Below are 144,179 nucleotides of genomic sequence, written 5' to 3' on the forward strand. Positions count from 1 at the left end.
ACCCACCACTCCACGCTGGTCACAAGCCCCAGGCAGGTCTCTGTGCTTCTGATCTACCAGCTACACACTGGAGGTTCCCACGACCTCCCCCTTAGGTTCGATTAATTTGCTAGAGTGACTCACAGAACTCAGGGAAACACTTAACATTTAGCAATTTAATAAAGGACACCCTGAAGGATACAAGTTAACAGCCAGATGAAGAGATACACAGGGCAGAGTCCCAGATAAAGGCACTTCTAACCTCTGTAGAGCTTGGGGGCTACATGGGGGCATTCTGGTTCCCCAAGTGTGGAAGCTCACTCTGACAAGAAGCCAGATGCAAGAGAGCAGAGAGCAATAAGCTCCCAGGGGTTTCTGTGAGGGCTTCATTGCACAGTCATAACTGACTAAATTATTGGCCATTGGCTGATTCAACCTCCAGCCCCTGCTCTTAGGGGGGAAAGTGGGGGGTGTCCAGAAGTCTCTTATTAACACGACAAGACACCCATTTCACCTTTAAGACTCTGCAGTATTTTCAGGAGCTGTGGATGAAGACCAAATATACCTGGGAAATATATATTTGGACATATTAATGATCAAATATGTATTTATGATTCATTGTATTGCAATTACCTATTGCTATAACATAAGTAAGATCAAGCAAAAAATGAAAGTGATTCAAAGTAGAAATAAATAGCATTCTTCATAATTAATATTTTTAAACCAGTTGGCTATCACAGGCTGTGTGCTACTTTTGTTTGTATGACTGGAACAATCCCTCCCTCAGAACAGAATGGGAATAATATAGGAGTTAGAGCATCTTGCCTTCTGGCCTGCCACCCATGCCTGGTGTCAAAGTCTCCCCTGCTGTGCCTGATAAGCCATGTACTTCTTCAGCTAACAAGGACTGGATGATATATGTACAGCGTGTTACCTAGACTCTCATCTACAGGCTTCTGCATCTCTCTACAAGCCTCTCTCTGCCCATACGCCTTTGGGTAGACCATTTTTAATGTTCTGAAATTGAAATTACACAGTGGAGAATAGGACATAAACCACTAGTTAAGTTCTTTGGTTATAGTTAGACATGTCAAGAGGATCAGAAGAAAATCAAAGAAAATTGTTATTTCCAACCCACAAGAAAGACTGCTTTGCTAATACTATCCCTTATTATCTCTTATGCACCAGGAAAAAGTCAAACCATAAATATATCAAAGTTGTTCACATTTTCCATCACTATGTGGCCAGTGCCTCCTCCAGCCTTCAAATCTCTCTTGCTGCCATGTTGCTTTTATAAACTATTATTGTCTTTGATTCTTGTTAAGCAAACTTAATTTTTTTTATAGTTTTCACCATTAGCCCCTCCCTATGCCTCTAGTCCACTCTGCATTCATCTACAAACTCTAGGAACAGAATCATTCCACAGTCACCTGCAACTGTACAGCCTACAGTGAGAATGGAATAAAACAGTCATGGAGATATCAGAAATAGTTTTAGGTCATTTGATAGAAAAGTATCACAGTTTAGGAAAAAATACAAATAATTTTAACTCCCAAACAATGTTCTAGCTACAGCCCAATAAATACTTGTAAACCTGAACAGAATAAGAGTTAGCATGCCTTTCATTATCACTGGGCCAAGTGGCAATCCAATTTCTCAAGGATCCTCAAGAAATGGCAAGAACACCACAACCCCCCTAATTAGTGGCTGACTGCTCATATAGTACGTACTGCATTCAGAGGTGAAATATGAACTTGTATCTCAAAATTCACAATAGGGTGGGATTTGATTACATGTGTCTAAATGCAACCACAATAAAATTATAGATTCCCATTAGGAGCAGGCATTGCAATAAGATAATACCATATCACATTTGTTCTGGAAGGCTGGATCGGGGACAAGAAAAATGTAAGTGGTGAGAAGTTCCTTTAATTTTTTTCTTCCTCTTTTCATGGTTTTGTTCTGCTACCGTCAAACTCAAGACCAACCCACTCTTTGGAAGCGAATACAGATCAGGTTCAAGTTCTTCTGCAGACCCAATACTGAATTGGGTATTCAAAGTTATTTTATAATATATTTTATAAGTAATGCTTTTAAAAATGCCTTCTATTAATATTCTATTTCAAAAGGTAGACAAAACATATTAGGAAAGGATTCATAAGCCATGTGATATCACAAAAAGGGAAAAAGATAGCAAGCATTCCTGACATCAAAAGCCCAACACACACATACACACATACACACACACACACACACACACACACACGCTTACACACACTCGCAAATGCAAATGCCAATGATCAGATAGAGTCATGACAAAGGGAGATGTCTTTAAACCATTGAGAGATGCAAATAGAAGCCAATATGTAAATACTTGCATATTTGTCTCTCATATTTATAATAAATGGGAAGCTTCCATTTCATATAAATTAAAAATTCACTCATGTTAAATTTCAAAACAAGAAGAGGATGGAGGACAGAATAAAACCTTTTCCATCTCTGAGTGGCTACTCTCTACACACTCTTTAAAGCTTATTAGAGAATAATTATCCTAGAACTTATCCATGGGAGGAATGGATATCCATGGGAGGAATCACACATGTGATTCAAAACTATGTGTAAATGCTAAAAATGGAAAGAAATTAGAATTCAGCAGTTTCCTATCATTCTCATCCATAATAGTATAATAAATCACATCCAGCTTAATTATTACAAAAGTTTTCCCTGAAATGAGCTAACATGTAATGCCACTATGTCACCAAGCTGTAAAGCCCTATTCCATACTGCTCCCAGGTCACCCTTTGATAGATAAAGCTGCCATGAGATACTAGAGCAACATAAGCAAGGCAGAGTAGAATTCATAAAACATTTTATCGGTTATGATGCCCACTAGCATGGTGGGTGCAGATGATACAATACAATATCACAAGGCAAGCTCAAAAAAGTAAATTTTTCTCTAAACTTTTTTCCACTTAAAAATATCTTCTCCAATTTCCTCCCAATTCAGCCCCTAAACTATCCCCAGCCTTTAATCTATTTATTCAAAACAAATAAAGCTGTCATTAAGAAAAGTAGAGGAGAAGAGCTTTCAGTATTTCTTTCTAAAAGTTCCATCTGATGTGCTTACCTGGTGGTTAACCATATTGCCAATTAGCGCTCTAAAATTTCCAGATTCATGCAGGTGCTCCTGGTATTTTGGTACCTGAGTTACATAAATCTTTCTTAGTGAATAAGTAAAGATAAAAATGTGCTTCCATTTTATCACAAAGAAGGATGAAATGAGCCCAAAGCCAAATGAAATGCAAAATGAAAACCACCACGGAAGCATTATTAATTCATTTATTAAATAAAACTTAAGCTTTTATAGAAGGCTTCTATCAGCCGTGAACAAAAGAGAGTTAATAAAGTCACACAATGACAGATTTTTAACTTCTGAGCCCCTTTTCCTGGGGACCTGGTGCTGTTCATCCAAATTAAGCTCTATACTATTAGAAGAATTAACTGTATGATTACTAAATGACCATAACTAAGGTCATATAAATTTTCTTGAGCAAACGTTCACTGATACTCAACAATGTGTAATGTTCTCACTGAAACCGTGCCACAGTTAATATTAGCATTTCCCTATCTGCTTTATAAAAGCAGCCTGTAGTGTATGGATTTAACCTTTCTCACATGCAACTGCTTTACTCACATCTGTGTCTGACTATACTAAAGACAAAATAAGAGGAATCTGCTTCCCTCTAGTCCAGGCAACTCTTCACAACAAGATTAATTTTCATAAATTATTTCCACCATATTCCTTGTATCCTCAACCATATCCATGCCTTCCTGATGATAGTTGAAACACTACATCCACTACCTCCCATAAGCTTTGCCCAACCTGCCCTTCCTGTCTTATGCCCTTTCTGCTCTATTTTGGCTTGTTGAGCACAATGTGTGGATTCACTATGACACAGCCTTACTCCCTGATTTTCTTCCCCTTAGAATAAGCTCTCAGTCTTTTCTGTACCAGTCGGAACCTTACCCCTATTTTCAGGGTCAGGGGAAGTCTAATGTTGAAGCTTTCCTTAATCAGCCTAACTCACAGCTGTCTATACTTCCTAGGAACTTGAATTGCATTTATTGTCTTTGCTAACAATTAATATTTACCATATTCCTTGTATGTTTAATTAACTACTTGAATATTTATATCTCTCTTTCCACATATATTTAAATTTAATAAGGATAGAGACACTTTTTTAATATTGCTTTTGCCTTTAATTGTCCTTCCTCAGTACACTGCACATAGCAGGTGTTCAATGAATTCTTAATTTATTCAAATAAACTCAAAGAGCAACACAAGGGATTCACGTTACCAATAAAGCATTGCTTTCCAGAGAAAGCTGCTAAGCATTGCTCTAAGTTGCCAAGAAGAATCTTATCCCCTGGGTGTCATTAAAAATAGATACATAGTCTATTGGCTGATAATAAAAAGGAAAGTAATAACTCAGTAAAGAAATAACCAAGGGTGTATCAGCCCCCGTTCTCCTGTTTTACTATTGTTTAGATACTTCAGTGCCTTCTATACTGTAAATATCCAAAGAAAGATTTAATTTAGTCCTGGATGGGTGCTTTAGTCTCCAGTGGATGCAGGAAATGGAATAATCCATTAAGGATAGTAAGTTTTATTTGTGGTTCTAAAGTTATGTCTGATAAATCTGTGAAAATTCTAACATATACAACAGAGCATATCACATTATATTCAGATAATTTTCACAATATATACCTTGTACTGAACAGTAGCCAGAATCCAGTACACCTCTGTTTTTTCCTTTAGATCCGACCTCCACTGTCAACTCTGCCCCTTGATTGGTCTGCAAGACCATTTAAATGTAATGCAATTATTAATATGACTGATTTAAATATACCACTTTACCACTTGGTTTCTGTTTGTTTTGTTTATTGAATCTCCATTCCTCCCTTCCAGCCTTTGTTGGAAAGAGTGAAAGGGGGGAATCAAATAATTTCTATTATTTCCTTTTAATTCATATTTTGACTTTTTAGCTATACCTGTTCGTCTTGTTTAGGTGGTCATTCCTAAGGATTAATTTATCACAGTCTATTTAGATTTAATAGTGCATTAACTCATGGAAATTTAAGAATCTTGCAAGAGTAAAATTCCATTTAAGCTCCTCCTATCCTTTTGCTATTGTTTTCATATATTTAAGTTGACTTATACATGTTTTATGAACCTCAGTCACCTTATAAAGAAAAATACTAACCTTTTCTATTTACCTACATATTTGTCATTTCTTGTGCTCTTCTTCTGCTGAAAATCCAGTTTTCATTAGGTGCTTTTGCTTTCTGTCCTGAAGAACGTCTTTCTGTATTTCTTGAAAGCATAGACCTGATGATAACTAATTCTCCCAGCTTTCATTTATCTGAAAACATCTTTTTTCATCCTCTTTTTAAAAGACTATTTTCACTGGATATAGAATCCTAGATTTACGATTATTTTATTTTTCTTCCCATACTTTGAAGATGCCATTCTATTGTCTTCAGTCCTCCAATGTTTCTGAAAACAGTTTCCATTCATATCATTGTTCCGTGTATGTACCTTGTTTCTCTGACCACTTTGAAAATTTAAACTTATGTTTCCTTTCCAACACTTTGACTATAACATGCTTAAGTTGTCATACTCTCTCCTGTTTGGACTATGCTGAGCTTCCTAGATCTGTATGTTGATGTTTTTCACGTATTTGGGTCATTGTTTCTTCAAATATTTTTCTTCTCCATCTTATCTTCTCTTTTTCTGGAATTCAACTTAGACATTTATTAAATCACTTGATATCATCCTATAGGCCATTGAAGTTGTGTTAATTTCTTTCCAACCATGGTTTTCCTTCTCTTCCCCATATTGGATGATTTTTATTGACCTGTCTTCCAGTTGCTGACTTTTTTTTCTGCTTTATCTAATATGCTAAGAAGCTGATTCAGTGACTGTTATCATTTCAGAAAATGTACTTTTCTATATGAAAATTTTATCTTTTCATAGATTTTCTTTCTTTAATATTAGAGGAGATCATCCAGAGAACATGACCATTGACTGATCTGCAAGTTGGACCGGGCAATCAGATATCCTCACCAGCTCCCCTGTCCTTGGAATATACATTCTGCCCACTGTTCCCACACTAGGAGTCATTTCAAGGATGCAGACTTGAGAGAGTATTGGGTTACTGAGACTGTCTGGACTGTGTACTTGACTGAACCCCGTTAACACTTCCATATATACTTCTGAGATTCTATGTGGTTGTTATGGATATCTACTCATCTTGCAGGCACCCAAGACAAGCCTTGTCTGAAAGTTCCCTTGCTTATTAAAACTGCCACCTACCAATCTGGAGTGGTCTGCCTCTTTCTTTGGTCTTGCCTTGGCTTTCACATGTGGGAACCAGTTTTGACTTTCACCCCAGGAGCTCCCTAGGTTGAAAACCAACATTTACTGAGATTCCCTATCTGTTCACTCTTTATAACCATTGTTTCTCTTAGACATTTCACATATTTATAAAATCAAGTTTAAAGTTCCTTGTAGGATAATTTTCACATCTGTTTCATCTGCTTTTTTGTCTTGATTAGGGGCAACATCTTTTGCTTCTTTGCAAGTGTAGAAACTTCTATTGTATATCAGATACTGTGTTTACCACTTGGTAAACAAATTCGAAAGGCCTCAAAGTATAAGCTCTGTCTTCTCTCCCTTGATAAGAATACAAAATCTCCATTCAGTTTTTTGTTCTTTCAGCTATTACTTTTCAATGGACTTCTTGGCATCTCCCCCAGGCATGAATAGTTCAGAAGTCAGCCAAAGATTTGAAGAGGCTTCATCTTCATATTTTGAGTCTTTCTCTACATGGATTCTCCCTCTCTTTGAATTTAGAAGGACATAGGGTATATACTACATTTTTAATCACTCTGGCATCCTTGAGCTCTCAAGCCAACAGGATTCTGGCTTTTTCATAAGTCCAGATGTTCTATGTTATGCAGATGGCAGAGGGACTTGTGTATTTTTATTTTAAAAAGTCATATAAATTGGAATCTCACCTAGTGCATCATATTGTTGTCTACTTTTAAGGGTTAAACCTTCTCTAAATTCGGTCTGCTTCTGGCCATTATTCAATGCCTTCAAATTATATATAAACACACACATGTGCATGCAGTATAACTGCTACCTGTGGAAGGGTCAGCCTAATTCTCTGCAATTAAGGGATTAGAATTCCATTCTTCACATTCACTTTCAGGGCATGACTCTGAATTACAGAAAGAGCTTTTAACTAGTTCCCAAAGCCTTTAACCCCTCTTTTGACTCACAATTTTGCCCTGTTCAAATATGGTCTCATTACAGCATCCAGTTATTTTATTAGGAACCCAGTTTCAATCATGACACTTTCCTTAACACCCGTGTATGGCTTCTCTTTACACCTCAAATATCCAGAATTCTTTAACAATTTCTATAATCTGCCCTTTCTGTCTTTCCCCCACACATATTACCTGCCCTCCTATTGCCCATTGGGCTTTGATAGCAACTCAAATCCTTGAATTGAGCAAACAATATACCTGCTCAGTGATTTCAAATATGCTCTTCCCTCTACTAGAACACTGTCTCTCCCACTCCCTATATGGATCATCTCAGGTTTCACCTAAACGTCACTTCCACAAATACAGTAGAGCTGATTCCAGAGATTATTTTAAGCAAGTATGACCTTATGAAGGGTGAAACCCTAGTACCTTTCTCCTCCTTTTATTGGAGAAAACTGGCAATTGAACTCAATCCACCACCACCACCATACCTCAAAAGCAGAAGATTGGAGGATTCCTTTCTTGGATGACCCTAGAGGAAAGACGTAACAAATCCTTTATTACCTGTACTCTGTAGTGAAACTTCCCAGGCAGATTATGTTACAGAGAAGCCTACCAGTTGATAATCCAATCTACGCACATGCAGAGGAGAGCTTCCTCTCAGCTTTTAGTGTCCTATTCTGAAATGTGAGCAGACAGCCAGGGACTATTAGATTTCTGGGGAAAAGTTTACAGGATGAAGGGCAGAGAAAAACACACCTTGCAATAAGGGAGTTGAAGGAAACAGAAATTCTAAGTATAAACTTTTTTAAAAAATTTATTATTTTTTATTAATGTCCTTGCAGAACTAAGTTTTGCTTCTATAGTGATATAAAATAGGAAATTTTATATCATACCAAGGAGGCACAAAGTTAGGATGAACACTAGACATTAAGACAGTTAATAAACAACATTCAGGAGAACTTAAGCATTTCAAAATGGCATGGCCAAGAATTAGAGACTTTAAAACCCCTATGGAGGGTATTAATGGGTTAACAGTGGAGTCAGAGAAAGGATTTGGGAGAAGGCTTTCTTTGGAAAGAGTTGCTGGGATGCGGTGGGCCAAGAGGGATACAGTGGGTCTTCAAACACTCAGAGAACTTGATATGTGCCCCAAGTTAGGGGAGTCCCACGGATTGTTGATTAACTCATGCGCATGATCTCTGGAGGTCAAGAGCATGCCAGTAGCATGCCAGAGAGATGCTATGGTTTTAGTGTTAGCTTGCATAAAAATGCATCTATTTTCTGTGAATATATGTGATCACATATTAGAGAAAATAAGCTTGGAAGTTGTCTTAAGTCCTGTCCTGTCCAAAATTATCGCCTAAGAGGAAAAACAGGAGAGTAGTTGGAGATGGACATCTGAATTCTCTATTTGAAGGCTGACTGCTCAAATTGAGTATATTAGTCTAACCAAGAGAGAGTCTAACCAAGGAGTTTGATTTCCAGAGAATCCACTCCTTCAGCTCCACTAAAATGAAGTCATCTTGGTAGTAGCCCAGTAATTAAATAATTGCCTGATTGCACAGAGAATATGGACAAGTATTGATGGGATTAACATTGATATGAATACATGCCATTCTTCTTTTTCATATAAGTTTCTCCAAAGGATGATTAAAGTTCTGTTACTTTATTTGAAAGGATAGGAGGCCACATTCTAGGCACTTTCTATGAACTTCACATTAACTTATTTGATTGTCCCAAAAACCCTATAAAGAGGTAATATTATAACCCCCATTTTACAGATGAGGAATCTAAAGCTCAGCAAGGTTAAGTATTACTAAAGTCATACAGTAGCTAAGTGGCAGAGTCAGGATTTCAGTACCTCAGTCTGGCTCTTAATCAATATACTTTACAATTAGCCTCCTCATTCTAGGCCCTGGCACATCCGTGATTATATAAAAGCAAGTGATAATATTCTGATGTGTTTTCAACTTCACTTTAAACCATATTTTAAGGGCATAGTTTTTGTTGCTCTCAGTTGTCTCGATATCCATTATCTTTCCTAAGAAAATGAAGCAGAAGGAATCTACACTACTTAAGGACTGTCACTATTAGTGGAATAGCATCCGAGTTCAGAAAGACCAGCTTCTATGTTAAACTAAGCCAAGAGGTAGATTGTTACCTCTTTGATCAAAAATTTCTTGGTTGAGATAATATTTAGTCCATATGCAGCATAAATTAGAGTTAAGTTTGACAAGGACTGTTTTAAACGGGCAGAACACATTAAAAATAAGCCTCGTTTAGGAAGCTAATAAATGGATTATCAGTTTTTTACTTGAAGGTCACTATTTCCATAATTGCTGAGTTCGTTTTTGATCTAAGTACTTGCCATATTCTCAGTTATAAACTTCGCAGCATAGGTCATTCAAGATAGAGCAAACAGACCTCAGAAAAGAAACTGAAATATTTTCCATTCCAATTACATCTAAAAGGCAACACTGTGAACATCAAAACTGAGAATTTTTAGGTCTCAGGATATATCACACATCTGGTTCATAGGAAAGATCTAGATTTTCTGGTCATCCTAATTAATTTTCATTCATTCATTTATCCAAATAAATATTTTTTTGTGCTGCTACTGGGGCTAAGCATATTCTAGGCACAAGAAATCTAAAGAAATTCTAGGAAAGTTATATGAAATACAGTAAGCAGCCTTTCAATGAGGACCTGAGGGGATTTCCTATAAAATAACCCATATGGACTTTATGATATGAAGTTTAAATACTGAGATGCTTATTTTCCTTTCTCTTCAGTTTCTCTTATTTTTACTGCTATATTTGTAAGAAGCCGTAACCTTTGCCACATTCATAAATTTTTAAAAAATTACTTCCTTTAAGCATATCTTCAATGTCTGTGTTTCTATGGATGTTCATTGACCTGCATTTAGATGCTTCCATTTCCCAAGACAGAAACAGAAGCAGGCGAGAGACAAACTGAAGCAGTGTGCTGCCCAGGGAGCAGCACATGACAACTGGGTGGCTAGGAAATAGTGCTTCCCCTGAGCTTCCTAGGTTGAGTCAGATGAATCTATGAGGCCTTCGGTGAGAAGTTTCCTGGGCTTGATAATATTTTAGTCAGGCCTAAAACATACCTCATTCTAATTTTCATTGTCTTTTCAAAGCAAACATCACTACCATGTTAACAAACAAAAAGAAAATATTGGCAACTTATGAAATCCTTAGTACCAAATCTGAATGTAGCAACTAAGTTAAACAAGGCTCTGCATTACCCAGTGTTCTTCATAAACTCCCCCTAAGGGGTGCTAAGCAGTTAGCAGCCTCCAGAGGAGACTTGCTTGCCAAAGAGCTGGGTGAGATGCCAAGAGCACTGGAACCACATCGACCCCCTGCTTCCTCTGAGTTGGCGTTTCCCAGGTGGAACTCCCTCCCCAAACTGTTTCTGGAGATTCTCATGCTTCTTACGGTCTCTAAATTTCACAATTTTTCAAACAATATCTTAACTTGTTTACTTTTTTCAACTCAATTTAACTTGTATTATGTCAGATCCCCTTCATTCCTCCTTATTTTCTCTCTTATTTCAGGATCTCCTGAACCACAGTATTTGTTTGTTTGTTTGTTTTCATGTGGAACCTGCTGGGAGGGAAATCAACAAGGATGTCTCATCTATACTTAATTATCTGCACAGCAGGTGCCGTGGTGCAGCAGCAATTCTGGACAGAAATATGATGGGGCTTCTGTTGCAGATGCCATACTACTTACTAGAAGATCAATAAATGATTAGAACAGGGAACACAGTGAATGATTCCAGGGGCACTGAGATGATCATACAAGAAACCACTTCGAATTTGTATATGGACTTGTTCTTCAGCTGTCAAGCTTGCACCCTTAACCTGCATAGTCCCTAACCGCTTTCTGAATATGTTGTTTGCAAGGGTGTTAAGGTTGATTTATTTGCTCCATGCTTTGCTGTACACATTTAGAGGGAAAAAAAAGACAATTAAAATTCTCTGGTAATCAGTGTAATCAGGTAAAAAGTAAAGAAATTCATGAAGAGTTCATTTGTCTAGGATTTGTACATGAAAGTAAATATTCTGGAGGGCTCATGTTTCCTATTTCTAGCAGAAGAACTTTAAAATGGTTCATTTCAAATTTCAACAGAAGCTTTCAAAAATTTTAGGTAGCATCTCTCTCTTTCTTAAATTCTGTATATTGAATAAAATTTCATCATTTTTCTTGATGCAAAAATTCCAGTTACTCATTTGTCCTTGCTCTAACTGTACCTTTAGTCATAATGGTGGTTTTTGCAGCTTCTCCATCTTTCTAAGGCTGACGGAAAGTGCCACAACTTCACAAAATGAATATAGTTTCAATTCTCATATCCATATACAGGCTCTCAACCCTGATCATCAGTCCTTCTCGTTTCCTGGTCCATCTTCCTCTTTTCCATGCAGAACCTAAACTTTTACCCACACCCTCAAGCTTCCAGTTCCACACCTCCTTCAGTTGTGCTATTTCATTGAGAAAATTAAGTCATGAATCTGTCAAGGTCTTGCCCATTCCTAGTTCAGGAGGGAGTGGGGCCCTCTCCCTTCAGTTATTTCCCTGCCTCTTTTGTCTTAGATCTCTTTTTTTCCTGTTGAGAAATCTGCTTAAGTCTATTCCATCTTGAAAACAAAAAACAAAACAAAATAAAAACTCCCATTGATGTTGTACCACATTTCAAATTCTATTACTTACTGTTCATACTGATTTTCACTCAGGATGGCTTGTTTCTTGACTCGTTTATAATTTGAATTTTGAGCTCAGCTAATCTAAACCTATGGTTATAATGAGGGGATCTGAATTCAATGTAGATTTTTCTAGAGGGTGATTTTATTTGCTTCAGCCAGATACCTGTGGCCACATTATGTTAATTTCCAGGATTGGGATTATATAAATCTAAATACCAATTACACATGAGGTCAGGGTTATATTTAGGAACTCTTAAGAAACACATTATTTTTGTCCAAAGTAGGGCCAGAGCCAAGAATGGACAAGTGAGCTTTTCATGTACTAATTGCTGGTGAGAAGACATTTTATTTTTCTTAGCTTATCTTTTCACTGAGAAAATGTCCCTTTGAAGGAACTGACTATAGGAATTACTTTGCATGGCACAAAGTATTATTGACTATTGAAAACACAAGTCTCCTCGTATCAGAAAATACCTTTATGCAGCCACAAGTCCGATGTTGGCTTACCATACGAGATTCCTGCTTTTTCTTTATTTTTGGACAGTGAGGAGTTCCCTTGTGAAATTTTAAAAATTGTTGCATTATATCCAGCATATTTTGTAGTAGGTGACCTAGCCCTGCATATTGCTGGAAACGAAAAGGACCAAGTTTCCCTAGCAGTGAAGATTGGAGTCTTATCTGTCAAGGTAATGTCAGACTGAATCATTGCGATGACAGGAAGCTCCAAAATACCAAGTTTTATATACCAACAAAACAAAACATTTATATTAGAACTTATTTTCTGGTAGAAAACAAAAACTCATACAAGTTTCCTCACCTTTATGTAACATAATAGGTAAAAATAAAAATCTACATCCCACAGGTAACTATGGAAATTATACTTAATACATTTCCATTTCAAAAAGATGGAGAGAATTAAGCTTTAAAAATTTAAGCAAACTGCTTAAGGTCACACAACAAGTAAAGGTTAAATCTAGTATATAATCCCAGAGCTCTCGTTTTAAAAACCCACAATAACCAATAGGATTGTATCCTGCAAGAATTTCTAATAATGTAGTTATTGAGTAGATACTTCCTTTCATTTCCCAGACCCATTTCCAATGAGTGTGTGTATGGAAGAGGGTTTCTTATATATACCAGGCAATTCTTGAAAAACCAGCAGAGTATCAATTTTGTCTCTGTCTGCCCAGAGACAGCACCAGATTCCCCAGGTTAAGGGCTCTGTCCAACAGGATTGCCCTCTATTCCCAACTCCAGACATCAGTCACAAGCCCCAGGCTGTATTACCTGTGCTTCTGACCAACAGGCTACAGATTGGAGGTTCTAAAGACTTTCCCCTTGGGTTTGATTAACTTGCTAGAGTAGCTCACCAGAGCTCAGAAAACACTTAAGTGCTCCAGTTTAGTGAGGAATACAAGTAATAGCCAAATGAAGAGATCCACAGGGCAAGGTCTCAAATAAAGGAGCTCCTATCCTCATGAGCTTGGGGCTTGGCTGGGTTGCAAGTGGAAGCATTCTGGTTCCCCTAGTATGGAAGCTCGTTCAGATCAGGGAAGCAGGATGCAAAAAAAGAGGGCAAAATGCTCCTCTCTTGTGTTTTTGTGAGGGCTTCATTGCATAGTCATAATTGACTAAATCATTGGCCATTGGCTGATTCAGCCTCCAACCCTGGCCTTGGGTGGTGTCCAAGAGTGTCTCATTAACATGACAAGGCATCCATTTCCCCTTTAAGGCTCTGGAGCATTTTGAGGAACTATAAATGAAAACCAAACATATCTGAGAAATATATTTTGGTTATAGGAATGACCAAACATATATTTCTTATAACACTTTATATCACAATATCATAACTATCTTTAGAATAAAAATAAAAGGTATATACCTTTTATATAAAAGGAATTTAAGATATACTAAAAGGAAAAGACTCTATAGAAAAAGACAGGCAAGTTTTGAAAAGAATAAAATAAAACTGATATAAATGAGAGAACTTAACAATTGCTCCTAATTTCTATCTCTAGTAAATGCACACAAAATAAATCAAATCATCCCTCATGCTAAGCGCTATTAGAACTGGCAAAATATTTTTTAAAATCTTCTTGATTCCATTTGAAGACTAAGGAGGCAGAGATGAATTAAAAGACCAAGATCTAAGGGATAAAATACAGAAGACAGAAGTTTTCATTTGGGGCCACTTTTCCTCGAAGTGCATGTTCATACAAGAAAAAACAGGTAAGAGAATAAAGAACTTAGCAGAACTTTGAACAGATTAATGGTGCCAAGGGAACAAATATTGGCATTCACTGCCTTCCCAAGACAGGGATCATGGTAAACACCTGGGACTTGGGTTTGGGTCCACAAAGAAATACACTCTAGGAGTGAGGGTCTATCATAAAAGACCAGCTTTTATAAGAAGCCCAGGTAAGAAGCATCTCAAACTTTGATTGAATTAAAATGATCTAGAATTTCTAGCCATCTACCAGAAGAAAATATAAATACTCTTCGGTGGAAAATAACATCATTAGACTCCCTAAACTATATTGCTTTGTGTTAAATATGCAATTTACATTAAAACATTACAGGGAGACAGGACAACATGCTGACAACCAAGGGAAGAACAGATAACAGAAACAAACAGGAAATCTAATAGAGTATTTAGAAACATTTTGATACTTTCAAGGAAATAAGGGATAAAATTTAAAATATTGGCAGACAACTAAAAATTGTAAATAAGCATCAAATGAAAATTCTAGGTATGAAAACTTGTAATGACTGAATATTAAAAGCTCAGTATATGGGTTCATATTAAGTTAGTCACAGATAAAAGAGGAATAAGTCACCTGGAAAACAGATCAGAAGAAAATGTACAGAATAAAGTACAGAGAAACAAAAATAAGAAAAATTGGAGAAAATTACGTAAGAGATTCAAAGGGGAGACAACCAAAACTTCAAACAGACATGTAATGGAAGTCTCAGAAGAAGAGAAGAGAAAAATGGGGCAGAAGAGAGTACGGCTATATATTTTTCAAAACTGACCAAAGAGATCAAACCACAGATTCAGTTAGCAATATGAAACCCAAAGAAGATAAATACAAAGAAACCCACACAGAGGTACACCACAGTGAAGACAATGAGAAAAGAAAAATAACAAAATCATAAAACTAGTTACAGGGAAAGCAAACAGACTAGTTTGATGGGATCTATAGCACTTATTATTGACTTTTCAATAAAAATAATAGAAGCCAGCAGATAATGAATTATATTTCAAAGTACCAAAAGAAAATAACTGTCAACCTAAAATTCTATAATCAATGAAAATGTCTTTGAAGAATTAGGATATTCACAGACTAAAACAAGAGAATCTGTTGTCAGTAGAACCTCTGGTGGTGGTAATAGATTCTACTAATGGAAATATTAAAGGAATAATGGTTATCTCTAGGTATGAAGAAAGTCATACTGATTGCAACGGGGCATGAGGGGGCTTCCAGGTGCTGGAAAATCCTATTTATTAATCTCAGTTATGGTTAGAGGGTATGCTTACTTTGCAATGTCTCATAAGATTTAGCCTTATGATTTGTGCACTTTACATGCATGAGTTAACCAGAGAGGATTAATGAACTTATTATAGATTTGACATAAATATCCAGACAGCACCATAATAAAGAGGTAGACATGATGAAGAAGTTTAGAGGCACAGTGGCTATTGCATCCAGTAAGTTACAAAAAGAATTAAGAGATAAGAGAGAAACCAGACATCTCTTTAAAGTGATGAAAGAAAACTGTCAACCTAGAATTCTATACCATGACAATGTACCCATCAAAATAAGTGTGCAATAAAGACCGATGCATTCATTTCTTCACACATTTTTTTCCAACAATTGTTATTGAGCACTTAACATTGTCTGGATATAGGGACACAGTATCAATGAAAAAACAAAATTCTCACTCTCACATTTCTGAGGTCAGAAGCCTGAAATGAAGTTCTTAGGGCAACAATAAGGGTTTGGCAGGGCTGGTTCCTTCCGGAGTCTCCAAGGTTTTGCCCCTCTGGCTCTCAGAGGCTGCTGACGTTCACTGGCTTGTGGCCATACAACTGCACCTTGCGTCCGTCATCACACTGCTTTCCCTCTGACTTTTGACCCCTCCAGCATCCCTTTTATAAAGACCCTTGTGATTACATCAAACCCACCTGGACAATCAAGGATAGTCTTCCCATCTCAATACCATTAACCTGAGGGACTTAATGACAAAAAAGAAGTTCCTTTTGTCATATAAGGTAACACTCACAGGTCCTGAGGATTAGGATGTGGAGATCTTTTGGGGGTCACTTATACAGCCTACCACAACATGTAGGCAATTTTAGTGGATTTTACCTTGAAGTGAAATTGTTGGGGTGTAAGATACTCATTATGTTCAGCATTAGTAGGTATTGCCAAATAGTGTTTCTAAAGTGATGTGTCTACTTGTAGTGCTGTGACCGGTGTTTCACATACTCATCAATGCTTGATACTACTGTCTGTCTTCTTAAGTTTAGCTATTCCGGTGGATGCATATTGTTATTTCATTCTTTTAGTTTTCACCACATTTAGTTTTCATTTATATTTACCTGATAACTAATGAGATTGAGCCCACTTCATACATTTCATGGTCACTTAGATATTCTCTTTTGTGAAGTGTCTATTCTTTCTTTTCTTACGGGGTTATGCTTTTCTTACTGATCTGTACTCATTCTTTATATTCTTTGCGTGTAAATCTTTTGTCAGATATACGTATGGAAAACATTTTCTCTCACTCTGTGTCTTGCTTTTTCAATAGCTAATGTTATCTTTTGATAAAATTTCTTAATTTAAATGTACTTCAATTTGTCATTTTTTTCCTTTTTGCTTAGTATTTTGGAGGGTAATGTATAAAGAACTTTGCCTCCTCCAAAGATGCAAAACAATTCTTTTATGTTTTTTCGTACAAAACAACATTTCAAAAGATTTCTCTAGCTGCTATGTGAGCAGTTGTCTTAGGTAAACTCTGTCAATCAGGAGATTACTAGTATAGATTCCATTGCTCAAAGATACCAGTGCCAGAGTCTCAGTAATTCTCCTAGATTTACTCTGTGGACCCGGTGGCTGTTGAAATTCTTGCTGCCAGATCCACACCACAGGCATTATTAAAATGCAGGAAGAGGTAAGTGAAAGAGTGTTTGTCCCACATTTATCCACTCCTTTAAACAGCTTTCCCTAAAGCTTTACCCAAAGACAACTAGGACATCTCAACCAAATTCATTTGCAGAGAGGTGGGAAATTACAATTTTAATTTAGTTAATTTTGTCCCTCTAATAAACAGTTGCCCTTTGAACAACACAGGGTTGAACTACTTGGGACCACTTATACACAGATTTTTTTCCAATAAATATATTGGAAAATTTTTGGAGATTTATGACAACTTGAAAAGACATCTCCCTTTCTCTAGCTTACTTTATTGCAATAATATAGTACATAATACATATAACACAAAAAATATGTGTTAATTGACTGTTTATGTTATCAAAGTTGATTAATAGTAGGCTATTAGTATTTAAATTTTGGGAGAATCAGAAGTTATTAGTAGATTTTCAACTGCATATGGAGTTGGTGCCCCTACTCCCCACATTGTTTAAGGGTCAACTGTAACTGATATAATTTTTAACAAAAAAGGAGAGAATGGATCTTTGGGAGGTAATTGTCAGTATTTACTAATAGAAGCAAGATGATCAGTTTATCAAGCTATTCCTGTCACCATTTTGAAGAGGTAATAGGTGTGAAAAGTGGCTGGATTCTGCAGATATTTTGAGGATTTAATGGGATTTTCTGATGGACAAAAAAAGAGTATGATAATTTTATTATTAATATCTCTTTGCAAAAAGAATTGCCAAGATCTATTTCATAATGAAGGACTTTGAGCCACGAAACAAGTACATGAAAGATGAATCTCAGAGGAAAGAAAATGTTAACCTTTGACTAATTTGGAGAATAAAAACAGTGGAATAAAGTCTAAAAATCATATAAATGGAAAAAATGAAAATTTTCTAAGGTCTTTATGTTATTCAAGAGGAGAGTAGATAAAGGCTATTAGAATAGAAAGAAGGGAGAAACTTATTTTCCAGGGATGAAGAAAAGGATAAAGGGCATTTCAGAAAGGTAAACTGTTACATGCAGGAATAATTAGTAATATTTTAAGGACTTCTAAATATGTTTATTTTTCATGCTCTTTTTTCTTTACCAAATTACCCAAAAGAAAGATATAGACAGAGGTAAAATGTGTGAAGCCTCATTATAGTTATTGTGGCTTCTCATGATATAGTTACGGAGTTCAATCTCAATTCTGCCTCTGGTGTTGGAATCACGGTTTTAAGTAAAACTACTGAATCTTTTTTCTCCTATGTCTCCATCTATTCTAGTGTGTATCATTTGCTTGAAAGATGAATGCCTCATATTGCAAGGAGCACAGATGTGCCTCTCTTTCTCAGCTATAATGATGAAAAATTCCAGTAAGCAATTATTTGGTGAATGGATTTCATGGAATGCCAACTCATGCTACAAAACTAATTCATCTTTCTGTTAACAACAAAGATTCACCCACATTTCCCCCCACCTGCCAGAATAAGTAGGGTAACAAATACAAGATTTTAAAAAAGCAATCTATTCACCAAATTCTGGAGCTGTGTTCAAACACAGCCAAATTATAATAGATTTTTATGAGGAAAATCCATTAGGCTTTATTTTTTTAGAACAATTCTAGTCTTGCTTTTGTTAAGCTGTAAATGATAGTGCAATATTCTTTCTTAAAAATATATTGCAGTGTATCACAATCTAGAATATCTTCAAAGAAGCAATCTTATTATGAAAGCTGTTTCAATTTCAGGAAAAGCAATTGGAAATTTCTAACGGAACTTATGAAACGCTATGCACACCTTGAGGAGTTGGGTATTTCATTACTGACTCTTTGTTTACTGTCTAGTTTTTTATTTATAACTAAATACTACTAGAAGCAAAATAAAAAGAGTTATTGTTTGTTGGTGTAAAAGGTTAAAAATTTTTTTAAGAAACTCAGTACTCTCATATTTGGTGCTCAGTCTAAATTCTGGGTTCTCTACCACATAAAATCAGAAAAGTTCTGGAGGTATCATTATGTACAAAATGGATAGTTTATAATAACACATGACCACCACTTCCAAGAAAATCAACACATAAATATTATTACTTTTGTATCTTATGTCTAAAAGAAAGGAATTTCCCCTCTGATATTGAGGCTTAGTTGACCCTTATTAGTTCTCTGTGGCTACTGTAACAAACTGCCACAAATACGGTGGCTTAAAAAAATAGACATTTGTTTTCTCCTTGTCCCCTCCAGCTTCTGGTAGTTCCAGGAATTCCTGGGCTTGAGATTGCATCGCCTTAACTTCTCCTCTACTGTGGGTCTATCTCAGAATTCTCTCCATCTCTCCTTTATAAGGACACATGTAACTGTGGTTAGGACCCACCCAGATAACTCAAAAATAAGCTTCTCCTCCCAAGAACCATAAATTAACCACACCTTTTGTCATATAAAGTAATATCCACAAGTTCCAGGGCATCGACATGACATCTGTTGGCACTACTTTTCGGCTAATCACACACATTCTCTCTGTGATTTTATCTCAGACTTTTCTGCCACTTCTGAGATCTCCTTCCTCCAATTCCCACCTCTTCTCCCCCTTTCCCTCATATTTTTGATGGCTCCCCCTTCAGTGGTTCCTTCCCCTCATGATATAATCACACTGCATTGTTTGCTAGGCCTGCCATGACCAAGTAGCACAGATTAAGTGGCTCAAACAACAGAAACTTATTTTCTCACAGTTCCAGAGGGAAGAAGTCTGAGATCTTGGTTTCTTTTGAGGCCTCTCTCCTTGGCTCATAGATGGCTGCTTTCTCCCTGTCCTCACATGGTCTTTCCCATGTACGTTTACGTGCCCTAACTTCCAGTCATATTGGATTAAGAGCCACAAAAATGACCTCACTTTAACTTTATTATCTCTCTGAAGACTGTCTCTGGATGCAGTCACACTCTGAGGTATTGGGGGTTAGGACTTCCACATATGAGTTTGGGAGGGACATGATTCACTCCATAACACAGATCATTCCTTCCCATTCTGGAAAAAAAAAGAAAACAACTGTATCTAAAGAAGCACTCCCTCAGAGTACCAGCTGTATCAGGCATTCACTTCCCGTCAGATACCATGCGTCCCTCCACATTTCCAATCCTCTTGTTACAAGGACGAGCCCTAGGACTACTCTTAGGTAGACAGCATTACCGTTGTAATTGACCAATAAGGAGTTATACTATGAAATTGGATTATAAAAAGGAAAGTAATTTCATCTTAGAGTCACAACCTTATAAGACTGGTGAGAAATGGATTATAATGTTTGTTTCACAAAAAGAAGTTTCTGTGATATTCCCACTTGCATTTTGTTCTCATGTCCTCAGCTTTCACCAATGGAGGCTACAAAAAACAGCTTTCTAAAGTGCATTATGATATTTACTGTAGGAAAACTATTTGCACATCTCCAAAAATCTTTGCTTCCCCTGAAGTTTCCTTCTCACCTTTTGGTCAATAATAAATGAATGAGTCAACTTTATGGGGCTATAAGACCTGGATATTTCCATTGTATTTTTTTCCCCTGATCTTGACTTTCTATTTTTAACTTGTATTTCTCTACACCTGGTTGTTTTCCATTTATCTTTGATGGACTAATTATTTCTGTAGTTTGGGGGTATACTTTCTCTAAATTATGAATGTATATAGTGCAAAAGTAATGAAAATATATGTCATAAACATTTAATTGAATGAATTATCACAGTTGATATATATCACAAGCTGGATAGTTTTTAATGATGAAATGTCCTTTTTCTGCATTCATTTAAAATCAAGTCAGTAGTCATGACAGAATGGGATAAGGCAGCAGTTATAAAAGTATCAGTCAGCAACTTCTGGTGTTGCTAAAATCTTCCAGGGGGTCTGTGAGATCAAAACTATTTTCAAAATAGTAAAAAGACATTGTTTATTTCACACTTGTTTTCTATGAACATGTAGTGAAGTTTTTCAGAGACTATATGATGTGTGTGATACCATAACAAATTAAGAAGCTAGCTATCTTCTGCAAAGCCTGTTCAAACCAAATGGAAAGCAGAGATTGAACATACCCCTAGACCAAATACTTACAGTCATGTTACCAAAATTTAAAATACTCCTGACTTCCCTGAAATTTTGGCTTTGACCTTAAAGAAAACCTAAACTGTCTTCACATCAGGATGACCTTGCAGCTTCCTAGTCAATGAAGTAAGCATATGGACCAACAAATAAGCTTATACAATGCTACTACCCTAAAATGATTAAGTTTCTAGTAACTAATCACAATAGAAAACAAGGTATTTCCTCATTCATGCTTTATAAACAGAGCTGTACCTGCCGAAGCCAAGTTTCTACTATTTTTAGTTTTGAAGTCTTCCTGTTAGTAAACAGTTTGTTTCTTGATCAATAAAATACTTCTATCAAGTAAAGTTCTCTGAATTTTCTTTTGACAAGCTCAATGTTAAAAATATTGGGGAGGGAGGGGGGAGAAAGGGGCACAATATTTCACAATCACAATTTAAGCTCATCACACGGATGGTAATACAGCATGAAGAATACAGTCAATGATCCTATAACATCTTCCTATGTTGACAGACAGTAACTACACTATGGGGGTGAGGATGTAATAATATGGGTAACTGTTGAACTACTGTGTTGTACATTTGAAACCAATATAAGATTGTATATGAATGCTACTTCAATTTTCAAAAAACTGAAACAAAAAAAGACTTGCAAAAACAAAACTATGCCGCTCTCCTCACTAAATGTTTTGTTCTACCAGAGCAGATAATTTTACAAAAGATGTGTTATTTGTGTTAACAGGCATTTACTACAGTCATTTTCAACAACATTTTATTTTAGTTTTAATTTTTTTTTTTTTCATTATTTTTTATTGAAGGGTAGTTGACACACAGTATTACATTACATGAGTTTCAAGTGTACAACACAGTGGTAGAACATTTATATACATAATTCTAGGTTCCAGCTATCACCCTACCAGGCTGTTACAATATCTTGACTATATTCCTTATGCTATACCTTACATCCCAGTTACTAATTTATTTTACCATTGGAAGTCTGTCCTTTTTTTTTTTTTTTGTGAGGGCATCTCTCATATTTATTGATCAAATGGTTGTTAACGACAATAAAATTCTGTATAGGGGAGTCAATGCTCAATGCACAATCATTATTCCACCCCAAGCCTAATTTTTGTCAGTCTCCAATCTTCTGAGGCATAACAAACAAGTTTTTACATGTAGAACAAATTCTTACATAATGAATAAGTTACATAGTGAACAGTACAAGGGCAGTCATCACAGAAACTTTCGGTTTTGCTCATGCATTATGAACTATAAACAGTCAGTTCAAATATGAATACTCATTTGGTTTTTATACTTGATTTATATGTGGATACCACATTTCTCTCTTTATTATTATTATTTTTAATAAAATGCTGAAGTGGTAGGTAGATACAAGATAAAGGTAGAAAACATAGTTTAGTGTTGTAAGAGAGCAAATGTAGATGATCAGGTGTGTGCCTGTAGACTATGTGTTAATCCAAGCTAGACCAGGGCAATAAAACATCCACGTATGCAGAAGATTTCTCTCAGAACGGGGGGGTGAGGTTCTAAGCCTCACCTCTGTTGATCCCCAATTTCTCACCTGATGGCCCCCCTGCAACTGTGCCTGTCTTAGGTTGTTCCTCCCTTGAGGAATCTTACCCGTCTCTGGCTAACCAGTCATCTTCCGGGGCCATACAGGGAAATGTGAAGTTGGTAAGTGAGAGAGAAGCCTTATTGTTTGAAAAAGTTAGCTTTTTACTTCTTTGCATATTTATGCCCTGTGGCTTCTATGCCCAGCATTTGTCTTGAGGTATCTTTACCACTTGGAAGAATTATGATACTCGGTAAATTTGATATGAGGCACGAATTCCATTTAAGGGTTGTAATTAGGAAGGAAGAAGAAAAGCTATAGAAGTAGCAGGCGGAAGAAAACATGGGAAGATTGATTATTTCTTTGATATATCTTCTTGTAGAGTAACTTCAGCATGTATAGGTTTTAAGCTACTACTTAAATTGCACACACACATTAACATAATAGGAGTATAGTTACATAACCAAAGCATATCTGTAATTACCAGCCATCTGCAGTGAAACCAAGAAAACCAGTTAGGCACCTTAGGCATTTGTGAAAACTTATCTATGATATGGTGGATATTGTCCAAATGAACTTGAACAGTCTGAGAGAAATCAGACAAATTAAAACAACCCATTCCTGGGGACTGTTCACATGCCATATGTTCTTTTAACAATAAATAGTTTGTAGTTGTAAGACTTTGGAGCGCTACAATTTGCACTTCTCCAAATTCTTGGTTGAGTTCCAACAGTATAGATCCAGTCCAATTTTGTTGTTTTACTGTATGCACAGGCCAGCTTAGATATCTCCTTCCTCATTCCCATGGCAGGTCCAGGAACTGGTGGGATGAGTGCATCTACAGCTGTAGCAGTGCGTGGATCTTTGTTGGGGTTTTTTGATGATCATCTTCTGGCATGAGTCTTCCAGAGGGTGCAGATGTTGGAAGTTCTTTTTCATATCGTATCTTAGTTCATTTTCGGGGTAGCCCAATTAGGCTTTGATCCTCTGTATAAACACAAACAGACCCTTTGCCTACACTTTTATAAGCCCTTTATACCCTTGTGTAGAACTCGTTGGAGGTTACCACACAGGAACTGCCCTTTTTTTTTTTTTTTTTTTTTGCTATCACTAATCTACACTTACATGACGAATATTATGTTTACTAGGCTCTCCCCTATACCAGGTCTCCCCTATAAACCCCTTTACAGTCACTGTCCATCAGCATAGCAAAATGTTGTAGAATCACTACTTGCCTTCTCTGTGTTGTACAGCCCTCCCTTTTCTCCTACCCCCCCATGCATGTTAATCTTAATACCCCCCTACTTCTCCCCCCCTTATCCCTAACTACCCACCCATCCTCCCCAGTCCCTTTCCCTTTGGTACCTGTTAGTCCATTCTTGAGTTCTGTGATTCTGCTGCTGTTTTGTTCCTTCAGTTTTTCCTTTGTTCTTATATTCCACAGATAAGTGAAATCATTTGGTATTTCTCTTTCTCCGCTTGGCTTGTTTCACTGAGCATAATACCCTCCAGCTCCATCCATGTTGCTGCAAATGATTGGATTTGCCCTTTTCTTATAGCTGAGTAGTATTCCATTGTGTATATGTACCACATCTTCTTTATCCATTCATCTATTGATGGACATTTAGGTTGCTTCCAATTCTTGGCTATTGTAAATAGTGCTGCAATAAACATAGGGGTGCATCTGTCTTTCTCAAACTTGATTGCTGCATTCTTAGGGTAAATTCCTAGGAGTGGAATTCCTGGGTCAAATGGTAAGTCTGTTTTGAGCATTTTGATGTACCTCCATACTGCTTTCCACAATGGTTGAACTAACTTACATTCCCACCAGCAGTGTAGGAGGGTTCCCCTTTCTCCACAGCCTCGCCAACATTTGTTGTTGTTTGTCTTTTGGATGGCAGCCATCCTTACTGGTGTGAGGTGATACCTCATTGTTGTTTTAATTTGCATTTCTCTGATAATTAGCGATGTGGAGCATCTTTTCATGTGTCTGTTGGCCATCTGTATTTCTTTTTTGGAGAACTGTCTGTTCAGTTCCTCTGCCCATTTTTTAATTGGGTTATTTGTTTTTTGTTTGTTGAGGCGTGAGAGCTCCTTATATATTCTGGACGTCAAGCCTTTATCGGATGTGTCATTTTCAAATATATTCTCCCATACTGTAGGGATCCTTCTTGTTCTATTGATGGTGTCTTTTGCTGTACAGAAGCTTTTCAGCTTAATATAGTCCCACTTACTCATTTTTGCTGTTGTTTTCCTTGCCCGGGGAGATATGTTCAAGAAGAGGTCACTCATGTTTATGTCTAAGAGGTTTTCGCCTATGTTTTCTTCCAAGAGTTTAATGGTTTCATGGCTTACATTCAGGTCTTTGATCCATTTTGAGTTTACTTTTGTATATGGGGTTAGACAATGGTCCAGTTTCATTCTCCTACATGTAGCTGTCCAGTTTTGCCAGCACCACCTGTTGAAGAGACTGTCATTTCGCCATTGTATGTCCATGGCTCCTTTATCAAATATTAATTGACCATATATGTCTGGGTTAATGTCTGGATTCTCTAGTCTGTTCCATTGGTCTGTGGCTCTGCTCTTGTGCCAGTACCAAATTGTCTTGATTACTATGGCTTTATAGTAGAGCTTGAAGTTGGGGAGTGAGATCCCCCCTACTTTATTCTTCTTTCTCAGGATTGCTTTGGCTATTCGGGGTCTTTGGTGTTTCCATATGAATTTTTGAATTATTTGTTCCAGTTCATTGAAGAATGTTGCTGGTAGTTTCATAGGGATTGCATCAAATCTGTATATTGCTTTGGGCAGGATGGCCATTTTAACGATATTAATTCTTCCTAGCCACGAGCATGGGATGAGTTTCCATCTGTTAGTGTCCCCTTTAATTTCTCTTAAGAGTGACTTGTAGTTTTCAGAGTATAAGTCTTTCACTTCTTTGGTTAGGTTTATTCCTAGGTATTTTATTTTTTTTGATGCAATTGTGAATGGAGTTGTTTTCCTGATTTCTCTTTCTGTTGGTTCATTGTTAGTATATAGGAAAGCCACAGATTTCTGTGTGTTGATTTTGTATCCTGCAACTTTGCTGTATTCCGATATCAGTTCTAGTAGTTTTGGGGTGGAGTCTTTAGGGTTTTTTATGTACAGTATCATGTCATCTGCAAATAGTGACAGTTTAACTTCTTCTTTACCAATCTGGATTCCTTGTATTTCTTTATTTTGTCTGATTGCCGTGGCTAGGACCTCCAGTACTATGTTAAATAACAGTGGAGAGAGTGGGCATCCCTGTCTAGTTCCCGATCTCAGAGGAAATGCTTTCAGCTTCTTGCTGTTCAATATAATGTTGGCTGTGGGTTTATCATAGATGGCCTTTATTATGTTGAGGTACTTGCCCTCTATTCCCATTTTGCTGAGAGTTTTTAACATGAATGGATGTTGAACTTTGTCAAATGCTTTTTCAGCATCTATGGAGATGATCATGTGGTTTTTGTCTTTCTTTTTGTTGATGTGGTGGATGATGTTGATGGACTTTCGAATGTTGTACCATCCTTGCATCCCTGGAATGAATCCCACTTGGTCATGGTGTATGATCCTTTTGATGTATTTTTGAATTCGGTTTGCTAATATTTTGTTGAGTATTTTTGCATCTACGTTCATCAGGGATATTGGTCTGTAGTTTTCTTTTTTTGGTGGGGTCTTTGCCTGGTTTTGGTATTAGGGTGATGTTAGCTTCATAGAATGAGTTTGGGAGTATCCCCTCCTCCTCTATTTTTTGGAAAACTTTAAGGAGAATGGGTATTATGTCTTCCCTGTATGTCTGATAAAATTCCGAGGTAAATCCATCTGGCCCGGGGGTTTTGTTCTTTGGTAGTTTTTTGATTACCTCTTCAATTTCGTTGCTGGTAATTGGTCTGTTTAGATTTTCTGTTTCTTCCTGGGTCAATCTTGGAAGGTTATATTTTTCTAGGAAGTTGTCCATTTCTCCTAGGTTTCCCAGCTTGTTAGCATATAGGTTTTCATAGTATTCTCCAATAATTCTTTGCATTTCCGTGGGGTCCGTCGTGATTTTTCCTTTCTCGTTTCTGATACTGTTGATTTGTGTTGACTCTCTTTTCTTCTTAATAAGTCTGGCTAGAGGCTTATCTATTTTGTTTATTTTCTCGAAGAACCAGCTCTTGGTTTCATTGATTTTTGCTATTGTTTTATTCTTCTCAATTTTATTTATTTCTTCTCTGATCTTTATTATGTCCCTCCTTCTGCTGACCTTAGGCCTCATCTGTTCTTCTTTTTCCAATTTCGATAATTGTGACATTAGACCATTCATTTGGGATTGCTCTTCCTTTTTTAAATATGCTTGGATTGCTATATACTTTCCTCTTAAGACTGCTTTTGCTGTGTCCCACAGAAGTTGGGGCTTAGTGTTGTTGTTGTCATTTGTTTCCATATATTGCTGGATCTCCATTTTGATTTGGTCATTGATCCATTGATTATTTAGGAGCGTGTTGTTAAGCCTCCATGTGTTCGTGAGCCTCTTTGCTTTCTTTGTACAGTTTATTTCTAGCTTTATGCCTTTGTGGTCTGAAAAGTTGGTTGGTAGGATTTCAATCTTTTGGAATTTTCTGAGGCTCTTTTTGTGGCCTAGTATGTGGTCTATTCTGGAGAATGTTCCATGTGCACTTGAGAAGAATGTATATCCCGCTGCTTTTGGATGTAGAGTTCTATAGATGTCTATTAGGTCCATCTGCTCTACTGTGTTGTTCAGTGCTTCCGTGTCCTTACTTATTTTCTGCCCAGTGGATCTATCCTTTGGGGTGAGTGGTGTGTTGAAGTCTCCTAGAATGAATGCATTGCAGTCTATATCCCCCTTTAGTTCTGTTAGTATTTGTTTCACATATGCTGGTGCTCCTGTGTTGGGTGCATATATATTTAGAATGATTATATCCTCTTGTTTGACTGAGCCCTTTATCATTATGTAGTGTCCTTCTTTATCTCTTGTTACTTTCTTTGTTTTGAAGTCTATTTTGTCTGATATTAGTACTGCAACCCCTGCTTTCTTCTCACTGTTGTTTGCTTGAAATATGTTTTTCCATCCCTTGACTTTTAGTCTGTACATGTCTTTGGGTTTGAGGTGAGTTTCTTGTAAGCAGCATATAGATGGGTCTTGCTTTTTTATCCATTCTGTTACTCTGTGTCTTTTGATTGGTGCATTCAACCCATTAACATTTAGGGTGACTATTGAAAGATATGTACTTATTGCCATTGCAGGCTTTAAATTCGTGGTTACCAAAGGTTCAAGGTTAGCCTCTTTAGTATCTTACTGCCTAACTTAGCTCGCTTATTGAGCTGTTATATACACTGTCTGGAGATTCTTATCTTCTCTCCCTTCTTGTTCCTCCTCCTCGATTCTTCATATGTTGGGTGTTTTGTGCTGTGCTCTTTCTAGGAGTGCTCCCATCTAGAGCAGTCCCTGTAAGATGTTCTGTAGAGGTGGTTTGTGGAAAGCAAATTCCCTCAGCTTTTGTTTGTCTGGGAATTGTTTAATCCCACCGTCATATTTGAATGATAGTCGTGCTGGATACAGTATCCTTGGTTCAAGGCCCTTCTGTTTCATTGTATTAAATATATCATGCCATTCTCTTCTGGCCTGTAGGGTTTCTGTTGAGAAATCTGACGTTAGCCTGATGGGTTTCCCTTTATAGGTGACCTTTTTCTCTCTAGCTGCCTTTAACACTCTTTCCTTGTCCTTGATCTTTGCCATTTTAATTATTATGTGTCTTGGTGTTGCCCTTCTTGGATCCTTTCTGTTGGGGGTTCTGTGTATTTCCGTGGTCTGTTTGATTACTTCCTCCCCCAGTGTGGGGAAGTTTTCAGCAATTATTTCTTCTAAGATACTTTCCATCTCTTTGCCTCTCTCTTCTTCTTCTGGGACCCCTATAATACGGATATTGCTCCTTTTAGATTGGTCACACAGTTCTCTTAATATTGTTTCATTCCTGGAGATCCTTTTGTCTCTCTCTATGTCAGCTTCTATGCGTTCCTGTTCTCTGATTTCAATTCCATCAATGGCCTCTTGCATTCTATCCATTCTGCTTATAAACCCTTCCAGAGTTTGTTTCATTTCTGCGATCTCCTTTCTGGCATCTGTGATCTCTTTCCGGACTTCATCCCATTTTTCTTGCGTGTTTCTCTGCATCTCTGTCAGCATGTTTATGATTCTTATTTTGAATTCTTTGTCAGGAAGACTGGTTAGGTCTGTCTCCTTCTCTGGTGTTGTCTCTGTGATCTTTGTCTGCCTGTAGCTTTGCCTTTTCATGGTGATAGGAATAGTCTGCAGAACTGGGACGAGTGACGGCTGGAAGGACTTCCTTTCTTGTTGGTTTGTGGCCCTCCTCTCCTGGGAGAACAGCGGCCTCTAGTGGCTTGTGCTGCGCAGCTGCGCGCAGACAGGGTTTCTGCTTCCTGCCCGGCTGCTATGGAGTTAATCTCCGCTGTTGCTGTGGGCGTGGCCTGGCTCGGGCAGCTACTCCAAAATGGTGGAGTCGCGTTGGAGCAGGAGCTGCTGGGAGGCTATTTATCTCCGTAAGGGGCCTCCCTGCTCCCTGCAGCCCAGGGGTTAGGGTGCCCAGAGATCCCGGATTCCCTACCTCTGGATTAAGTGGCCCGCCCTGCCCCTTTAAGACTTCCAAAAAGCACCCGCCAAAACAAAACAACGACCACAAAAAAAAACAAGAAAAAAAAATTTTTTTAATAAAAAAAAAAAAAAATTTTTAATTAAAAAAAAAAAGGTGGTCGTTCGTTTTTCTTTATTCTCCGGTGCCAGCCTCAGGCCTCTGCTCACCGGTCTTTCTGCCCTGTTTCCCTAATATTGGGGTCCCTGTCCCTTTAAGACTTCCAAAAAGCGCTTGCCAAAACAAAGCAGCAAAAAAGCAAAAAAAAAAATGGTCGCGCGCTTTTCTTATGTCCTCTGTCGCCCAGCCTCCAGTGCCCGCTCACTGTTCTTGCTGCCCTGTTTTCCTAGTATCGAGTGCCCTGCACTCTGGCCCGGATGGCTGGGGCTGGGTGCTCGTCAGTCCTGGGCTCCGTCTCCCTCCCGCTCTGCCTGCTCTTCTCCCGCCGGGAGCTGGGGGGAGGGGCGCTCGGCTCTCGCCGGGCCGGGGCTTGTATCTTACCCCCTTCGCGAGGCGCTGGGTTCTCTCAGGTCCGGATGTGGTCTGGATATTGTCCTGTGTCCTCTGGTCTTTATTCTAGGAAGGGTTGTCTTTGTTATATTTTCATAGATATATGTTGTTTTGGGAGGAGATTTCCGCTGCTCTACTCACGCCGCCATCTTCCGCCCCACCTCCAGTTTTAATTTTTAACATGGTAAATACTGATAGATATCACCCATATACAAAAGCTCTTTGAAGATCCTCAAAATTTTAAGATCACAAGTGTCCTGAGAACAAAAAGTGAGAACCTCTAGGTTGAAAGAAAGAGCTCCCCCTTCTGTGTTGTGGGAAAATAAAACCAAAAATGAATGCGTCCCCTTTTTACTACTCCTTTGGGCCACTATTCCCAGGAAACACTCACAATGTCACAAATTAGGCACTATCTTGGAACACAAAAATACACATAGCAGAACAAGAGGAATCTGAGTGATGGCCCCACAGATAGATGATATATAGATGTATAGATACAGCCCAAAGGATGTTTTCTCTTTTCACTTCCATCCTACATTTACTCCAAGTCCAAACCAGAATTGTCACCTCTCAATTCCTAGCTCCTAAAAAATTAGGATCTCTGTCTGATTCTCTTTGCACAATTCCCCAGTCAGAGAGATTTCTGACACAATTCCATTGGCAACCCTTGTATTTCTGATGTCACTGCCGAAAGGTCTTTTTAATATGAGGTTTTTTTTTCTCAAAGGTATGGTCTTGCTCTGGAATGACAAAGAAATTTCATAGAAAGTGCCAACTCTAATATATTGTTAGAGGTTGGCTGGAACATTGTTTGAAAAGGATTCTGAGGCATTTCCAGACTTAGCAAGACAAATGCCATAATTGATTAGTGGTCTACCCTGGGTGCCAGTAGGAAAAGTGTTAGCTTATGTGCTGTGTATTTGCTGGCCCTGTGAAATCAATTGGAATCACTATCATCAAACAGATGTAGAACAAGACAATAAATGTTTAATCCATGTAAAAATTACACAAAAATTTAGTACCTATGGTGGATAATAACAGGTATCAGCAATAATATCTTCCTCATAAACAAACTCTATCCTCTTACAATATAAGCAAAGACGTTTAAGATCAAAGAAACACATTGATTGAAAAAGAACATAAGAATTACCTTGAAGCTTTATAATAACATAGACTGAGCACCTGTTTATCTGAAGACAACTTACTTTTCGCGTGAACTAGGATGCCAGCTGTCCTGGATTCTGGCACTTTTAGGAGCTTGACAAGAGCTTACTTTCAGAAACAATCTCCTCAGAACGGGATTTAAGAAGGTGAATTTTAAAGATGCCGGCTGTGGTTCTTGGAAACTTCCAGGTGCTGTCACTGGTGTTGCTACAGTGTGGCATCAGCTGCAAGTACTCAACTTCTTTTCAACATATCATCATATTGGTGCTTTTTAAATAATTTATACATGGAGGTAGAAGAAAAGGAGGGAAAACTGAAAGAGGAGAAGAAGCAAGAGATAAAGAGGAAAAATACCACACAGAAAAAGACAAATGCTATATGATATCACTTATATGTGGAATTAAAAAAAAACTCATAAATACAAAGAACAGACTGGTGATGGCCACAGGTAAAGAGGTGAGGGGTTGGAGGAAGGCAAAATAGTCAAAAAGTACCAAAAAAAAAAAAAAAAAGGGAGAGAGAGAGAGAGGGCTGACTTTTTCCTTGCCTGGCAGAAAAATACTGCAGCTATGTATTCTCAACCTTGTTGTTATGACTATTAACTCCACACACCAGTGCCTCAGCAGTGGTACATATTGGCAACATATTCCTTGAAATCACATTTTTGTTGAGGAAATAGAAGAATTTTCAGCCCCTTCGAGAACAAGGCCCAAGCGCTGACAAGAACACTAACATGTTCCTTTGCCGATTTACCTTTCTGTCACTTTGCCTGGGAGTTAGTTATCCTATGGAGAAGTGTACACAGGAAGGAAACAATGCCTGGGGCTAATAAATTTGTTCTAAATACAGCACTGTGAAGGCACTGGCCGTGGGGGGCAGGGGCGGGGGCAGGGGGAGCATAACCAAAGAAGACTAAAATAGAATTTGTTCCCTTGGAAACAAAGCAATACTTAGTGTGTTTGAAATAAATATATATATTTGTACCACGATTTTCAGCAAAAATGTGGCTCTAAAATGAAATTCTGACAATATGATCACAACACTTGGGAGGAATAAATGGGGGGACATAAACATACAGAAAATTTTACAGTTTACGAAGTATTTACTGGCATTTGGCTCCACAGGTCCGATTACAAACATTATGTACTAATGACAAAGACAGGTGAACCAGAGGGGATGGCAGCTATGGTGTCACTAAGGAAGGTTAGAGGTCATGATGAGCAGAAACTTGCCCCCTCACTCCCCAGCAAAAACCACAGATATTAAAAGGGAATTTTAAACCTCATTTTGGAATAAGGAGAAAAAAGCAAAACATAGGAATGCAGGCAAATATCCTAAAATAAATCACTAAATGGATGACTTCATAGGTATTAGGTGAAGAAAATGGTGATTATAAGGAAACAGCATGAGTCCCTTAAAAATAAGTCTTGAAAAGTTTACTCCTTTTAAGATTGATTTATAAATTTGACTTCTGGAGTCCTAAACAAGGTAGCATTCCTTGATCTTCCCCTTAAATAAAAGGGGAAATATAGCATTAAAGATAATCATACTTAGAGGTACATATTAATTCTATTTTGTAAAATAAGTGGGTCAAAGTATTAGATGTCCCTAAATTACCCTCTAGCTCTGAAATTTTTTAAATCTCAGATCCTAATGTATCAATGTCACCATCTTATTGTGGGAATACACGCTTGATTCTCAATCAATTTTGTCATTAACTTGAATAAAAACCTAATCATATTTGTCACATTTATAGATGACAAGTGGTGGCAGAAATAACTATATTGAATGACACATTTAATTTTTGAAATCATCTCAACCAGTTAGAACAGTTTGTTCTTCTTAGTGTCCCTAGGAGATACTTTAAAGCTTGGTGTATAGTTGACCTCAAACACTATGTGTTGAAAGAATAAATGAATAAATGAATTAATGGGTCAAAACTAGCAAGGTGAAATGCATCAAATAAAATTAATTTGTTCAGGTACAGAATAGACAAAGCCTGGTTTGAGGGCAATTTAGATAAATACCAGGCAGCTACAGTTCATTACCAGCTCAATTTAAGCTGAGTTCAATTAGCGAAAGTATAGTATCTCGGGACATTAATCTCAGTGACATCTGCTCTAATCAGACTATGTGTAAAATACTAAACTCCTTCTGGGTGTCACTTTCTAAGGCTGACATTGGCAAACCAAGGTTTAACAAGAGAGGGTGGCCGGGATATTTAGAGGTCTGGAAGCCTTGTCAGGAGATAGAATGGAAGGATCTGAGATGTTTCACTTGGAAAAGGAATGTAGGGGAGACATGCTTTGAATATTTGGAGAGTTGTCACGGGAAAGATACATTAGAATCATTCTGTGCATCACCCAAGGAAAGAATATGGAAGCTACAGGGAAACAGATCTTACTTTATTATAAGGAAGGAATTTCTAACAGATCTGTCAAAACTGATTAATCTATTTTGCAAAGAAGGGAACACTTCATCACTTTCAATTGTTCAAGCAAAAAGTAGATAGTCTGCAGGGCCCCTAACAGAGAAATCATTACTGTGGATAGATATTAGCAGAGATGATCTGAACAGTCTTTCCTGCCCCAATATTCTGTGATTCTGTGATCCCTGGGTGATTTGTGGACTACCTCTTCACAATCATCATAATCTCTCCTTTTACTGATTTATCTTATCATTTAATACACAATCAGGCCCCTTCTTTGTTCTTGCTCCCATTTTTCTCATCTGCACATGAGGTGTCCTCTAGGCTGACTTCTACTGCAACCACAGAGGGAAAAAATGTAAATGATATTTTCTATTTCAAATTCCTCTTCTTCACTTCTGGCATAATTTTGTCTAATTTTAACTAATTTAAATTTAAATAGCTTTATTTAGCTAGTAGCTACTGTTTTGGACAGCGTAAGTCTAGTCTCTAGAAAATTATTTTAGAATAAAATTATTAAAATTGTTTTAAACTTAAATTTAATATTTAAATTATAGAATTAATCCACTTTAGGAATGATTGTAAATTTTTTAAGAATGAATGTAAATGTTTTTACTGTACTGAGGAATAATGCTGCACCAAAACATTCACAGTGACTTATTCATTTAATATTTATGGAATATACCAGACACTATTTACCAGCTGTCATACTAAATTCTCAGGAGCATTTAGGAGATCCTTTAAGAGTTCAGACTATTGAAATATGTAGTAAGTAAGAATTACAATATAATCTTGCTTGCTATTAGAGATATCTGAACGAAGAATTACGGGCACATAGAATAATTGTAGGACTTAAAAAGGTGTCGTTAAAGAATTTTATTTAAGCTGGGATATCATAAAAGAGTAAGTTACAAAATAAATGGGGGAAGAGTGAAGTGAAGAGGAGGACAGGCATTTCAGAAAAGACATGGGATCCTAACAGGGCTTGGTGAGTCCAGGATACAACAAGCTACTCTACATGTGGTGTGCAGCAGAGGCTGCTAGAAAGTAGATTCTAGGCTGAACCCAAGAGTCTTAGATAGTAAGCAAGAAGTTTAGATGTCAAGGGGTCACATCATACACTATACTTCCCCTACTATTACAATTTTTATGCTTTATATTAAGTACTTTTAAAAAAATCTGCTTCATTAGATTTTTTAATTGTTTATGGCAAGATCATGTCTGCTTTATCCATCAATGTACTCTATGGCATCTGTAGAGAACGGTAAGTATTTAGGTTAAATAAGAAAATTTCAACTAAGTTGATTTTAAAAGACCTAATTGGCTTTGTTGATTGATTCATGAATCAGGCAGCATCCCTTCTAGCAAGTCGAGGGGAGCTCCATTGAGCTATAGAAAAGGAAAGGTTTTTAAGCGTAGAGAGAAAGCAGTAAATAGGAAATTACTATCAAAGAATCCATCGTTTTAGGCGAGGTCACCCTGCAACAGAAGCGGGTCTACCAGTAAATTTCATGGTGCTGAACAGGAAATTCCAAAGGTAAAATTATAGTTAGGTTAGATAGAAAGCCTTAGTTTGCTGATATAGGGCCATTAACACGAGTGACTCCCTCTTTGGGCCTGTGGTTTTCTTTTTAACTTTATATGAATGAATGTTTCTGCTTGTTCTGAAGCTAGATGCCCTTTGGGACCATACCACCTACCTCTTTCAAGTTACCTCTTTGACTTCTGGGGTTCCACATCTTGATTGGCTACCACATTGCCAGGCAGTGTGGCTGTCTGGTGGCAATACTTAGTGGCAGATTTTATGACTGTGTTCTCTACATTTTAAATAAAGCTGGGAATTTAACAGACAAGTTCATTCGTGGCACTGAATTTGAGTGTCCCAGAATAAGATACTGAGGTGGTGCAGTTTAAAGGCTTTTTAATTGTGAAGGGTAAGAGTAAAAAGGCACAAGAAAGGTACTATAGACTAAATATCTATTTTTTAGTGATTTAATGTAGGGGAAAGCAAAGTAAGTGTGCTACTCGCTTCCTCCATTTCATCCCTAGCTATATGCCCTTAGCAACTTACGTTTTTATTTCTTCATTATTTGATGGAACTACTCTTACCCGTAAGAGAAATAGCAGGGGCTTTAAATACATGAGAGTCTTTACAGTTTCCGAATTTGTCGTCTTTGTGCAAAAGAATACCAAGTAATTTCCCTTCAATAGTGTCTCCCAAAAGGTACATCACTCTGAGCCCAAAAAACAACAGGATTCCCGATACCAAGCAACGCTCCGTGTTAACTGCCAGCCAAGAGGTGCTGCTAACTGCAGGCACAAGCACGTGTCCCCGACCCTTCAAAAATACAAATGCTGGGCAAAAGAAAAAGTGGTTAATTTGATCATCGCTGCGCTGATGCATGAGGGGTAATGCACACAAAGATCTAAAGTATCACCCTACTAACGTAGCCCCTTCTGCAACCCACCCGCAGCCTCGCGGGGACCTCGGGGCCGCGCTCCCAGCAAACCCGGAGGTCTCGGGGAGCGGAGAGGACACCTCCGCGCGGGGTGGGCGGGGCTACGGCGCTTCCGGCCCCACCCCCGGCCTCCACACCCCATCTCCGGCGCGGGGCGCGCGCGGCCGGTGCCTGCGTCGGGGGAGGAGTCTTGTCCCTCCGCGCGGCCCGTCCCGCCTCGGCGCCTGCTGCCTACGGGCTGACGTGTCTGCGGTTCCCCGGCGTCCCGGCAAGCAGGGCCGCCATGGCGGACGCCTGGGAGGAGATCAGGCGGCTGGCGGCCGACTTCCAGCGGGCGCAGTTCGCCGAGGCCACGCAGAGGTGCCCGACCCTCCCTCTCCTCGCTGGGGTCCGAAGTAGCCCCTGGGCGGCCGCGCCACGATCGGAGGCCGAGATCCCCGGCCTAAACCCCGGGCCTTCCCGGCCTGTCCCTCCTCCCTGAGTTGGGACTGTGGGTCTGAGGGCCACTTTGGCGGGGATTCCCGCAACCTGCTGCGCTCCGGAGCACCCCGCCGCACCCCCCACGATGGCGCCGCCGCCGACTCCCAGCGCCCCTCTCGATCCTTCCCGTCATCAGGCCACTAGCATCAGGGCCCCTTATGCACTGCCTGATCGAGAATGAGCTTGAAAGGAGAGGCTTACCCCAAAATACAGTTGACTATAAACATTTTGCCCTTTTTCTCCACCGAAACTTGTGACAGGCCAGACCCATGGTCCCATCTGTCACTTTTAGAGACTCCCAGACACTGACATTTCCTACAGATCCACTAACGTTTGGGGGATGTGTCCGGAGCACCCCAAGTCTGTTTCTCCATGTTACAGCACACTTATGCTGATAGAATCCTTTTTTATCCTTCGACGATTTCCTACCTTGATGTGTTCTTTCTGGCGCTGAGGACCTTAATCCCTTGATGCTATTTTGTAGCGGGCAGAGCAAACTAAGGCCCATACTGAAGTGTCTTTGCTGTTAAGGTTATGGTTTTCCCAGGCCAGATCTCCAGTTTTCAGACCAGTTGTATGAGTGAAACAATCATACGTTTAATTTAAAAGAATTTTTTAAAACTGAATTCAGATTGCAAATTAAAGTAAAAGTAGGGGTGTCTTTTGTTCTTTGTTTTTTTTTCCCTACCTTAGTTATGTAGCCTCACTTTTCTATTCAGATTTGAAGATTAGAAGTTGCTTTAGAAGAGAAAGCAAACTGGAAGTCCCTAAAATGATTTGTGTGGGAAGCACGTGATTTAAAGTGCATGTAAACCTGCTTACTTCCGAGAGTTTATTTTTTTAATGTATTGAATCAGTATTGTTGAACTAATAAAAGGTACAGATTTTGTAATATAGATCCCAGTGACTCTTTACCCAGACTTACTCAAAAAGCCCATTTTCATACCTTCTGTTAATCTTATTGAGCACCAAATGCATCAAGTGCATTTTTATAACTTAATTTGTCTTGTTTCCTTCAGGTTGTCAGAGCGGAACTGCATTGAGATTGTGAATAAATTGATTGCTCAGAAACAGCTAGAAGTAGTTCACACACTTGATGGGAAGGAATATATTACCCCGGCCCAAATTAGTAAAGAAATGAGAGATGAGCTACATGTCCGAGGTGGTAAGTAATTCCTTAGTTTTTTTTTCTTCTAGTTCTTTGGAAGGAGAAAAAAACTTAAAACCTTTAAATAATAAAGTATTGGAGGTTATTGGACACCCTTCTTTATTGTTAGTATGGTAACCAGCCTTAATATTTTTAATAGGTTTGGGTAAACATAATTATATAATTTAAATAAAGTCAAGTATTATTACTACAAAATAGCAGTTTTTAAAAATTTTTTTAGTTATGTTTTGTATATGTGAATTAACTTATTTTAAAAGTTCATGAATATATTGAATGATTCAGGGGAGGATACTTAGCTGCCTGTTGTCAGGTGGTAAGAAAGGGGAACAGAGATTTTAAAAGATTACAGGCTTTTGCACTACTGTGCTTTTTTTTTTTTTAACCTTTATGTATTTGCAAATTAGGAAACAATATGGTGCTACACCTATTTTATTGTAGGAAATTCTATTACAAGTACATAAAGGTTTTGTTTTGTCTTTTTAAAATTGAGCAAATCTAACACTATTTGATTAAAGTAGAAACAACTCTGTAGTGCTAATGGAATATTAACTATAATTTAGTATACTGAAGAGATTTTCTTTTGCTAATAAGTGGAAATTCAACGTTTTCAAATAATTGAAAAAATTTATCTAAATTAAATTTTAACTTCTTTTTGGTCACAATCAATTAATTGTGGAGAGAAATACCCTCTATAAGTCTGGCCAATTTGCCTATCTGTTGATGCTCATAGTTGACCTGATGTGACAAATGATACTTTGAGAATAAATTGTTGCCTATGCCTTAAGCCATGAAGACTTATTCAGTTAATGGTTTGTTTGATATTTGAAGACATTAATTATTGTGGTTCTGTGTCCTTTGTAGAAGGAGAACTTCTGTCCAAAATGTAAATCAGTTGGAATTTACAGTTTGGGGCTGGTGTGTATTTAAACATAATTTTAAATGAATGTCTTTTCTTTAAAGGTCGAGTAAACATTGTTGATCTGCAACAGGTAAATTTTAAATTTATAAAAATTTTTTCCCTTGATTTTTCAATTTCTTGACACTGAATATTTTCAATGCCTTACGTATTCACCAATACTGATAATCATATTTTGTATAATGTTTGTGAAGAAATACGTAACTGATACGTTTAATCAGTTTAGTAAGTTGTCATATTGAATTGATTTAAAAAGTTCTCAGTTGACTTATTCTTTATTTACCAAATAAACTCAGAGTTGTCATTTTATGTAATTACAGGGTTTATGTAATTTGGGGAGAAAAATCAATAGTTTGATGTTTACTTGTTTTTAGTATGTGGAAGGAATAGAGAAATATAAAGAAAGTAGAAGTATTTTTAGAAAGTACAAGTGTATAGGTCACCATGGCATACCATATACAAGTAGCTAGCGAATCTTGGGTGATATTGTATCTGTTTGTCATATGAATATGTAACTTCTTAATACAAACTTTCTGAGCAAGTAAAATTGTAATTGTTCAGCAATGAAAATAAATAAGTAATAAGCCCTACTTTTTTATTTGACTTGAGGCGTTTTATAGTTTTTCAAGTCAATTTGAAAGGCACCCTAAAGTCAGTTTTTTAAAAAGATGGTGCTAAATAGATCATTTCAAACTTAAGAAACAAATATGAACTTATCACTAATGGAATTTGTATTTATTTTCCAGGCAATTAATGTGGATCTGACTCATATTGAAAATAGAATTGGGGACATTGTTAAATCAGAAAAGCATGTTCAGCTAGTGTTGGGACAACTGATAGATGAGTAAGTACAATATTTAAGAGTGTTTTGTTGTGCTTTTTTTAATAAGGTTTATGTTTAAATTAGAAGACCTGTAGCCAGTTCTGCATTTTGTTTAGAATTCTTATAGTGCTGATTTTCATTATAGGGATGTACTTAAAAATTAAATGCTTAATTGTGTAGAGCACTTAGAAATAATATAAGCTTTGATTTTTTTTCTATTAAAGCAACACAAAATATAATTTTTACTCTTTTTTATGTGATCTTTATTCTCAGAGCAAATTTGTTCAAAAAATATTCATGAAAAATGCCTTCAGACTTTACATTATTGAAAAGACTCAGCATTTATCATTTGGTTAACCTTATATTTAGTTGTTTGATAAGAAAAAATAACTTTCAGAATATGAGTAATGTGTAATATTTTTGTAGACAGACCCTATTCATTACTTTGGGGCATATCTTATTGCCACAGAAATTACACATGAGGGATAGAGGAAAATTATTCCTAATTTGTTTTTCTTTCTTCTTTTTTCTTTTTTCTTAACATTAGGAGCTATTTGGATCGGTTAGCAGAAGAGGTAAATGATAAATTGCAAGAAAGTGGTCAGGTAACCATATCAGAACTGTGTAAAGCTTATGATCTTCCTGGAAACTTTCTGACGCAGGTATTTTTCTTAATAGTATAATGTATCTTTTCAGATGAATAAAGAATAAAGAATTTTAATGGGAAAAGTAAAATTAGACTTTTTTACAATTGATTGTTTTTGCAAGCAGTTGGCTATTGATGTAGCAATACACTTTGGGGATACTTCTTGTACACTGATGGCTCTGATGAAACCATTTAGAAATTATCATGATTTTTCTGAGCCCAGAGATACCCTAAAAAAAATGAATAGACTAGGTTCTAGGCCTGCTTTGGTGTAGTAGCAAGTATACCAAGTTCATAGTTTTATTTAATGCTTCTGATGTCAGCTAAACAAACTTGAGCCAGGACATCTGTAGTTCTGATGCCCAGTTATATTTCAAATAACTAAGGAAGATTGTCATTTGGAGGGGTGTTACTGGCATTTTATGGGGTAAAGGTCAGGGATGCTGCTAAGCATGCTACAGTAATGCACAGGACATACCTCCCCCTGCAACAAAGAATTGCCTTTTCCACAGTGTCAATAGTACAACATCTGGTGATGGCACCATTTTTTCTCTTCTAAAGTGTGGGTATGATAGGGAGAACCGAGGCATCTCTTATAGTCTTTCAATTTTAGGTACTTATCTCAATACCCAAATATCTTGATTTGTAGTATAATCATAATACTACCTAACAGTAGAGGCTAGTCCCTTGTTTGTTTTCTTTCTTTTTTTTAAAATAGTTTTAGACTTTAGCAGTAGAGACGTCCATTATGTACAGTGGAAAGTGTATGTTCTTTGGAGTTAAACAGTCCTTGATTTGAATTCTGTCTCTTCCAGTGCTTATTCTGTGTTAGAAAAATTATTTCATCTCTTTTATGCTTCAAGTTGCATATCTGTCCGATGGGAATAAGTGTCTTTTTCATAATCTTCATTGAGGTTATATACATAGTGTTATCTAGTGAAGTATCTGGCACAGTGGAGGCACTCAGTAAATGAAGGTTTTGTTTTGTACTGACTGGAACAAATAATGAAAAAGTGAAGTCTATTTTTAGATATACATCCAGAAGCTGCCTTGTCCAGAAATGGTTCATCAGTCATTTTTATTTTACATTGGAAATAGCCCCAAGTAGTTAAGCCTTTTAAGATATCAGCAATTTGACTTACTTAGTTCTTGGCTGTGCTGTGAGATTATGAAGTTTCCTAGGTCCAAAATCTTGATTTTTAGCTTATATGTCATGTGACTTTATGCTTTTGAAATTTCTCAATCATATGATTAATGTAACATCAACATGCAGCATAATTTTGTAAGACTATACAAACGTATATATGTAATTTTGTTCTTTCAAATTAATAAAAACTTGCATCTTTGCCCCCAGGCACTAACTCAGCGGCTAGGTAGAATTATTAATGGACACATTGATCTTGATAACAGAGGAGTAATATTTACTGAAGCTTTTGTAGCTCGACATAAAGCACGCATCCGTGGACTGTTTAGTGCTATTACCCGGTAAGCATGTTTTAAAATATGTGTATTTGTACATTTCTTTGATCATGGCTTGCATATTTTTTTAGCAAAATCTCCTTCAGAATTCTAGTTTTTAAACAGATAGAAAAGGAGCTTCTGTGAATCGTGAGTGGGGGTTCTAGAGCCCTAGACTGTAGCCAAACTCCAACCTACATCTCCTCTCCCCAACCCTCTCCACCCTCTTGACCAAAAGATGCTCTTCTGCAGAACACCCACGTCAGTATATAAAGTCACCCTGTAACTGTGGACAGAGTGTGCAGCTTAAAGTCAAGAAGTCCTTGGGTCATAGCTCTATTACTTAGGAGCTATGTGACCTTGAGCAGATAAGTCAGTCACTTAACTTCTTTGGCCTCAGATAGGGCTAGATGATTTTAAAATCCTTTTTCACTAAATACCAGTCTATAATTCTAATGAATAACAATGTTACTTGCAAAATCACTTTAACTTTTCTAAAACAAGAATCTCCGAAATGTTTGGGGTCAGTGTAACAAACTTTAGTGTGCAATTAAGAAAACCTACATTTTTCAATTGTCTTCTTTCTCCTGTGTCGTTAACTTTTATCTCAGTGGGTTTTGGGTCCCCTCAGCATTTAAGTATGTCCAGATTTCTCCCGTTTTAAAATAGTCAAAACAACCCCAAATTCCACTCCATCTACCATGTTGTTCAAGGAAACTTGAAGTGAACCTTCTCAGGAGTTGATGGCTACGTTTACTGTCTCAGTGTTCTTACCCTTCTGAGGAGTTGATGGCTACGTTTACTGTCTCAGTGTTCTTACCGTCTGTCGCTTCTAAACTCACCCATCTGGCCTCAGCTGCTTACGGAGCAATGATGTCAGTATCATTAAAGCATATGGCTGCCTTCTGTCCTTGTACACTTGACTTTGCAGCAGCATTTAACTCCAGTTATGTCTTCCTTCTTAAAGTGTTCTCGTCCCTTTGTTTTGACACCACACTTTACAAGTTCCTTTTTCCTCTTTTGGCTGTGCCTTGTAAGTTCCCTTTTTTGGCTCTTTCTTCTTTAGCCTTTAAAGTTCTGTTTCAGGCCATCTTTTTTCCCTCAGGCCTGCACTGTCTTCCTAGGTGATTTAACCTTTCCTTTATTTTAGACTCATAGTACTTACACAGCATCTTTAGTGAGACATTTTACAAGTGCTTCAAATTCACCGTATTTACAAAAACTCACTGTTCTTGAGCTATCCCACCCCAGTACTCCACCTGAATTTTTCCTTCCACTTGTGTTTCCATTACCAGTAAATGTCATATCTGGCTGAGTTTGCCAAAAACCTGCAAGTCATCCTTACAGCACCCTCTCTTTCACCTTCCGTTCCCAAACACAAAGGCTTTTGATTTCTGTATTCTAAATAGTTACAGAGTCTTTACTTTTCTGACATCACCATTCCCATCACTTCAGTGCATTTTTTGACTTAGACTATTCTGGTAGCTTTCTAACCAGCCCCCTTCTACTCATATTACCTTCTTGGACTTTTTTACATGGCAGCTACAGTGATTTCTTTTTGTCTCTTAACAAATCAAAAGCATTTATCAAGCACCTAACACATGCAAGGCACTAGTGGTACAAAAGGCTAGGAGGTTAGAAGGGAAAGCTTGCAACTTAACGCAACAATTTTCTTTGCTCCACATGCGCTCTGACAGCTTGCACCAGATCACCCTCCTAACCCAAGAAACTGGTAATGGTGGTTGTTTCTGGGAGAGTAACTGGATAGCTGAGTGATGGAAATGTAGGAAATACTATTTTGTATATTTTTTGTACCCTGTGCATATATTACTTAGTCAAAATATTAAAACTAAAAATGTATTTTTTTCCTACAAATATTTATCTTTTTTCTTTGAGTAATTATTGTGGTGAGTATAGTTATCCCGTTCAGCAAATAATGTTTTTTCAGACTCAAAGTAGCCCTGAGTTTCTCTACATGGAGGTCTTATCAAACCATGAGGGCAGAACAAATTCTGAGCCTTAAAAGATGTGGCTAGGCTGTGTGGCTTCCAAATAGTTCCATTTAATGTACAGTTCTTCGTATTTACATGTTTTATCAGGAACCACCCCATTCTTCTGGTCTCAGTTCAGAGAAAACACTGTATCTCTGATTCAGAGAGAGTTTAATGACATGAGAGGTAGTCAGAAAGAAGAGCAGGAAGTAATTAATGGGAAGAGGGAGGTACACTATAGGAACACTAAACTGCAGTGTGTTCCTAATTGAAATCAAAGTTCAGCAGCTAAGTTATGTACCCAGAACTCTTAAGTCCTTCAAGAGAGATTAAACATTTCCCATATAAATGAAGGCTGAAGGAATTCATAACCACTAAACTGTCACTACAGGATATGTTAAAGGGACTTCTATAGATGGAAATGTTCCTAAGCCTACACCAGCAAAAATAAACCTACAGTAAAGGCAGGATACCAATTCGTTACCAAGCAAGTATGAAATTAAAACAAAAGTACTAAAACCAACTATGCACAAAATCAGTTAAGGGATACTCAGAAATGCAGATTGTAACATCTAATACATAAAGTGAGGAGGAAAAAGAAGAAAAAAAGTACTTTTAGATTGTCTTTGAAATAGAGCAATCATCAGTTTCATATAGACTGTTATATAGTTAGAAAGCTTTCCCTTGAACCTTATGGTAACTGCAAACCTAAAGCCTATAATAGATACAGAAAAAATTCAAAAAGAGGAATCCAATCACAATGCTAAAGAAAACCATCAAATAACAAGAGATGAGAATAAGAGAGGGAGAAAGGAATAGAGAGGACCTATAAATAACCAGAAAACAGTTAATAAAATGGCAGTACGTACATACCCATCAATAATTATCTTAAATGTAAATGGACTGAATGCACCAGTCAAAAGACATAGAGTGGCAGAATGGATAAAGAAGCAAGACCCATCTATATGCTGCCCATAAGAGACTCATTTCAGACCCAAAGATATATACAGACTGAAAGATAAGGGATGGAAAAAGATATAGCAGGAAGAAAAAGGAGTAGCAGTACTTAGACAAAATACTTCAAAACGAAGAAAGTATCAAGAGACAAGAAGGACATTACATAATGATAAAGGGGTCAGTCCAACAAAAGGATATAATCATTATAAAAATCTCTGCACCCAACGTAGGAGCACCTAAATATGTAAACAAATACTAACAGAATTAAAGAGGGAAATAGACTACAACTCACTTATATTAGGAGACTTTACCATACCACACATCAATAGATCAACCAAACAGAAAATAAATAAGAAAATAGCGGCACTGAACAACACATTAGATGAGATGAACTTAACAGATATCTACAGAACATTCCACCCAAAAGCAGCAGGATACACATTTTTCTCAAGTGTACATGGAACATTTACCAGATTAGGTCACGTACTAGGCCACAAAAAGAACCTCAATAAATTCACAAAGAAGACAGAAAAGCCCACAACACATGGAGGCTAAACAACATGCTTGTCAATAATCAGTGGGTAAATGAACAAATTGAAACAAATCAAGTAATGTGTGGAGACAAATGAAAACAAAAATTGAACAGTCCAAAATTTGTGGGATGCTGTAAAAAAGCAGTTATAAGAGTACATAGTGATACAGGCCTCCTTCAAGAAACAGGAACAATCCCAAATAAAGAGTCTAAACTCACAACTGAAAAAACTAGAAAAAGAAGAACAAATGAAACACAAAGTTATTAGTAGACGGAAGGACATAATAAAGATCAGAGCAGAGCTAAATAAAATAGAGAAGTTTTAAACAACAGAAAAAAACAATGAAACCAAGAGTTGATTCTTTGAGAAAATAAACAAAATAGACAAATCCCTAGCCAGACTTACCAAGACAAAGAGTACACAAACAAAATCAGAAATGAAGAAAACACAATGGATACCACAGCAATACAAAGAATTATTAGAGAATTTAAGAAAAATTATATGCCAATAAGTGGATAATCTAGAAGAAATGGATAAATTCTTAGAAAAAGTCAACCTTCCATGAGTGACACAGGAAGAAACAGAAAATCTAAATAGACTGATTACCAACAATGAAAATGAATTAGTAATCAAAAACTCCCAACAAACAAAAGTCCAATACCAGATGCCTTCACAGCCTAATTTTACCAAACATTTAAAGAAGAATAACACCCATCCTTAAAAGTATTCCAAAAGATTGAAGAGGAGGGAATACTTAAAAACTCACTCTGTAAGGCCAGGATCACTCTTAAAACCAAAACCAGATAAAGACACTGCAAAAAAGAAAGTTACAGACCTATATCCCTGATGAACATAGATGCAAAAATCCTCAACTAAATATTAGCAAACTGAATTAAAAAGTACATCAAAAGGATCATCCATCATGACCAAGCAGGATTTATTGCAGGGATGAAAAGATGGTATAATATTCATAAATCAACATCATAAACCACATTAACCAAAAAAAAGATAAAAATCACAAGATCATCTCAATAGATGCTGAAAAAGCATTTGACAAAATTCAACATACATTCATGATAAAAACTCTCAACAGAATCACTATAGAGGGTACATACTTCAACATGATAAATTCCATGTGCAACATACCCACAACTAACATCATACTTAGTGGTGAAAAGCTGAAAGCTTTTCCTCTAAGATCAGGAATGAGGCAAGGATGTCCACTCATCACTTTTATTCAACACAGTACTGAAGGTCCTAGCCATAGCAATCAGACAAGATAAGATAAAAGGCTTCCAAATAGGTAAGGAGGAAGTTAAATTGTCAATATTTATAGGTGACATGATATTATATGTAGAAAACCCTAAGGACTCCACCAAAATCTATTAGAACTAATAACTGAATTCAGAAAAGTTGCAGGATACTAAATGAATAAACAGAAATCTATTGCATTCCTATATGCTAACAACAGACTAGCAGAAAGAGAAATCAGGAAAACAATTCCTTTTACAATTGCATGAAAAATAATAAAACACCTAGGAATAAACCTAACCAAGGAGGTGAAAGACCTGTACTCTGAAAACTGTAAGAAACTTGAGAAAAAGTAAAGAGGACACAAATAAATGGAAATATATCCCATGCTCATGGATTGGAAGAATTAGTATTGTCAAAATGGCGATCCTGCACAAAGCAATTTACTGATTCAGTGCAATCCCAATGAAAATACCAACAGCATTTTTGAATGAACTAGAACAAATAATACTAAAATTCATATGGAACCACAAAAGACCCTGAATAGCCAAAGCAATCCCAAGAAAGAACAAAACTGGGGATATTATGCTCTCTGACTTCAAGCTATATTAAAAACTACAGTAATCAAAACAGTTTGGTACTGGGACAAAAATAGACCTGTAGATCAATGGAACATAATAAAGGGCCCAGGTGTAAACCCATGCATATATGGTCAGTTAATACATGATAAAGGAGTCATGAATATACAGTGGGGAAAAGACAGCCTCTTTGATAGCTGATGCTGGGGAAACTGGACAGCTGCATGCAAAAGAATGAAACTGGGTTATTGTCTAACACCATACACAAAAGTAAGCTCAAAATGGATATAAGACATGAAACCATAAAACTCTTTTAGAAGAAAATATAGGCAAAAATCTCCTGAACATAACCATGAGCAATTTTTTCCTGGACACATTTCCTTGGGCAATGGAAACAAAATGAGCAGTAGGACTACATCAAACTAAAAAGCTTCGGTACAGCAAAGGACACCATCAGCAGAACAAAAAGGCAACCTATAGTATGGGAGAATATACTTATAAATGATTTATGTGTTAAGGAGTTAACATCCAAAATATATAAAGAACTCATATGCTTCAACACCAAAAAACAATCTGATTAAAATGTGGGTGGAGGACCTGAACAGACATCTCTCCAAAAAGAAATACAGATGGCCAACAGTCACATGAAAAGATGTTCCACACCGATGGTCATCAGGGAAATGTAAATTAAAACCACAAGGAGATAACTCATACCAGTTAGAATGGTCATTATCCAAAAGATAAGAAATAACAAGTATTGGCAAGACTGTGGAGAAATGGGAATGCTGCTACACTGTTGGTGGGAATGTAAGTTGGTGCAGCCACTATGGAAAGCAGTATGGATGTTCCTCAAAAAACTAAAGATAGAAATAACATATGACCCCATAACTCCACTTGTAGGCATTTACACAAAGAAAACAAAATCCCTGATTCGAAAAGATACATGCACCCCTGTTTTTCACTGCTTTATTTACAGTAGCCAAGTTACAGAATCAGCCTAAGTGTCCATCAGTAGATGAATGTATAAAGATGTGGTTCATATACACAATGGAATATTATTCAGTCATAGAAAAAGAAATCCTGCCATTTGTGACAACATGGATGGACCTGAAGGTTATTATGCTCATTGAAATAACCCAGGTGGAGAAAGATAAATACCATATGATTTTACTTATTTGTGGAATCTGAAAAACAAAACAGAATGAACAAACATCTGTAGACTCATAGACACTGATAAGTGACTAGTGGATACCATGGGGGAGAAGTTGGAGTGGGTGGGTGAGAAGGGTGAGGGGGATAAAGGGGCACAAAAATACTCAATTATAATAGAAGTTGGTCACAGGGATAGTAGTACAGCATGGAAAATATAGTCAGTGATTCTGCAACATCTTCCTGTGTTGACAGATAGTAACTGTACTAGTGGTGGTGATGATTTAATAATATGGGTAATTGTTGAGCCAATATGTTGTATACTTGAAATGAGTATAAGATTGTCTATCAATACTTCAGTTAGAAAAAGAAAGATAAATTTATGTTCTTAGAAAAAAGAAAAGAAAAAAAGTCCTTCAGGAAGCCCTCTACATTTTAGTAGGAATGTGTTCAGGTAGAAGGGAACAGAAAACACACAAAAAACAAAACAGGAGAAGGTTGTAATAATTTCAAGATAAACAGAAGAGAGCAAACTGCACGTAATTGTTTTGGAGGCTTGTGATAATTTGGCTAAAAATTCTGAGTAAAACAATTTAATGAAAAAAAGTTGATCCATACAAGAATTTGTTAAAAATTATAATTTAGTCAAAAATCCCAACCACAGAAATTGTGTCAGTTCATATCCAGACACTGTTTCTGCTCTCTAAAGTGTGTCATAGAGAAAATTTATAACATCTTAAATAGTCAACAATAAAAGATCAATTAGGTAGAGTAACTTAAAAATCTTTTGAATATATGTATAAAAGATAAGAACACAGCCCAATCCCAAACCAGAGAACAGGCAACTGGCTTGAAATGAATAGGGTAAAAAAAAATTATGGTCAGAAAAAAAGTCTAGTTTCCTTTACTTTAAAAAAATTTTTTTAATTATTATAAAAAACAGCACTAACAAGGAACTACCTAAAAGAAATGAAAACATATGTCCATACAAAGACATGAACACAGTGTTCATAGCAACATTGATTATAGTAGCCCTAAACTGGAAACAGTCCAAATGTCTATCAACTGATGAATGAGTAAACAAATGTGGTATATCAATACAATGGAATGCTATTCAGCAACAAAAAAGAATGAATACTGATGATGCTTCATTGTGCATGAACCTCAAAAACATGCTAAGTGAAAAAAGTTGGACACAAGAGACCACATATTGATTCTATTTATATGAAATCTCATTTGTAAAGGCAAAGAGGAGATCAGTGGTTCTCTAGGTCTAGGAGTGGCAGCAGGAATGAACTGTAAACCTCTATGAAGGAAACTTCCGGGTGATGGAAACATTCTAAAACTGAATTGTAGTGATTGTTGTTCAACTCTATAAATTTATTAAGATCATTGAATTTATACTTAAAATTGGTTGGATTTATGGTGTGTAAAGTGTACTTCTTTAAAGGTGCCAAAAAGAAAAAAAAAAAGAAAAGCGTAGTCATTACCAAAAACACTAATAATCAGAAAAGAGCATTTTAAGTGGATCCCTCCTGGTCATCCACCTAATCTGAGAGTATATCATTTCAGAGGTCTTTTGGTGTTTATATGATCTCATTTTTCTTCAAAAACAGAATCATATAGATTGACTTGACTGTTCCCAGGTGGGGAAAGAGCCTCCCAGATAGAAAGAATAAAATGAAGAAAAATAAACAGAGTAAAGGGCCAGGCAGATAGTCAGATCTATCCGAGGTGCAAGTTTGGTGGGAAAGTAAATTGATCCTGCATTGAGAACCCAGATCAATTCTCCTAACATTTCTTCTGATTAACTTAAAATTTGGTGCAATTTTTGCCTTCATTTTTTTCTTTTAAATTATTTGGTGCTTTTCATAAACCGAGTTATTTTTTAATTCATAAATATGTGTAACTCTTTAATAAGATATTTCTGGTTTTTTTGTTTGTTTTTTTTTTTTGCTTTCCATAAAGGCCTACAGCAGTGAATTCTTTGATTTCAAAATATGGATTTCAGGAGCAGCTTCTTTACTGTGAGTTTGGTTTAAATTACATGTCACTTAATTAGCTACTGAATAGACTATTATTGTAAAATTTACTAAATTAATGTTTTTTTACCTCTTTTAATCTCAAAACTCATGTAATAAAAATATTTCTGGTTGAAAATTTTTTCTGTACCAATTTTCACATGTGTCTCTCTGTTATACCCACCGAACATTTTGCGTTGGCTACCCCCAGAGGAGTGGAATGAAAAAACATTGTGTGTGTGTGTGTGTGTGTGTGTGTGTGTGTTCCATTACACATATACATACATAGATTTAAAACTGTAGGATTAAGAATAATTTCACTTTGTTTCTTATGGACTTTTACTACATTTTCTAATATGAAAGTAAATAGCTTTTGTCTAAAAAAATTTTACACAGAGCTTATAGAAATAAAAATGTATTCTTAACCACTCAAACAGGATGCTAATATCTCCAAAATAATCTTATTTAGTGTATGTGTTCATGAAGCTCTTACGAGGTTTTGAAAGTTTTTTTAAAGCTTTGCTGGAATAGTTTTTAAAAGCCATGACTGATCTTTCCACTCAGATATCTGTACAAATAAAAGAATTAAAACAAAGAATAGAAAAGAAATTCAAATACAGAACCAAAAATTAACTTAAATTCACTATATTTTCAGTATATGGAGCTAAATTTAAATGTTGCAAGACAAAATTTAAAAGTAAAATGTGACATATTTTGGAATCTACATAATTTGGGGTTGGTGGGATTTCATTATAATGTAAAGTTCTTCAAGTAATAATTGGTAGCTTGATAACTGATCTGAATTTAGCATGGATTCATGTTATACAGAAAATTTTAAATAATGCGTTGCAGTCTATTGAGAAGTCTAGACTCTTCTGACGTATTCTAATTTAATCAGCATTGAAGTTGTGAAATTCACATGTAAACTAATTTTAATTTCCATTAAAGGGTAATGTTCATAAGCCTTTCTTTGTGCCAAGCATCTTCTGAATGTGTTTGCTGATTCACTTAGAAATAACTCCTTCCTCTCTGCTTTGTCTTTTTTTTAGGGGATTTTTATATTCAAAACAACAAAATGTTTAGGTAAATGTTATGGTTTAAATAAAAAGCATAAATTTGGTATTAAGAGCACAGCACTGTCCAGTTCTCAGACCAGCATCAGTCTGATGATGATGATGGTGGTGGGGTGGTGGTGATGATATTTAGTAACATTTATTGAATGCTTATATGCCAGCCACCATTCTAAGCACTTTCCTTGAATACAACAATCCGGTGAGATAGGTATTATTATTATGATCTCCACGTCATGGATGAGAAAATGGAGGCATAAGTAAAATAACTTGCCCGCTATTTGTTAGCAAGGTGGCAGAATTGAGGTCTGGACTTGGGCTGTCCCAGCGCAGACCCATCCTCCTAACCGTGGCATTATACTTCTCTCCTAGGTAAGCGTCAAGTGTGTTGCTTTAATTTAAACAGCAGAGATGTAATAACATATAAACGTCCATGGCTTAATTTCACACTGTTGATTCTAATGTGATCAAGGTGTCTTAATTTTCCTAAATATGAGGAAATTGAACTTGGTAAAACTAGCGATTGCGTATTAACTATTCTCAAAGTATTTAGACATCCACTTTTCAACGCACCTTGAGATAAATACTCAAAATTACTCAAACTAAAAAACTAAATGTTAATATAAACTAGTTTGGATTACAAATTTGGCACCTTTAGCTAGTCACCAAAATTTCCTGAACTTACGACCTGTGTATTCTCATAAATGGCAATAATGTTTCGTCTAAAATATAGTATCTTCATTAAATTGAATTTTTTAAAGGGTAAGAATAACTAAATTGTGAAATAGTAAAGAAGTTCACTTTTTGAGGTTTATATCTGCTCTGATGTATTTCTATTTGTCTGGTTTTGTTTCAAGCTCTGCTTGAGGAACTTGTTAATAGTGGGCGCGTACGAGGCACTGTGGTCGGTGGCAGACAGGACAAGGCAGTGTTTGTCCCTGACATTTACTCCAAAACACAGAGTTCATGGGTGGATTCCTTTTTCAGGCAGAATGGCTATTTAGGTAATTTTTTTTTTTCTTTAAAACTAGACTTTCTTTCTAGTATTAACCACATTCTTACAAAGTATTGTATTACCACTGGGGATACACATGTACTTCACTGTTGGCCAGCAAAGTACAGCAGTTCTCTTCAGGTATGAAAGTCATCACCCTGCAGGTTTTTGTGTGTCTCAGCACTGAGTTTAATTCCATAGTTATTGAACAGTTTTAATGTAGGAAGCCCACAAGCTCTTACTGATTGTTACCAGCCTTCCAGAGATATGATACTACAACTTCAAGTACTTTTTATGAATGTAAAGAACATAATATTATGTCTTACATTTTATGAGTTGCCCAGTTTTTCAGTTATATAATCTTAGAAATATTTTATTGGCAATCAACTTCACAGTGTTCATTTTTATTAGTTATCCAATACTTCAGAAACATGATGTGATTCTGAATTCCTTCTCTGAAGTTCTTATTTGGATAAAGTAGATTGACTGAATTTAGTCATTACAATCAGCAAGTATATATGGAGCACACTTGGTTTGATCAATTTCATAGCCCAACTCAGAACACTAAGTGGTTTAGTTCCTTTCTCAGTAATAAACCTCATTGGTGTTCAGACAGTTTAAATGTGTGCTAGAATAATGGGCTCTGCTTATGTTTTCTTGAGTTTCCATAAAGTACTTTTCAATTTCTTCAGCTATGTACTTGTATTAGAACTTCATTATCATTAATTTATTTAATATGATTGGGACAGAGAAAGAACAGTAGACATCTCCAATAACTTTAATGGCTACAAACAAGTTTTAATCATTTACTTTTGTTGTACATGCTAAATTTTACTAGTTTAAATTATGCTGGAGAATTAGTCCTAAACTTTCTGATGAAACATTTGAAAAATAAATTCCATTCCTTTAGTTAACTGTAGTCAAAATAAATTCCAGTTTTTGTTTCTTAAATTATTCCACTCTCGTTTTACCTGCATTTCTACTTTTATTGCTTCATAGTTCTCATGTTTTCCTTTGACCTTTCAATTGAAGAGGGAGTGACACATCTGAGATTGAAGAAGTACTTGATCCAATTTTTCTACCAATGTGCTTAGTAATAAAAATTCAGGAAGTTCACATAACCAGGGAATAGGCTGTTGTACATTTCTATGCTTTATTCTGTAAAAAAATTAGAATGCAGTGGATTCACAAATAGGTTTTGGCAAAACAGCATTTTCTGAGATTTCTAAAATGTGTGAATGATTGATAATTCTTTCTAATTTGGTGATGCCATTTCTAGAATTTGATGCTTTGTCCAGACTTGGAATCCCAGATGCTGTGAGCTATATAAAGAAAAGATACAAGGCTCCCCCACTCTTGTTCCTGAAGGCAGCTTGTGTTGGTCAGGGACTTGTGGATCGGGTGGAAGCATCAGTAGAGGAAGCCTTCAGCTCCGGGACGTGGGTTGACATTGCAGTATGTTTTATCTTTTTGTCTTCATTTTTCTGATACCTCACTAGTCTATAGCCATTTTAAGAACTACAATACATAAAAGCAGTCTTAGCTGTTAGAGCCAAATTCTAGCAGTTATTATAATAAGAAAAACAACCTTACTTGTTTTACACTTAAAGACTTTCTGGTTCTTGAAGTAGAGTGAGTGACCTTTCATATACGGGTGGTCACAATCCAGATTTCTATAAACCTCAAAATAAGCAAACAATATAATATTCATATCAGTCCTGCCATATGTAAATTGATGAGCCCCCTCACAGCCTTATCCAAGTGTTTGCAGATAAGTGGCATCAGATGCTATGTAGCATTTGTTTATCCCTTATCCATTAACCTCTGCTAATATATTAACACAGGCTGCTTTCAAACTGATAGTGTTCACTTCACTCGTCAGTACTGACCTGCCTTTATTCCAAAAAGATAAGTGTAGATGAAGAGAAAGAAACAAAAGGCCAATCCATTACTTATTAGTAAGGGCTCAGACTCTCTTCACAAAGCAGAAAATGCCTTTTTTAGGTACACAGGGATGCCAGATATATAAGTGTTTATTTATTTATTCAAGAAACTTTATTAAAGTACCTTTTGTGTACCAGGCCCCATTTTACTTGCTGGGAATGTGGGGTCCAGACAAGTTTCCTACTCTCATTGTGGGGCAGATAGTTAATGAAAATGTTAATTTCAGAGAGTAGAAAGAACTATGCAGAAATATATTTTGGAAGTAGAATCACCAGGACTTGACAGTGGACTGTTTGAGTTTGTGAGAGGAACTGAGTGTGACTTGTAGCTCTGGGGGCCTGATCCACTTGGTACCATTAGCTGATAAGGGGGAGCAATGGGGAAGAGTGGATGGATGCTGGGAGTGTGGGGGAAGGCGGCTGCAATTGGTGTCTTTTTGGACATGTTAAATTTGAGATGTCTATTAGGCACATAAGTGGGGCTGTTAGGGAAGTAGTAGGATATGTGGTTCCAGAGCTTAGAGTGACAAAGGCAGAAATACAGTCTGGGAGGTTATCAGCATACAGAGAGTTCCGGAAGCCATGGGACTTCATGAGATCCCTGAGGGAGAGCATTTATATAACATAATTTATCTGTATTATAACTGCATTTATACTTTATTTTCATCTTGTTGGTAATTCTAGCCTCTGCTGCCCAGTTCTTTATCCGTGGAAGATGCTGCAATGCTGCTCCAACAGGTGATGAGAGCATTCAGCAAGCAGGCTTCAGCTGTGGTCTTCAGTGACACTGCTGTAGTCAGTGAAAAGTTTATAAATGACTGCACAGAACTGTTCAGTGAACTGATGCACCAAAAAGCTGGAAAGGTATGCCGCACTTCCGTTCACCCACTAATGTTAACAGTATTTTCACATTAGAATCATCAGATGTCGTCTGAAGATGGGGTAAGCAGTACACCCAAAAATGAATACTGTGTTTCATGCATCATTTTCCTTCAATGCATCATTACTGCTTAATTTCCTCTCCTGGATTTGTTGTTCCCCATCTTCATCCCCATCAGGACATGTAAGGTAGAACTTATGTTACTGATTTTATAAATTGAAATCATATAAATGGAATTACACACTTCACAATTAAGTCACCCAAGGATATTAATCCAACATTAAAATCCACAAAAGCAGTATCTGTGGATTATATGCAAAAATATACAGTATACTTATCAATCAGTACACAGTATATTTACTAAATCTAGCACAGCCTCAATTTTAGTTATCTGAAGTGTACAAATAGGATAAGTTACCGAGGAAAGAACTTGTTTGTTACTATCAAAATTGATTAGTTCCTCAGATAGACGTAGAGGTCATGCCAGGTCTGTTTAATGAGTGTTCAATTTATGTTTTCAGTTAGCAGCACAATCTACTTATAAAGCCTGCTCACAAACAGGTAGAACAATGCCATTTACCTTAGTTATTAGACTGTTAATAAATTCCTGAGGGCTTACTAAGTATGTAAATAAGTTGTAATTATCTATATTCCCTTTAAACTCTTTAATAGTCTAAAAAAATAAGATAGTTCTCTACATTTGGCCTGCTAAGTAGCAGGAAGGAGTAAAAAGTGCACAGGATTGATAACAATAAACCTGAGTTCCAGTTGCAACTTGTTTACTCTGTTTGACTTTGGACAAACAGACCCCAGAGTCCTCAGAGCAAGGATAACAACGTTACTCTCAAAAAGACAAATGCAAATACAGGAGGGACATATATAAAATGTCTAGTACGTGTTAGCTACCAGTTACTAAATGGCTGCATTATTATTTTTATTTGTGACTTTTTACTAAAATAAAAACTTAACATGGTCACCAATTTTTTTTACCTTGTACTCTCCCTCCAACCACAAAAATAAATTCAGAAAAAAAAAGATTCTGCTGTTTGAACCATCAACATTCTAAACATTTTTCTTTGGAAGACCAAAAAGAAAATACCATTTTTAACATGAAAATATACTTTTGTCACTATAGATGTAGAACCTTTTCCCATGATAAATAACAAGTTTCTGAACTGGAAATAGTGCATTGTTCTTAGCATATGTTTTTACAAAGCAGAGATCAAGAATGAGTCCAGAAGGAAAAGAAAAGTTGATGTGACTAAGTGTGCAGCTCACATACAGGCATTATGGTGAGGTGGGAGGTGCAGATTTCATTGTCTTTCTTGTAATCTCATGTATCCACGTGGCACTGGACTTGGGAGCAGAAAGGGAGGAAGGGCCACCAGCCCTTGACACCAGCCAGTGACAGCCGAAGGGCACTGCCTCCAGTGCTGTGTGATCGGTTGTCCAGTGACCAGATAGGATTTCTGATGGCTTTTAGCCAAGAATAGCAAGGGAAGAAACTGATTTTTTGGTAAGGAGAAATAATTTCATGGTGTCAACTGTGAGACAAAGCTCTATAGTTCTCAGCAATGAAACCAGAAAAAGAATAATTAGAAGGTGAGTATATAAATAACTTGCGTTTTAAGCTTTTTGTAATGCTGGATATTTTGCCTACCAAGAAAAGCATGTTTTATTTCAGGAAATGAAAAATAATCTTGTTCACTTAATCACTGAAGAAGATCTGAAACAAGTCTCCGTTTTAGAAGGTGTTAATACAAGTAAAAAGGATAAAAAAGATGAGCGAAGGAGGAAAGCAACAGGTACTAAGTACTATTAACAAAGACTCAAAGATGAGCGTTTTTCTAGCTGCAGTGAACTTTGCATTTAAGCTCTTGGAAAGACCTTTTACTTGGTTGATTCACCCTTAACTGCTAATATTAATCAAATCTTTTACTAGTGAATTAAATTTGATTATGAAAATAGAAATATTAGTGATTACTTATTCTGTGTTACTTTGTGAAAACTAAGATAATTTCGTGACCTCACCCACCTCCTTCATTCTCCCTCTCACAGTGTTCAGCTCAGTAGCCTTTTTTTAATTCTCAAATTTGTATTCACCTCAGGACCTTTGCACTAGCTGTTCTGGAGTGTTCTTTCCTGAACTTTGAGTAATTGGCTCTTTCTTGTCACTCAGAGCTCAGCTTTAAATGTCAGTGTCTCAGAGAGGCCTCAGAGAGACATAACCACTTGCCATCGTTTATCCCTCCCAGTTTTTTGCATTGCTTTTATCACTGTGATGTGTCTTATTGTGTGGGAACCTTGTCCGTCTCATTTATTGTTGTTTCCTTAGTAATTAGAGCATTCCTTCACATATGTTAGGAACTCTCTAAATGCTAACTAACAAATGAATTTCCCAAGGAGATACTCTTTGTTTTAATCTATTTTCTCCATTTAGAGTCAGTGGAAATTTTTCTAGGTAGCACTGGTTTAATAGTAACTTGCATTTAGAAATTAACATGTATTTTCCATACTTTTTATAGTAGAAACAGTTTTACTAGTAGTTTATCAGGGTTATCCAACATATTTTCATTAATAAATACAACTATATTGACCATGTTTCTGAAAATTAATTTTTTTGCTGTGGGAATTGACACCTATTTCTTTGACATTGTTTCTTTCCTCTTCAAAAATGTTTATATACAAAATCTTTCAGTACTGGCCTTTTGAAATTTCTCTCTGTTCTTCTGGGAAACAATAGAGCAAATTACTCCAGTAACTCACAGTAGTATACTGTGAGCTGTGCATATTTTAAAATATTATTTGAAGATATAGTTATAAATTCACATTAATCACAATTGGTTGCACTTATGCCAGTATAAATAGTCTGTTTTATGTCCTTCTAAAAATTCAGGGTTGCCTGGTGTTTTGTTCTCATCAATAGTACTATTTCACTGTGATAGTTTAAGTATAGTGCATGGAATAGTGTTACACAGGAAAGCCTTTGCCATAGGAAACTTGTTGCCAAATGTAAAAAATACATTCAGTTTAGACTTGTGCTTTTGAAAATTGTATTTTTCTATCATAAAAGTAAAGGGAAATGAATTTGAAACTTACAGGATATGAAATCTAAGAGAATTCTACTTAGAATTTAGAAAAAGATCTTTATATGTCATTTTGTTTTCTTGACAAAAATGAATCTTTTATGAAGAAATACATTTTCAGTCTTTCAATCCCATTATCAGATATTCAAATTTGTTCAATAGCTACGTTAAATGTAAATATCTAAGAGCAGAAAAATGCCTCAATAACATTTTTTAATTAATAACATGTTTTAATTATTTCATAATTTATATATTTGTTTTAGTCTCCATTTAGCCAGTAGGGGATTGCTAACTGTATATCTCTACTTAACCAACTTAATATTCGTGGTCAGCATTTATTGAGCACCTGTGTCAAGCACCATTTTAGCCCCAAGGATACAAATGTTACCAAGACATGCTCCCTGCTCTCAAGAAGCCCATTACCTTGTTGGGTGATGGGAGACTAAGCATGTCTCCTATGAACGGGTAATAGCTTTTCAACCAAGAAGTAATAAAACCAAGTGTAATAAAACCTATGAAATACCATAATAGGGGTTATTAAAGAGGCTGTGGTAACAGAGATGGGCAAATGAAGCCACATTTCAGTTTGGGAAAGGTAGGAAAGAAGGTTAAAAACATGTTTTTGGCCAAGAAAAAGTCCGACAAAGCTATAGAAAAGTGTCATTAGAAAAGAAGGAAGAGGCTGCATTTAGAGCAGGTAGGCTTTCTGACTGATCTGCTGAAATTTCCTATTTTATTACTTATTAAATTTGTGAAGTTATAAAGCTTTTGTTTTAATAGAGAAATTAGAACTTTAAAAAGCAGCTGAAAGTTTAATTATTTGGTTTTTATTTTCCTGCTGTGAAGTTAAATATAGCAACATAGTGCCATTGTTTTCTAACCCTAGTAACTTAGTCAGGCAAGCCTAACTGATGGCGTTTTCCACCAGAGGGCAGTGGAAGTGTGAGAGGAGGAGGCGGTGGCAACGCCAGGGAGTACAAAATCAAAAAAACCAAGAAGAAAGGAAGAAAAGACGATGATAGTGATGAGGAGTCGCCTCTCACTGGTGTGTAGCTTTATTTTACTCTCCCTTTGTATGTGCATGACTTTTTAAACGTATTTTCTTAAGATACATGCAGTTAGGTACATATGCTTACACAGGAAGTCCTTGCTTTGCACAGTTTCAGTGGATACAGGTTTAGTTAAATGACATCAGTCCCCCAACAATAAAGTTCATATTTCAGTTACCAGGGTATATGGACTGTGAGCAATTCATAAAGTAAAGACTTGCCTGCTAGCTCCTCGGTCTGCAAATCAGCACATAATTAGCAGATGTGCATCATGATTTATGACAATGGCATCACTTACTTCAAAAGTTTTTCAGTGACGGATCATTGTGCATCTCTTACTCACTTTATGCACAGACAACAGTGTGTAGTTGTGTTGCCTTCTTGATTCCGTGTGCCATTTTACAAAGTAGATAATCAGAAGGGAACTGGTCAGCAAAGATGAAAGCGCAGCAAAGAAATCACAAGTGATGACGCTGGAAATAAAACGTGAATCAAGAATAAATGGGATTCTAGAAAAAAATGGCTGCTGTGGAATGTTGACCTTGCCGCTGTTGAAGGGACTCTTGTAGCTGGGAAGCCAGAGGGACGTGGTAAAGGCGCACTTACTGACGTAAATGAGGAAAGTGGTTGTGGTGAAAAGGGTGGAAGTGTCTTAGAGGATATGAAGTTGGCAGAAAACACTTCATTTGAGGAATTCTCAGGCATGGTTCACGGTGTTGAAAGGGCAAAGGGTAAAATGTTGGAAGTGGGTCCAAAGTAAAAGGAGTGTGACAGCTAGCCAAAGCACAGGGAAGATGGGAGGGCAAGCACTGCCAAGCTGTGCTTGAGTCGTGTTTTACAAAGAAAGAAAACATTTCATCCTCAGTGTTTCTGATGAGCTAAATGACAGTGTTCTCACTTACAAATATTAGTTTTAGTTTTCATTTCCCTATACATTTATAACCAAGATTAAGAGGTCACAGAGAAATCGTAAGTCTTCCCATTGTTTATTAAGAACACTGGGCATAGTTTCAGCTTGCACAGTCATTTTTATGGTCTCCCAGTGCCATGCAAAACAAGTTACAATATTCTATGAAAAGTAGATTGCTGCCATATAAGTAAGAAACATTGATTTTAGGCACGTTTAATTTTTATGGTAATGTCTAATTGGTTCTAAGAGGGAGAATTGAGTTTATCACTTTTTCTAGACTTGTTAGTGTTTGGTATGGTTAAGTTAGCAAGAGACATCTTACTTTATTTTTCAATTAAGATTTTTTTTGTTCCTGTTTTTAAAAATTATGGAAACGAATACTTTCTACCTCCTCTTCCCCAGTAAAAAGAAAAAAAAAACTCGAGATGATAAATGCAGATTTTTTACTCTACTCTTCCGCACAGTTCATTGTGCAGGAGCTAGAGCTGGAAGATGTAGATATCAAATGACGTGACTTTGGCTATTGTACTACTTCCTGTAACAGCATAATTAAGATCTGTCTTTAAAGTATTGTAAGATAGGTAAAAATAACTATTGTTCTCATTGTGCATAAAACAATATTAGTCAAAGGAAAAGTACCTTCATAGACACTGCTTGCCCTACCCTTATCTTCAATATTAGTAAGACTATCTAATGTGGGTTTTAATTTGCCACTGACAAATGGATTTTCCTATTCCCCAGATATACTAGGAGTGGGAGTGAAGGGGCATTTAACAAAAATACTTCTTTAAATATCTGTAGCCTTAAGGAATTGTTAAATGAGGCATGTGATACTCCTTTTGTGCACAGATTATGGAAAGGGGTTCTAAAAGTAGTAAAACCATTCTACCTAAAAAAAAAATGTAATTTCAGTGCTTCTGACAAAGGGCTGTGTTGTAATCTCTGAAGTGGTGGATGTAATTGATTCTCAGCTAAAATGCAAAATCTACTCAGTGTGAAAGATTACTAAAAGAAAATACAATTTAGTAACTTGGAAAATGAATGCAGAAACTAAACAAATCAAAATATTTGGTGTAAAAGATCAGGAATGGATAGCAGATCTTAAAAGAAAGGATAGAACTTGTCTATTCTAAAACTGTCATCTCAACTACTTAGATCTTGAGGCATAGTGAAAGTTGATTTTTGAACTGTTTAATTTTTATTTCTAAAGTTTCAGTTTTAGAGTCAGTAACCTAATTTAGCTGTAAGTAATCACTTTTATACTTTTATAATTAAGAATGGAAATACTGTTAGCTTTATCTGTAGCCCATATTTTTCCAAGTTAGTCAGTAGGCATGACATTTCCACAATTAAGAATTATTTTCATTATAGTAGCTGCATACAGATTTTCATGGGTACAGAATTACTTCTGTGAGAGCAAAAATTAATTAATTATGGGTATAAAATTAAGGGCTTTTTAAAATCTCTGACTTTCCAAAACAATACTTTTTAGCTTAGTCTGCTGAAGTTGTAGCTCACATGATTATAAAGACTTCCTGAAGATCTTATGTAAATTTTAAGTATGGTTTGATTTTTAGTAAATACTCATTTTTATAAAGAAAGATATTCTGCTCAGTGTCCATTATTTAACAAAGAGAATTGTCCTTACCTAAAAGATTTGTTTCCATCCACTTGACTGTTTTGATTTGGATCTATTTGCACCATCCAAGTTAGACGAGGTGGAAAATCATCTTTGATTCTTTTCTGATTGACTATAGAAAACAGTCATTAAATAAAATTAGAAAATTATTACTCGGAAGATAGGCCACTATATAATCTATTTCTAAAATTGTTTTCATTAGTTACTGCTATTCAACAGTGGTAATTTTGGTAACATAAAAGTTAATATCAAAATCTTTATGATAGGCAAATCAATAAGTTACCATCTTACTAAATATGTTAATGGAACCTTATTTAATTTCAGTTGCTTATTTGTTTGTTTTTTTCCCCATTGCTTATTTCTGTTACAGTAAAGAAGAAGCCAGAGATCACTTTTATGTTCCAGGATGAGATTGAAGATTTTTTAAGAAAACATGTGCAAGATGCTCCTGAGGAGTTTATTTCTGAACTTGCTGAGTACTTAATAAAGCAAGTATCAAAATGCATTTTTTTCTATTTTATGATAGAAATTCAGTGAGTTATTAAGTACAATTTAACCAAGATCATAGAAAATATGTATCTTAGGTATTTTCTTTTCAAAGTTTAGAATTTAATCTGGTTACCAAATTCCAGGTTTCATTTACCTGCAGAGGCAGTTCAATTCAACAAACATTTATGTGCTTCAGGCAAGGCAGTATGAGAAATAAAAGGCAAAAGTGTGGAGGCGTCTTTGTTCACTGATCTCCCAGTGCTCGCTGGGAGAAAAACACCCGCACTGATCACTGGCCGGCCTCTTCCAGGGCATGGACGGTTAACATCTAAAAGGAAGAGGTCATTTTCTGTCTGGACCTGACAGAGAATAAACTGTACACTTTCAGGGAGCATAACACACTGCCCTCAGAGAGAATGAAATGAGGCAGCACCTTGTAAATGAGCCAGGCTAAATTCGTTTTTATACAGAAGTAAAAGAAATTGTGTATAATGTGACTCTCACTAACATGATCTTCCTTCAAGTTAGTCCCGGTGGGCAAGCTTCTATAAATGCAATCCAGAAGCCCAGGGCATCTGCGTTTTTGAGTTTAGAAATACAGCTCTTGTAGTGAGAGTTTTTAAAAATATAAGTGTCTATGTATTGTGCATGAATATATTACATAATCCTGTTTTTCATATGTAACAAGATAAAATAATTCCTACTAATCATTTCCCATTACTTTTTAAAATAATCTATTCTGGGTTGTTGACCATACAGAAGTTTGTTTAAATACAGTATCTTTTATAATACTTCAGAAACTGAGAATTTATTATTCCTAAGGAAGGGGAACAGATTTTTGGTCTATTCTACAAATTAATCTTAAAAAGCTGCTTTGAATTAAGGTTCTTTGTTGTTATCCTTTAGTGCTATAACTATGAGTACTTTAGAACTGAGAAAAGTAAGGCATTTAAGTTATAATTCCTGCAATTAGATGACAAATTCTTGTGAACTCTTCTCCCAATTAATCTGTTAAAAAAAAAAAGCTTTTCTTAAGCCTAGTTTCCATAGAAGCAAAATTTCTCATCTACATAAGGTTAGTGCATTTTAATAAACTAAATATATTTATCTTGTCCACAGACCTCTTAATAAAACTTACCTTGAGGTGGTTCGTTCCGTATTCATGTCTTCAACTCCTTCTGCCTCTGGAACCGGCAGAAAGCGCACAATCAAGGACTTGCAAGAAGAGGTTTCAAACCTATACAATAATATTCGGTTATTTGAAAAAGGGATAAAGTTCTTTACAGGTATACTCGATACTATTTTTATGTTAATTTTCATAATTGTTCTTGGATATTCATCTTAATAAGGCCATTTTCTTTTTCCAGATGATACACAGGTCACTCTTACCAAACACTTGCTGAAGACAGTGTGTACCGATATCACCAACCTCATTTTCAACTTCTTAGCTTCAGACTTAATGATGTCAGTTGATGATCCTGCAACCATTACAAGTGAAGTACGTGAGTGGTTTTCTTGCCATTCTTGGTGTGTTTTGTTTTGAAATCTGCTCATGTTTTATTTTCTCTCGTCTGATATAGGCTAAAAGGAAAATAAAATATAGGAAAGAGTTTTTAGAAAAACACCTGTAAGATTTTTAGTTCAGGTTTAGTACAGTGTGCATTTATATAGTTGCTAGCAGGATTGGTAATATAACCAGTCTGTTAAACGATGCTCGATTACTTTGGAATCAAGTTTTATTTTTTCCTAAGTATCATTGTATCAGGTTCCTTCTTTATGCTGAGTTGCCAGTCTCTCAACAACGTTCTGCCAGATACCATAGCTTTACAGTCACAGCATTCAGTAACACCATCTCATTTCAATATTTAGACCAATTCTAGTTCATGGTTAAAAATTCTAATCTCAAATTGAATTCAAAACTCATCCCTTCCCTTGGCAGCATAACATAGAGCTATTGCTCCAGGTTGCCTAGAGGAGCAAAGGTGTGGTCTGTCCCTAGGACTCCACCTCCTCCTCTTCCTCATCCTTCTAGAGCCACTTGAAGTTGGAGATTTTAAAAAAATGAAGGAGGCAAAGTGCCCTCATGTGTGTCTATATTACTCGCTTTGATTTAGGCCAAACCAAATCAGTGTAGCGCTTGTGGCCCCTCGTGATACAGCTGTTCCCACATGGGTGGCAGTCTGGGGGGATGTTTCAACATCCTGTGACTCCCTCCCGTAGCAAGGCCCTCCTCCCCCTCAATCTCCAAACACAGGACATTTCTTTCTCCGTCCAACCCCAGCAAGGTGCTGTTCCTCTTCCCTTCCTCAGCCTGAGCAGACACTCCCCGCTGCCTGGACAGCTCCGTGCATCCCACCCTGCACCAGCCTCTTCGGTGGGAAATACAGGGGAACCTGTCCCACGCCTTTCAAGGGCCACAAAAGGATTGGTGTGGTGGCCTCAGGCTTCTAAGACACACTGTGACCTTCAGGGCCTACTGGCCAAGCCATCCCAGTAGGCCTCCTCTAGAGATTTCGCACTAGAAGGAGCCCTCAGACTCTGGTCAAGAAGGCATCAAACCTCACGAGTCACATCTGTGTAGAGAGAGGTGCTGGAAAGGTTCCACACGCCAGGTAGCACCACGAGCACCCGTCCGCGGAGCCCGTACCCGGGCTTAGAGGCATCCTTGGTCTCTGTGAGTAGGGCCTCCCTCACCGGGTCAGGGGAACACTGTCCACCCCAATGGGAAACAGGGGGTGACCTCTGACCCCAGAGTCTCTCTTCCCCACATGTGAGTGGTGCGCTCACCCCTGCCATTCTTGCTCTGACACAAGCCCTCCCTGCCCCTCCCTCCCCCTCTCTGTCTCTGTCTCTGTCTCTCCCTTTCTCTCGCATCCTCTCATCTTCCTCTTACACAGCTGGAGCCTATTGGCCAGCATTCTGGTTTTAGAAGGTTTTTGGCGTGTTTTTATCCCTAGTTTGAAACCTAAAAATCAAGAACAAGATGAACTCCATTCACCATTCTGTTGCAGCAAAAAATATGCTTTTTCTCTTTTTGTTTTGTTTGATCTTATATGCATCAAATGTCAAAGGCACAATCCCAAAAGAATTTTTTTCCCCCATAGGTAAGAAAAAAAATTTTAAGTAAATTACCAGAAGAAACTAAAGTAGCCCTCACAAAACTTCATAGCTCTCTGAATGAAAAGGTAAGGAAAGTTTGATTCAGTTTAGATTTGGGAGCTAGAATTTGTGATCTTTGAGGACACTTTTATTAGAATAATTGTAAACTGTATCTGAAACTAGTCTTCTGCATTCAGATACCTCTTCGGGAGCTGAACGGGGGGACCATGCTGGGGGTGTTTTACCTTCTTTAGACCTAAATCACAATTTCAAATTTAATGGCAAAATGACATTTTTAAAAGTTATATTTAGAGTGTAAAATTATGGAACAGTACCAAATGGCTGTATTTCTTTAGCCAACCTAATTATAGAAGTAAGTCACAGTGCTGAATACCTTTTCAGAGTGTAGAAGACTTCCTTTCTTGTCTGGATTCTGCAGCAGAAGCTTGTGATATTATGGTGAAAAGAGGAGATAAGAAAAGGGAGAGGTAACATTGCGTTCGCATGTATTATTAATAAATTCCTAGGGGTGTGATATTTCGTTTTGGAAATTGGAATTTGACTATCTGAACCTTGCGTGGAGAAGTGTTGTGTCTAAATAGCTGCAGACTTCAAGCATATGCAGTCTTAATACACTTGTCTCCCTCTCTGACCCCTATTGATAAGGTAGCAGAGTTCCTTAATCCTTTAGCTGATCAAGCCTGAGAACTTTTTATTAGCTTTGAGATCTTGTAGGAAACCTTATTTAAATCAGTGCACTTGTATTTGATCCCAAATAACTCAAAACAAAAAGCATACTTTGAGGATGCTGTTATATAGTTTTTGCTATTATTTTCTAGTGTCTTAGCTTATCCAGGCCATTTAATATTATGTGTGTCTGTAGCCCATATTTAATAGGTCCCTTAAAATGTTTATGGATCCATCTAAAAATGGTGACAGAAGGCAAGAAATGAAATTCATGAGAACTTGTTAAATATGACAGTGTGTTTGTGTGACTGTGTTCTTGTTTAGGCAGATACTGTTCCAGCATCGACAGGCACTGGCTGAGCAGCTCAAAGTCACAGAAGACCCTGCTCTTACCCTGCACCTCACATCGGTCCTGCTGTTTCAGTTCTCAACCCACAGCATGCTCCACGCACCCGGAAGATGTGTCCCACAGATCATTACTTTCCTTAATAGTAAAATTCCAGAGGTATTATATTTTCAGTGTGCTTGAAACTTTTAAAGCTTCTAGATTCTGAATGGAATGTTTTGATTAGATAGATGTGAATCATTGTGAACATAAGTCACAGAGTATACTAACATCATTCCGCTTCCAAGAATGAGAACAGTGAATTAAGAGATTGATTTTTTTAAGTTCAGCATACTCAAGAGTCTTAAAGGATCCCGTAGGATCCCTGGTAAAGAATATTCTGAATTTGGATATTAAGCACTTAGAAAAGATATAATAACATCCAGTCTCATTTTAACCTGTCCTTCAGGGACCAACTCAAAAAGTCCCATCTTGAATAAATTTTTCTGAGAAACTCCTCAGCTAAAAGTAGTTTGACTTCTTTGAATTTCCATATCACTTTGACGGTATCTTTGGTGATAGAACCTAGTTAAGTTAACTTACATCGAAGTGGCCTGTATTCATGTTTCATCACCTCCTGAACTGTAATCTCCTTGACAGCAAGGACCTGGCTAGATTCAGCTCTCTACTACATGACCAGGGATACGTAAAGATGAGGACCTTCAATGCGCACTCGTTGAACAGATGCTTTGTCCACAAAAAATTAAATCACGTTCATTAACTTCTCTTCTCCTTTCCCATTTCACAGGATCAGCATACTCTTTTGATAAAATACCAAGGTTTGGTTGTAAAGCATTTAGTTAATCAAAATAAGAAGACTGGGCAGGGAGATGATCGCCTAAGTGAGGAATTAGACAAAGAACAAGAAGATATCACCAGTGCTACTCGTAAAGAGCTTCAGGAACTTTCTTCATCCATTAAAGACCTTGTTCTCAAATCTAGGAAATCATCTGTGACAGAAGAGTAATGATCTTAATTTACTTTTGTCATCTAGTAAACACTTTTCCCAAAAGTTAAAGGTGAATGGTTAACAAAAAACCACTCACTGTACAATCCCTGATCTCCCCTAATAACCCTCTTCAACACACAAGTCAGTTAAAATAGTAATGTACTCATGTAAATATTATAAAAACATGAATTTTTGTAAATTAGGTTCACCGTGGAAGATTCTTTTTCACATTACAATTCTAAAAATTATACATTTTAGGTTTATTTTCTTTCTAAATCCTGAACAAAGAGTAAGTTTTGTGGTATCTTTCATCTCTAGGAAAGGAACCATTTATTATTAGATTTCTGGTAACATCATAAGGCAGAAACTTAAAATGTCATGTTTTTTAAAAAAATAATATCCCTTTGGTAATGAAAATCATTTATTTTATCTTACAATTAATAAGAGAAGACTTCAAACCTAAAGTACAGAGATTTGCAAAATATTTTATTACTAAGCCCTTGCTCTCATTTCTGGCAGTTAGGGGGCCTCCCGTCTCCCCCACAGGAATGGAAACTTTTTGTGGTTCAGGGCTTCAGGGAGGCCTGCACAGGTGCAAAAGAATGCCAGAGGGGCCCATGCACTGCTCTTCTAGACCAAGATGCTAGCAAGAGTGAGAGGACAAATGAAATTTACTTCAAAGACATATAAGTTGCATTTGTCATTAAAATAAGTAAAAATTTAATACAAATATTTTTCTTTAACACAGTATGCATTTCTAAACTTCACTTTTTATGTCTATAGTCACTTTAGCACCTAGTTCTTTGTTGTAAGGGAATCTATAAGTGCATGTAAGTCATTGAACTGTTTTTTATTTTTTCAAAAATAGAAACTCAAAAAAGAAGATAGATATTCTTGTTTTCTAAAGATGATTAGTACTTAAAACTAAAATAGTCCTTGGAGTAGTCATTTCAACCAGTGGGGTTTAAGCAACAATTTATTATATATCAAAAAGTGATTTATTTTGAATATAATAGCAAATTAAATTTCAGATATTAAAAAAATACTATTTTATATAATTCCTTATATGACATTTAAAACTCTCTGTTTTCAAATGTTTGAATACAAAGATCAGTCTACCTCTAATTATAGACAAGTATTAATTCTAGACAAAGTGTTGCTAATTAAGCATTATTATTAAAGTTGGTAGGAATATAACAAATTAAAAAATGTATGTTTTTTCATTCGTAATTTTCTATTAATTTATTTACATATGAGAAAAAGAAGAAAAATGACAAATCTTCTGTGACCACAAAATCCAGTTAGTTTTATTTGTTTATTCAGCTTCCAAAACATTGAACACCCAAGCTTGTATTTTTATTCTGTCTTTGTTTAAGGACCTTATCATTTATGGCTCAGCAGATACCAAGGTAATCCACATTTGTATAGAACTAGATTATAGATAGTAAAGCAAATAAAATCGTTCTTTCTTAATTTGTGAAAATAAAAATAAAAAAGCAACACTAATAAAAAGAAAGTATTCTGTCTTATTTTGTTTGCATTTAATTTTTTCATTGATCAAAATGGTTCTTATTTTTCCACAGTGTCTAAGTCATATTGTTTTTGTAAATAAAATTATGGAGTTCATTTTGTATGTAAAGATCTAATTTCATTAATAAAATAAGAATTGTTAAATCTTTACTATGATCTTAATGGGCAGATTTAAGAATGTTATTTAAAATAAAGTTGCCTATTATTTCTATTTTATGGTACTTTAGAGCTTCCATTATTTTAATTGCTCCAAGGATTAATCTATGCATATATTATATATAATGTATTTAGATTTCTTAATTCTTATTCTGAACATTTTAAAAGTATTTTATTATATTTTCTTACACAGAAATAGTAGCATAGTCTTAGTGTCTTTCATTCCTAGGTGGATTGCCATTCGTGATCCATTTCACCTCAGAAAATCATTTTCAGTTAGCTGGTTTCAGCAAATGTGCAGCTATTTTCTTATATCCACTACTTCTTCCCCCTGCAGGTGACGTAGAGATATTAGGGTCACGTCCTCGGCTATTCGGGTTCAGGTGTCCATCTCCATTCCATGTGGTTTTGAAGAGCAGGGAAAACCCACTGCTGGCTGTCAGGAAGATTCAGTGAAGAGCACCATTATCTTACCAAAGTCACAGTGTATTTTCAGAAAATCCCTGATGCTAAATTAGAACCATGTATGTAGAAGTTGCTTAACCTGGTTGTAGAAACATCTTGAACTTTCTAGAGAATGTATTTTAATCATCAAAGCACCAATGGTGCAAAGTGCAATAGCGATCTGAAGTATAGCGCAGCCCCTGGATTGAAAAGGAGTAATTCCGTCCTTCCTTAGAAATGTTACTCAACCCAGGGCCAGGTGGGATTGTTTTTCTATCAAGAATTAACTTTGGGAGTTGGGGAGGGGAGGAGGAAGTGGAAGGGCTGAATTGTTTCATACCAAAGAAGCCTTTTCCCCAGTGTATTTGGGAGATGAAATAAAACGTATAAACTGCTCTGGGATGTACATTTTCCACAGAAATCTGGGGACACTTAAAGTGGCTATTCAAATGGCCTACAGAGTCACACAAGCTGCTCTGCCTTGAGGGCCACACTAAGCAAATAAAGGAATAAACGGATCCCAGGAGAGACTTCTTCCAAACCATCTAAGAACCTTCCAGGCTTTCAGAAACTGTTTATTCCACTTACATCACAAAGAAGGTATAACTACTTTAAACTGCTATAATAAATGTTGGTAAGTTCCCAGTGTTGTGTTTTATTATTTGTTTAACCAGGCTTGCCTCTGCTTACAGTACTCTCCTTCTCTCCAGTGATTAGTAGTGAGACAAACTGGATGTGTGTGTGCAGAGCAGGAAGGAGAGGGTTACAGTGTGTACTAGAAGAAAGGACGGACGTGGTGAACTTAAACCCTTGGATAACCAATCTCCTGGATCCTGTATGACAGTCAAGTACTAGGAATGCAAGAATAAATGTTAAAAAATATGCCTTGTTTCCAAAGACGTGACAAAAAGTCAATAATTTTGTTCAATATAGTGTTTTGAAACAAGAAGAGGATGCTGCAGAGAAGAAGTGGAAGTCAGACTTGCACAGCGGAGAAAGGAATTGAACAGCTGACCTGAACTGAGTCCTGAGAGAAAGGAAGGACCAGCTCCGTGAAAACAGGGAAGGAGTGGCAGGCATTTCTGGGCAGAGAGGAGATTCAGCAGTACTAAGACATAAAGCTAGTATGAAATAACGAGACATTTGGGGAACCCCAAACTGAGAAGTAAAAGTGGTCCGGGCAAGTAGGGTAAGCTGAAGCTGGAGAGAGGAGACGGAGATGCTGAAATGCCCTACACTCTAAGATAAAAAGTTTAGTTCAACCATTATGCTAAAAACAAGGGGAGCCTTTGAAAGACTGACCAGAAAATAGGTGATTAAGATTTGCCTTTTAGAAAGATCATTCTGAAAGGCAGTTGGACAATTCACCAAAATCCTTTCAAATATGTGTATTATTTGTGAAATCAGTATTTCCCGTTTCTGAGGTATGTGGACTGAAAAATGTGCACGTCTTTTTCCCAGCCTCTGCTAGAAAAGGAACAGGAATAGCATGTCTTGCATAGGAAGACGATCTTCCTGGCTTTGAAGTATTTTTGTTTATTCAGATGCTTGTCTACCAAAGAAACACCCTTTTTCGACTAGTCATGAGTACAGACAAATGTCCCAAAGGTTTCCTTTTATATTTCTTGTTATTCAATGAAAAGAAGAAAAAATAATTTAGCAAATTGTTTGCATACTGAGCTTGTCTTTACTGACTTAAAAGGTAGCCTCAACTTTATTGTGTAGACTTACAGGTTGGATAATTGCTTGAAGGCATAACACAGGGTTAATATAGAATGTTCAGTTGTTTGAATAGTATCTAATAAATGTAAGTGAACTTAAAGTAAGTGCTCTATATTTTTCTGCTTCTCTCTTTCATACCTAAATCTAAGTCTCTGTGATTCATACTTTGTAAATGCTCAGGATGAGCTTTGATGTGAAAGAAAATGAGAAAGGAACCCTATTCCATAGTATATTTCATTAAGTTGCAGCCATTATTCACAGTCACTTTCAACATACTTGACTTCACAAAATTTCAACAAAATTATTCACAGTATATTAAGTAAAAAAAAGATACAGAACTTCATATGATGTGGTCTTCATTTTCTAATTAAATTTATTGTCTAACTAGAATTATATAAACATTTGCCTAAAATATTTCCATAAACATTTTATTGTAGTTATGTGCATGCATACATAATATTCTAAAGGGATTTAGGTGAAGATTTGGGCTGTGGCTGTCCCCTGGGTTGCAAGTCATTTTAAATTTTATTCTTTTCAATTTTTTTTATTGAAATATACTTTATATACAATACTGGTTTCAGATGAACAACTTTATGATTCATCAGTTATATATATTATTGAATGCCCACCATAAATGTAGTTACCATCTGTCACCATACAAGATGTTACAATATACTTTTTCAATTCTTATTCCAGATTTTCTGCAGGAAGCATGTATATAGCTGACAGCACAGGCATTAGGGAATTGACCCCTGGATAGTGGAAAATCAATGGATAACTTTTGACTCTCCCAAAGCTTAACTAAAAGCCTACTGTTGGCCAGGGCCTTCCCGGTAGCATAAACAATTAACACATTTTATATATGTATTATATTCTGCCTTCTTACAATAAACTAAGGTAGAGAAAAGAAAATGGTTTTTCAAATTGCAAATCTCCAAAAAATTTTCCCCTATAGTTGTTGAAAAAAAAATTCACATGGCAGTGGACCTGTGCCATTCAAACATGCTGATCAAGGGTCAACTGCATTTTATTATTCAATAAACATTTAAAAATATATATTACTGCACAGTGGTGTAGAGAGATGATAGAAGGGGAGCAGACTGAGGCGGGGGCCAAGTATTGTATGACTAATAAAATAATCCCAGTGAGAATGTGAGACTCAGAATCCAGAGAGGAAAGCAAATTTGAGAGATAACAAAGCAGAACCACCCGAAGTCGGAGATGGGGATAAATGCTGGGGATGCTGGAGAATAAGTGAGGAAAGGGAGGGCTCTAAGATGACCAGTTGGACCCCAGTGCCATGCCCTGAGGCAGGAAACACAGCAGACTAGCAGGTTAGGAGTGGGGAGAAGACCAGGAGGTGTATCTGGGACTGTTGAATTGAAGATGCCTGGGAACCTCAAGACAAAGATGACCAGCAGACCACAGGATACGTGTCTGGAACCTGAGAGACTGATGACAGTTGAGAGAAGAGGTTTGGGAGGCCCAAGTGTTGTCTTCATAAGCCCCGTGGAGAGTGTGCAGAGGAGCATTTTGAACTGAGGATGAAGCTACAGGGAAGGGTGAGGTGAATAAACGGAGACAAAGTTGAGATGCTAAGAACAAGAAAGAAATTAGCGTGTTATTTAGTGTAACTGAGGGAAGAGAATTTCAAAAAAAAAAAAAAAAGAAATAGACATAGCCAGAGGTGAGAAATTTCAGGTAAGATTAAAGAAAGTGTGCTTTGGGGTGCTAATTAAGATCTTTTATGAGCTTAATAAAGCTTTTTGGTGGAGTGATTCAAGTGGAAGACAGATCGCGATAGTTTGAGGAAGGAGCAGGGATCAGAGAATGCAGTTACCCTCTCAGGAAGCATGGGTATAAACAGAGAGGGTGACCCATAACTAGGTGGAAGCGCACGCAATTTATTCTCTCCAGGATTTCACTTCTCGCCTATAAAAAGAGAAAAACAATGCCCGTCTAGCAGTGGTGTCATGAGGATTAAAGTCTATTACTAATTGAATGAACTTGTGTCCTTCCACTGAATCAATTTGTTTCTGCTAATCACGTTTTCATTTTCATATCTTCGTCATCAAAGTCAACTGAATAACAAAGCACTGAGTTGATTGTCTTTGCATATTCCTGGCTCCAGTTTTTGATTGTATATACCTGAGTTTGACCTCAGAAAATATTAGTATGTCATTCCTTTAGCACTAAGAACAAGAACAGTTCAACTGTGGTCTGGGAATAAGTGGAGTTGTTGGCAGAGCATTCCTTCTCTCACACCACCTTACAAACCAAAGAGAGAGATGTCCTCAAATGGAGATTCTAGAAATAAATGTCACTCACATTATGAATCACTTTAACCTACTGAGAATTCCTGTTGTGGATTAACTCAGTATGCAAATACTTCTTCAGATCCAACTCTTAAAATCTCTAGCCACTTTTCATGTTTTGAATTGGAGATTTTCAAAAGACCAGCAGTGCTTAAATGAAGTCACATAGCTACAGACATGACATAACAATCATTTCCTCCTAAGTCCACAGGCAGGCGGAGGAAGCAGGTAACCACCTTGAGTTATTATTCTCATCAGATCCAAGGCTCAAGCTTCCTGAATTTCCCAGAAAAGCTGTGGCAAAGGCTACAATCCAGGGTTCATCTCTCAAGCTGCCAAAAATCCTGCAGGTGAGAACATGGGGTCTCATTTCTTTCCAGACAATGCAACAAAAGAGCTCTGTAGTTCGGCCATTTCTTACCTAAAAGAGTTCTGATAGTCACCAGAAAACAAAATAAAACAAACCAAAAACCCAGATTAACCAAGAAAAGAGAAAATATATCATCTTTCTGAGTGTTTTAGAACAGGCCCTTAATTCCACCTGGGCGCTGGACACTTCTCAAGTGTGTATGTGAGCGTCTGTACGTGCACTTTGTATTGTAAACTTTTTGCAGCTTTTCCAAATACTTCAAGTACTAATCCTAAGGCAGGATTTCCCTTTAAGGAAGTAGGGCAAAGAATACGTTATTCATAATTTTAAGTAAAAATTGACAACGAGTGCTTTCCCAGCCCAGCAGGAGTCAGCTATGCGCATGCCACAAGGCCTGGAGGACACCCAGTCACCCTCCTCTTTTCTCCCACGAAGCTGAGAGCGCCGCAGTTGGGCGGGGCTGTCAGACAGCTGGGGGCTCACGCTGTTCTTTTTGGAGTTCACATATGAATGTGTTGGAGGGGAAGGAATCATATATTCTCCTTTCTTAACTGTTTAAATCACACGAAGAAGCAACTTTAAGAAAAAGTAAGTTTCTTTTTTTTTTTAATGCTTCCTTTTTGTGTGGTATTTTGCCTTCTTTAATTTTGCTTAAGTATAAGAGATTCTTATAAACTCCAGTGGACCGCTTAAGAGAAAACTTGCCCTTGACAAGTAAGTATGTATCTTGAAGTTTCTTCGAAACATTTTTTAAAGCCATTTGAGCCAACAGTGAACAAATTTTATAGTCTCAGCTTTTCAGGTTTTTCATTTTGATGATATGCTTGTGGAGGCAACATAATAATAGCCAGATAACCCTGGAGTTAGCCCCTGAGTTCTGAAAATGGTCTTTATACACAGGGGCAGAACTTCGTGATCATAAACAAGGGAAGTGGGATGCTGGGGTCTTTTTTGGCTTAATTTATTTGAATGACTAACTCTACCACAGAGGGTGTTTTATAGTTGACTTCGTCTATCCAGAGCACAGTTGGAGTCATTTACAGACTTTAAGTGAGTTGGTGAGATTCCTGCTCTTTTTTTAGAAAAAAAAAAAAATCTGCCTTCTTTTCCAAAGTAGGCATAAAGAGAATTCCTGATCTTAGGTTTTCTAAGATTGTATTAAGTTGTCTACGTGTCTGGCTCACACAGACAAAACACGCTACATGAACCTAAAGCATTGCTTCTTGAAACTAAACTAGCATTACTTACACAAAAGCACGCATCGCATATGTGTTCATGCTTTCTTCCAAACTGTTTCAGTCAGACCCTCACTGGTGTCTGTCAACCATTTGAAAACCAAATGCAGCTCGCCAGCTGTCAGTCTGGGTTTCAGAAATGTGGGAACCAAAAAGAATCATTAATAAAATGTGTGAGTCTTAAAAACAAAATGCAAGAAATTCCCTCAAGCCATTTTAGCTGTCATTTCACATCCACCACCATCATGTATAAATTCCAGCATTTTTATTAGCAAAGTAAATGGATTAAAATATAACACAAATATTGCAAACATACATATTATACACGATATTCCGTAACATATTTGTTATGATATATGCCTAGAGCCATAATCCAAATTGCTTGGAACTAAAGGTAAACTCTGATGTCTGTTTTCTACACTTGCTCTATTTATTCCCACATGTTGTTATTAGCTGCCAATTCTGGGACTAGTCTACCTAGACAAGAGAGCAAATCTGTGTTAACATAATGTCACCTCACTGACAAGTTTACCTCTTATCTTTATTATACTTGCTAACAACATTTTGAGTGAGGTTGCATTAATTTGGGTTTCTTAGGCAAACCTAGTAACTTTCTACTGTAATACTGAAGATGGTAAATGTTTATCTAGAACATACTAGAGAAGATTTGATTTGTTTTTATGTTTTCGATCTAGGAAGCATGATCTCTCTAGAATTGAAAATCAAATACATGACTTCACAAGGGAAGTTCTGAGTCAGATGTCAGTTAAACTTGCATTTCCATTTCTTGTAATTGTGCTTTTCCTTCTGGTTGTTATTATTTTTCTTAGTTTCCTTGGGTATCCTGGAAGGGGACTAGGAAGTGGAGCAAAATAGGGACCTTCCTGCCACAACACCTCCAGTCCTTCCAAAATGATCAGCTTGAGCATTTATCTATCTCCACATCAGACCACTTTGGGATCCCAGATCCCCTTAAGGATCTGGTAGAACCAATAGACCTTCTTCTCAGAAAAAAAAGCCGCCTGCAAATTGATTATTCAGTGACATTTCTGGGGCTGGCAGACTCCTGAAATCTGTCCTTGAGTGTCGTCTGGGGTCCTGATTATGAACCACTATTCTCCATGAAACTGTGGACCTCAGCTCCACACACACACTGGGGCCAGTGGGTTCCCTGAGAATTTCAAAGGCATAGGGTGGAAATATGCCTACAATGTCTCTGTACGCCACCCTCACCTGAGGACAGGTAATGTCTTAGCTGAAGATGAAGTTTAAGGGTGAACTTTCAAAGCAGCTGTTTAGTTCATTTGTTCTGGGCAGCGTATCATGGAAATGAAAGAGAGTTAAGTAGAAGGACAGTCCTGTCTGGGCACATCAGGGTTTAGAATGAAAGGGTGGTGTGGTCAAGCCTCTAGAGGCCCCAGAATGTGGAAGAGGCGACTACAGCAGGTCCTCCGGTTTCTCTGGCCGTCCTCGGGAATCCCCGGGGCCCCAACGGTGCACTGGAACATAGCAGAGACGCTCTAAGCTAGGGCCCTGGCTGCCTCTGCGTCAGGGACCCCAGCCTTCAATCTTCCCCTCTTGATTGGCTCCTCCACCACCATTTAAGCGGGATCAAATGTCTCATCCTGCAAGGCTTCTCTTACCTTACTCTGCTCCTCCCGTTAGCGTCCTAGAGGAGTCTCTGCAAAGAGCTGTCTGCACTCTGCTAAGCATACCCACCGTCTCAGCCCCCACTTGGCACCCCAGTGTGGTCTGGCGCTTGCCCTCAGGGCTCCCCAGCTCTCACTGAGGTTATCGGTCACTAGTGTGTTACTAAAACCAGTGCACATTTCTCATTCTCCGTCTACTCTCCACTTCCCCCATCTTGAAACACCCTTCCAGACCTTCCAGATCAAACTCATTTTCCTCCCGCTTCGAAGACCACTCTTCCCAGACTCCTCTTCCTCTCCCCGATATCTTGGACTCCTTTTCTCTTTCTGGGCAATTTCATGGCTTCAGTTATCATCTATTCTATCTGCTTACAAATTCAAAATCTGTGTCTCTAGCTAAGATAACTTTTCTGAGCTATAAACCTGTATGTCCCACTGTTTGCTGGACAGAGGACTGCCCAGAGCAGGCTTGGACCCCAGTGAGTAGGGAAGGATATCAGGCAAGCCAGGTAAATATTTTTGCATAGAATTGGCCCTAATACCCCCTCCATTCAAGTAATTTATGTATTTTCCCTGGCCCAACTCTATGGCCCTAACTGAACAGTGCCACTTGGTTGTCCCAAAGTCCTCTCCAATCTCACTGTAATCTACAAGCAAATTCATCAGTTCCCTCTCCTGCCTGCCACCCTACTTCCCTCAAGTATGCTCCTATGTAATAACTGACACCATGATGTAACCAGTTGCTCAAGCTGGAACCTGAGCGAACTAACTCCTCCTCATTCATGTGTCCAAAGAGTCGCCAAGTTCTGTCTACGCTATCCTGTACCTCCACCTGCTTCTGTCCTCTGTCAGCACCACCTCCCTACTGTAGGCTGTCGTCTCTTCCTTGGTTCACAGTAGCCTCCTCACTGGTCTCCCTGCCTCCAGACCTGCCCTCTTCTACTGCACCGTCCACATGAAGCCAGAGTGACTCACCTAAAACACTTGCTCTAAAAACAAATTTGATTTTGCCTGCCTCTTATTTCAAACTTTTCCCTGATTCTCTACTGGCCTTGGGATAATGCCCAGATTTCTTCTCAGGGTTAGATAGAAGCATTATAGTGGATTACAGGTCTCCTCAAGTCAGGAACCACTTCTGAGTCTTTGCTAAAATGTAGATTCTGATTCTGCACCTGGGTTGGTTTTTGCATTTCTCTCAAGTTCCTGGATGAGGCTGATAATAATGGTGCATGCACCATACTTTCATCCCAGATGGGTTGGAGCTCAACTTGTGTCACTCCCTAGTTCTGGGACCTGAGGGAGTCACTAAGCCCCTGTGTCTCTCATTCCTTGTATATAAAGTGGAGATCACGATGATATACTTTTTCTTAAGTTTGCTATGAGAAATAACTGTGTTAAGATGAAATTACTTGCAACAGGGCCAGGCACTCTTTGCAGGTTGCAGGTAGTCAGAAAAGAATGAATGCATTTTATAGACACCTTTCCAAAGACCTGTAAAATGAGAAATGGAGACAGAAAACTTTAATGCCTAGTTTGAGAAAAGGGAAATATTGGATACAATAGAATGAACTTCTCTCCAAGTGCTGTTTCTGGATTAGATTGGTAATCCACTAGAAAGGAAAAGTTTTAAATTCATTATTTAATAAATAAACAAGGCTAGAAAGGCAATGCAAGAGCAATAGTATAACATGGAGAAGAGCATCAGGGCTTTGAAGTCTGGTCCACTTGAGTCTTTAATAAACTCAGGCAAATTAGTTTGCATCCCTCCCTTAAAGAAGGAATAAAATGACTGCTTTTATTATTACTCTAATACTTCTGTATTTTTATTTTTATTTCTTCTCAAGTTGTTCTGTTATAGTTCTGTTGCTATACTGGACCTTAACCCCATCTCACTTGATTGTTAGCCAAATGTTGAGGTATTATTTTGCTTATTTATTCTGCCAGAGCAGGACTTAACAAATGAATTAATCCTAAATTTTATTTTTTGGTAAATCATTTTGATGTACCAGATTATTTATTTATCTAAGAATATACTTTTTGTGTGCTTACATTACTTAAGAACACAGTTTTGGGTTTTACTTTCAAGTCAATTGCAATTATAACACTAAAGATGGGGGGAAATGGACTTCTGAGGTTCTGGTTTCTAGCTTGATTCTGTTCTCTAATGATTCTTTACAACTGTTCATAAGACAATTTAAGTAACATGTCATAGTCATGTAACTCCTAATCAAGGTGTCAAACTACTTATCACCTTTTTTGACAAAAAGCCATACATATAGGTAACTAATTCATTCACGCATTCACGCATTCATCATCAAGTAGGCCAAGCCAGTATTGTATTTCGATTTAAACTGGTCACGCTGTTCAGTTTTCTCTATCTATATCATGAATCTCTACATTGTGCTGATTACCATTTCAGGAGTCTCCTATGAAACAAAGAGTTGTCTATCATGAACTTTGACCAAATGCCTCTAAGTATAGAATTTACTACACTTTGATTCTGTGTAAAGTATTTTCCTCACATAAAGATCAACACTTCTTTAGCAGATTCATGGCTATAATTTGCATGCAGGGAAAGAAGAGCATGTACACCCATCTAAAAAGCCATCATGCTACCTAAATGAAGTAACATTTTCATTTTTCAAAATGATTTCTGGTCTTGTAATTACATGCACTTATTAATTTGTTCTCTTGAACATTTTTACAGTAATAACACAAGAGTCTAATCTTTGAGTTTTTACAACAATTGCACTCTAATTTTGTTCAATATTTTCTTTATTTTCCTAATTTCCAAAGTGATGTACATTGTACAATGTAGAAAGCACTGAACAGTAAAAATGTTACAAATCCATAACTTCAATCGAGAGCATATGTGACATTTGAGCATATTTTCTTCTAAACTTATGTTCTACTCTTTAAAAATATTGATGTTGTTGAGATCGCACTGATTATTCAATTCATACTTCTTGTTTCACGTGAAGCAATCAGAAGCACTTTGCCATGTCATTAAATACTTCTCCAAACACCATGTTAATGTCTAGTATCATTTTAAAAGTCATTTAGTAAATTTTATATACTATTCAACAGTATGTAGAAGTCCTTTCAAGTCCTAGTGAAACTTAAGCTTACTTTAACAAACTCTTAGCAAAATATAACTTAAAAAAAAACACCAAATATATTTGAAAGTTTAGGGGTCAGTAAAAGATTTATGTAAAGAGCCAGATAGTAAATATTTAAGGCTTCAAAATTACTCAACTCTGTTATAGTAGATCAAAAGCAGCCACAGGTACATAAATGAAAGAGTATGTCTGTGTTCTTCCAATAAAACTTTATTTGTGGGCACTAAAATGTGAATTTCATACAATTTCACACAATGTCAAAAAAATTTTGTTCTTCTTTTGAATCATTCAAAAATGTGAAACCTATGCTTAGGTGTCAGGTCCCATAAGCAGGCAGTGGTAGATTTGGGCCCTTGAGCTGTAGTCGGCAACCTCTGCGCTAGCGCCTGGTTCCAAGAACTTCTCTGAACACATGCCTGTGAATATGTTTTTAAGAAGTAAACATCTTTCATTAGATGCTAAATAAATTGTTAAACTAAAAATGTTTCAAGAATCACTGTCATAGATAACATACATGAAAGCACTTTACAAGCCATAAATCAGTAGTAAAATATTAAATTTTAGCTATTTTAATATCAGTATTAATGTAATAAAATGCTACATTTTAATTAACTGGGACTCCTGCAGTGCTGACATCTGACTTTTTTCTTCCTTCAGGCATTCAACACATATTTGTGTGTTGGATCCCAGAGACGGGGGACAGCCCTGAATAAGGCAGCAGAGGTCTCTGCTCCCTTTTGTGTGACTCATTGGCAGGCCTTAAAAATGCACACATGGAGTGATGCTTTGGGTGAAAATGAGAATGACACAAAATTGCAAACACACTTTGTCAGCTAATCTTGTGAACATTCCATTTCCAAGGAAGTGATAACAGATTTTCCCTTTACTTTATACACAGAATTAGTATAAACAACCTGAGATCAACACATTGCATTCCCAAAGCTGTCTATCCATGACCGCTGAGCGAAGGCTTCTGAGTACTTTGGCTTCAATCATTTTCCGTTGATGGACGCTGAGGACCAACTTTGTCCAAATCTCTAAAACTGAGAAAAGATAAAAATTAAAGCTGGTTTTAAGTATCACCACATTTAACTGTTTAAATGGTCATCCCCTCCATCACCAACCAATTTTGAAGTGTCAAGAGCATAGCTTTTCATTATTGATTAATGTTAGTGTTATCACCAAGGTACAGTGTATGGTTCTGTCTGGTATCTTTTTAAATCCCTGGTAGGAAGAAGGTTATTTGGCTCATGCACAAATACTGGAAACATCATTCCATCCCACCTCTGACCCAAACAGCCCCTCCACAAACGCACACCTCACATACACACCCACCACACATGCACATCACCACCTCATTTTCTAGGTGAGGGTCCAGAAAATAAAGCCAAATGTGGTTTCGGGCTTTCTTCCCAACTCCACAGTGAAGCACTAATAACTATAATGAACAAACACGAGTAGAAATGGAGTTGCCTTGGATGTTGGAGGCGAGATGTACTTGCTTCGCCTTAGGCCTGGAATGAACGCCCCTGTTCATGCACAGGACACTGTCACTGGTCAGCACTTAAAACCTGGAGTGCTGGATACAAACAAGGAGAGGGGTTTCATCTTTTCCTTTTTTTTTTTTTTTAAAGTCAATTCACCTTCTGAACTTTAGTTTTTCTTACTTTTTTGATGAGAGGAACAAAAATTCCTCCCAGTTCCTCATTTAATGGTTCTGAGAAAATGGGCTTGAATCGGAAGCATGCTTTCGCAGGGAAGGAAAATACCCAAATGATTCTTGTGGCACTAAGAGGTTTTATCTCTAAATATCTTACTATATTGACAGGGCATTCCTTTTCCTAAATTTCACATTTCTCTTCTGGGCTTCCCCTTCCTTCCTCTTCCTCCTTATCTTTCCCTCCCTCTCCTTATCCTCCTAATTCTAATGGCTAAGGTTTAATTTTTTACTGAACTATGGCAGAAAAGACTGGTTGTGCAACTACTATATTAGAGAGTGGATGCTAATTCTGCTCTTTTACTCGAGAAAACAAAGTCCCACAGAGCAAAGCTGAGGGTAAAAAAAGGTTCAAAATTACTAAAATGGTGGTACATGTAAGATTCTTGAAATGGGTCACTCGACTTGAATTCAATTTTGGCTGATGTTAAAGAAAATCTCTCATTTCTATTTAACAACCTGGTCCTAAATAGGTCACGCATTACAAACCAGTACCCTAGTCTAAAAAGAAGCTTGTTGAAAGTCATAAAATGACAAATGTGGTAAAAAAAAAAAGTGTGTGATATAAAAAAACTTTTCATGTAAATTAACAATATGTGGATGCTTTGTATTAAGTCATTAGAAAATTTTATTTGGAAGATATGAATACCCTCGTCAGAATTTAGCTTCCATATCTGTGAAATGGGTTGAGACTAACCTGTCTCTTCCAGTTCTTATATTCCATGATCAAGGACAAGAGCTTCAAGGAAAATAAGCCAGTCTTTTGATTTGTGTTAAGATTTCATTCAATTTTTTTTTTTTTTTTTTAATAATTATTTTTTATTGAAGGGTAGTTGACACACACTATTACATTACATGAGTTTCAAGTGTACAACACAGTGGTAGAACATTTATATACATAATTCTAGGTTCCAGCTATCGCCCTACCAGGCTGTTACAATATCTTGACTATATTCCTTATGCTATACATTACATCCCGGTTACTAATGTATTTTACCATTGGAAGTCTGTCCTTTTTTTTTTTTTTTTTTTTTTGTGAGGGCATCTCTCATATTTATTGATCAAATGGTTGTTAACGACAATAAAATTCTGTATAGGGGAGTCAATGCTCAATGCACAATCATTATTCCACCCCAAGCCTAATTTTTGTCAGTCTCCAATCTTCTGAGGCATAACAAACAAGTTTTTACATGTAGAACAAATTCTTACATAATAAATAAGTTACATAGTGAACAGTACAAGGGCAGTCATCACAGAAACTTTCGGTTTTGCTCATGCATTATGAACTATAAACAGTCAGTTCAAATATGAATACTCATTTGGTTTTTATACTTGATTTATATGTGGATACCACATTTCTCTCTTTATTATTATTATTTTTAATAAAATGCTGAAGTGGTAGGTAGATACAAGATAAAGGTAGAAAACATAGTTTAGTGTTGTAAGAGAGCACATGTAGATGATCAGGTGTGTGCCTGTAGACTATGTGTTAATCCAAGCTAGACCAGGGCAGTAAAACATCCACGTATGCAGAAGATTTCTCTCAGAACGGGGGGGTGAGGTTCTAAGCCTCACCTCTGTTGATCCCCAATTTCTCACCTGATGGCCCCCCTGCGACTGTGCCTGTCTTAGGTTGTTCCTCCCTTGAGGAATCTTACCTGTCTCTGGCTAACCAGTCATCTTCCGGGGCCATACAGGGAAATGTGAAGTTGGTAAGTGAGAGAGAAGCCTTATTGTTTGAAAAAGTTAACTTTTTACTTCTTTGCATATTTATGCCCTGTGGCTTCTATGCCCAGCATTTGTCTTGAGGTATCTTTACCACTTGGAAGAATTATGATACTCGGTAAATTTGATATGAGGCACGAATTCTATTTAAGGGTTGTAATTAGGAAGGAAGAAGAAAAGCTATAGAAGTAGCAGGCGGAAGAAAACATGGGAAGATTGATTATTTCTTTGATATATCTTCTTGTAGAGTAACTTCAGCATGTATAGGTTTTAAGCTACTACTTAAATTGCACACACACATTAACATAATAGGAGTATAGTTACATAACCAAAGCATATCTGTAATTACCAGCCATCTGCAGTGAAACCAAGAAAACCAGTTAGGCACCTTAGGCATTTGTGAAAACTTATCTATGATATGGTGGATATTGTCCAAATGAACTTGAACAGTCTGAGAGAAATCAGACAAATTAAAACAACCCATTCCTGGGGACTGTTCACATGCCATATGTTCTTTTAACAATAAATAGTTTGTAGTTGTAACACTTTGGAGCGCTACAATTTGCACTTCTCCAAATTCTTGGTTGAGTTCCAACAGTATAGATCCAGTCCAATTTTGTTGTTTTACTGTATGCACAGGCCAGCTTAGATATCTCCTTCCTCATTCCCATGGCAGGTCCAGGAACTGGTGGGATGAGTGCATCTACAGCTGTAGCAGTGCGTGGATCTTTGTTGGGGTTTTTTGATGATCATCTTCTGGCATGAGTCTTCCAGAGAGTGCAGATGTTGGAAGTTCTTTTTCATATCGTATCTTAGTTCATTTTCGGGGTAGCCCAATTAGGCTTTGATCCTCTGTATAAACACAAACAGACCCTTTGCCTACACTTTTATATGCCCTTTATACCCTTGTGTAGAACTCGTTGGAGGTTACCACACAGGAACTGCCCTTTTTTTTTTTTTTTGCTATCACTAATCTACACTTACATGACAAATATTATGTTTACTAGGCTCTCCCCTATACCAGGTCTCCCCTATAAACCCCTTTACAGTCACTGTCCATCAGCATAGCAAAATGTTGTAGAATCACTACTTGCCTTCTCTGTGTTGTACAGCCCTCCCTTTTCTCCTACCCCCCCATGCATGTTAATCTTAATACCCCCCTACTTCTCCCCCCCTTATCCCTCCCTACCCACCCATCCTCCCCAGTCCCTTTCCCTTTGGTACCTGTTAGTCCATTCTTGAGTTCTGTGATTCTGCTGCTGTTTTGTTCCTTCAGTTTTTCCTTTGTTCTTATATTCCACAGATAAGTGAAATCATTTGGTATTTCTCTTTCTCCGCTTGGCTTGTTTCACTGAGCATAATACCCTCCAGCTCCATCCATGTTGCTGCAAATGATTGGATTTGCCCTTTTCTTATAGCTGAGTAGTATTCCATTGTGTATATGTACCACATCTTCTTTATCCATTCATCTATTGATGGACATTTAGGTTGCTTCCAATTCTTGGCTATTGTAAATAGTGCTGCAATAAACATAGGGGTGCATCTGTCTTTCTCAAACTTGATTGCTGCATTCTTAGGGTAAATTCCTAGGAGTGCAATTCCTGGGTCAAATGGTAAGTCTGTTTTGAGCATTTTGATGTACCTCCATACTGCTTTCCACAATGGTTGAACTAACTTACATTCCCACCAGCAGTGTAGGAGGGTTCCCCTTTCTCCACAGCCTCGCCAACATTTGTTGTTGTTTGTCTTTTGGATGGCAGCCATCCTTACTGGTGTGAGGTGATACCTCATTGTTGTTTTAATTTGCATTTCTCTGATAATTAGCGATGTGGAGCATCTTTTCATGTGTCTGTTGGCCATCTGTATTTCTTTTTTGGAGAACTGTCTGTTCAGTTCCTCTGCCCATTTTTTAATTGGGTTATTTGTTTTTTGTTTGTTGAGGCGTGAGAGCTCCTTATATATTCTGGACGTCAAGCCTTTATCGGATGTGTCATTTTCAAATATATTCTCCCATACTGTAGGGATCCTTCTTGTTCTATTGATGGTGTCTTTTGCTGTACAGAAGCTTTTCAGCTTAATATAGTCCCACTTACTCATTTTTGCTGTTGTTTTCCTTGCCCGGGGAGATATGTTCAAGAAGAGGTCACTCATGTTTATGTCTAAGAGGTTTTCGCCTATGTTTTCTTCCAAGAGTTTAATGGTTTCATGGCTTACATTCAGGTCTTTGATCCATTTTGAGTTTACTTTTGTATATGGGGTTAGACAATGGTCCAGTTTCATTCTCCTACATGTAGCTGTCCAGTTTTGCCAGCACCACCTGTTGAAGAGACTGTCATTTCGCCATTGTATGTCCATGGCTCCTTTATCAAATATTAATTGACCATATATGTCTGGGTTAATGTCTGGATTCTCTAGTCTGTTCCATTGGTCTGTGGCTCTGCTCTTGTGCCAGTACCAAATTGTCTTGATTACTATGGCTTTATAGTAGAGCTTGAAGTTGGGGAGTGAGATCCCCCCTACTTTATTCTTCTTTCTCAGGATTGCTTTGGCTATTCGGGGTCTTTGGTGTTTCCATATGAATTTTTGAATTATTTGTTCCAGTTCATTGAAGAATGTTGCTGGTAGTTTCATAGGGATTGCATCAAATCTGTATATTGCTTTGGGCAGGATGGCCATTTTAACGATATTAATTCTTCCTAGCCACGAGCATGGGATGAGTTTCCATCTGTTAGTGTCCCCTTTAATTTCTCTTAAGAGTGACTTGTAGTTTTCAGAGTATAAGTCTTTCACTTCTTTGGTTAGGTTTATTCCTAGGTATTTTATTTTTTTTGATGCAATTGTGAATGGAGTTGTTTTCCTGATTTCTCTCTCTGTTGGTTCATTGTTAGTATATAGGAAAGCCACAGATTTCTGTGTGTTGATTTTGTATCCTGCAACTTTGCTGTATTCCGATATCAGTTCTAGTAGTTCTGGGGTGGAGTCTTTAGGGTTTTTTATGTACAGTATCATGTCATCTGCAAATAGTGACAGTTTGACTTCTTCTTTACCAATCTGGATTCCTTGTATTTCTTTATTTTGTCTGATTGCCGTGGCTAGGACCTCCAGTACTATGTTAAATAACAGTGGAGAGAGTGGGCATCCCTGTCTAGTTCCCGATCTCAGAGGAAATGCTTTCAGCTTCTCGCTGTTCAATATAATGTTGGCTGTGGGTTTATCATAGATGGCCTTTATTATGTTGAGGTACTTGCCCTCTATTCCCATTTTGCTGAGAGTTTTTAACATGAATGGATGTTGAACTTTGTCAAATGCTTTTTCAGCATCTATGGAGATGATCATGTGGTTTTTGTCTTTCTTTTTGTTGATGTGGTGGATGATGTTGATGGACTTTCGAATGTTGTACCATCCTTGCATCCCTGGAATGAATCCCACTTGGTCATGGTGTATGATCCTTTTGATGTATTTTTGAATTCGGTTTGCTAATATTTTGTTGAGTATTTTTGCATCTACGTTCATCAGGGATATTGGTCTGTAGTTTCTTTTTTGGTGGGGTCTTTGCCTGGTTTTGGTATTAGCGTGATGTTAGCTTCATAGAATGAGTTTGGGAGTGTCCCCTCCTCCTCTATTTTTTGGAAAACTTTAAGGAGAATGGGTATTATGTCTTCCCTGTATGTCTGATAAAATTCCGAGGTAAATCCATCTGGCCCGGGGGTTTTGTTCTTTGGTAGTTTTTTGATTACCTCTTCAATTTCGTTGCTGGTAATTGGTCTGTTTAGATTTTCTGTTTCTTCCTGGGTCAATCTTGGAAGGTTATATTTTTCTAGGAAGTTGTCCATTTCTCCTAGGTTTCCCAGCTTGTTAGCATATAGGTTTTCATAGTATTCTCCAATAATTCTTTGCATTTCCGTGGGGTCCGTCGTGATTTTTCCTTTCTCGTTTCTGATACTGTTGATTTGTGTTGACTCTGTTTTCTTCTTAATAAGTCTGGCTAGAGGCTTATCTATTTTGTTTATTTTCTCGAAGAACCAGCTCTTGGTTTCATTGATTTTTGCTATTGTTTTATTCTTCTCAATTTTATTTATTTCTTCTCTGATCTTTATTATGTCCCTCCTTCTGCTGACCTTAGGCCTCATCTGTTCTTCTTTTTCCAATTTCGATAATTGTGACATTAGACCATTCATTTGGGATTGTTCTTCCTTATTTAAATATGCTTGGATTGCTATATACTTTCCTCTTAAGACTGCTTTTGCTGCGTCCCACAGAAGTTGGGGCTTAGTGTTGTTGTTGTCATTTGTTTCCATATATTGCTGGATCTCCATTTTGATTTGGTCATTGATCCATTGATTATTTAGGAGCGTGTTGTTAAGCCTCCATGTGTTCGTGAGCCTCTTTGCTTTCTTTGTACAGTTTATTTCTAGTTTTATGCCTTTGTGGTCTGAAAAGTTGGTTGGTAGGATTTCAATCTTTTGGAATTTTCTGAGGCTCTTTTTGTGGCCTAGTATGTGGTCTATTCTGGAGAATGTTCCATGTGCACTTGAGAAGAATGTATATCCCGCTGCTTTTGGATGTAGAGTTCTATAGATGTCTATTAGGTCCATCTGTTCTACTGTGTTGTTCAGTGCTTCCGTGTCCTTACTTATTTTCTGCCCAGTGGATCTATCCTTTGGAGTGAGTGGTGTGTTGAAGTCTCCTAGAATGAATGCATTGCAGTCTATATCCCCCTTTAGTTCTGTTAGTATTTGTTTCACATATGCTGGTGCTCCTGTGTTGGGTGCATATATATTTAGAATGGTTATATCCTCTTGTTTGACTGAGCCCTTTATCATTATGTAGTGTCCTTCTTTATCTCTTGTTACTTTCTTTGTTTTGAAGTCTATTTTGTCTGATATTAGTACTGCAACCCCTGCTTTCTTCTCACTGTTGTTTGCTTGAAATATGTTTTTCCATCCCTTGACTTTTAGTCTGTACATGTCTTTGGGTTTGAGGTGAGTTTCTTGTAAGCAGCATATAGATGGGTCTTGCTTTTTTATCCATTCTGTTACTCTGTGTCTTTTGATTGGTGCATTCAACCCATTAACATTTAGGGTGACTATTGAAAGATATGTACTTATTGCCATTGCAGGCTTTAAATTCGTGGTTACCAAAGGTTCAAGGTTAGCCTCTTTAGTATCTTACTGCCTAACTTAGCTCGCTTATTGAGCTGTTATATACACTGTCTGGAGATTCTTTTCTTCTCTCCCTTCTTGTTCCTCCTCCTCGATTCTTCATATGTTGGGTGTTTTGTGCTGTGCTCTTTCTAGGAGTGCTCCCATGTAGAGCAGTCCCTGTAAGATGTTCTGTAGAGGTGGTTTGTGGAAAGCAAATTCCCTCAGCTTTTGTTTGTCTGGGAATTGTTTAATCCCACCGTCATATTTGAATGATAGTCGTGCTGGATACAGTATCCTTGGTTCAAGGCCCTTCTGTTTCATTGTATTGAATATATCATGCCATTCTCTTCTGGCCTGTAGGGTTTCTGTTGAGAAATCTGACGTTAGCCTGATGGGTTTCCCTTTATAGGTGACCTTTTTCTCTCTAGCTGCCTTTAACACTCTTTCCTTGTCCTTGATCTTTGCCATTTTAATTATTATGTGTCTTGGTGTTGTCCTCCTTGGATCCTTTCTGTTGGGGGTTCTGTGTATTTCCGTGGTCTGTTGGATTACTTCCTCCCCCAGTGTGGGGAAGTTTTCAGCAATTATTTCTTCTAAGATACTTTCCATTTCTTTGCCTCTCTCTTCTTCTTCTGGGACCCCTATAATACGGATATTGCTCCTTTTAGATTGGTCACACAGTTCTCTTAATATTGTTTCATTCCTGGAGATCCTTTTGTCTCTCTCTATGTCAGCTTCTATGCGTTCCTGTTCTCTGATTTCAATTCCATCAATGGCCTCTTGCATTCTATCCATTCTGCTTATAAACCCTTCCAGAGTTTGTTTCATTTCTGCGATCTCCTTTCTGGCATCTGTGATCTCTTTCCGGACTTCATCCCATTTTTCTTGCGTATTTCTCTGCATCTCTGTCAGCATGTTTATGATTCTTATTTTGAATTCTTTGTCAGGAAGACTGGTTAGGTCTGTCTCCTTCTCTGGTGTTGTCTCTGTGATCTTTGTCTGCCTGTAGCTTTGCCTTTTCATGGTGATAGGAATAGTCTGCAGAGCTGGGACGAGTGACGGCTGGAAGGACTTCCCTTCTTGTTGGTTTGTGGCCCTCCTCTCCTGGGAGAACAGCGGCCTCTAGTGGCTTGTGCTGCGCAGCTGCGCGCAGACAGGGCTTCTGCTTCCTGCCCGGCTGCTATGGAGTTAATCTCCGCTGTTGCTGTGGGCGTGGCCTGGCGCGGGCAGCTGCTCCAAAGTGGTGGAGTCGCGTTGGAGCAGGAGTGGCTGGGAGGCTATTTATCTCCGTAAGGGGCCTCCCTGCTCCCTGCAGCCCAGGGGTCAGGTTGCCCAGAGATCCCCGGATTCCCTACCTCTGGATTAAGTGACCCGCCCTTCCCCTTTAAGACTTCCAAAAAGCACCCGCCAAAACAAAACAACGACCACAAAAAAAACAAGAAAAAAAATTTTTTTTAATTAAAAAAAAAAAAAAAATTTTTTTAATTAAAAAAAAAAAAAGGTGGTCGTTCGTTTTTCTTTATTCTCCGGTGCCAGCCTCAGGCCTCTGCTCACCGGTCTTTCTGCCCTGTTTCCCTAATATTGGGGTCCCTGTCCCTTTAAGACTTCCAAAAAGCGCTCGCCAAAACAAAGCAGCAAAAAAGCAAAAAAAAAAAAAAAAAAAAAAAAAATGGTCGCGCGCTTTTCTTATGTCCTCTGTCGCCCAGCCTCCAGTGCCCGCTCACTGTTCTTGCTGCCCTGTTTTCCCAGTATCGAGGGCCCTGCGCTCTGGCCCGGATGGCTGGGGCTGGGTGTTCGGCAGTCCTGGGCTCCGTCTCCCTCCCGCTCTGCCTGCTCTTCTCCCGCCGGGAGCTGGGGGGAGGGGCGCTCGGCTCCCGCGGGGCCGGGGCTTGTATCTTACCCCCTTCGCGAGGCGCTGGGTTCTCTCAGGTGCGGATGTGGTCTGGATATTGTCCTGTGTCCTCTGGTCTTTATTCTAGGAAGGGTTGTCTTTGTTATATTTTCAGAGATATATGTGGTTTTGGGAGGAGATTTCCGCTGCTCTACTCACGCCGCCATCTTCCGCCCCCTCTCAATTTTTAAAATAGGTCACTCATTGGTCCCAAATGCAAAAGACACAGAAGCCTGTACAATAAGACAACCTGGTTGCTTTCCCTGTCTCTTCAACACCCTTCTGCTTGTGGTTTCTTTAAGAGCGACTTGAGGTATTTTTAAGTTAAATGTTGGTTGATGAGAAGCCAGTTTGGTTTTAATCAGTATCAAATGCTGTAGCACTCTTAGGATAACACATTGTAGATATTCTTAAACTTCTGTCACTTTCCATCCACAATTTCTTGAATTCCTGTATGTTTATATCTGTATGTCATAATCATTTTAAGGTATTTTGATATGTATTATATCATTTGCTCTAGGGCACCATTTACGGGATATCATTTACAATATTCCACTTGCAAGGCAGAATATAAATGACATGTTCTTTTCTACCATACATGTATTGAGATGTTGCCAAATGTCTAATGGGAAGCTGGTGACTGAGTGGTTTCATAAAGTGTCACTGTGACCTGCTCCAATAAACCAAGAAGATCAACTGAGAGTTAAGAATTTGGCGATAGATCGGAACTTTTATGCACATGGCAGAAGGCACATTCGCCTTATGACAAGCCCTTACTGGCAGGCTGCTGGGCTTCACAGAAGGGCCTGGGGTTGGGTCCTTTCCACATCTGTGAAGGGCCAGAGCACGCACCTCCTGTAAGAGGTCTAATCCTCCCCTCCCCAGCCCTCTACAGGCTCAGCAGGAACCCAAAGGCTGCATAGCCACCATTTCTGAAAACAGAATAGAAAGACTCAAAGAGACAGCAAATACCCACTGTGCTCCTACACTCCTCTGCAAAACTGCTGATAGACTTGCAGAGACAGGACCCTTGTTACCCTCTGATGTGACTTCCCATTCAGGGGAAAGTGTGTCTGGGGCCTCCTCCCCAGAAATCAGGCAAGAGTGTGTGCAGAGTACTTCTTGTCACTAGGGAATCACATTGATGCCTCCCAACAGAAGATCCCAAGACCAGAGGTGCTACAGGTGATTCTCCTGGTCTTGAGCCATAATCACTTTCAATGTAGTAGAAATCCTTCAAAAGGTGCCAGCAGTTTTATCCAAGAGATTTTTAAAGGTCACCCAGTAAGTGTCAGAGGACAGAAGTAAGAGACCACGGTTGCTCTCTGTGAGCTTACGTCATGGATTATAATGAATCCAACAGACCATCAAAACATTTGTAATGCAACAGAGACTATAAACACTATCTCAGAGAAACGCAAAAGGTTTTCATCAAACATACCATAATACAACTTCTACATGTGCCCTCATATACCTCAAAATTCAAGAATGTCTACAGCTTTAAGTCAGAGGTGAACTAGGACTTGCTGACAGGTTCTCTCCTTATTTCAGAAGACCCAGATATGAGCTCTTCTTTCATCATTGTGCTTTTTGACTATTAAGATCATAAACCAGAAGAATGTATAATATGCATTAATGCCAGGATATATGAAAGCCAATATATTTTAAGGTTAGACTTGGCTTATTCTCAGGAAAGAATTAGGCAGTTGATTGTGAAATCTTATGTATTGCCCTTAGTTGAATGGCTGAACATTTTTCCTAACTAATTTGTTTAACAGGAGTTGTTATTTAGGTAAGTCATGGATTTTAAAAACTACTTTATATAGGCTCTCTTAGAAAAAGAAACTACATGTATCATTATATTTTGGCCACCTTCCAAATAAAGCACACTCTTTATTGGACAGTTCCTAATGCTATCTATATTTTATCAGATTAGAAATTGTTGGTTTCTTATATTTAAACATATATGTGTTTACAAGAAAATCAGAGAGTCATTTTTGTTGGTTCTTCTAAATTATGAGGAGCATGTGCTTTTAGGTTTCCGAGATTATGTAGGGTCCGATGAATGGGCGTCCTGTAGAGACCGGGACACTCGCACAGCGCCTCTCAAATCCCTGGATCAATGGTCATTAACCTAACCTGCTCTCAAGCCATTGTTTCAGTTGAATATATTTTTCATCCTTTTAAGGTGAATTAATTGAGTAAGGATTGAGTTCTCTCACCAACAACTATGGAAGGAAATTAGGGTTTATTTAAAAATATCCAGGAAACTAAAATACACATCTTGGCTTTACAGTGATAAACTCACAATCTTTAAGCACAGGATATTGAACTCAAAAGAGATTTCAAAATGAATTTCAAAAATGGGTGAGAGTAAGGTACAAAAGACATTGTATTTCCCTCTCTGATGAAATATATTCCTCTAGACCATAGCAAATTGTGTGTGATCTTATGCACTCAAATACCTGGCCCTGTGGGGGTTATTTGGCAGATTAGTATGTATTAGAGATGTGACTGAAGTTACGGATTCAGTCCTTCCTCAGCACACTTAGTTTTTACAAATGGTGGATCATGTCGCTTTGCCGAACAAGGTTGCGTTCGTCATTAGATGCAATGGGAAGCAGGTACAAACTGTATCAAATAGATAAATCAAAGAAACTCCCTCCCCACTGCTCAGGAAACAGCTGCCAGTGTTCAGATATGGCTGATAGTTAATGAGCAAGAGAAAGATGATCTTCACATAGGAGGGAAGAACAACAAAACAAAATAAAACAAAAAATGGACACAATAACTGTCCTTGAGGACTCAGAGAGTACTTATTGGATTTTTCCCAAAAGCATAAAAAGGAGGCAGAGGATACTTTCTGTTGTTGATATTAGATCTGCAATGTCCTCAAAGACTCCATCTGTAAGAAATGGAGTTGATATGGGGGATTCATATGCAAGAAACACCCTGCCCCACCATGTACTGACCTTATGCTAAATACTTTGAGACAAATTTTTTTTGTTCAGTCCAGCATATATATACTTTTATATACAGTCCAGTCCTGACAAAAGCAGAACCTCAAACAAGACATTGGGAAGCCCTCACTGAGGCAACCTAGGAACTAGATTTGCTCTTCCAGAACACTTTTTACAGAAATAATATCAAGTTTGCAGGGAGTAGAAGGGAAGACTCGACTTATACCTACTGAAATGACTATGGTTGCTTTGGCATCAAAACTGTAGAGGCAAGCCTGATAGTGGATTTAAAAGCAGAAAATTGGCATTGAATAGAGAGAGACTGAGATAACCCATTTTTATCTTAAAAGGAAGCACTCTTTTTATCTTAAAATTTTTCTTCCACCCCAGTGAGGAAAAAATCAAGGATGGTATTAAACCTGCGTTTTTCAGGAGTCTTACTTTTTTATTTTGTAAAGACTCTAACGTTTGACAAAATATGGTTGTATTGACACATGACCATGAACTACATTTTACCTGTAGTTCAGTAAGAGATACCATAATTACATGATTCCGAATGGAAGTACTCCAATAAAATCATACAAAGCATTTCTTTTTTGTTAGTATCTACAGAAAAAATTAACCGAATGGAAAGGTCTAGTCAGCTGTTCTGTTTCATGGGAGAGTAGTCAGTCAACTCTCAGGAGAATTCATATTTGACCTCCCCACACAAGACATTCAGCTTCCAACAAACTGGGCTTGCAGATATGTCCCTAGAGACTAATATCAAACATTCCACCACAATTCTATGAGGCCTGTTTTAGGTTATTTTTGATTGATGGCCTGAAGTTATGGCCTGAGTTATTTTTAAAATTGTTTGTTGAGTTTTTATAAAGCAGTGCTTGAGTGGGGAAGAAAATAACCTCCTCCTTCAAAATGGGAACGAGAGTTATAATTGCACATTTTCCATCAAGTCAAGTAGACCTACAACTGACTTAACCCATGCTCTTCCCATTCTTGCAGCTCACCTGAACCTTGTCACAGAGCTGGTACTGTTCTCATCTTATAGTTAAGGCAAATAACGGCCAGAAAGATTCAGTGGTTTCCATAGCAGTGGGTAAGTTGCATGCTAGTGCTAAAGCAGCCAGCGCAACAATCTACAACTTCCAATTTCAACCCCTATACTGTCCTGTCTGTTATGTCTTGGTTGCAAGCAAAAACAGGTAAGGAACAACACACAGGTCTGCTCAACTCCACCCTCGGAACCAAGAAAAGAAATGAAAGAAAAACCTAAAAGTACAACTGCTTATTGGTTATTCTAACCCCTTCACATTTTTTTAATATGTGAATTTAAATGTTTTCTGCTGTAGAGCGTATACTTACTTGCTCCATCTGTTGTCTTTCACACCGATGGAGGATTTATTTCTTCACGTATCTCATTTAACTCCCCAAATTTTGTCAGATTCAATCTCAATCAAACAAGACTTCAGTCAAACAACAGTTCAGCCACGCCATAGATCTCAGAAGGGAAAGACCTTGCAATCTTTGTAAAGTCATGATTTGTCTCAAGATGTCATGTGCACAGACCCAGAAAGGCTAGTGTAGCTTCCAGAAGAGGACTGAAGTAGCTAATCAAACAGTTCAAAAACTGTTCATGGAAGCTTACTGGCGCCTTTCGTTCAGATAAAAACCCTTTAATAGCCCCCTAACCCACTGTTTCTTTGATATCCTCCCCCACTGGTATTCTAAGAGCACTCCAGGTATCTTCTTCAACTGCCTTTACAGAAAAATGAAAGAATTCTCTTCTCCATGGACAGGCCCCTAAGCTTTATTCTCTGTCTTTTGACATACTTGCCATGGATATAATAGATACAAATTAATTCACTACTCAATGAACATAGAGCATACAAATGCTCAACTTTCACCCATGAGCCTTTATCCTCTATTCTGTTGAGAGAATCTCTTTGCATATACGTTTTCATTAGTACTAGTCTTGGACTCCATGCCTGTAGAGAGCAGGTAGTGTTCCTCTCATCCATTTCTTTGGTTGTAAACATGTTCTGAGGTCCTGCTCTGCTCGGACTGAGGTACACAGATGAAGCAAGCAACATCCTGATTCTCAAGAAGCAAACAAGTAAAAGAGGCACCCACAGGACAAAAGACCAGTTGTACAATGTGGCAAAAGAAAAATAGACATAATGTATGAACTAATGAATGAACTATTCTTCCTGAGAGACAGTATAATGCTACCAAAAGAAGGACTTTTGATGGACCTTGATCAGTGAGGAGAATCATCAGGTGGACATGGTCAGTGGGTGACAGGTGGAGGGCATTAGAGATAAAAGAGAAGTCACCCATAAAGGCTCAAAGGCATAGAAGGGCATGATATTTTTGAAGAACAGAGAGGTGTGTGTGTGTGTGTGTGTGTGTGTGTGTGTGTGTGTGTGTGTGTGTGTGTGTGTGTGTGTTGGACAATGCAGGGTTGGAAAGGGCAGGAGAGAGACTGGGGAAAATAGACAAGGTAGTAAAGGGTCTCTGTGCTAAGTAATGGAGTTTAGACTTGATTTTACAGTTAAAGAAGAGCTGTTGGAGATGTTTTTTTCACTGGGAAGGGAGATGATCAGGTAAGTCTGACAAAGATTTTTCTTGAGCATTGTGGAGGAGGTTCTGAAACTCCCTGGGGAAATTAACTTCTCATTAGAGAACAAAAGTCATGTAGTAGAAATGCACTTGGTTCCACTCAACAGAGTAAGAAATCTTTAATAATATCTTTAGCTTAATGCAAGCCAGTAGGGTCCATTAGAAACATGGGAGGACCTACGCTAAAGGCTGCTTCTGAAGTGGAATCAATGAAATCTGGTACCCAACAAACATGTGTAGATTGTGCAGGCAGGGAGGGAGAAGAGGACAGTAATTGGAACAGTTGCCTTTGGAGACTAGGGGGATTGCATAACGATGCACTGTTCATTGTTTCTATAACTATTTAACAAGCATCGAGAAAGATACCTTGCTCAAGGAGGCTTACAAACGCTCTTGACTGGCATCAGAGCAGCAGTTCAAATTAAAATCCTAAATGGGAAAATGACCACAGGTAAATTCGGTGAAGTACAGTTTGAATTAAGATTCTTCAGTTTCTGTTTCTGCCCAAGTGTGGTGTATCAATCACACAATTTTCAAAGACTTCAACATTTTATATTCCTTACACCATTTAGATTTAAGTTCTTCCAAGTTCTTGCCTAAAGAAAAGACCTGAATGGGCAATTGAAGTAGGCATGCAGCACTCCCAAATGAGCACAAATGTATTTATACAGGTTGAATGAAGCTACTTTGAACAACAAGATGAAAATGAAGGCAGAAAGCCTAGCAGACTCTGACTTGAAGAACAGTGCACTTTTACATATGGGCAAAAGTAGTGGTTATGGCATTATTTGCATCTACATTTCATATATTCATATATTCAAAAATGGTTAAAGGAGAGATAGTACCTTCACAATAGGGACTCTCCAAGTCTATGAACATAATATATCTTTCCACTTATTTATTTGGGCATTCTTTACATTCCTTCAAAGTGTTCTACATAGCAGTTTCACACATTCTTATTAGATTTATTACAAGGTATTTTAAGGTTGATGATGATATCATAAATGACATATTTTTAAATTTCATTTTGTTTGTTGCTGTTATATAAGACTACAATGAAATATATAATATTTTATATATAGACATTTTATCTAGGAACTTTGATAACTCACATATAAATCCTAATAATTTATTATAGAACCAGTTGGGTTTTCTCCACTCAATCTCAGTCATCAGCAAATAACGATAGTTTATATGTTTCCCTTCAGTTCTTGTACTTTTCTTTTTCTCATTTTAGTGCATAGTCTATGATTTTTAGTTTAAAACTAAATAAAAGTGGTGGCAATCATGTATATTCTTCTCCTGTTTCTGATCTCAGAGTAAAAGGTATCAGTGTTCACCATTAAATATAATGTTTGCTATATTTTACATTAAACATAAAAACATTCTTTTATTCTTAGTTTGCTAAGTTTTTAATCATGAATTGAAATCAAATTTCATCAAATGCCTTTTCCACAACCTCTTAATGGCTTTCTCTTTTATTTGGTAAATGTGGTGAAATACAGTGATTGTCTATTTAATTTTAAACTAAAATTGCATTCCAGGGATAAACTCAACTTATTATGATATTATTAACCTTTTACATATCACTGAATTCAATTAGTTACTACTTGGGGTAAGATTTTTGCATTTACTGCAAACTTTGTTTTTTATTATGAGTATGATCAGCCTATAAATTTTTTCTCCTAATGTTTTCAGATTTTGGTATCAAAGTTTTAATGGGTTAAAAAATCATGTTTCCTATGTATAATACTTGGCATAGTTTGCTAAGATTGATGTTACTCCTTAAGACTTGGAAAATTCACTGGTGAAGTAAGTTGGGCTTGCCTTTTACTTTGTACATAGGCTTGTAATTACAAATTCAGTTCCTCTAATAGTTTTTCACTAGTTCAAATTTTATATTTCTGGTGCCAGTTCTAATGTTTTATTTATATTAGGAGTTTCCCATTTTATCTAATTTTCTAAGTCTTTAGCTAAAGTCGATATCAATTTAGATTCATCTGCATATTTATGATTTTTGTTGTTTTTCACTCCTTCCTTCTCTGATTTTCAATCTGAGATCAATGTCCTTTAGCCTGAAGATCATTTCTTTGGTACTTATTCAAATATGGTATGTCTTTGATATATTCAGTTTCTGATTGTGTGAAAATGTCTTTTTTTTAATCTTCATTATCACAAGATATTTTATCTGAGTATAGACTTCTAGTTGGCACCTAATTTCTTTTAGCAATTTTACCTTGTCTTTTCAATGTCTGCTCTCCATATTTTTTGCATTGGGTAGTAGGTAATTTCTCAGTTTGTTGTTACATTAAAAGTAATGTTTTTACCCTATTTTCTAGATGTGGTTTGTCTTCAATTTTTAGTAGTTTGACCCAGAACTGCCTAGGTGTGTGTTTGTCATCTGGTTGGGGTTCATAGTTTCTGCTTTTATTGTTTTTTAAATTGGTACCATGATGTATTTTATCAGTTTTAGAAGACTGGTTGGTATTTCTTCAACAATAATTCTCCTTCACATTTCCTCTAAAACACACAAAATAACACTTTTTACATATGAAGAAAAATTACATTTGTTGACTAAATAGAATATTGAAAAATGGACTGTTGATTGATTTCCCTGTCTGTGGTATCTCTACCTTCCAGTCCCTTCTGTTGCTATTTCTAAATTCATTTTCATAAATCTCAGCTCAAAATATTTCATTTTTTAATTCTCAGTCATCAATGGTTACATCACTTCTACAAAAAAAAAATAGGTCAGGTCTAGCTGCAAACTTAAGCCACTGAAGATCTTGCCCAGTCTACCTTTCCAAACTTGTCCACCAATATTTACCTTCTCGTGCCGTGCAAGCCACTTTGAATAAATCACCTGCTGTTTTCCATGCATGTCTCATGCATCCAAACATAAATAGATTTCTTCCCTAATTTTGTTGTTCTATCTTAATTGCCCCTCTCCACATCTCCAGGAAAGGGGAGATTTATATAGGCTAAGAATCTAGGCTTCGGTTTCTGACAAGTGTAGGTTTGAATCCTAGATCCAGAATTTTTATCAGCCAAGTAATCTTGGCCTTCCTAAGCTTTGGTTTCTTCATCATGGAGATAATATTATTCATGAGGATAATAATAATAGACCCCCTCCTAGAGGGTCGTTGCGATGATTTAAAGAGAGAAACAAAATGAAGTGGTTAACACACTACCTGGCACTCCAGAAACACACAGGGGCATCAGATATTACTGTCAGTACTTTTACTATGACTCCAAGAGTGGTAGAGACTGTTCTTTGTGACCCAGAGGCCAGAAACCTGCTGCTGGCACCAGTACCACTTCCACAGCTGTCTCCCACAGCCAGGACCTGATTCCAGGCATTTTGAAATCACAGAAAGCATTCACATCTTGATGCCCCAGCCTGGCAGCATGAACAGCAGCAGGAGCATGTCTTCCATGTCGCTTCCCTCTTGCATTTTACACACGTGTCTTCAGTTAGCAGAGCCAGGTGTGCATCCCAGACACTAGCTGTAAGATGGTCCAGGACATGTTGTCAGCTGCCTACAGCCAGGAGTCAGAGCCGAGGCTGGGAGAAGCACCGGATACAATGTGCCGCATGATCCATTCAGGCACAACTTGTTTGAATCAAACATCAGTTGTTCTTGAATTTTTCCTAGTTAAAAGTAACTGTCCATCCTCCTTCTCTAAACTGGTAGCTTTGAAACCTCAGGACATGAGAATCATCTGGGAGCTAAAAAAAATACTTATTTTCATTCTCCAAAGAGAATACTTAATCAATTTCTCTAGAAATTGATTAAATTGGTTTGGGGCAGGAGTACACTTAAGAAATTTCTAAAATTTCAGTATGCACTCCATGTTTAGAACCACTGTTCTAAATTTTTATGATCTTTCATTTCTCCTTCTCACATCCTAACTTGTATTTAGTTATTTATAAAACATCTTTATTCTTCCTACTAGATTTTAATTTCTCTGAGGATAGAATTTGACTCTAATCTATTTTTTTTTTTGTCCTTCACAACTTCTAGAAGATTACTTCGCAAATAAAAATACTGATGATGTTTATCAAATGCATGAATAAATGAGTGATATGTCATGTCTTGCAAAGAAAAGAGTATTAAAGATATCAGGCACGGCATCAAGCCCTTGCCTCTGTCCTGCCTGACATTCTCAAGTACACTTCTTATGACTCTATTCTGCTCAGCACAGCTTTAAATAGAAGTGGGTATATTGTTCACAGCTTTAACTGCCTAATCAATAATTCACCAGATGATGTAACTTGACACAAAATTATTCTTGATTTAAAAAAATAACATTAAGAAACAGCACTGTCAGCTATGGAAAGTTTTGTCCATGAACTCACATCCTTTTAAGTAGAAATCTAAAATCTAAAGGAAGAAATAAGACAAAGAAAGCCAAGTCCATTCATAACATTGGATTTCTGAGCTATGTATCTATTTTCATAGATTTGTTGATATATCAGTGTACCTCTAAATCAATCTCCTAAAATACCAGTATGCAATGTTAGAAGTTCTGTGTTTAAACTGTAATATAATTGCAGAATGACTTTGGATGAAGCTTGACAAGAAGTTTTAGTTGATACTGATATAGCATTTCTGAGCTCATACCCAGAAAAGTTCAGTTGTTATCCAATTAGGCTCTGTTTTAAGATTTCTTATGGCTCATAATTGTAAAACAGCTTTGATCAAGGATTTTAAGTCTTTAAAAGCAAAATTTCCCTAATATCTTTGTCAAATTTACCCTCAGACTGGGGCTCCTGAGATAAGAATTGCATAGTCCATCCTCATCCTCTTTCCTACAACTTTCCCTGTTAGAGAATTATTAAAAACCAGTCATTTGGTCTAACCTTCTGGATACAGGTATTCCCCAAGTCCTTAAAAATATTAGTGTTAGGGATAAAGAAGAAAAAGTATAGAATGATGTTTAGGAAAATATAAGTTGATAAAAAGTGATCTGATTGGAAAAATTCATTCCCTTGCCTCTTTTGTCTGAGCCCACTCCATTTAGAACTGCTTGTATTAAAAGGTCAAATACCTTCAAAAAGATTTAGTTTTAAGGTCTTCCTTTATCCTGAATGCACCCAGGTGAAAGTCAGTTCCTAAGACTCACCATTCCCAGCTTAAGGTGAGACCCTGTGCTGTTTTCCCACATGTGTTTTCCGCATCCATTCCCTCAAGATCATGAGTCTACTCTCGTGCAGATTTTTTTTCAATAAATACATTGGAAAAAATTTTTGGAGATTTGCAACAATTTGAAAAAACTCGCAGATGAACTGTGGAGCCTAGATATCAAAATAATTAATCAGAAGTTAGGTATGTCATGCTAGTCTGTTTCATCATTTACTACCATAAAATCAATTGTAGGCTATTAGTAGTTAAGTTTTGGGGGAGTCAAAACTTACATGAGGATTTTGGACTACATGAGAGCCAGCAGCCTTACCACATTGTTCAGTGGTCAACTGTATATGGTCATAACTCTTTATTTAAAAAACTCTATTTTGATGTATTCATATAATGCATCATATCTAATGTAGATATATCACATGTAAATGATACATGAGATACATTATGGGGACTGAAAATGTAGGACTGAATTTCTCAGTGTATTTTCCCCCACCAAGAGTAAAAAGTGAACATTCAGTTTGTGTTATTACCTCAAATTACATTCACCATCGCCAAGGTTAGAGCTGAGTTAAGAGAATCCAGACTTCTTGAGGGCAGGGAGTTAAAAATTACTAAGTATATATTCAACACACGTTGACCTGGACAAAATGCCTGCAACCACTGTGCAGTTCTATAAAGTGCAAAAGCACAAGGCTTTGAAATATCGAACTGACTGTTCTCACCCTACCCAACTCCCTGATGTTGTCTTTAAAAAACACGTAGAGTAAAAAGTAACTTCCTCCTTTTAAAAAAGTGAAGAAAATATAGTCAATGTTGTGAAGAATTTTCTACAGAGCAAGACCTATTACGTGGTTGTACTTAGACAACTGTACTTATATTTAGATAATTATTCCTATTTATTGACATGTATTTGGATATCACACATACTTGCAAAATAAATATTAATTTGGACATTTAGATTTCAGGTATTTAGAGTTCTGACCTGATCACCAAATAAAGTAGTACAAGTCTTACAATGTTGTGTTTAAGGTGTTTAAACCCTTGAAATATTACCAACTCTGTAATCCCTTTTATTGTTTCTTCATTTTATAATATACTAATAATTTCACAAAATGGGTGTAGCCTGGGAATTCCCAAGTCCTGAGTGGCCATTCTTCATGGTGCTATTATATACATCTGAAACTAAATAAATATGAATAACGAAATGGCATCTTTCATATTAAATGATGGCAGTTAAAGATATATACCTTATTTCACTTTTAAGAGATAAACATCTGATCACTGTAAATGTGAATAAAACTTGAGTTTTTAAATCTTTCAAGTGAATCAGATCTATTTTCCTCCTGTTTCCAAGCCCTCAGTAACTCTCTAAGTGTGTTTGTATTCACCAGGAAGGAACATTTCTGTGGAACTAATCAAACAGGGAATTCAATGTTCCTTGTAGATAATTTTGGCATGTTCCATTGGGAACTTTCTGGTCTGAATTTTAATCTTTCTTGGGAAAAGACCCACATATTCCAAATCCTCAGTCCTTTCTCTGTTAGTGAAGAGCAACATAGCGAAAGTGTTGTGCACAGAATTAATGACAATGTATATTCAGCAAGACCCTCTGCCGGAAACGTCATTGAAATAAAAGAAGGCAAAATACAATTCAAATGTAGTAAATAAAACTCACATCTTAAAATGTTGTTTAAAAAAATCACAATGATTGACTTTCTGATTTGTTAAAATTTTTAAAATTAATTTCTAAAGTGAAGAAATAGGGAATATTCCTATCTCCTAATATATCCCAGTAAATCCTGAGATGAAAAATCTCATTTCCCAAGAAAACCAGTAGTACTGCCTTTGGTGACAATGAAAAACTCATGTTCAATGCCTACCTAAACCTTTTGAAATCCATGTTTTGTTCTTTAATAGTTTTCCTAAATTTAAAAAATAACTAGAATTCTTATCCTGGCCTTGGCTTCATTTCCTATCAGTTTTTCACTCTGTAAGCTGCTGCTGCTATTACTTATTCTGTAAACATGTTAGTTTAGCCCTAAAGCCTGAAGCCTTTTGCTTTTTTTCTACCACTGATGGTCTCAACAGCACTTCTACAGCACTTATGGGCAATTGCTCAACAGCAGGCACAAAAACCTAGCACTTGGACTGGATCCTACCTACTGAATTTTATTTGGCTGGCATGTACATGCAGATGACAAGGAGACAGTGGTGAACAGGCTAAAGCTAGAGATTTGGAGTCAGCAGCACACCTGGGGAGGTTGAAGCCACACGTCGGGAGGAGGTGCCAAGAGGAAACATCCAGCACAGGAGTAGCTTAGGACGAATGTACAGAACTCTCCTCAGGTAGCCAACAAAGATTTGAGAAAGAAAAGAATGGCCTAGAAAATGGCAATACACTTGGTCATTAATTTCTATCTCAGAGCAAAAAAGACTGCTGTTTTTTCATGGAACTCTGCCTCCAGAACTCTCCAGCAAGATAATACGTGGTGACAGTTAGTGAAAGTTCTGTCAACAGTCCATATTGAAGTCCTTGAGGTGAAACCACCCTATTTCAATACATATCACATTCCCATTGAATTCCACAGTAATGCATGATAAATGCAAGATGTTTTGCACAACGTGGCTGCTGGCTTGGTGTATTTTGCCAGCAAAACACACAGGAGCTGCCAAGATGGGAGAGAAGCCTTTCCTAAATTGCTCCAAGTGTCACCGTGACTACAGCATATTTTCCTAAATTGGTGCTTTTTCACTTAAGAAAATATAAATTCACTCAAATGCTTGACTCATATTGAGGCTTCATAATTTATCTTACAAAAAAATGCTTTAATATACATGAATTATTTTCTTATTCACAGTATTGAATCAAAATGACAACAATGGCTCAGTTTGATTGTCAATATTGCACAGCATCACTTCTTGGGAAGAAGTACGTAGTAAAGGATGACAGTCCATACTGTGTTTCTTGTTATGATCGTCTCTTTTCTCACCGTTGTGAGGAGTGCAAAGAACCCATCGAGTCAGATTCCAAGGTCGGTAGCACGTCACAGAATTATTGCATGTGAAGGCTTCTTTGCCTTTGGTGTTGACTGTTAGTACTCTGATGCTCTGCTACTTACTGGGTATAAGGACCCTCAAAGTTACTTTTAATCAACTTCCAGGACTATGCTTAGCACTACGGAATATAAGATATAAAATCCTCACGGTGTTCTTAGGAGATGGTTTAGGATGATAAAGACTAAAGAGTTATTTTTTATTTGCTCAAAGTTACACAACTAAAATGTTGAGTTATTTCTGGAATAACAAGAGTATAAATTAATAAATAAGTATGATAATTGGAGGTGTAAAGATTCAAAAATCTTTTTCTGACTTCAAAGCATCCCCACTAAACTCACTGGGCCCAGATACCTCTCATACCTCCAGTCCATTCCCTCCCACAGGGCATGTTACTGTATTTTTCCCTTTTTATTCTCTTCCTCCTTTTCCTTTTGCCTTTGTTTTACTTAAATGGCACTGAGATTTTGTTAAATCTCCAACAGTAATAGCATATTACAACCTAAAAATAGAAATGGTTTCATGAAAATCCTGTCTTATAGTTTATAAAAGGTAGAGAAAATTTGAAGAAATAGGATAGAGCCTATTTATTTTTCATGTGTCTTTAGTAACCAAGAAAACTCCAGGCTCTAGCTCTTAATTAGCCCGGAAGAGTCTCCTCTTTATGGGAAATGGTATCAATAACAACACTCCCTCAAGCTACCAGCAAAACCTACTGGCACCAGAGCCCCCAGAGTGTTCCATTTTGTCTTATAAAATGGTCTGTTTGTTGCAAACATATTTAATTAACTTTTATTTGCTGTCTCTTAGGATCTTTGTTACAAAGGCCGGCGCTGGCACAAAGGATGCTTCAGTTGCGCCAAATGCAATCACTCCCTGGTGGAAAAACCTTTTGCTGCCAAGGATGAGCGCCTGCTGTGCTCGGAGTGCTATTCCAGCGAGTGCTCCTCCAAGTGCTTCCACTGCAAGAAGACCATCATGCCTGGTAAGTTCCGAGCAAAATCGCTCCAGTCTCGAACTGAAGGGGCAATGCTTTGAATTCAGCCCAAATATGGGAAGACTGTCGGAGCTAAGCTTTCTCTGCTTTTTGCAAAAGACGTGTTTCTTGCTATCTCTCCATCTCATTCAGTGTACTTTAGAAATAAAAAGATTATTCTTTCTGTCTTGAATGGGTTCAATTAAAGTTTTCTTTGGATGTTCATACACCTAATTCATAGAGACATTTTGAATGAGAATCTGAGCCAAAGAATAAAAATAAATCTATACCAATAATATGAACACTGCATTTAACACCCTGTCCTAAGCATAACTGATGGCATCGGAAGCAGAATCCATCCTAGGACAATGGGGCCGACCATCATTTTGCAGCTCAGCGCAGACTGGTTGGTGGGTCAGTCAACTTCATTCTCTCCCAGGGAAGACAACGATTCATGCTAAACGCTGCACTTGCAGGCAAGCACTAATTCTCCTGGTTTTGATCTTCCTCTCAGTCCCCACAGACAGCGACATAAGAACATGCTCTTTGCATTTTCTTATATTGGATTCAAAGATTTTTAGGAGACCATAACTACACAACACCAACCTCAGGCGTTTGTGCCCAGGCATCCTAATACCCCTGCAATGATTATTATGGCCCAGTTTATCTAAACCACACACAGCCTTTTAGAGTCTCCATTTATAGTATGTCCACATCTCAAAAGTGTTGCTTGCACAGCACAAGAGTTTTCAGTAAAAGAGTGATTCGCCACCAGCATGTCTCAACTCTACCTGTTTTTTTCTTTTTGCAAATAAAAAGTTTGGAAACCAACGAAACACCATTTTTCTATACTAACAATGAGCTTATCATCTTAACTTACAATACATTTTTTGAGTAATTTGACATATCTTTACTTAAAAGAAAATAAAGTTATGCTTGATTTGCACTAACAGGTTCTTCCTTTTGGGGTACAGGTTCCCGTAAGATGGAATTTAAGGGAAACTACTGGCACGAAACCTGCTTTGTGTGTGAGCATTGCCGACAACCAATAGGAACCAAACCTTTGATTTCCAAAGAGAGTGGCAATTATTGTGTGCCGTGTTTTGAGAAGGAGTTTTCTCACTACTGCAGCTTTTGTAAGAAGGTAATTATCTAAGAGGATGGAGTTTGTGGAACCTTCCAGACCAAGTCCATCTTTATCACCATAAAACTCCACCCAGAACATGAATTTAATATCCTAATATCTCAAGTGATTTGATATTCCATTCACAGCTGTTATGCAAGATTTCATGTATTCTGGTAGAAGGCACACGTCTCTCTTTGAATACAAAATAGTTCTTAGAATATAGTTTGATCCATTTAGTTTCAGGGAAATATGGATTTGTCTCTCAGAGTGACCAAGAGAACCCATTTAACCAGGATGCTTAATTCTTCACATTATCTCCCAGCCACACAAATGTCTTCTTAGCTTGAAGCTTTTGTATTTCTAAAGGTAGATAGGCAGGCTTAAGAGAGTGATGAGATCGTAAGGGTAGTTCATTAGACAGAAAGACAGAAAAAAAAAGACTAAGAGCTCCAAGTGGTTTCCTTTACTTCCTGTTCCAGAGTGTCATTTAGCACCTGTTAACTTGGGCGCCTATATCCTCTAAGCTTGTATGTCAAAAAGTCACTCACCTCTGTCACCTTGATTAAACCTGTCTGTATTCCATAAAATATGTATGATGTTGCCCAAGAACATCATATATATTCTGATATGTATGTTGTTGACCTATCAGGCATCATACATTTAAAATAACACTCTAAATTGTTATCAGAAATCTAAATCGTGAGAATATACTGGATTGATACAGTAGTTCCTAAACATTTTTGAGTGATAGACTCCTTTGGCAAAACTTTTAAGACCATTTGTATATTTGCATCTGGGCAGCTAGACGTCTCACTACCTATTTCTACAAATACATTTACAAACACACATGCACACACAGTCATTTCCTACATATATTTAAAATACTAGAACTGCATTTAAGGAGGAACCAACAAAGTCCTAAGTGATAATTAGTGAGTTACACTATAATAATGGCCAAAAATTACAATTGGTAATAGCATGACATGAATCAACTTACACCTGGAGAGGCCATTAGCCCACCAGAGGCACTGACTTGGAAAATGACTTTACAGGCAACAGTCAGACCCTATGACCCTGTGACATATCAAGCTCTGAAGAATTAGCAAAGTCAATGCATTTAGAAACTCATGCTGGAAATAAAATTTATCTCACTTAAAAACAAGATTTATCTCACTATTATGAGGGACAACTACATTGGCCGTTTTTAGGTGCAATGTCTCTTAAAAACTTACACTAAAAGAGTAAAGAGATGTGTGGGAATTATGTTAAAATCATTTATTGGACGCACAATATAAAGTTTCTTCTGATGTTATAGATATTTTAGGAGGGATTTCTCTAGTACATTGGTGCTGAACACTGTGTGAGGCCGAGGCCCTGGCATTTCCCAGGTTATAGGAGCCTGTCCTATATTTAGGACATGATTTGAATTCACAAAAAATTTATGAAATGTTTATACTGGGTGGCCGACAGATCACAACATGCCAGACTGTTTTCTATTTAATTTTTAAAACCACAAGTCCTTTAAAGAAACCTGGATATAAATGTTTCTGACCAAGGTGGTCCAGTCTGAAGAAAAATGATTTGTTTCGACCCAAACCAAAGAACAAATATACAAGAAAATAATATGGGCAAAAACTGTTCAACAACCAGGCCCTTGGAACTTTTTCCATTGACTTTATTTTGTGAAACTAAAACTGATTTCTACTAAAAAGCAGGTAAGCTCAAACTACAAAGGCTTTGAAATCAAACTCCTGAAGTTTCAAGCAGAGTATTCTGCAATCCACTGGCTGATGTTGACTGAGTACAAAATCATTAAGCCTCCATTTTGCCAAAGAAACTTGTTCTAAATCCTGGGATCAGTCAGTGGTAGAAACAGAGCTCAGATACCAGACTTCATCTTAGCCTGTCTGCTTCTTCAAAGGAACATAATAATAAGCAAACTGTTTTTAATGTTTCAGAGTTTTTTCCCCCTAATTAACAGTCTTTGGGGTATATATCCAATTCTGTTTTGCTGTGAATACATTTTTCAAGTTTTGAATCTTTTAAGCCTTGCCTATTAATCATTTGACCACAGAAGTCGAAGGAATCTTGAGTTCTCCTGTGCCTGTGGTAAGGCATTTGAAGTCAGTAGGGGAATGTTTTAAATTGCTTTCGTTCACACACACCATTATGTTTCCCATTTATTTCTTTAGAATAGTATACTTTTTTTCTTTCAGAAGAAATAATTTTTCTATCAAACATCCTCAACTTTTAAGATATTTATTGAAAAATTTAAAAATGTCTTTACAATAATCTTTTCAAAAACTTCTATCTCAGACAGCAATTTTTAGGTTGTCAGCAATAAGATGGCTTACATTTTCTGTATCTCATTAATTTGGATACAAATATTACAGAAACCACCTCAGATACCACATTGCTTCAATCATTAGAAGACACATACATGGACCCATTTCAAATTCCACAGCCACTCCAGGAGCACAATAGACATGGATTTGAAAAATGCTATGACTTAAAAATTGCTGCCCAAGAAGAGTTGTCCAATATTTATCCATCTGATTCTAAACAACAATGTATCAGTCTTTTAAAATGTAGAATCTACGGATTACACTGGTTTAAAAATATATATTATTTTATAGAGGAATAATAAGCATCTCTGACAAAACCCTGGCATGCCACACTTTATGATGTCAATGTATAAACAGTGCTTGTCACTTTAAGTCCTGAAGCTAAAGACCCCATTGCCACAGCACTCCATCGGCGCTAGATACAGTACTGCGGTTGCTTTCCAAACATGTTTTCCCTCGGTGGTTGTTCACTCATTCAACAAGGTCTTAACCGCCTTTCAGTGCAGAGTAACCACACCTGGGTATTCTGTTAATGGTTAAGTTGGTTAAGTACGCCGGCGGTGAAATCCAGCTGTGTGCGTTTGAATGCCAGCTCTGTGTGACCCTGGCAAGTGACTTAACCCCTCTAACTCTAGTTGCAGTTCATCTCTAAACAGGGAAAGGTGATAGTCCCATTGTGTTGGCATGTGGAGAATCCTGAACAGGTCATCCCTTAACGCAGGGCTGAGGGCTGAAGCACATAATGGTGCTGAACAATTCCATTCACCATTGTTACTGCCGGAGGAAAGTTTTCAGGGAAAAGTTGCTTCTTCTCAGCATCCTTAAAAGTTAGGCATGAAAATAAGAATATAGTGTCGAAAACATATTAGCTCTAGTGGAAGGTCTTTGAAGACCAACAAGAAACTTCGAGAAAGACAAGGCAAGGAATCCAGAGCTGACGTCTTTTTCATCTTCCTGAGTCCTTAATGGCCCTGCCTCTTTTCTGCTCCACTGTAGGAGAAAAATTAGGATATTTCTCGCCAGTTCCACTTCACCCCTGTAGCCTTTTGCTTCTCATATTGATTCAACAAATCACAGGAAAAAGACATCCTGACATAAGGCGGTAGAGTAGCAAAAGGACCACTTGCGGACATGGAAGGGACACACGAAGGGCCTGAATTGTGATGGTTTCCATGGTCACTGACTTTTTTGTGATCCTTCGGCAGGTGATAACTTCAGGTGGGATAACGTTCCGTGACCAGCCATGGCATAAAGAGTGTTTTCTGTGTAGTGGCTGTAGGAAAGAGCTCTGTGAGGAAGAGTTTATGTCCAGGGATGATTATCCGTTCTGCTTGGACTGCTACGACCACCTTTATGCCAAGAAGTGTGCAGCCTGCACCAAACCCATTACTGGTGAGTTCTTCAGTTCAGGACAGTCCTACCAGGAGGCCACAGGGCCATGTGAATGCTATGGCGTCAAGCAGGAAATGCAAGTAAAAAATTAGATGAACGTTCCCTCATGTTTCCCTTTGAGATAAACACACATGGGTACCCAAATCTAAACACAAATACTACACAACCCCTCAAGGCAAATATGGAGTGTAATTAGCATAGCTCTGCTCTGTAGAAGGTAATTAATACTCAACCTAATGGTACTAACTTATGTAAAGTAATAATTAGAGGGAGGAGAAGAACAGGGTGAGCTGAGAGTCCAGAGAGGACCGCCAGCAGGAGGCCTGATCTAAGCCAGACATTCCAGGATTTTAGTGGGACGGATATGTATAAACCAAAATCCTGCTTAATTTCAAACAAGGATGAAGGAGCCTTAAAATAGAAAAAGTTTTAATTAAATGCAGGTATTGTACAAAAATCTGAAGCTATGATAATAAGGGTAGCATTGGTCAGGAATTAAACTTTAAGATGCTTCTAAAAAATGTATTATTCTTTTTTCTCTCTGTTCACTTGCAAAAAGTTTTGATTAAGAATAGATGAAATATAATGATACCATTCTGCTGAAGGAACTAAATACATGTGACAAGATTTGAAAATACAGTTGACCCTTGAATATCATGGGGCGGGACACAACACCCCATCCAAACAGTTGAAACATTTTTACTCCCCAAAACATAACTACTAATAGCCTACTGTTCCCCAAAAGCCTTACTGATAACTTAGTTGATTAACCCATATTTTGTGTTATGTGTATTAAATACTGTATTCCAACAATAAAGTAAGCCAGAGAAAACATTTTCCAAAGTGTTGCAAAACTCCAGAACATTCCCTGTTTTATTTATTGAAAAAAAACTGCATGTCACTGGACCTGCACAGTTCAAACCCCTGCTGTTCAAGGGTTAACTGTACATATGTGGTAAACTGACCCATAGTAAGTAGATTTTCAAGGTACAAAAATGTATTATATTTTCTTCAGAGACATTTCTAAGATGCTAACGTTACAGTGAGAGAACTGAAGCTGGCATGACACGGAGAAACCCAATAGCTAGCTCTTCTTGCAGGTGATTTATAGCCACTGCATCATGTGGCAGAACTGTACTTCCATTCCCCATTCCTAGAATTCTTAGATCATATTTTCATTTTTCAGTTCAGTTTATGCTACATAGAATTAAAGATGAGTTCATGTCTTTCCTCTCCTCCATCTTCAAATATATCACAAAATTGAAAGTTGGATCTTCTTCACACATCTTCAAAGAAAGAAACGAGTGCCCTGCAAACCCAGCATGGCAGGCTTTCACTGACTTGCAAGGGGGGCGGTGGGGGTAGAATGTTCCCTGGATGAACAGAGATGGGAGCACGGTCCTGTCTGTCTGCACAGGGCACCATGCTTTTTAGAATCACTCACTGGCTCACAGACTGCATCTGGCTGGCGGGCATGTTTTGTTTGGCCTGCACATGTTTGGAAGCAAGTAACATAAAAGACACCTCTGCAGCCAAAAGTAAATGAAGAGCCTGCCGGGGGTTAGCAGACTGCCCTCCCCTTCCCCCAAGGGGCTCACTGTCATATCAATCTCTGTGGCTGCCCCGTTGTGTAGGATAAGCCCTCTGTGTTCTTCACACCTTGTCTCCATCACTCAGCTATGTCACCTCCCCACGCCTTTCAAGGGCTCGAGTTGGCAATTCCAGACTATTGGCCTCCAAAGCTTGGGCCCTTAACTACTCTGCTCTCCTGCTTCTGCACATCTGCCCGCTCCTGCAGTCAAGAGAATAAGCCACCATCCCTACCAGTTTTAGTTAGAAAATGGGACGACCAGAAATACAGCAGTACCTGGATCTCCAAAACCTCTTAGTAGAATCTGCAATCACAGTCCAATAGATTCAAAAGATTCATTCAACAATTTTTCTTGAACTGGTCAGGGAAAAAAGGGGGGCTTCCATAAGGGAAGTAGGAAATTAAACAATGCAAAATGGGTCTGAAAACTTTCTAGGGACCCAAATGGCTAATACTGATCTTCAGAGAGCCTACATGAGCCCTGAATGTGATGAATTTCGACTCTGATTCATCACAGATTCATGTGTCTGAGTGATTTTTTTTCTGATGGATTGTTTCACAAGAATCACTGAGCCCAGCTTAGTCGGATTCAGACAGGAAAACCACATTGCACTGCATGAAACATAAGGATGATCAGGAACCAAAGATTTTACCCAAAAGTAATCCAAATACAGGATTATGTATTTGATTTACAATAATCAGTCTTTTGAAAATCATCTTAATCTTCTTTGGGCTCTGTGATAAAGAGACACCAAAGACTAAAATGCCAGCCAAAACTTCCAACTCACTTTATTATCTTTTGATCTGATTCTTATATATATTTAGGCTCTGCAGTAGATCTTCTTTAAAATTAAGTTCTTTGAACTAATGTACCATTGGGAGTTCTCCTACTGCCATATATTTATCTTCTGAAAGTTGCACATTTAAGCAAGCAATATTTCAGCCAAAGAAACAATGTTAGATTATTTTCAAAATACATTTTACATTAACCAAATCTGTCTATAAGTGTCCAGATGTAATTTTTAAAAATCCCGTCACAAAGAATTTGGTTCACTTGAAGTCACTCCTCCTCTAAGATGGGAATAACATTTTAAACTTTCTGGGATAAATGAAATGGCTTGATGTAGTGTGGAAGGCTCTCAGCTAGGGAGTAAACACCTTGACCTTGTCTCTGCCCCTGACCTTGTCTCTGCCCTCTGGCCTTGTCACTGGGTGACCCTGAATAAATAACTCATGTGCCTTATTTGTGAAAGGAGGGATTGAAAGAGTCACACCTTAACTTTCTTACATTTCAATTTACTTTGAGTAAAAGTTTTAAACGTTATGATGTCTTCAGAAAGGGATGCTAATGTTCCTGGTTATGTTCCTTACAAAAGATACATTCAGTCTTAATTGGGTGATATTAAGAGCCTGCACTCTGAAACCCAGTGGCCTAGGATTAAATCTCAGATCCGCCACTCACCATCTGGGTGATTTGGACAAGTGGTTGAACCTCTATGTCAATGTGCATCTGCCAGGTAGGGCTGATGATAATAACTACCCATGAAGAGGAGGTGAGAGTTACACGGAGTAACACATGTGAAGGGTGTGGAATAGGGACTGACCCATCTTCAGTAAATGGCAGCTCCAAAAATGCTAGCTTTCTATTCTACCAAATTTTCAAGAATTAATGACGCGAGATAAAACCGTGTCCCAGAGAACCATTTCCTAGATGACTTTCTTACTGCAGAAGACCTTCAGGACCTGAGGGCATAAACATTTCCAAAACTAAAAACAGTTTACAACCATCTCACATGTTGAGTCAAGTTTTTCTTAAATTTCTGCTATCAGATGCTTCTATTTTTTTCTTTATAAAATTCTAGAATTATTTTTACATTTGCCATTTGTACAAGCTTTATTTTATACTAACAAAACCAAGAAAAACTTTGAGCATCAAAGGCTAGATGTGCAATAATCAGTTTTATGAACAGGGATGATTTACGTATATATAGAACATTATTCTTGCAGCCAGCATATTCATGTTTTGAATAACATTAAGGAAATTAATTGGTTCATTACTGATTTACTCTTATTAGAAGGTAATGATGATAGCATCATAAATAAGCAAGCTATAAATGTAATCAAGCAAAGTAGAGGGATTTCATGTAAATTATCATTGAACCAGTAAATTATATGTAAAGACATCAAATAACATTTCTAGGATGGAAATAAGGGCTCATTAGCATGTGTAAGGACAGTTTATCTGAAATGGAAGGTTCAGTCACCTTTTTGGCTTTACCATTCCAAAAAGAATGTTTGAAAATTATATGTGAATCAGCACATGAACAACTTTAGCTCCACTCTATGGATGATAAGTAAATCACAGGAAAGTCACAGCACAAAGACAACTTAAGAAACCTTGGCAAATAAACAAGGATGCAAGCCTGGGGCATCCCAATCTGTCCTGATCCCTATACCTTTTCTCCTTTTCTGCAAACTTCAAAATCAATTCCTTGGACTGTACCCTGGGTACATATTAGGGATATAGAAATCCCTATATTTCTTGAAGACTTGAATTCTACTACCTTTCTTAGAAATGCTGTGGCTCAAGTGAAGCCCCAGTTGATGTGAAGTAAGCTGACAAATCACTTCCTAGAGAGTGACCTTTGGGCAGAATGGTCCCGGTGGCTGGGGGCATCAGATTCACAGGGGTTTGTCACAAGCCTAGGCTGAAGTTGTCTCTGGACAAGATGATAATGTTGTCACCTTAAGCTAGCTACATGATAGTCTGCATGAGATTTCCTTTTTGGGGCTTTTAGAAATTGTATCCCAAACCATAATATGACCAAAGGACTTTATCCTCAGTAAAATTAAACATGGAAAAAGAGGGAAGAGAAGAAAACTAAAAGTTGTTAAAACATCAGACACCAAGCTAGGAGGCACACATTTATTTTATTATACCTTAATTTTGCTTCTATGAAAACATGGTCACAAAGAGAAAAAGGGAAGATATTCATACTCAGGTATCACTGACTTCAAAGCCTGTGCCCACTTCCCAGTGCACCTCACTGCACTTCCCCAGCTGTCCAGGCAATCCTCATCTGTTTCCAAAAAATCCATGCTTTGCAAACCCAGCTTCCTCCTACTTTTGTAGATTATGGAAAAACTTAGGTGGGGATTGGGCTGGATCTCACCTGCCTATGGGTGACATTCTCAGAAGGACGCATGGCCACGGGGGGTGCCAGCATTATTTTTTTAGGATACTTGCGTCTACCTGAGTCTTTCTCATCGCTGTACCTCCAGGTCCTAGAACAGTACCTGATAGAATGCTCACCCAGTCCTTGGGAAGAATAGATAATTCCCTTTCTCCAATTCCTTTGCAGGTCTCAGAGGTGACAAGTTCATCTGCTTTCAAGACCGCCAGTGGCACAGCGAGTGCTTTAACTGTGCGAGGTGCCCGGTCTCCTTGGTGGGAGAAGGCTTCCTGACCCAGGACAAGGAAATTTTCTGCCGCAAATGTGGCTCTGAGATGGACATTGACATCTAGAAGTAGACCGTCCTTCCCCATCTGAAATCCACGTTGTTTTTGTTCTCACTAAATCCGTAACTCGGCTGAAGTAGTTTTTCTCATTTTAGTTTAGAAAATATTAATGTAGAGTTTATAGTGGAAGAGTTTTTGCACACATTCTGATTGAACTGTATTATAAAAGCTAAAAAAAGGCACAGTCTAACACAAATGAATATATACTAAATCACAAAGGCACCTCTCCTTGCAAAATACTGCACCCTACTGTTAGAAACATAGCAAAATATCTCTTTATTGTAATCAAGTATATGACCTAGACCTAGAAGCCCTGGATGTTATTACTGGAGACGTTTGTCAACACTGCAGAGTAAAAAGGAAATTAAGAAATCAAATAGAAAGATGTAGGTAAGACTGATGTTTGCATTCCTGGCTAGCTAGTTATATAATGCATGATAGGTTGCCTATGAATGGCAGACGAACCAAACTTATCAGGAAAAACTGATTATCAACATCACATTTAAGAATTCTGTCATTTTCTCATTCTTGTTTTGTTCACACATACTGACTTTGGAGTTGAAAAGCAAAGCTGTGATTTGCCCTCATCCACACTGCTTCTACAGCTGGTTAGTTCCTGTGTTTAACCCATGGAGTCTGAGAATTATGGATGCTACGTCTCTCTCATACTCTGCATAGGCATAAAGGTGTCCTTTCTACCTAGGGAAAACAAAGCATAGGTTTCAACACATTTTGTATTAACATTTTCAAAACCCACAGTGACTTTTCTAAATACTTACAGATTCCATGAAAGGAAAGTCTGTTCTTTCAAAAGAGCTAAACAGGATAATCATTGTCCCCAAAGACAAACCTTTAAAGTAAATAGATCCTTAAATCATCGCTTGTGGAAATGAGTTTTAGGGAAGGGATTGAGTGTTGGAACATGACTTTCATCCAGATATCTAAAGGCATAATAGAATGCATGATTAGCTCTGAGCCTCATGCATTTTGCCTTCTAAAATTACACAGATGATTAATAGGAAGACATAAAAGTGGGCTTTAAAGAAATCTAGTAATAATAAGAACCGAAAAAGAATAATTCACTGCTGATAACTCATGACCTGCAAAGCAGTACAATAGAGCAGTGCAGGCTGTAGATGAACCTTCCCCACTGTTCCTTCACCCAGTGCCACCTGCCGCACCCCATGCTAACCAGGCTCCAGAGCTTCAAGCTCCTGCACGACCCTGAGGTGCACTCCCAACCAGAAGCAGACATTCTACAAATGAGCAGCAATTACTGATCACAAGAGAAGTAACAGCCTTAGGGAAAAGCCTACCACCATATGTATATCTTTCAACCAGATGTCAATTGATGATGTTTCTACCTAGCTGCCCCTGGACAATATTTTCCATGTTATGTGGGACAAATGGAAAACAACCTCGGTTCCCCACAGTGAATTATCACCATTGTAGCATCACTTGGGTGGGATAAAGGGAGGTCAGGAGAAGAAACCCACACAGACATAATATTTTTATAATTGTCTACTCTGATTACTGCATAAGCATTAAAGGTTCTGATTGAAATCTAATTACATGCTGTGGCTGATTACAATGATTAAAATAGTATCACAGGAGATTCAATTAAAATTGTTATGGAAACACAATTTTTGAAACAGTTTAAACTGTAAGGACATTTGGAGATGCTAACAATTTAGAGATATTAATGAAAAATCAGACTACATAGGCTCTTTGAAAGATATAGTTGTCTTTTTTTTGTCATTTTCTCATATTCACATTGTAAAATATAGGCAAAACTATCAATATTTTTCCTGCATTGTGAAATTGCATATGTGGAACTCACTGTACCAAATGGTCTATGATCTAGAAGCAGGAGTGCCTTACATACATGCAAAACCAAGCTAAGTCTGGATAGACACACAACATTGCTTCAGTTAACTCATTATAGATAAGTATACAAAATGTAATGTTTTCTTAGTTAAACCATTGGTCATGTTTAGGTATTTTGCCTTCGATGGGGTGGGGTGCGACTATGAAAGTGATCAGACATGCATTCTATCTGTATAATTAAAATCACGGAAACATTTCCAAGATAAAGAGATTTTGTCATCCTTCGATACGTGTACTTAAATATATGTACTTTCGCCTATACATAATGCCACATTCCAAATATGTATTCAACATACACTATGTGCCAAGTTAGAGTGCAAGCTGTTGTGAGTCTGGGTGGTGGGAGGGTAGACCTGGGCATCAATGTGGGAGTGCCACTCACAGAGATCTTTTCCTACAACTTATAAAAGGCGCCACTGTAGACTAACACACGTATGCATAACAGCTCAGAAGGCTTCATTAGACTTACATACACACACGGATAAGAGTAAAAATATTATACTACATAGTATAGCTGATCTGAGGTCAGTAAAGAGAAAAGTTCTCTAACTGGCCTGCCCACAGGTGGAGGGGACCTGCTCAGGGCACAGTGGGCTCCCAGTGGTTCAAGGACTTACATCTGTGCAGGCAGAGAAGCAGAAGCAAATCCTGTCTGTGTGTCAATAACAACCAGATGGCCCGGAAGTAGCAGGAAGACCGTGCCAAAGAGCAACAGGAAATGCAATTGCTTGAAGAGAAAAGGTCAGATGAAGGGAGAATATTAAATCTTAGGAAAAATTGTTTATATTAGCTAAATGAGGCAGTAAAACATTACGAACTATTCTTAAATAGAAGAGAAAAAGCATCAGGGCAGGGTTTGAGGACCACTGTGCTCATGATTCGACCTAGAACTGTAGAGGGCAAGTTCCAAAGGCCAGGTCTCCTTATGCAGTAAGACATCTCGTTAGTGCCCCCAGAAGCAAAAAGGTAGAAGCATTTGTTGATGCAAGCCAACAAGAGCTGTATGTACTGCTGGAGACGAGTATGCAAGCCAACTAGTCAAAGTATTCTATGTTGTCATGTTAGAATTAAAGATGACAAAGAAAAGTCCAGAAAAGGATGTCTGTGTCTGTGATAATAGGTAGAGAACCAAGGTTTCAATTTTCACTTAATAAAATCATAAACATGTAATATTGGAACAGTTCAGTGAAGTGTGATAGGGCTGTTATCATGGGTTCAAAACTTACTAAAACTTTAAAGGAAATATTAAATTACGATGGCGTAAAAGATTGACCAACCTTTGTAAAAATGGTAACATTGTCACAAAAGGCCTTGCTTAAAAATCACTGCAAAATTTGTTACTGTAAATTAAACATATGTCTGATGATAGTAACGACATTTTTGAGTTTAAGAAAAAAAGGACTTTTAAAATCCACTTTGTGTATCAGTAATAATTCATATTCTAAATGAGAAAATGATCGTTACAGTATGTTTTAGGTATATGTAATTGAGCACATACATTATTCTCAAATACATTTATAGATACAAGGTTTATGATTTCAGTTAATACCATTTTTACCTGCTTTACAAATTGTGATTTTCAGGAGTTTCTTGTACTGAATAAATTTGCTTGGTACATATTTCTCAAATTGTTTTTAGAGATTTAGTTTATACATTAACTCTGCATGTATGAGATGACTTTGTAGCATTTCAACGTTTATTATATAAGGGGGCATGATTACTTTTATCTTCTTGTCCCACCCATTTTTACAACACCCAAATTATACAGTCATCATTTCAGAGTAATAACATGATTGAATTCTGTCTGACCCAAATAAGAATGCCTCTCCCATTGAACTAGGAGAGCCATATCTGTGCACTTTCTTACAGTGATCAAATTTTAAAATATTCTAAACTAGGAAGAATCATTTTATTTCTAATTATCATTCCTGTGATTCTAAAAATACTCTATCAGAATTCAATTGGATTTTGCTATTTAACTGAAATAGTCATTTGCTAATTTCTTATTCTTTCTATATTGGAGAGATTTTTTAAAATTCGTAATGGTTTTAAAGCTCATGGGTACAGATCAGTAGTTGCCAGAGGCAGTGGGGAGGGGAATGGACAAAATGGATGAAGGGCATCAAAAGGTACAAAGTTCCCGTTACAAAAAAAGTCATGGAGATGAGATATACAGCATGGTGACTATAGCTCATATTGTATATTTGAAAGTTGCTAAGAGAATATAGATGGATCTTAAAAGTCATCATCCCAAGGAAAAAATTTTTTTCATATGTACGGTACTTATTGCAATCATTTTGAAATGTACACAAATATTGAATCATTATGTTGTACACCTGAAAACTAACATAATGTTAAATGTCAATTATACCTCAATAAAATTTCTTAGTGGTTTTGAACTCATACATTATATCCAAAGCAAAATTTGTGTCTACAACACAGGCCTTTATGAAATTTTGGCTCATCTACACTATAAGCATTAGGTTCTTTCCAGAACTGCATTAGATCACGAATTCATTTAATACTGCCATGTATTACACAAAGAAGTATTTGGAAGAACATCTCTCACCAAACACTTCTATTTCATTTTCAAAAATTGCATGGCTTTGAAATATAATGAAATTCCCACGGGCACTCACAAGATAAATATTATGCTGTGTAATAGTGTTTCTTCAATGTAAGAGTCAGAATATCACTAGAAATAATACTTGCTAAGATATTACTTTTATCCTGAACCTCTTCCCCCAGAAACATCAGACCTTTAGATCTTCATGATTCAACCAGAAATGTCCCAAGTCTCAGTGGGATAGCTGGGAAGAAGTGATGTGGGAACTTCGAGGACCTCTTCCCAGGGGGAGGTAAAGGAGGTCTATCAAAATTGGGGGATGTCATTAGAAAGAGTTGACCCTACAACTTCTCTGAAGTTACTGTATTTGGGTTTTGTTTTGCCAACATTACAAAAGGATACCAGGAGTCTCACGTGAACCACCCAACTCAGGAGAAGTTAGAAACGAGTCCATCTATGGATTCAGTCCATCGACATCCTTGTGGCTTCCTAAAGGTACTAAACATGCATCATCCAGAGAGAATCAGAGACTTTTTTTTTTCAGAATTCTGGCTATGCTGAATTTCCCAGATGACTAGCTTTAGAACCAAATACTCTGCTAAATATGAGGATGGGGGAGAGAGTTCTCAAATTAGGAGCCAAAAGGGAGGGGAAAAAAGTTGAGATTCATGCTCAAGTTTGAGACTATAAAAGAAATAACAGGGTTTTAGTGTATCTGGAATGACTGAACGGTATAGCTTGTGGCTGAGAAAGAAGACAGCTCACTGTGATAGAATTATGATCCATATCACAGAGGAGCAAAGAATATGTGGGTCAGATATTTTCCCACGAATGGTAATAAATTTATGGAGTGGATGTCCACAAAGGATTCTCAGAATGAGGAACACTGATGAGCTCAACAGACATCCACTCAATGACTCGAACAGTGATTTTAAATGCTATTCCCATTACACACAGAAACAAAAATCAAGTTTGATATTTATGGAGGTCCACACATGGAATCCCAAAGGCTCATTCTTTCTTAATACGAATGACAGCCTATCTCTGGTTTGTGTCTGTAGCATCACTTATGAAGCTAAGAACTCCAACCGAAGCTCTCAAACAGGAAATGAATGGGGGAGGATAGATAAAGGAGATATGGAGAAAAAAGTGTGGTGATAAAAATTTGACATTCCTGAAATAGAAAATTAAATTGAATCTAAAAATATTTTTTCCCTATATAATAAAAATTTTCCAGAGCTACCAGGCATTTACAGGAAGCAAAATAATGGACTCCAAAAAAGAAAAACTGTTATAAAATTGTGGGCTCAGGAACTTTGGTATCTGTCTCCTACTCTCAAGGGAAATTACTCTCTCAGATGCCAACAATAGTTATTAGCCAAAGTCAATAATCGCTTCAACTTTCTGTGCTGTTGTGCATATTTGCTATTGTTGGCCTCCCCTTATTCCTTCAAAATCTGACTCTAGCAATCATTTCAGTGTGCCTATGTATACCAATTCCCTGTTGTGCATTTTAAATGTACACAATTTTTTTTTACAACATAAAATAATTTTTTTAAAAAAGAAAACAATACTCCCAGGCAGTCCTCATCAGTAGGTTCTCATAGCAATCTTGGAAACAGATTCTCTACAATAGTAATGATGTTAAATATTCTTCTTACGCTTATGAGATTTTTTTTTTCATGTTCAATACACCTGGCTCATTAATACATTGCTGGGGAAAGGAAAATATTTCTAGAAGGCAGTTTGGCAATGTATACAAAGACAGCCTTCAATTGTTTTCATAAGCTCTGACCAAGAAATTCCCATTTCTAAGAATTAAACTGTGGAAATCATTGGAGAGCCACACAAATATTTCTATGCTAGAGTATTTATTGCAAGGTTGTGAAAACAACCCTGATCAAGAAACTAACTAAAAGATCCACATAAAAGGGAATAATGTAATTAGAGTACATAAGTGCAATGAACTACTATAAAAGCAGCCACTAAAGAATAACTTTAAGACTAACATGGAAAAATGCTCAGGGCCTTTTTGAGTGGAAATAAAATGTTACAAAACATGCATGACATAATCCAATGTTGCCGTTTACATGTGAAAACATCTGTGAAGAAGTATAATAAAATATTGACACTATCACAAAAACATCTTTCTTCCAATGGTATCCATGACAATAGTTTCTCTTGTGACTCTTAAAACTTTGCCTCCGTCACTGGTACACCATTCTTCTTCTATCTCCTACAAATAAATATTCCTAAATATTCTGTCTTCAAGTTTCTTGTCCTATAGTTTCTCTTTCAGTGAACTCATTAGTTTCATGATCTCAATTGCCTTTTCTGTGTAGATAAGTCCCAAATCTCTGTCTCCTGTCTTAAATTCTGAGTTCCAGATCCTTCTAGGCAGCTGCAGCTCAATATAATGTAGACAGCTTCCAGCTTTATTATCCTTCCCACAAATCCCACTTACCTTCCTGTGTTCCACATCTTAGTTAATGCATTATCCAAATAAAGCCTTTATAATGTATGTCTTGGGTACATGAAAAGATACTCGATACGATCGTTCATTAAGAAAATACAAATTATAACCACGCCAAGATGCCATTTCACGTGAACTGAAATGGCTATGATACGTAAGGTAGACAATAACAAGGGCTGTCAAGATGCAGAGAAACAGAGACCCTCATACATTTTTGGCAGGTATGTAAAAATGGGGCAGCCACTTTGGAAAACATTTTGGCAGTACACCACCCTGAAATCCTACTCTTAAGGCATCTACCCAAGATAAATGGAAACATATGTCGACACAAATGTTTATAGCATCATTACTCAAAATAGTCAAAACGTGAACAACTCAGTGATAAATGGATAAACAAAATGTAGCGTAGCCATACAAAAGAGTATTATTCAAGCACAAAAAAGAATCACCTAACACAACATGGATAAACTTTGAAAACATTGAAGTGAAAGAAACCAGACAAAAAAGGCCACATATTGTATGATTCTGTCAATACCCAATGCCTGGGAAAAGCAAATTTAGGGACAGAAAGTAGATTTCATAGTTTTCTCAGGCTGGGAGTGGTAATGTGATTAATTGTTAAGTGGACACAAAGGATCTTTACTGAGGAGGATGGAAATATTCTAAAACGGGTTTATGGTGGTGGTTGCCCCACTTGGTAAAATTACTAAAAATCGTTGAATTGAATACTCGAAATATGAGAATTGTCTGATATGTAAAATGTATCTCAATAAATGTTGTGTTTTTTTTTAATGGACCTTAGCTTTTCCTCTCCCCAATCCCTTACGTCGAAGCTCTGTAAGAAAAGCCACAACTTTTTAATTTTTACCTTGCAGGCTTTTACCATTTCCCCCAAATACCATTTCCCTTTCATTTTTATCGTGCCTACAATTCTCCTCCTTTTATCTGCTTGTCAAAATTTCAATCAAACTCTAAAGCCCAGATCAAATTTACCTTCTATGTGAAATCTTAATATCCCTTAGAAAAATGTAATCATCATTCTTCAACTTTTTTTGCAATTCTGTGAGAACTTTAAACAGTTTGATTTACATTAGAGTTAGGAATGGGAGGCCATCTAATTAAAAGCAGATGATATTCAGAGTCAGTGAAACTGGGTTCAGATTCCAACTGTGTCATTTCTTTGATGTGTGACATTTGGCAAGGCTACTGGACTCTCTGAGCCTCAGTTTTCCCATTTTTGATTAGGGATCTGTAATGGAAACTTGAAGAAGCTGTTGAATATTATGTGAAATATATGCATGTTGCTTCACATCTACCTGGCACATATTTAACTTATTAATAAGTTATGAAATGTCAGTTATCACCTTCCTTCCCATCCCCTCTCTACCTGTACATCATGCACTTAACTCCTCTTCCAGAAACACAGTGCTTAGCGAGTTGTCTGACACTTGGCAAATAATCAGTACGTATTTACTGATACCAATTTCAGTTGTGAAACTATTATTGCTGTAATAGTATTCTCCGTATGGTGCTTGCCAATAGCCATGATTAAATAGGTAAATCCCTTTACTACTCGCATTGATCATCTTACACGGAGTTTCCCACGTGAGAGGCCAGCTAGATTGCAAACAACGCCTGTGATTTCAAGCACCTGCTTTGAATTTTTCAATTTGCCATGATGTTTCCTCTGTCCATAGACTACTGATCTCTCGAGCACACCTCTCTCAACCAGCATCCCCGTGGCTGTCTTAAGATGCCTAATTTTCAGGTGCTCTGGAGAACAACTGCCTATATTCGAAGCTTCTCCTTTTCTTCAGAGTTACAGCTCTCTCCTGTTCCAGTGTTTTCTATCTCTTAATGTGTATTCATTCCCTTCAGACATAGTTTCAGAATATCCACATAGTTACTTTGGGTTGAATTCCAGAAAATAAATATCTAGCAACTTTTTTGAGTCCATATTGCCTGGTCCTTAACCAGCTTCTGCTGCATGGTGCCTTTATATTAAACTCTGGGGCTTCTAAGTATAGGAGTCGACAGCCAACAAATGTGTAGGAAATGTCCTGAGATTCAGGGAAATAAAACACTCTGGGTATTGAAATCTCAGTCTAATTCTCATTCTTAGGTTTTTTACGAGCTCTTTCTTTAAGCCTCATAAGAAGTATGTGTCTAGCTGCTAAAATGAGGCCTTTGCCAGTGTATTAAGAGAATGATATCAAAACTCACAATATTTTGATTCCCAAATGAAAAAATAAGGTCCTTTAATTTGCAGTTCATTTTCTCACTGGGAACAATTTTTGAAAAACCCTCAAAAAATGATCATCTTTGTGAATAACAGGAACCTTAAGGAGAGAGCAATTCCCCTGCAGACACATCTGATGCTAACTGCAGGCAAGGGGAGGGGACTCTCCCTTCGTCCTTTACTCGCCCATAACAGACTCCAGGGTTGAGCGCTCAACGGTCCCCAGCACTGCAGAAGTACTTGCCTGCGCTTTCCACAGCAACCTAGTAAGGTGGTACTTTTAATTATTCCTGCAGTGCAGATGAGGAAATTAAGCTGTAAAGAGGTAAGATGATTGCTCTCAGTGGTTACAGTATAGGGGCGCTTTGACTCCAGCCCCCTATGATGCCAGGTTAGCTAGTGACAGTGCCGGATACACTATGCCTCCTCCGTCCGCAGCAAGCCCAGAGACCTCATTGCACATCATTTCCCACAAGCCCATGTCCTGCCGGTCCCAAGTCCTGCTCCACCTCTTGGATAGCTCGCAAGTCTGTATTCTTCTCCTCATTTCCGTGGTGCAGGGCTTCATTGCCACTCAGTTGGATTCTTGAAATTACTTCCTATTGGAATACATTCCTAGGCCTCCATGGCCTCATTCTTTTACCTACGCTACACACTTCCTCCACCAAATAAATACTTGGTAAGCAGTGCCTGGTCACGGCTCCATCCTACTCAGCAGCGTTCGTTGACTCTCCGTTAGAGCCCCTTCAAATCTAGCCCCACTCTCTGTGCTCAGTCCTCTCTCTGAGGATTCCTTCTGCACCGGAATATAGATGCTTGAAGATGGAGTTTTTGTTCTATCCACCATCATATGTGCACTACCTAGAGCAGAGCCTGGCAGAGTAGGCACTCAGATAAGAATGAAGAAAACTTACCTTCAGCTCGACCTTATTATTAATTACTCCTAAAATAAATAAATCCCAGATTTTCTCCACCTTGGTTCCTTTGCTTAAAATAGTCTCCGCCCTGGGGAGTCCTCCCTAGCATCTCCACTTGTGCAATTGAATTTCTATTAAAATGTATCCATTATTTAAGTTACAGCTCATAAGTCAACTTCTCCAGCTGGAAAACATCCTTCCTACCCTCTGTCTTTGTTTAATGATAACTCTGGTCTCACACTCACTATGTGTACTTTGAATTATAGTTAATTCTCCCCTATTAATTTATGAGAACACTAACTCGAAAACAGGGCAGTCTTATTCAGGTTTGGATTCCATATAACGTTGGTATAAAATAAGTCTGACTACATGCTTGTCTATTTTTTTAATTGAATTGAGTCTCGGGACAAGCCACTTCTGAACTTCTTCTTTATAATTAGTAAATACTGATGTAAATGTAAACAGCAATGGTGCTAAGTGTCTGGCATGGACTGAATCCCTCCAGCAGTCCTATGAGGCAGGTACCATCATTATCAGATGGGAAAAGTGAGGCACAAAGAGATGAAGTTCTCCAAATGCCCACAGTGCGTGAAGGGGAGGCCTGAATTTTAAATCAGGGGTTTTGGCTGCCGAGCCTATGATCATAGTCTTGGACACTACTACCTCCAACATCAGAAGGGAGAAATTTTAAGTAGAGCCAACTATAAACACATGTATCTATACCACAGGTCTGTAAGTATGCAAACATTTAGAAATTGAGCATACAGTTTTTCCCTTGCCCAAGGCAGATACGTTCCAGGACTCCCACTGGATGCCTGAAACTGCATATAGTACCAAACCCTGTATATACTGTACTGTGTTTTTTCCTATACAAACCTACTTACAATAAGGTTTAATTCATAAATCAGGTACAGTAAGAGATTAACAACTATAACTAAAAATGAAATAGAACCATTAAAACAATATGGTGCAATAAAAATTATGTGAATGTGGTCTCTGTCTCTCAAAATATCTTACTGTACTGTGCTCACCTTCTCCTCCTTGTGAGGATGTGAGATGACGCCTGCGTGATGCTATGAAGTGAGGTGATTGGCAGAAGCACTGTGACCTAGCGTTAGGCTATTGGCCTTCTGACAGTTCGTCAGAAGGAGGATCCTCTGCTTCAGAACCAGGACCGACTGAGGTACTAAAACCAAAGAAAGCAAAATCTTGGATAAGAAGGGACTGTTGTATTCAGATTTATATTTTGTGAGTGTGCACAGTTTTTTTAATAACATGAAGGGAAGTGACGGGACAATGAATTTGCTAAATAAAAGATACATTAATAAATAAAAATGGAAGAATATATTTGAGGAGGAGGTTGTGGCAAACTCACTGTTTTACTAACACAAAAACATTTCCTTCTAGCAGCAGGACACTTAGAAGTCATAGCTTTGTGATCATGTTGATGCCTTAATATAAAGACAAGGTTTATATGCTTGAATTATCCACTAGATGGCAGAAAATTGTTACTGTCCAAAGCAACAATACTGGCTTCGTCCCTTCTTTATAAGCTTCAGATTTGTGCAGCTTGTTTTCCCCTCTATGCTGACCTTTTCACACATGGCATTTTAAAGCAACAACTATTTTTAAGCTGGAAAAATCAGAGGTTTTCACAGCAATAAATATTAGGGATGAGCATGCTAATTATATGTTTGCATTGCTCTGCTTTAACATAGTAAGAACAGATGCACTGATATGTTGGGAGAAGGGCCGGGAGCACACAGAATGTTCCATCCAGATGTCAGATATTAGAGGTAAGCGGAAAAGCCTCCAATAGGGCAGTTTTCTGTGGCTTTCAAGTCACAGTTCTCCTCCCTGCTGCATGTTAGACTCATCCAAGAGTCCTACTCCTGACCTCAAGTCTCTGATGGCGGAGCCTGGACATCGGTATGTTGTCAGGCCTCCTTGTATAAAATGAGAAGATAAGGCTAGACATTCTAGTCTGTTTTCCAGCTGTAACATTCTATAATTGATGTCTAAAAACATATTTATGACTATAAGCTCTAGGACTGCAGAGCTATATCTGGTCTAGATCCTTAATGAATATTAACTTAGTTAATCCACAAAACTGTGAAAGAGCTGGGGAAAAATTAGACACAGAAAAGATTCACCACTTGTCCAAAGCCACATGGTTAAGAAAGAAGTTGAGAATCCAGTGGACAGTCTGGGTGCCAAGCCTGAGCACGCAACATTATGTGTAATTCCCTCATACCTAGTTGATTGATGATAAATTCTATTTGTCTTTCTATTTTCCTACCTATTTGTAAAATTATACAGGGACTAATAATAATGGCTCCTACGTTGTATTTAAGCGTAGCTGCTGACCTGGTCAGAATACTAGCACCTCTGGGAACTGTGCAACAGCGGAGGACAACTCAAAAAAAAAAAATCAGTACACTTGGGAGGGCTGATGCTCTTCTAGATGAAGTTGTAATTGAACTCAGTAATCTCTGGTATTTTGCAGAAGAAGAGCATTTGAAATGCACTTACTAGAATTTTCAGGAAAATTCTGAGTAAATCTTATAAACAACTATTGACATGGGTTTGATTCCAGGGTTCATAGAGACTAACACAAACTGAATTCTGTCCACACTTCCTGCTCTCTTTTTAGTACCTCACTTTTTTCCTTACATCTGAAATGTAGGTCTCTGGACCCAGGAGGGCGGGTTTCCTTAGAAACACACATGGATGTGGTATGGATTCTTCCCTGCCTCGTTTGTCAAACTGAATTCCCTGGAGTTTCTCTTTGAAAATCGTTAGTACTTTTTGCCAACATTGCTTCCTAAATGACGACCTAAGGGCCGGGGATAAGCAATACGCATCATGCACAGTCGCTATGGACTTTTGGATGATACTGAGGAGGGTGATGATGTTCACAAGAACTGGATAAATACCTCTAAGGGTGACCATTACGTGATAATATTTTTTAACTTTTTATGATGGAAAGTTTTATGGTTTTATGAAAACATATGCAAAAGTAGAATGAGTGGTATAAAAAATACTCATGTACCCATCACCCAAATTCAACAGTTATACACCCAGCCAATCTTTTACGTGAACCTCTACCCTTCCCTCCACACATGGATTATTTTGAAGCAAATCCCAGACATCATCTTATTTCATCTGTAAACATTTTAGGATGATTCTTTAAAAGAAAAGGGCTCTTTTTAAGAAAACATAATCATGAGATGATGTTTAAAGTAATAATTACATTTTTTAGAACTCATTTTATCTAGATCCCATTCATTTTATCTAGATGCCCTGGTCCTGAGGAGCATTGGGTTTAACATGGAGGAATTAAAATTTTATTTCCAGAAAGTAATTCATCGGGCAAATTTTAACGAGTAAGAATACGAAAGGCCTGAATATTTGCCTTTGCATCAGTATTTGCCTTCCTTTCCCCTCACTCCTTGTCCAAACTTTCCACCATGTTGGGTGCTTGTCAAGGAGATGTAATTTCCTCAGTAATCATTTACTTATAAAAAAAAGTGGTTCTTCTTGGTTAAGTGTCAGTGGCCCACATTGTGTGAGAGACTGGAAAATAATGATGGAACAAGCCACAGAAGTCTACTGTGTGCCCCCCAAATGATGGATCAGGTGGTCATTTTTCAGCTCTGGAGAGATTCCCGTTGCGACTGGACGATGCAATGGAGGGGAGGCTGACTGCGGAGGAAGAAGTCTCAGCAAGGAGACTGTCCTGAGAAGATCTCTTTGGGCCTAGACTGTCTCCTGAAGATGACTGCATGGACCCAAAAGCTGTCTCCCTGGGCAGAGCTTCCCTGTGTGCAAACTCCTGGTCGTGAAGGTCCTGAGACGTGGCCGCGGCAAGGAGTGCTTCTCCCCAGTGTGTGCGAACTCCCTGAAGCCAGTGAGAGAGACGCTTCTCCCCGACCACTGTCCCGCTGGGACCGGCGGTCCCCCAGCGATTATCCGGGCAGGCCAGGCGTCAAGTGTGTCCTCCCAGAGGGAAGAGGCCTAGGAAGTGGATATGAAAGGGAAGACCCCAACTTTAAAGTTTCCAAAAGGCCATAACGGCTAATGTTGGAGTCAGAATGGGACTCGGCCCTCGGCCGGGGCTCTGGTCCCTGGAGTGCACTTTCAGCGACAGAAATGCAACCATGAGAAGGCAGATGCAGCAGGGGACATGGAAATGGTATTTCGATCAGCCTAACAGTAACCGAAAAGTATGCACGGATTTAATTCAGCACTGTGAAGCGTTCTAGCTTCAACAGTTTCACAAAGCACATCTGATATTTTCCTTCAAAGACCTATTTCAAAACTACCAATCTACCATTGACTTGATTCGTGATCAGCTCTCTCTTTACTTCTCTTTTTCTCTAACTTGGGGTCTGGTCTTGCTGTTTGTTCTGGCGCTGTCCTTTTACTTCCAAGTATGCTGCCTAAACAAACAGCCACTGTAACCATCTTGAATCATCACTTCCACATATAACTCACATCACCAACCTCTCCTCTCCGTCAAATAGCCACTCTTTTTCCTCATTCTCTAATGACAGCCTAACACATCTAGAAGAACCGAACAACAGAAGCATTTCTTTCTCTATTGTTTTATTAACCAAGAGATAACTGCTACCAGTTTTCCCTGGTACAGGCCCAGCCGTGTCCTTCTCCCCAGTACAGAGCCTCAAGCCCTGTGTCCCTTCCTCCCACGTTCAATTTTTTGACAAAATGGTTTTCATTTTTTCTATAAAGTAAGCATGTCCTTCCTGGCAACCCAAGCGTGTAGGATTATCTCCGGTGCCTCATACACAGACTACTGCGACCTGGTCAATGGACTGTCCAGTCCATACCTCTCTCCACATGAACCCTTCTGGAGGCAGGCTGCCCGTGGTTCATCGCAGAATCACTGGTGCCGTGGCTGCTTACCGGATAAGCAACAGTGAGGAGCCTACACGGTGGTGTCAGAGCTGCACTTGCATCTTGGATCTGTCCCCGACTAGCTGTATGAGATTGGGAAAGTTGTGCACCTCATTCAGCTGTATTTTCCTCATCTATAATATGGGTATAATAGTAATACATCTTTCCTCACAGCATTATTATGAGTATGAAGTTAACTAATGTATAAAGTATTTACATGGTGTCTGGCATGTAAATATTGAATATGTATGGGCTCTTTGGGATAGAAAGTGAATTCAGAAATGACTAGAAACCCAAAGACTAAACTGTGGGATATGCCATTTCTCCTTGTTCCTTACTCCCCCTTGACCTAATACAAGCATGCACACACACACACACACACACACACATGTATGTGCATACACACACATGATTGCATTATGATGATTCCGTGTATCCTTTACCCAGTTCCCCCCAATGGCAATGTTTGCAAAACTATAGTACAATATCACAATTGTCAATGTACAATTGAAACTGATGCATTGTCAGTGGGAGACAGAACACTTCCATCATCACAAGGATCCTTCATGCTGTCCTTTTGACAGCACCCCCACTTCCTACCCATTTCCACCCCCTCGTTAACTCCTGACAACCACTAATCTATTCTCCATTTTTATAATTTTTGTCATTTCAAGAATGTAATATAAATAAAATCATGTAGCATGTAACCTTTGAGGACTGGTTCTCTTCACTTACCACAATTCTCTGATGATTCAGGTTTTTGTGTGTATCTATAGTTCATTCCTTTTTTTGCTGAGACCTATGTCATGGCATAATGTACCATGGTTTGTTGAAGTTTTCATTCACTGGTCTGTCTCTAACGTTTGCTTATTCAGAATAAAACCACAGGAACCATTTATGAACAGGCTTTTGTGTGAACATAACTTTGCATTTCTCTGGAATAAGTTTCCAAGGAGTGTCACTGCTGGTTCATAAGGTAGTTACATGCTTAGTTTTAATGAGAAACTATCAAAGTATTTTCCACAGTGGCTGTACCATTTAACATTCCCTCCAGCAACATACGAGTAATTCAGTCTGTGCATCCTCACCAGATTTTGGTGTTGTCACCAGTTTTTTCTTAACCATTTCAAAAGGTACATAGTGACATCTTATTGTGGTTTTAATCTGCAATTTCCTAATGTCTAATGATGTTGAACATATTTGCATGGGTTTATTTGCCCTCAGTATAGCCTCCTCAGTGAGATTCTTCATGTTTTTTGCTATTTTATATTTGGATTTTTTAAATCCATATTGTTGAGCTCTAACAGTTCTTTGTATTTTAATTACTGGTCCTTTGTTGGGTATGTGGTTTGCAAATATCTCCTCCCAGTCTGTAACTTATCTTTTCATCCTCTAACAGGCCTCCCATAAGCAAATTTAAAATTTTTTACTAATCCCCACTCATCCTTGGCATAGATGAAAGCCCCCTACTTGGTATAGAGTCTCTGATAAAAGGGGTGGACGACGGCGGGATGGAAGTCTAGCCCCCTACTCAGCCTTTGCTTGCATGGCTGGGGGGTGGAACCATAGCTTTTCCTGGGCTCTTTGCCTGGAGTCATTATTGTCTGGAAGTTTTCTGCTATGCAAGCCCGCCCGTTCCCTGGTCTAAGGCTAGAGAGTGCAGGCTTTCCTTGAGGCTTCTTCATCTGCTCCCATTGGCATTTCCAGATGGCCGGCTTTTCAGCAGCAAGTCTGGAGCACAGGAGGCAGAAAGGAAGCCAAGGGCACTCACCCCCGTGGCCTCCCTGGGCCCTGAGACGCCTACCTGTCACGCTGCACCTCGTCTCCACCTTTCAGAGTCTTCTTAGATTTTTGTTTGCTTCATTACATAGATGTAAACAATGTCCAGGATTTTTATTTGTGCTTAGGGAAAGTAATAGGGGAAATTACATCTACTCTCTCTTCCTGGAAAGTGTACCTTATCTTTTCACTTAATTATCAAGAGCTGTCTATACCAGAACATAGAGACATTCCTATTTTTACAGCTGCACAGTATTCTACTGCATGAAGGTACCATAACTGACATGGCAATACCCTACTTTTGGACATTTGAAGAATCATCTGCAATTATTAACAATTTAACAAGTAACAGGTTACACATATCTTATTTTGCATGCAGGTAATTATGTCTGTTGGACAAGTTCCCCAAAAGGGGAATTATTGGTTCAAAAGGTATATGCATTTGTAATTCTTTTAGTTATTGCCAAATTACCCTCATAAGAATTTATACACCGGACAGTTAACTGTGTGAATACCTGTTTTCCTATACAATGTGTTTGTTATCAATCATCTCCCCAAACTTACAGGTGAAAAATAGTATGTCAAGTTATTTTAATTTGCCTTTCCTTTGTTTTGAGAGGAGTCTAGCATTGGTATATGTATGTATTTCTCCATTTATACTCCATTTTCTGTGAGCTCATATAATCTTAAGAGCATTCTATCAGTTGGGCTTTATCTTAATTTCTAAGATCTCTTTATAAATTAGAGGCAAAGTATTATTTGACTACATTAAAATTCATCCACTTCAAATCAGTAGTTTCATGTGTTCTGACAGATGTATTCACTCACGTAGACACAAGCACAGTCAACAAACACATAGGACATTTCCATCACCCAGAAAGTTCCCTTGGGCCCACTTACAATCAATTGCCCCTCCCCAAAACATTCTCAAATATCTTCTACTTAAAAAAAGCTGTTTAATTAAGAATGACTAGAGAAGGTACGATTTCACTCACAGCCTAACTGCCTCTCTTCTTTAGAGTCACTGGATAAGTAAGGCAGAAGGGTGACTATGTGACTATCTTACCATCCTAGACTATGGGTTGTTAGATGAAAGGAAACATGGCTTTGATATATTTTCTCCTGCATTCAGACTTTGCAAGTGTTTAATATATATTATCATCAATCAACATTTGCTTCTAACTTGAAACTAGGTATCAGTTGGCCATAAAAATGAGGAAATTATTGACTCACAACCTATTATGTAAGAAAAGTTCCAGCTTACCTGAGTAAATGCTTGTGACTAAATACTTACAGTCTCATAACGGAGAAAGGATGATGGCAGTAGAAGACAGGGGAAGGCCCTCTGCCTCGAATGAGCGTGAGCAATGCCCCGTGGAATTGGGGTGGATTCATCACCCTCATACTGAAGCTCTGTTGCTGTGTGACGTTCAGTCACTGGGCCACAGCCAATGAACGGGGAAGCCATTATGCACCCACAGACCAGACAGCGGCATTCGATGACTGCCATTTGACTAATTTTTTAGGTTGTTGTATCAGTGTGGGAGGCATGGAAGCCGTAGTATCTGGACATAGATGGAGGTCACAGGGACTCATTTTCCCTATACGGCTGTAGGCAGCCTGAAGATATTTATTTAACCTTTTGTTTCAGCCATTCTGGCAAATAAGCAGGAACCAACTATAGAATGCTGTGTTTCCAACACCAGCATTTCAGGCAGGTTGAGTTGAAGGCATTGCTAAATACATAACATTCCTCTAAACTTAAAAGCAAAGAAACACCTCTTTCCATTAGAAGCATGTAAATATGATTAAGAGGAAGAGCTACTTAAGACTACATTTATGTTGAAATTCTGCATCGGTGTGACTTTCAGCCTCTAAAATAACAACTGGCATACTCAAGAAAACCTCTCTAATGGAGAGGCAAGGTTATTTTCTAAAAATATCACAGGACAAAATAAGGACTTAGACTATCTTAGGGAAAATATTTCCCCAAGCCACAGAATGCCTTATTTGGGCTAGGAACAAACTAACACAAGCCCCAAATGACCTGCAGAATGCCTAGCTTAGTCCTGTTTCCATGCCTCTCACCCAGTAGACTCCTTCCCTCACTCTTAACAACCCCATCTGTTTTCTTAAGACCAAGAAGAGAGCTAGTCAAAAAGGCACCACATATATGTGTCCATCCTTCTGATCTACACTTGAAGTCCCTCCAAACTCTAATTTTCCTCCAGGTCACTTTTCTCTGGTAAATTTCACAATTATCAGATTCCTGGTTCTTTAGCCTCTGAACACTGTACGCAGAGGTATGTGGGTGCACTGAGTGACATTTTCCCATTTCTCCTTTGCTCAGTGACAATATGAGGAGCAATGGATCAATAGGTTCACACTTAAGTTTATGCCCACAGTTCTACTTCGGGGCATACATTTGTAGATTTCTGCACATGCAAATAAGATCCACTTCTGAGAAATACTACAGTGTAGGGTTTTCAAAGAGAGACTAACCAGAAGATATCCGAAACAAAGCAGACCTATTAGGAGCCCAAAGGAATAGCACAGGATTAAACCACATAGAAGAAAATGAATAATCAATACTTAGGAGCAACTACTTATTATCAGCATATATTTTAGTTCATTCCTAGCCCCTCAAGCCATTCTTCTTTGAGGTCAAGTGAGTGCCTGAATAGAGAAAATGGGAAAATCTCACAAAAGGTTTGACTAATGTGAATGCACCAGAACCTAAAATCTAAAAGAAAATCATTCTATTGATTGTGGTGAATTTTATACTACACTAGCTTTAAAAAAAATAAACATCCGTAGATTGGAAAGTTTTACAACTAAAAACAACAAAACTACCACGCTTCAAAGTCATTTATTATTTAAATTACATGCATATTAAATAGTCAAGTTCCATGCTAAAAATATATTTTTTTTCATATTTATTGAAGTGTCATTGACAAACCTGTAAGATATTTAAAGCACATAACATGATGATTTGACATACACATAGACTGCAAATGAGTTCTCCCATCTCCTCACATAATGATAGTAACTACTGCATTCTATTAGATAAAATTAAAATCCATGAGTCCAAACTGATATAAATAAATAAGTGAACAGTACATAATGAGGGAGAAAAAGTTCTTTGCTAAAATGAAAGGCTTAGAAAATCTCCATTTTGCAACATCATGTAATTGATAACTGGTGTATATATTCAATTTTGTATTTATATTTACACATACAATTGATATGGTTTATCCAATAACTGATTTGGACAAGAATCATCAATGAATGCCTCCCGAATTGTTTATTAGTTACAAAGAGAAAAACAGTAACTTACAGAGGAGAAACTTGGTAGACAACACCTCCAGGACCAGTGAAAGTTGAGATCAATTGTAATGAAACTAAGTGAATCTTGGGCTACCTGCTATGAAGCACCACAGAGATACAATGTCATTCCTTTGCTAGTTTACTAACAACACGTGATCTAATGTCTAATCATGAGTTAACAAAAGTCCCAAATTGAAGGACTTCCAGCAAACAACTAGTCTATCCTTTTAAAAAATATCAAGGTCATGAATGATAAAGAATGACTAAGGAATAGTTCCAGATTAAAGAGACAAGATCCTGGGTTGGACCCTGGACTGGGAAGAAAATAACTATAAAGAACATTATTGGGATAATGAATAAAATTTGAATATGGGCCATGGATTAGGTAATACTAATGTATCAATGTTAAGTTTCCTGATTTTATAATTGCAGTCATCTAGGTTATATAAGGGTATATTTTTTCCTAGGAAATACACACTGAAGTCATTCAGACAGAGGGGATTGATGTCTGATATTTATTCTCAAGGGTCTCAGGAAAATTATAAATAAACAGAAAGAGAGAGAAAATGGTAAAGTAAATGGGGCAAAATGTAAGCAATTGGTGTGTCTGGGTAAAGGTATGTACTAATTCTTTGTACTAGTCTTACATTTCTATAAGTTTAAAATAATATAAAAATAAAAGGAACACATAGTAACAAAACTTTCTTGGGAGACTAGACATTTACAAAAATATTCTAGAAAAGATTTGGACACATAGAAGAAGTCATACAAGGCTACGCCAGACAGCCCTTAGCAAGAAGGGATTACATGCCACTGGACTGCAAGCAACCCCAGGCCCAAGCTGGCTGCATCCCCTCAGTGGAGAGAGGCCCCATCTCTAGTGGCCACCATGTGCCATGGTGCTCAGTTTCCAAGGAGCCCACATCTTAGCCTCATGGTCTGAAACATTCAGGTCCCAGTTTGTGCAGTTAGTTAGATGCAAGTGTGCTTATTTGGGAAATAATTATTTATACTCTGATAATATCAAATTATTCTTTATCTGGTGTTCACAGCCAGTACCATTTTAAACAGAGCTTAGACATTTAGCAATATATATGTGTGTGTGTGTGTGTGTGTGTGTGTGTGTGTGTGTGTGTGTGTGTGTGTGTATACACATATACGTGTATATACCCACAATTTTTGAAAACTACACCAATTTCATAAAATGAAGGATATGGAAAGTAACAACAAATTTTAGTCACATAGGAAATGTGAAACTATGACTGAAAATACCATCAGAATATAAGAGCTTTATCATCAGGGAAATGCAAATTAAAACCACAATGAGATATCACCTCACACCAGTTAGGATGGCCAACATCCTAAAAGACAAACAACAACAAATGTTGGTGAGGAAACGGAGAAAGGGGAACCCTCCTACACTGCTGGTGGGAATGTAAAATAGTTCAACCGTTGTGGAAAGCAGTATGGAGGTTCCTCAAAAAACTAAAAATAGAAATACCATTTGACCCAGGAATTCCACTTCTAGGAATTTACCCTAAGAATGCAGGAGACCAGTTTGAAAAAGACATATGCACCCCTATGTTTATGGCAGCACTATGTACAATAGCCAAGAAATGGAAGCAACCCAAATGTCCAGCAGTAGATGAATGGATAAAGAAGAGGTGGTACATAAACACAATGGAATATTATTCAGCCATAAGAAGAAAACAAATTCTACCATTTGTGGCAGCGTGGATGGAGCTGGGGTTGTGATGCTCAGTGAAGTGGGCCAGGTGGAGGGGGACAGGTGTCGGTGATTTCACTCATATGTGGAGTGTAAGAACAAAGAAAAAACTGGAGGAACAAAACAGCAGCAGACTCACAGAACCCAAGAATGGACTAGCAGTTACCAAAGGGAAAGGGACTGTGGAGGATGGGTGGGTAGGGTGGGATAAGTGGGAAAAGGGGGCATTACGATTAGCACGTATAATGTAGGGGGGGCACGGGGAAGGCTGTGTAACACAGAGAAGATAAGCAGTGACTCTATAGCATCTTACTATGCTGATGGACAGAGACTGTAATGGAGTATGTGGGGGGAACTTGATAATAGGGGGAGTCTAGTAACCATAATGTTGTTCATGTAATTGTACATTAATGATAACAAAAAGAATATAAGAACTTTGATTGAGTTTTGCACATAATATGAAAATTTCTTAGATATAAGGACTCTTGAACAAATGGCTAGAGTCCCTAAATGAGAATATTTTCTTCATATCTTAGTTTTTTTGCCCCAAAATATCACTCAGTTTTCAAACTGCTAGGGAGATGATCTCCTCACTATGTGCCTTTAAATCCCATGTAACAAATCTCAAAATGTAGGAAGGTCATTTAATTGCATCTCAAATTCCTGCTCTGCTAAGTTGGGTGGTACTAATATCCATGGCATAAGATTGTAATTATTTTAAAAAATTAAATGCATTCAAAACAGTGCCTGACAAACAACCAGAGCTCACACAAAGATCACAGATCACAGTACTTCTGCACAGAAGGACATGTGCTTGGGAATTGTGAAGCCCTTTTCCTATCGGCTTTTCATCGGCTCTCACAAAGTGATGTATGCAAATAAACTTTTCCTTACATGTCAAGCTGCATATACATTGAAAACCTATTTAAAATAATCATCTAGCTCTTGTCCTTAGTTTGAAGAGCACTTCATTTCCTGGGAGAAATCAGATGCTGATACAGAAAAGCATATTGGTTCTCGTATGTGCACCGGTTCTATAAATAGTGGCTCCAAAACAGGAGTGCAGGAGCATAGAACTCAGCCTAGGAGCCACCTCCCAGGGCCTGAATGCATCTGCTGCTTGTTACAAGAAATGCCTTTGGTCACATCCTGAGATCAAATACATCGCATTCTGTTTGCGATTGTTTTTACTGAAAGTTTTAAAAACATCTCTTTAATTATAGAAAGACTTTTATTTCAACTCTCCAGTCTCTCTTAAACACACACACACACACACACACACACACACACACACACACACACACCCTGCTACCTTTGTAAACAGAGGAAATCACCCAATTACGTTTTGGAGAAGTTGAAACAGAAAACAGTTTTCCAACGGTGAGGCTCAGCACTTTCCTTTTCTTCCTAGAGGTGGAATGTTAATAGGAAAAGCTATCGAAAAGAGCTATTTCTGTCTGGGCATGGAGAATAATGCCTAGACATGTGATGTCATTTCAGATAGATTTCTCTCTCAGTGTTTCTTTGCATATGTTGTTATTTAATTTAAGAAAACATACAGAGAAAAGATACAGAACAGGGCAAAACACACTCTCCCAGGAGGGCCTTAAAACAGATCTTATGGAAGTAAGTGCTAAGAAAAATAATTCATCTTTTTGGATTTGCAAATCCTGTATCTGAGAAGGCAAAAAAAAAAAAATCAGAAAAGAACAGATGTGCAGGGACCTTTCTTCCTCATGTGTACCTTTTCTCCTATATTTTCTTTTCTTTCTCAACTTTCTAATGTCTTCTTTTCATGCGTGAATATTCTCAAATCTCACCCAGTTCTCTTTCCCTGACAAGCTTCTAGAAAGAGCGGTCCACGCTCGGGGGCTCCGTTTGCTTTTCTCACATTTGTAGCCCTGATCTTTCTGCCCTCTGGCTCCCTGAACCACCATGAATTGCATCCGCTTCTTAGGTGCTAAAGCAAATAGACATGTCTAATAGCCTTGTCTCATTCGAGAACTTTGAAATACTCCTTGAAAGTGTTACTTCCTTATGTACTGCCCCTAGTTCTCCTCCTAAATCTCTGATTCCTCATTCTTAATTTCTTCATAGCCCCCCTTCCCTTTAAATATTGGTGTTCTTGGGTTTTTTTTCTTTTCTTTACACACTATTCTTAGATGAAAAACTAATTCATTCCCATAGCTTCAAATTCCACCTGGACACCAATGACTTCTATGTGTAGCCCAGTTTCTCTCCTGTAAATCATCTTTATTGGAGAAATCGTTTGGCTAACCTGTACGTCAAACTCCACATTCCAGAACAGAGTTTAAGATCTTCCCACTTTCCAGTTTGAGTCTTCTGCTGTGCTTCCTCTCTCCTAATGTATCACCCGAGGGTAATAATAACAGTTAACATTTATTCAGTACTTCATCTGCAGGAAGCACTTCATTAAGCTTTGCATATGTGCTTTTGCGTGTAATGTTCTAAGGAACAGGAAGGACAGCAATCGTTACAGAAGCTTGCCAAAGTCCCACATGGAGGGACAGACTCAGACAGGATGGCAGAGACAGGGTCTTCACCACTTTGCTGAAATGCCTTTTCTCCATTGCTTCCTCTCTTCTTGTAGTCAACTGTGCAACCCTGTCAGTTCTAGCTCTCTTACATTTCTTGACCTGATTCTCTGCATAATAGCCTTGGTCTATCACTATCGGTCACTTGATTACTGTAAAACCTATTTCAGTGACTTGATTTCCCAGAATGATGAAACTCTTGGTGTGTTCTGAACAAAGGGCAATCTTACTGTGATTGACACAGTGTTTGCATCCTTGGAAAAGTTGGCATACATAAATAAAATGGAGTTAGGCTCTGAACTCTGAGTACACTGCTTCCACATGCTTTAATAGCCCCTTTGAAATCAGGGAATTCACTTTACATCAGCTTCTTGAAGTGCCTTTCCACCAGGGGGCAGTCAAGAGCAGCAAACGCTATCAGCTACCCATGGAGCCATCGCTTCAGTTGAATTACCTACTTGATGGGTATGACGTGCTGAGTTTAATTACTATATAAAATGTCAGCAAAAAGGATTATGCTGTAGAGATAGCCATTCACAGGCATGGAAATGGAGCAATGGAGCATCATTTTGAAATTTAACAATATTAATCATTGGACAATGACCATTATTCAACATTTTTTCCCTAAAGGGACATGTTATTGCTACCTTCTTTCAAAAAGGAAGACACCATAAATACATGGTAGTTCACGGTTTCTCTTGATAAAACGTGTTCACGAATTGCCTATCGTAGGCCCCTCAATACAAGCAGGAGAATTTGTAGATCCTGCAGACTAGGTAAAAGAAATTTTAAAGGAGATAAAGCTGTTGAGACTGATTTATGTGTTATGCAGAACTGTAGTGAAAGTACTGTGTCATAGTTTAACTTGCTGCATTTCTTCCTTCTCAGCTGCACATAAAATACACATCTTAAAATCAATGAAATATCAAAGGAAATCTGACACATGAACGTCTTGTGAAATCTTTTGAGATCCTATGGAACATGGAACAACTGTTCACTGTAAAGGACTGTCCTACAAGTTGTAAGATGCTGGAATTATTGGCTCCTGACCACTAAGTAGCACAATCATGACAACATAAAATATCCCAAATATTGCAGAACACCACCAGGGAGGGTCATGGGAGTTGGGACCTGCTCCTCTTGGGAATTGTTGCCACAGAACTTATTCCAGGAGCTAGCACATAATAGGTGCTCAACATGTGCTTTTCAAAGGATGATTAGTGAATAGCTTAACTATGGAATTTCCTAGCAGGTTGAATATTCCTGGCTCAGCCATTGGCCCTTGGTCAAGGATGGATCATTTGATTAACTCCTCCTGTGGGCTTTAGTTCTGTTATGTAGAATTTTTGCCCTCCTTTTCGTAACACATTTTAGCAGCTGTGATCATGGCATTCTGTCTTCATTTACTCCTCAGACATAAAGTCAACAAATACCTATTAACAATTACCTATAAACAACTTACCATAAGCCCACCAGTGTGCTAAGTATTATGCACACTGTGCAAAACAAAGGGTACATTGACTCTGCCTGCACTTAGCTTACATTGTCTTAGGCAGAAAATTAAACAAGCAGTAACAATCAAATGGCATAAGTACTTGAAGGTGGTGAGGGGGTAGAAATAAAATTCATTTGAGTTGTAGTCATACTAATTCATTTTGCCAGTGATCGATATATTCTGAGCTAGGAAACAAATACCATGGTCACTTCAGTCTCTCTAGAGGTTACCATAAAAATTCCATTTCTGTGAGATTCTTTTGGTTCCATGGAGAAAAATGATTAGCATAATAAATGTGGGTATGGCATTTTTATTTTACATTGGTAAGAATAAGGGATGCTTAAAATGACAAATATTGAAATGAGAAGTCTCTGCACCAAGGTTTCACTTTTTATTATTTTCTCAAGAGCTCTGTAATTTCAGTCCCAAAATGGACTCAGACGTGCTTGGAGCATGCCTCTGTGGGAGATCCGACAGGTCCTGAACACTCTTTACATTCAACATACAGACAATTTACACGTCGTCCTTCTGTCAAACATAACACAAAGTGAAAGGATGATACAAACTCCTCATTGCCTCCATTTAATGGAAAATTTGATGATGTAATCCCTAATTGACATTTTTATTACAACAGACACTTGACATACTTGTTAAAAAGTATATTACTAAAGTAATTAAATTGCAAAAAGAAACTATTTTACAGATGATAATCAATTTCTTAAAATGGATTTTTTTTTCTTTCTCCTGTTGGAGAAAACTGAAAGATGATGACTGGGCATCACAGTAAAAATTATATTAATAAGTGAAAGAGGTTTGCCTCAAGGCCTCTTCTTGAGTAATTATTGCGGCCGAAGAGAATACCTTAAAAGTCACTGAAATCTAATTTTATGTTATAATATATTAGTCATCATACTATAATGTTTCTCTTTTCACAAAAATGCTAGAAAATAGCCTAATCAAAACTAAAGCCCTTGAGTCAAAAGTCATCCATACCAATGCTTCAGTGATCTCAGATTTCTTTCTTTTAAATAATGAGTCCAATGTGCCCTTTGAAGGTACTGAATTTTTGAGAAATACATCAATAATATAGTTAAAAATATTCTTCTATTCTGAAGTCACTAAACAATTTAATATAGTGAACTGAATATTCTATGTCCCAATTGCTAGAGTATTTTGTACATTTCTTTTCCCCAAATTTCACACTCATTGTTGAACACAAAATCTTTCCATGATATTTGAGCACCAATAGGCCTTTTTTCCCAGTATCCTCTTTCTTTCTCTCACCCTCCCCCCTACACCAATTCTTTTGTTTCACATTTCTGTGTCATATAGATGACAAGTTCACTGTTCGCTAGGGTGTTAACAAGATACTTTAAAATAAACCTAGTGGGTAACACTTACAAATAAAATACAACATCATGCATATGGATGTGAAAATAGTCAAGTTTGAAACCTTAGAAATTCACAAGTGCTATAGTTAAATCTTAAACTTAAAAAAAGAAATTTAGTACATTGCCACTTCTGTCTTTTAATGAGCTAAACACTTTCCAATTCTGTGACAGTATCATTTCTCATATATTTAAAAATTGCATTTGAAAATCTGAATACACAATAACCCGACCCATTACCATAAAGCCTATGAACACCGCTGCCTTTATATATTCTCAGATTTAAAAGCTTGTGACAGGGGTCTTTAAAAATTTTTGTCTTCCAGTCTTTACCACTTGACTGATGAAACAGGTAACTGGAAATGTGTTTCTGACTTATTTTTCTTATAAATACTTTTTTTAATCTTAGTAGAAAGAGGACATCCTATAAGATTCTTTCATGGGTGTGGAATCATAAAAGTATTAAACCTCAAAAGTTTTATTTCAAAGATATAGATGCCCAGAGCTAAAGGAGTCAGTATACTTCCCAATAAAATATTATTTATTTAGCAAGCTGGTGGCTACATATTAACAAAAACTGACTTGACTTAATTAGCCTCTCACTAAGTACTGATTTCTTCCACTCTCATGTGAGCATATTATCTCAAAACAAAGGATCTGCCTTGAATACAATGGACTAATATCAATACCCTGTCATCCAGAGGAGCCACAGCAAGGAAGTGGACTAGAAAACTAAAAAATATTTTCCATCTCTATAATTCCACTAAGTGGTGATCTACACATGTCACTCTTAAGGGGATAATTTGTACACATACAAAAAATGATCATAAAATCAACTGGCTTAATCATGAATTTCCTTTTTCTTTCTTTCTTCTTATGAATCACGGAGCAACCTAAACTTTTTTTTTCTTTTTTCTTTTTCAGTTAAAAGTGGATTTACTTACTTCAATTTCAAGCTGCTTATCCATGCCAGTTATAGGTTTGCCTCAAGCTCTTAGACTATTGTCTCTCAGAGCCATGCCCGCCTATCTTTTCCCTACTTCACGACGCTGGATCTGAACTCTGTGAAGAACTTTTCTTCTTCACCAGCTGAGTTGATGTTAAGCTCTGCCAATAGCAGATATTAGACTGAGAAGAGGAAACTACAGAAGAAAGAGAGTTTTTTCAAGCAATTTCTGCCTCATAACTTCAAGAAATTTAAGATTCCTTTATGAATGCTGTGGGACTCTCTGGACCTTGGACTTGAGATGAGCTTGTCACCCTCTTTACATAAAACTCAGTGGACTCGGTAGAATCCTGGGACTGAAAGTCAGCACTTGACTGCCAAAGACAAGGTAGATGCTTCAAATGAAAAGGATTCAGGCACCTAGTGGTCAGACTATTTCAATCCATAGGGATGTTTGGTGATGACTAGTAGATCGGAGTATCCCTGGGAATCAAATATACTGGCAGCCCACTAGAATATTGCTGGATCTATAAATAGATCATGATTTTCATAGCCAAAACCCTGCCAAAAAGGTCACTGCCTCTCACCCAGCTTCAACACAGGAAAGGGAATGAATATAGGAAGGGATGAAAACTTGGTAACAGTAATGCCATACACCACAAGAACTTAGCTGTATGGGCCAGAGGGATTCTATTTCAAGCTCACACTTACACCTAGTGTCTAATTCCAGTCGTCCATTAAACCCAAGTTCATTAATAAACACACTCAGGGCAATCAAAAGTACCTCTGATCCCATACCACAGTGACCTTCAGCTTCTAAATTTTTAACCACTGTACTTTGCACTTAAATGAATAAGTATTATCACATAATTTTAGGATTTCTGTGTGGCGATTCTTCAGGATATGCAGTCCACCATAGTAACAAACAAATTTGTAAATTTTCTTCTGACATAATGCAGAATGCCTTCCAGGATTCATTTCTTTTTCTTACTAAACTATACCTTTTAG

General features: G+C 37.6%; 2 protein-coding genes and 1 long non-coding RNA gene across 4 annotated transcripts; all 3 read left to right on the plus strand.

Moving 5' to 3' along the window:
• Positions 1-36,267: 36,267 nt before the first annotated feature.
• Positions 36,268-69,897, plus strand: UFL1 (UFM1 specific ligase 1). The gene is made up of 19 exons (XM_036890382.2): positions 36,268-36,424; positions 37,564-37,709; positions 38,673-38,701; positions 39,375-39,472; positions 39,999-40,113; positions 41,452-41,582; positions 49,983-50,041; positions 51,963-52,109; positions 53,379-53,554; positions 54,727-54,906; positions 56,607-56,727; positions 58,937-59,053; positions 61,977-62,094; positions 63,215-63,381; positions 63,463-63,593; positions 65,200-65,280; positions 65,597-65,682; positions 66,206-66,386; positions 67,015-69,897. Exons 1-19 carry the CDS (start codon positions 36,348-36,350, stop codon positions 67,231-67,233), a joined length of 2,379 nt encoding a protein of 792 aa, XP_036746277.2. The 5' UTR covers positions 36,268-36,347; the 3' UTR covers positions 67,234-69,897.
• On the plus strand, positions 41,593-49,510 carry LOC130679890 (uncharacterized). Its single transcript, XR_008992886.1, has 2 exons — positions 41,593-42,294; positions 42,342-49,510. It is a non-coding gene; the product is annotated as an uncharacterized LOC130679890 (long non-coding RNA).
• Positions 69,898-74,193: 4,296 nt separating the features above from the next.
• Positions 74,194-119,192, plus strand: FHL5 (four and a half LIM domains 5). 2 transcript variants are annotated; one of them, XM_036890383.2, is made up of 6 exons: positions 74,194-74,340; positions 103,811-103,984; positions 104,817-104,991; positions 105,957-106,126; positions 109,659-109,845; positions 114,799-119,191. In XM_036890383.2, the coding sequence occupies exons 2-6, from the start codon at positions 103,823-103,825 to the stop codon at positions 114,960-114,962; spliced, it is 858 nt and encodes a 285-aa protein (XP_036746278.2). In that variant the 5' UTR covers positions 74,194-74,340; positions 103,811-103,822; the 3' UTR covers positions 114,963-119,191. The 2 variants fall into 2 exon arrangements, with proteins under 2 accessions (XP_036746278.2, XP_057345419.1); XM_057489436.1 differs by lacking the exon at positions 103,811-103,984 and having other exon boundaries at positions 114,799-119,192.
• The last annotated feature ends 24,987 nt before the right edge of the window (positions 119,193-144,179 follow it).

This window comes from Manis pentadactyla, chromosome 12 (genome assembly GCF_030020395.1).
Source record: "Manis pentadactyla isolate mManPen7 chromosome 12, mManPen7.hap1, whole genome shotgun sequence".
Classification (NCBI taxonomy): domain Eukaryota; kingdom Metazoa; phylum Chordata; class Mammalia; order Pholidota; family Manidae; genus Manis; species Manis pentadactyla.

What these genes read in the sequence shown, in the direction of transcription:
- UFL1 (XM_036890382.2), top strand. Translation starts at nt 36,348, where the DNA reads ATGGCGGACGCCTGGGAGGAGATCAGGCGGCTGGCGGCCGACTTCCAG. An exon ending in TTGGGACAACTGATAGATGA is followed by an intron (nt 39,473 to 39,998) that starts GTAAGTACAATA and finishes TCTTAACATTAG; the next exon opens with GAGCTATTTGGATCGGTTAG. An exon ending in CTGTTTAGTGCTATTACCCG is followed by an intron (nt 41,583 to 49,982) that starts GTAAGCATGTTT and finishes CTTTCCATAAAG; the next exon opens with GCCTACAGCAGTGAATTCTT.
- FHL5 (XM_036890383.2), top strand. Translation starts at nt 103,823, where the DNA reads ATGACAACAATGGCTCAGTTTGATTGTCAATATTGCACAGCATCACTT. An exon ending in CCATCGAGTCAGATTCCAAG is followed by an intron (nt 103,985 to 104,816) that starts GTCGGTAGCACG and finishes GCTGTCTCTTAG; the next exon opens with GATCTTTGTTACAAAGGCCG. An exon ending in CAAGAAGACCATCATGCCTG is followed by an intron (nt 104,992 to 105,956) that starts GTAAGTTCCGAG and finishes TTTGGGGTACAG; the next exon opens with GTTCCCGTAAGATGGAATTT.